Source organism: Salvelinus alpinus, chromosome 29, assembly GCF_045679555.1.
Source record: "Salvelinus alpinus chromosome 29, SLU_Salpinus.1, whole genome shotgun sequence".
NCBI lineage: Eukaryota > Metazoa > Chordata > Actinopteri > Salmoniformes > Salmonidae > Salvelinus > Salvelinus alpinus.
Genome location: NC_092114.1, coordinates 40,171,076 through 40,293,334, shown reverse-complemented (window position 1 = coordinate 40,293,334; position 122,259 = coordinate 40,171,076). Strand labels below are relative to the sequence as shown.

General features: G+C 44.1%; 5 protein-coding genes and 1 non-coding gene across 14 annotated transcripts in view; 4 read left to right on the top strand and 2 right to left on the bottom strand.

The window, feature by feature from the left end:
• The first annotated feature begins 3,275 nt into the window (after positions 1–3,275).
• Positions 3,276–28,246, top strand: LOC139559011 (solute carrier family 2, facilitated glucose transporter member 1-like). 2 transcript variants are annotated; one of them, XM_071374604.1, is made up of 11 exons: positions 3,276–3,639; positions 4,110–4,250; positions 18,874–18,975; positions 19,272–19,432; positions 20,226–20,466; positions 21,216–21,378; positions 25,389–25,576; positions 26,029–26,133; positions 26,237–26,335; positions 26,554–26,757; positions 26,902–28,246. In XM_071374604.1, the coding sequence occupies exons 2-11, from the start codon at positions 4,236–4,238 to the stop codon at positions 27,178–27,180; spliced, it is 1,557 nt and encodes a 518-aa protein (XP_071230705.1). In that variant the 5' UTR covers positions 3,276–3,639; positions 4,110–4,235; the 3' UTR covers positions 27,181–28,246. The 2 variants fall into 2 exon arrangements, with proteins under 2 accessions (XP_071230705.1, XP_071230706.1); XM_071374605.1 differs by having other exon boundaries at positions 3,526–3,639; positions 4,196–4,250; positions 26,902–27,313.
• A 2,055-nt stretch (positions 28,247–30,301) lies between these two features.
• On the top strand, positions 30,302–46,394 carry LOC139559009 (polyhomeotic-like protein 1). Its single transcript, XM_071374601.1, has 15 exons — positions 30,302–30,474; positions 30,997–31,115; positions 31,367–31,477; positions 33,339–33,416; positions 34,184–34,321; positions 34,566–34,730; positions 35,026–35,107; positions 35,197–36,221; positions 36,329–36,452; positions 36,730–36,905; positions 39,720–39,810; positions 39,923–40,010; positions 41,384–41,537; positions 43,741–43,951; positions 44,268–46,394. Exons 2-15 carry the CDS (start codon positions 30,999–31,001, stop codon positions 44,417–44,419), a joined length of 2,712 nt encoding a protein of 903 aa, XP_071230702.1. The 5' UTR covers positions 30,302–30,474; positions 30,997–30,998; the 3' UTR covers positions 44,420–46,394.
• Positions 46,016–69,900, bottom strand: LOC139559010 (tyrosine-protein kinase STYK1-like). The gene is made up of 10 exons (XM_071374602.1): positions 69,619–69,900; positions 67,486–67,541; positions 61,311–61,526; positions 57,596–57,829; positions 56,998–57,179; positions 56,339–56,416; positions 49,623–49,837; positions 49,477–49,517; positions 49,234–49,330; positions 46,016–49,064 (listed from the first exon to the last, which is right to left on the bottom strand). The coding sequence occupies exons 2-10, from the start codon at positions 67,538–67,540 to the stop codon at positions 48,869–48,871; spliced, it is 1,314 nt and encodes a 437-aa protein (XP_071230703.1). The 5' UTR covers position 67,541; positions 69,619–69,900; the 3' UTR covers positions 46,016–48,868.
• A 1,913-nt stretch (positions 69,901–71,813) lies between these two features.
• On the top strand, positions 71,814–112,783 carry LOC139558907 (chloride channel protein 1-like). The gene is made up of 24 exons (XM_071374414.1): positions 71,814–71,817; positions 72,123–72,214; positions 85,019–85,322; positions 85,609–85,740; positions 89,107–89,235; positions 89,632–89,765; positions 89,871–89,948; positions 90,173–90,251; positions 90,513–90,638; positions 90,864–90,948; positions 91,312–91,413; positions 94,302–94,386; positions 96,778–96,933; positions 97,421–97,490; positions 97,859–97,969; positions 98,590–98,803; positions 99,003–99,136; positions 99,228–99,412; positions 100,501–100,582; positions 100,983–101,065; positions 108,912–108,959; positions 109,234–109,347; positions 109,509–109,595; positions 109,816–112,783. Exons 1-24 carry the CDS (start codon positions 71,814–71,816, stop codon positions 110,290–110,292), a joined length of 3,111 nt encoding a protein of 1,036 aa, XP_071230515.1. The 3' UTR covers positions 110,293–112,783.
• On the top strand, positions 76,872–76,924 carry LOC139559469 (U7 small nuclear RNA). Its single transcript, XR_011671773.1, has one exon. It is a non-coding gene; the product is annotated as a U7 small nuclear RNA (small nuclear RNA).
• Positions 112,784–115,109: 2,326 nt separating the features above from the next.
• Positions 115,110–122,259, bottom strand: part of LOC139558721 (protein FAM131B-like) — a 21,283-nt gene continuing 14,133 nt past the window's right edge. For all 8 annotated transcript variants that reach the window (XM_071374085.1, XM_071374084.1, XM_071374083.1 and 5 more), the window contains 4 exons: positions 120,975–121,115; positions 119,371–119,699; positions 118,575–118,823; positions 115,110–115,895 (listed from right to left, as the gene is read on the bottom strand). In XM_071374085.1, the coding sequence (XP_071230186.1) occupies positions 115,680–115,895; positions 118,575–118,823; positions 119,371–119,699; positions 120,975–121,115 (935 nt within the window). In that variant the 3' untranslated portion in view covers positions 115,110–115,679. The remainder of the gene's footprint in view (positions 115,896–118,574; positions 118,824–119,370; positions 119,700–120,974; positions 121,116–122,259) is intronic.

Genomic DNA, 122,259 nt, shown 5'->3' with positions numbered 1-122,259 from the left:
TCACCCCCGAAAAAGGGGCCCATGCCCTGGAAAACATTGCGGTTCCGGCGGCGTCCGGTAAGCTCTCGCTGACCCTTGAAAATCGGAGGGAGAGGGTGTACATTTCAAGCCGGGCCGTATCCATATCCGCAGCAGGTCTCCAAGGTGAACAGCCTCTGGCATGTTTTAACAAATAAGGGAAGTTGGCAAGTCAGATCTGTAACTTTGGGATAAGGATTGGCTCTAAGGGCTGGGTCAAGGTTTCGTACATAGCAGAGAAGCTCACTCGCTGCGATCTACTGAAGGTCAGCCCTCGATCCAAGCTTTTGTCGGGGACAGAAGGCGTCTGACTCCACCATCCTCCTTCTTTACTTACGGGTTACCAGGTGCACGCAGAAGGGTCAGGGGCCAGAGGCCAGACACAGAGTGTGAGAGAGCTCAGGCAGGTGGGTAGAAGGCTTAAGACATTGGGCTCTGGATAGGTAGGGGGCTAGGTGGTGGTCGCCCATCCGCCCGGGCCCATCCTCTGGTGGGACTGTGAGTCAGGTTGGGACTAGCTGTGGAAGTCAAAGGGTCACCAGGTGCACAAGAAGGCCTCCCCCAGAGAGTGTAGGCCAGGAGTCAGAGGTCACCAGGTCAATGCGGGCCTGCCTGGAGGTCAGGAAGGCCCCAGGGAGAAGGCCCAAGTGAATAGGTGTTTGAGTGACACTGTCATTCAGGGTGGCAGAGCAGGGAAATTAATGTAAAATTGTGTGATTTGAAAATGGACAGACAAAAGGGTGTGCAATGTGTAGGCCCACTGAGTGTACATTCTGAACCTTGTTTGAGGTCAGTAGGTCACATGACCAAGGAGCTATTGAAATGAGAAAGTTAGAAAAATTTATGCACAAATGTGTGAGATGAAAATGGCCAAACTAAAAGGTGTGCAATATAGAAGGGTAGTCAGTGGACATTATGAACCTTGTTTGAGGTCAGTAGGTCACATGATCAAGGAGCTATTGAAATGAGAAACATTGAAAAACATTGAAAATGTATGTAAAATCGTGTGAGATTAAAATGGACAAAAAAAGGTTGTGCTACATATAAGGCTACTCAGTGGAAGTTCTGACAGCAGTTTGAGGGTTATAGGTCACATGACCAAGGAGCTATTGACATTTGAAAATGTGTAAAATGTATGTAAAATCATGTGGGATGAAAATTGACAAACAAAAGGGTGTGCAATGTGTAGGCCCACTGAGTGTACATTATGAACCTTGTTTGAGGTATGGGTCACATGACCAGATGTGAACCAGATGTTCAATGTTTCTATTGAAATTAGAAACATTGAAAAACATTTAAAATTAATGTCAAATCGTGTGAGATGAAAATGGACAAACAAAAGGTTGTGCTACATATAAGGCTACTCAGTGGATATTCTGAAAGTAGTTTGAGGGATGTAGGTCATAAGACTAAGGAGCTATTGAAATGTGAAACTTAAAAAGTATATTGTAAAATCTCATGAGATGCAAATTGACAAACAAAAGGGTATGCAATGTGTAGGCCCACTGAGTGTACATTATGAACCTTGTTTGAGGTGTGGGTCACATGACCAAGGTGCTATTGAATTTCAAAAATTTAAATAAATAATTTAAAATAGTGCGAGATGTAAATCGACACAAAAAAAATTGGTGCAATGTGTTTCTATGCCGTCGGGTTAGCTAGAATCAGTAATGAAAGTTTTAGGAGTAATGGTTAAAGAGCTAAAATATGATTTGTCACTATGTTGACGGTCCCTAACTACAGGCGAATATCCGTCGAATTTCCCACCTGAGTCTGTTTTTACCCCAGTGCGAATATTTGCCATTTTAGCAGTGACATGAAATCAAGAACAAGATAAAACCAGCTAAAACGAGTCACTTACGATTCCCAACATGGCAGTTTCTTGTCATTGTTGATAGCTATCTGCATATCCAGAATCACAACTCACGGACTTCTGCCACATTGAACCGTGTGCATCGTTTTCGTGACGTCAGCTAACCCATCTATACACGGTAGGATATTACGCGAGAAGAATGAGTAAGCCTCAGGCACTCACTCTCGGCCTCTGTTGTCATCTCACCATGTGTGTAGTTCATTTATATTTTTGGGGTAAAAATGTGAACAACAGTTATGGTAGTTTGATGAACTGAGGATAATAATTACTTTTAAAAAATGATGCTCTTGGCACCCTTTATTTATTTATTGCCCTATCCACGACCGATGTACACACTAATCTAAAGGATACCACTATTTTCTTATTTCTAACCCGTCATAGCATGGGTGGGAAACAGTGTATACAACAGACCTGTGTACCTATGGTTGAACAGTGATTGGCACGTGTGTTGCTCAAAACACACGCGATTTAAACAGAAGCTACAAAATGAAGTAGTTCGAATAAAACCGTTAAAACGTAAATGCTCCCCTAGCCTATATGATGCAACTGACCACGAGGGTTGCCGGAAAGACTGCCGAATGCTTGTTACATCAAACCGAATGAGGTGAAAGTTCGGATTTGCAATGAGGAATGGATACATTATACAAGGAAAGTGCCCATTGTCTAAATACAGGCACAACCTTTATTAACTGATCAGTATGATGAAAGGGCACAACCTGGTGCAACACCGTTCAAATTCAGTTGACATTGATGCTGCAACATAAAATGCTCGTGCCATGTTACTCCAACCAACATTTCAAAAGTATTTTTTGCCTGTTATTGTCCAAACTTCTTTTATATTGGGAATAATGGGGCACTATGTAAATTAGCATCTTTATGTTGATCTCAATATAATAGAAAACGAATGTTTTATTAGGCCTATGGTCTGAATAATTACCAAGAGCTTCGCTCTTTATTTGAGAACATCACCTACAATGTAACAATTTATGAACAATAATTGTTTCATTCTGCTTGTTCATGTTGACTGAATAACCCTGAGTCATGGGCTACTGTTACTGTTCTCACACTGAGTCACGAGATTTCTGACAGCCATGTGACGTGATACCCAATACAGTTATTCAATTTCAGTCCCACTGCTTGAGAACAATATACGGGCGGCAATTTATGCAGCATATATATAAACCTAATTGTCGAACAGGCTACACATATTCTACGACGTCAACCATTTAAACAAATATTAGATGTGGGAATAGCTCGAACGGAAGAGCATACAAATGGATGGATTCTGATCAGTATCGCGGACGGTGCCAGGCGCGTGATACATTGCTTTGGTACTGGGGCAGCGTTGCATCAGCAGCATCCGTCATCAGCTGATCACTCTCAAGGTCTCCTTCGCAGAGCATCATGGGGAGGACACTGGAACCGCTGGTTCTATCCGGGGACCGCTACATCCCCTACAACTAAACCAACGTTGGTTCAACATCAGCACCAGATTAGGAGACCCACGCCAAAAAGAGGTCACGCAGAGAGCATCTCGTTTTTCATAGGTTGATGGGAACTGAACTAACTCCTCAAAGGGAAACGTGCGGATGGTCGCGCATCCACTCCACAAGCCTGAGCTATATGAAACGAATAACGAAGACATTTGCAAGGGACTTTGTTTTAGTAGTATCCTACCGCATTGGTGCCAGTTGAATCCTGGAGGGCGGGAGAGGAATAGCACGACTGGTCACGACAGGTGAATTGCGGTAAATGTCTTTATTTATACTATTATGTGACATATCTAAGGCATTGCTGACAAACCGTCTGTATAAAATATTGATTAGTAGGTCAAGAAGTAGTGCCTTTATAGTAGCTTTTGACCGTTTAAGAAGTGTGGGAATTACTCTATTTGGCCGCAAAGTCTACGTTTTGCATTTCATAGAATAGTGATTTTTATAGCGAAGTATAAGTATATTGTTTTTGCTGCCATCGGATTCCTCTATTAGCTCAATACGCACTGGGCATACAACAAATCAATTGAATAGAATCGTAAACAAATTAAGACATTGCAATCTATTAAGACGTTAGAACGTAGGCTGTCAGGATATAAAATGAGTAAACTTGTTATTTTAGGGCTACTTCAGTTCAATTCATAAAAACAGCAGGGCAACGTTTGTTTACAACTGTGATCAGATTCAGCACCAAGGACAACGTCTTATCAGTTCCTTATTTGCAGGCTGCAGCTTTCAAGACTGTGCGTGCTTTTCCACCTGAGGATCTTTTCTCTTGTCCTCCTGTCCTGTTTGTCATCTTCTCATCAAGAGCTGCTATTTGTTAGTGAATATCTATCTATTCACTGAAGATGGTGGAGGAGGAGGTAAGTTCTGCTCCCTAATTCAATCCTGTAGACAGAGTAGTAATCTATGCTGCTGTTATTATATGCTGACCATACACTACCCACACGTACTATACTTTGACCATACAATGTGTGGCCCCTCAAAAGGTCCCTAAACCTTTGCATTCTTACAATCCATCAAATTATTTCCAATTCTGTTGCATGCAGTCAGAATGTCATATGACTGTTCAAAACCTACTTCATGGTGGTGGGCGTTGTACTGTATGATGCTGTATATCAGTGAGTCATGCTCATGTTCTATGCTGAGCTTCCATGAGCCATACAGCACCTTCCGAAAGTACGCACACCCCTTGACTTTTTCCACATTTTGTTGTGTTACAGCCTGAATTTAAAATGGATTAAATTGAGATTTTGTGTCACTGGCCTACACAAAATACCCTATAATTTACAAATGAACAAAACATGAAAGGCTGAAATGTCTTGAGTGAATAAGTATTCAAGCCCTTTATTATGACAAGCCTAAATAAATTCAATGTGCTTAACTAGACACATAATACGTGGCATGGACTCACTCTGTGTGCAATAATAGTGTTTAGCATGATTTTTGAATGACCACCTCATCTCTGTACACCACACACGCAATTATCTGCAAGGTCCCTCAGTCGAGCAGTGCATTTCAAACACTGATTCAACCACAAAGACCAGGGAGGTTTTCCAATGCCTCGCAAAGAAGGGCACCTATTGGGAGATGGGTAAAAAATAAAAATCAGACATTGAATATCCCAGAATATTCTAAACATGCATCCTGTTTGCAACAAAGCACTAGTAAAACAACAACCAACTTGACAGAGCTTGAACAATTGGTAAATATTGTATAATCCAGGTGTGCAAAGCTCTTAGAGACGTACGCAGAAAGACTCCAAGCTGTAATCGCTGCCAAAGGTGATTCTAAAATGTATTGTGTCAGGGGTGTGAACACTTATGTGAATTAGATATTTGTGTGTTTATAAAAACATGTTTTCACTTTGTCGTTATGGGGTTTTGTGTGTAGATGGGCGAAGAAAAACAACTATTTAAAATTCAGGCTGTAGCAAAATGTGGAATAAGTCAAGGGGTATGAATACTTTGTGAAGGCACTGTAGGATTGGACAGTTAGACTACTGTTCTATGAATAATAGGTTCCAGAATGAGCTTTTAGGTAATGGACGTTTATCGTGCAATAGGCTATGGCATACACTTCTAATCATTCATCTCTGCTATTGACCTAATGAAATAACCCAAGGCCATTTGGATCTCAACCTATGTTGTGGTTTTGAATATATAGCCAAAGCTAATCAACTCATCAATACAATTTGGCCTCAGCGTCCTTCAGTACATGAATGGGTTTGATTGATTCTCTTACAGTAGGTTAATGAGATAAGAGTGAACGGTTCAGTGAATGGCTCAAAAATAATTAGGCCAGAATCGTTGTTGTATAGAGAGAGAGAGAGAGAGAGAGAGTCTTTTCCCTCCCACAATGCATTGGTGCAAGGAGCAGCAATGCCATGTTTTATCGCTGTGTGTTTTGGTCTATTTTAGCGAGTGTCAATTTAACAGTCACCTTTAGGCAGTTGTTATGAAAATGAGGACGAGACAGAAATACTCTTGGAGCGAGGGGGTTATGGAAGAAGTCGTGTGTCCATCATTATAAACAGGGAGGGGGAAAAAGAGGAGGAAATAGATGCAGTCTGGGATGGGGTTATGAAATAAGGAGTGTGTTACATCATTAGAAAAGAGAGGGATGGGAACAAAAAGAGGAAAAGAGAGATGGAGCCCTGAGACAGAATCGGAGTGTACAGTTCACTAAGGTCAGATGAATAAGTTCCACTTCTGTGACTCTGAAAAGGACTACTACCCTGTTGAATTCTTATTTTTTGTTATGCGGGTGAATGAGGACCCAAAAGCGACGTAATAGAAACAGAGTCTTTATTCCAGTATCAAACAAACAATGATTCTCCTGGATATATCAAAGGTAAATCCAAAACAGGAAACTGAAATCCTCTCGTCAGTAGAGAGGAACGACAGGAGACGCGACCACAGACTGCAGGTCGCTTCAGGAAGGCACAGGCCGTAGCTGACATAGACACCTGCTCACACGCAGCATCTGAAGAAGGCAAAAACACGACAGGGCGGAACAAGGACACAGGAACAGCAAACATCAAACAAGAATCCGACAAGGACAGAAGCGGAAAACAGAGGGAGAAATAGGGACTCTAATCAGAGGGCAAAATAGGGGACAGGTGTGAAAGAGTAAATGAGGTCGTTAGGAGAATGAGAAACAGCTGGGAGCAGGAACGGAACGATAGAGAGAGAGAGAGAGCGGGAGAGGGAGAGAGGGAGGAGGAGAGAGAGAGAGAGAAAGAGGGAAAGAACCTAATAAGACCAGCAGAGGGAAGCACAGGGACAAGACATGATGATCAAAGACAAAACATGACAGTACCCCCCCACTCACCGAGCGCCTCCTGGCGCACTCGAGGAGGAACCCTGGCGGCAACGAAGGAAATCATCAATCAACGAACGGTCCAGCACGTCCCGAGATGGAACCCAACTCCTCTCCTCAGGACCGTAACCCTCCCAATCCACTAAGTACTGGTGACCACGTCCCCGAGAACGCATGTCCATGATCTTCCGTACCTTGTAAATAGGAGCGCCCTCGACAAGGACGGGGGGGGGGGAGGGAAGACGAACGGGGGCGCGAAGAAAAGGCTTGACACAAGAGACATGGAAGACAGGGTGGACGCGACGAAGATGTCGCGGAAGAAGCAGTCGCACAGCGACAGGATTGACGACCTGAGAGACACGGAACGGACCAATGAACCGCGGAGTCAACTTGCGAGAAGCTGTCGTAAGGGGAAGGTTACGAGTGGAAAGCCACACTCTCTGACCGCGACAATACCTAGGACTCTTAATCCTACGTTTATTGGCGGCTCTCACAGTCTGCGCCCTGTAACGGCAAAGTGCAGACCTGACCCTCCTCCAGGTGCGCTCACAACGTTGGACAAAAGCCTGAGCGGAGGGAACGCTGGACTCGGCGAGCTGGGACGAGAACAGAGGAGGCTGGTACCCAAGACTACTCTGAAACGGGGATAGCCCGGTAGCAGACGAAGGAAGCGAGTTGTGAGCGTACTCAGCCCAGGGGAGCTGTTCTGCCCAAGACGCAGGGTTTCGAAACGAAAGGCTGCGTAATATGCGACCAATCGACTGATTGGCCCTTTCTGCTTGACCGTTAGACTGGGGATGAAACCCGGAAGAGAGACTGACGGAAGCACCAATCAAACGACAGAACTCCCTCCAAAACTGTGACGTGAATTGCGGACCTCTGTCTGAAACGGCGTCTAACGGGAGGCCATGAATTCTGAACACATTCTCAATGATGATTTGTGCCGTCTCCTTAGCGGAAGGAAGCTTAGCGAGGGGAATGAAATGTGCCGCCTTAGAGAACCTATCGATAACCGTAAGAATCACAGTCTTCCCCGCAGACGAAGGCAGACCGGTAATAAAGTCTAAGGCGATGTGAGACCATGGTCGAGAAGGAATGGGAAGCGGTCTGAGACGACCGGCAGGAGGAGAGTTACCTGACTTAGTCTGCGCGCAGTCCGAACAAGCAGCCACGAAACGGCGCGTGTCCCGCTCCTGAGTAGGCCACCAAAACCGCTGGCGAATAGAAGCAAGCGTACCCCGAACGCCGGGGTGGCTAGCTAACTTGGCAGAGTGAGCCCACTGAAGAACAGCCAGACGAGTAGAGACAGGAACGAACAGAAGGTTACTAGGACAAGCGCGCGGCGACGCAGTGTGAGTGAGTGCTTGCTTTACCTGTCTCTCAATTCCCCAGACAGTCAACCCGACAACACGCCCTTCAGGGAGAATCCCCTCGGGGTCGGTAGAAGCCACAGAAGAACTAAAGAGACGGGATAAGGCATCAGGCTTGGTGTTCTTATTTCCCGGACGATAGGAAATCACGAACTCGAAACGAGCGAAAAACAACGCCCAACGAGCTTGACGTGCATTAAGTCGTTTGGCAGAACGGATGTACTCAAGGTTCTTATGGTCAGTCCAAACGACAAAAGGAACGGTCGCCCCCTCCAACCACTGTCGCCATTCGCCTATGGCTAAGCGGATGGCGAGCAGTTCGCGGTTACCCACATCATAGTTGCGTTCCGATGGCGACAGGCGATGAGAAAAGTAAGCGCAAGGATGGACCTTATCGTCAGACTGGAAGCGCTGAGACAGAATGGCTCCCACGCCCACCTCTGAAGCGTCAACCTCGACAATGAATTGTTTAGTGACGTCAGGAGTAACAAGGATAGGGGCGGATGTAAAACGCTTCTTGAGGAGATCAAAAGCTCCCTGGGCGGAACCGGACCACTTAAAGCAAGTCTTGACAGAAGTCAGAGCTGTGAGAGGGGCAGCCACTTGACCGAAATTACGAATGAAACGCCGATAGAAATTAGCGAAACCGAGAAAGCGCTGCAACTCGACACGTGACTTAGGAACGGGCCAATCGCTGACAGCCTGGACCTTAGCGGGATCCATCTGAATGCCTTCAGCGGAAATAACAGAACCGAGAAATGTGACAGAGGAGACATGAAAGGCGCACTTCTCAGCCTTCACGTAGAGACAATTCTCTAAAAGGCGCTGGAGTACACGTCGAACGTGCTGAACATGAATCTCGAGTGACGGTGAAAAAATCAGGATATCGTCAAGGTAAACGAAAACAAAAATGTTCAGCATGTCTCTCAGTACATCATTAACTAATGCCTGAAAGACAGCTGGAGCATTAGCGAGACCGAACGGCAGAACCCGGTATTCAAAATGCCCTAACGGAGTGTTAAACGCCGTTTTCCACTCGTCCCCCTCTCTGATGCGTACGAGATGGTAAGCGTTACGAAGGTCCAACTTAGTAAAGAACCTGGCTCCCTGCAAAATCTCGAAGGCTGACGACATAAGGGGAAGCGGATAACGATTCTTAACCGTTATGTCATTCAGCCCTCGATAATCCACGCAGGGGCGCAGAGTACCGTCCTTCTTCTTAACAAAGAAAAATCCCGCTCCGGCGGGAGAGGAAGAAGGCACCACGGTACCGGCGTCGAGAGAAACAGACAGATAATCCTCGAGAGCCTTACGTTCGGGAGCCGACAGAGAGTATAGTCTACCCCGAGGGGGAGTGGTCCCCGGAAGGAGATCAATACAACAATCATACGACCGGTGAGGAGGAAGGGAGCTGGCTCTGGACCGACTGAAGACCGTGCGCAGATCATGATATTCCTCCGGCACTCCTGTCAAATCACCAGGTTCCTCCTGAGTAGAGGGGACCGAAGACACAGGAGGGATAGCAGACATTAAACACTTCACATGACAAGAAACGTTCCAGGATAGGATAGAATTACTAGACCAATTAATAGAAGGATTATGACATACTAGCCAGGGATGACCCAAAACAACAGGTGTAAAAGGTGAACGAAAAATCAAAAAGGAAATGGTCTCACTGTGGTTACCAGATACTGTGAGGGTTAAAGGTAGTGTCTCACATCTGATACTGGGGAGAAGACTACCATCTAAGGCGAACATGGGCGTGGGCTTCCCTAACTGTCTGAGAGGAATGTCATGTTTCCGAGCCCATGCTTCGTCCATGAAACAACCCTCAGCCCCAGAGTCTATCAAGGCACTGCAGGAAGCAGCCGAACCGGTCCAGCGTAGATGGACCGACAAGGTAGTACAGGATCTTGATGGAGAGACCTGAGTAGTAGCGCTCACCAGTAGCCCTCCGCTTACTGATGAGCTCTGGCTTTTACTGGACATGACATGACAAAATGTCCAGCAGAACCGCAATAGAGGCAAAGGCGGTTGGTGATTCTCCGTTCCCTCTCCTTAGTCGAGATGCGAATACCTCCCAGCTGCATGGGCTCAGTCTCTGAGCCGGTGGGAGGAGATGGTTGAGATGCGGAGAGGGGAAACACCGTTAACGCGAGCTCTCTTCCACGAGCTCGGTGACGAAGATCTACCCGTCGTTCTATGCGGATGGCGAGTGCAATCAAAGAGTCCACGCTGGAAGGAACCTCCCTGGAGAGAATCTCATCCTTAACCTCAGCGTGGAGTCCTTCCAGAAAACGAGCGAGCAACGCCGGCTCGTTCCAGTCACTGGATGCAGCAAGAGTGCGAAACTCTATAGAGTAATCCGTTATGGATCGATCACCTTGACATAGGGAAGCCTCCTTCCCAAAAACTGAACGATCAAAAACCCGTATCATCTCCTCTTTAAAGTTCTGATAAACGTTAGAACACTCAGCCCTTGCCTCCCAGATAGCTGTGCCCCACTCCCGAGCCCGACCAGTAAGGAGTGATATGACGTAAGCGATCCGAGCTCTCTCTCTTGAGTATGTGTTGGGCTGGAGAGAGAACACAATATCACACTGGGTGAGAAAGGAGCGACACTCAGTGGGCTGCCCAGAGTAACATGGTGGGTTATTAACCCTAGGTTCCGGAGACTCGGAAGACCAGGAAGTAGCTGGTGGCACGAGACGAAGACTCTGAAACTGTCCTGAGAGATCGGAGACCTGAGCGGACAGGGTCTCAACGGCATGACGAGCAGCAGACAATTCCTGCTCGTGTCTGCCGAGCATTGCTCCCTGGATCTCGACGGCAGTGTTGCGAGAATCCGTAGTCGCTGGGTCCATTCTTGGTCGGATTCTTCTGTTATGCGGGTGAATGAGGACCCAAAAGCGACGTAATAGAAACAGAGTCTTTATTCCAGTATCAAACAAACAATGATTCTCCTGGATATATCAAAGGTAAATCCAAAACAGGAAACTGAAATCCTCTCGTCAGTAGAGAGGAACGACAGGAGACGCGACCACAGACTGCAGGTCGCTTCAGGAAGGCACAGGCCGTAGCTGACATAGACACCTGCTCACACGCAGCATCTGAAGAAGGCAAAAACACGACAGGGCGGAACAAGGACACAGGAACAGCAAACATCAAACAAGAATCCGACAAGGACAGAAGCGGAAAACAGAGGGAGAAATAGGGACTCTAATCAGAGGGCAAAATAGGGGACAGGTGTGAAAGAGTAAATGAGGTCGTTAGGAGAATGAGAAACAGCTGGGAGCAGGAACGGAACGATAGAGAGAGAGAGCGGGAGAGGGAGAGAGGGAGGAGGAGAGAGAGAGAGAGAAAGAGGGAAAGAACCTAATAAGACCAGCAGAGGGAAGCACAGGGACAAGACATGATGATCAAAGACAAAACATGACAATTTTTATCTGAGTGTTGCTCACTTTGCAAACAACCCCGTTACTAGGCTACTAGCACAACGTTACATCGTACACATACCTGAAGGTATGACCGTGTGTAATCGTGAAATATTTTTTTAAGATAAGTACAGTATTTGGCCGGGCTGAAAAGGAAGACCTCTTTAACACAGTCCTTATCCCAACTCTTTCAATATTGATACAATTATTGTACAAACCATGATAATTTTACCAATTTTGAATGCATCTCAAGGCTGCTTATTTCTACTGAGTCATTGTGACTTTACAGGCGGCGAAGGGGGGAAGAGAGAAGGGGAGTGGCGGAAGGTGAACTTCAGGATATAAACAGAGTGAGAGGAGGGAGGGGAGAGAGAGAGAGGGATGGATGGAGGGAGGGACTGGGTTTGGCGGAGGCCATAGTGTTTCGCCCCCTTTGTTTACAGTGTGTTAAAATAGCACAGACTGTCACATTGTACGTTTTTGCAGACACTTGCCTTGTCTTGTGACACATCCCTGCCTACTTCAGTTTCTATTTTTCATTGGGATTTCCGGATGGTTCCTCTATTCCTCTATTGACTGGAGCCATCACTTTGGGAGACCTTCCCGTCCAAACACAGACATACAAAACACAGAAAATACAGTATATGCCATCTAAATATGTTTGGAAATCTGTCATACGGTGGAAGAGAAAATGTAATTCAGTAGGAGAAGAGACGAAAGGGCAATGTTTATAATGGAACAGAATTGCATCATTCAACTATAGTTAGATGTAAGGTGATGTAAAGATCAAATCAATTATACTGATGTCAAGAACATTTGCGATCTTATATTTCATTGCATTCAAAATTTGGGGGCGTTAATAGCGTTTCCTACACAAGTCCCTCACGTCTCTGTCATCTCTTCTCGCACAAACTGAGGCTCCCATACGGCCTCAACACCGCCTCAACCACGAGCTCTAAAGGTGGACCAAAGGGCACCTAAGCCGCGAGGAAAGGTCATTCCAGTATCATATAACCTCTAACAATATGCCTTCTCAGCAGTGTCTCTGCATAGTGTTCCGTATTACTGGATTCAGCAGAAAAGACCCAGAGCTTGATTTATGTGGCCTTCAACGAGTTTCATTTGAGAACTGGCTACAGGGTCAATTAAGGATACAGTCAAATGTAAATAGCCTACATTTTGGTATCCAGCATATAGCCATATGTATATGCATACGACTATAAAGTGGTCTGCTAATGTTATAATGTATCTAGCAGACCTCAACATGTCTTTAAAGACTGGTGAAATACCTTTTGACCCAAATAACTATAGACCTATACCAGTAACCTGTTCAATAGCAAAATTCTATGAGAGATTAATATATTCCCAAATGTATCAGTACCTAGATTAATTGAATTTCACACGTTGTATCTGTCTTTAGACCTACCCATTCCACTACTACAGCATTAGTGAAACATACAAATTATATAAATTCTTAATCTGACCAAGGCAAACTAACTGGTGCCAATGGGTAGGTCTCAATCCTTATCCCAGTCTGCTGTTCCCACATGCTTCAAGAGGGCCACCATTGTTCCTGTTCCCAAGAAAGCTAAGGTAACTGAGCTAAACGACTACCGCCCCGTAGCACTCACTTCCGTCATCATGAAGTGCTTTGAGAGACTAGTCAAGGACCATATCACCTCCACCCTACCGGACACCCTAGACCCACTCCAATTTGCTTACCGACCCAATAGGTCCACAGACGACGCAATCGCAACCACACTGCACACTGCCCTAACCCATCTGGACAAGAGGAATACCCATGTGAGAATGCTGTTCATCGATTACAGCTCAGCATTTAACACCATAGTACCCTCCAAACTCGTCATCAAGCTCGAGACCCTGGGTCTCGACCCCGCCCTGTGCAACTGGGTCCTGGACTTCCTGACGGGCCGCCCCCAGGTGGTGAGGGTAGGTAACAACATCTCCACCCCGCTGATCCTCAACACTGGGGCCCCACAAGGGTGCGTTCTGAGCCCTCTCCTGTACTCCCTGTTCACCCACGACTGCGTGGCCATGCACGCCTCCAACTCAATCATCAAGTTTGCGGATGACACTACAGTGGTAGGCTTGATTACCAACAACGACGAGACGGCCTACAGGGAGGAGGTGAGGGCCCTCGGAGTGTGGTGTCAGGAAAATAACCTCACACTCAACGTCAACAAAACAAAGGAGATGATTGTGGACTTCAGGAAACAGCAGAGGGAGCACCCCCCTATCCACATCGACGGGTCAGTAGTGGAGAAGGTGGAAAGTTTTAAGTTCCTCGGTGTACACATCACGGACAAACTGAATTGGTCCACCCACACAGACAGCGTTGTGAAGAAGGCGCAGCAGCGCCTCTTCAACCTCAGGAGGCTGAAGAAATTCGGCTTGTCACCAAAAGCACTCACAAACTTCTACAGATGCACAATCGAGAGCATCCTGTCGGGCTGTATCACCGCCTGGTACGGCAACTGCTCCGCCCACAACCGTAAGGCTCTCCAGAGGGTAGTGAGGTCTGCAGAACGCATCACCAGGGGCAAACTACCTGCCCTCCAGGACACCTACACCACCCGATGTCACAGGAAGGCCATAAAGATCATCAAGGACAACAACCACCCAAGCCACTGCCTGTTCACCCCGCTATCATCCAGAAGGCGAGGTCAGTACAGGTGCATCAAAGCAGGGACCGAGAGACTGAAAAACAGCTTCTATCTCAAGGCCATCAGACTGTTAAACAGCCACCACTAACATTTAGCGGCCGCTGCCAACATACTGACTCAACTCCAGCCACTTTAAAAATGGGAATTGATGGAAATTATGTAAAAATGTACCACTAGCCACTTTAAACAATGCCACTTAATACAATGTTTACATACCCTACATTACCCATCTCATATGTATATACTGTACTCTATATCATCTACTGCATCTTGCCATCTTTATGTAATACATGTACCACTAGCCACTTTAAACTATGCCACTTTATGTTTACATACCCTACAGTACTCATCTCATATGTATATACCGTACTCTATACCATCTACTGCATCTGCCATGCCGTTCTGTACCACCACTCATTCATATATCTTTATGTACATATTCTTTATCCCTTTACACTTGTGTGTGTGTGTAAGGTAGTAGTTGTGGAATTGTTAGGTTAGATTACTGTTGGTTATTACTGCATTGTCGGAACTAGAAGCACAAGCATTTCGCTACACTCGCATTAACATCTGCTAACCATGTGTATGTGACTAATAAATTTGATTTGATTTATGATTTATCAAAAGCATTTGATTTAGTTGATCATCTTACTAGGAAAACTTAAAAACATTGGTTCCACTAACAGATCACTAAACGGGTTCAATGCGTATCTCAGCAATAGAAAACAATGTGTTTTCATGGAAGGACACAAAGACCCAACTGACTGACTGGAATCATTTACCTATAGAAATTAGGGCATTAAAATAACACAGTGAATTTAAGAAAGCCCTATTTCAAATGTTAAGAGCAAACTGTTTTGGGTTTTTAACTAATAGAAACATCACCATGTGAAGATGTTTGTAAATATGTACAGGACCATTCAAAAGTTTGGACACACCTACTCATTCCAGGGTTTTTCTTTATTTTACTATTTTCTACATTGTAGAATAATAGTGAAGACATCAAAACTGTGAAATAACACATATGGAATCATGTAGTAACCAAAAAAGTGTTAAACAAATCAAAATATATTTTATATTTGAGATTCTTCAAAGTAGCCACCCTTTGCCTTGATGACAGCTTTGCACACTCTTGGCATTCTCTCAACCAGCTTCATGAGGTAGTCACCTGGAATGCATTTCAATTCACAGGTGTGCCTTAATTTGTGGAATTTCTTTCCTTCTTAATGCGTTTAAGCCAATCAGTTGTGTTGTGACGAGGTATGGTTGGTATACAGAAGATCCCCCTATTTGGCAAAAGACCAAGTCCATATTATGGCAAGAACAGCTCAAATAAGAAAAGAGAAACGACAGTCCATCGTTACTTTAAGACGTGAAGGTCAGTCAATGCGTAAAATGTCAGTGCAGTCGCAAAACCATCAAGCGCTAGGATGAAACTGGCTCTCATGAGGACCGCCACAGGAATGGAAGACCCAGTTACTTCTGCTGCAGAGTATAAGTTCATTAGAGTTACCAGTCTCAGAAATTGCAGCCCAAATAAATGCTTCACAGAGTTCAAGTAAAAGACACATCTCAACATCAACTGTTCAGAGGAGACTACGAGAATCAGGCCTTCATGGTCTAATTGCTGCAAAGAAACCACTACTAAAGGACACCAATAATAAGAAGAGACTTGCTTTGGCCAAGAAACATGAGCAATGGACATTAGACTGGTGGAAATCTGTCCTTGGGCTGATGAGTTCAATTTTTTAAATTTTTGGTTCCAACCGCTGTGTCTTTGTGAGATGCAGAGTAGGTGAACGGGTGATCTCTGCATGTGTGGTGCGCACAGTGAAGCATGGAGGTAGAGGTGTGATGGTGTGGGGGTGCTTTGCTGCTGACACTGTCAGTGATTTATTTAGAATTCAAGGCACACTTAACCAGCATGGGTACCACAGCATTCTGCAGCGATACGCCATCCCATCTGGTTTGGGCTTAGTGGGACTATCATTTGTTTTTCAAGAGGACAATGACCCAACACACCTCCAGGCTGTGTAAAACCTATTTGACCAAGAAGGACGGTGATGGAGGGCTGCATCAGATGACCTGTCCTCCACAATCACCCAACCTCAACCCAATTGAAATGGTTTCGGATGAGTTGGACCGCAGAGTGAAGGAAAAGGAGGCAACAAGTGCTCAGCATATGTGGGAACTCCTTCAAGACTGTTGGAAAAGCATTCCAGATGAATCTGTTTGAGAGAATGCCAAGAGTGTGCAAAGCTATCATCAAGGCAAAGGGTGGCTACTTTGAATATACTCAAATATAAAATATGTTTTGATATGTTTAACACTTTTTTGATTACTTGTCACGTTCCTGACCTTATTTTCCTTTGTTTAGCTTTGTTTAGTTGGTCAGGACGTGAGCTGGGTGGGCAGTCTGTTATTTGTTTCTATGTTTAGGTTCATTGTTATTTAGCCTTATATGGTTCTCAATCAGGGGCAGGTGTTTGACGTTTACTCTGATTGAGAACCATATTAAGGTAGGCTGTTCACACCGTTTGTTTTTGGGTGATTGTCTTCCGTGTCAGTGTTTGTACCACACGGGACTGTTTCGTTTGTTTAGTCTGTACCTGTTCGTGCGTTCTTCGTTATATGTAGTTCACATGTTCAGGTCTGTTGACGTTGTTTGTTGTTTTGTATAGTTTGTCAGTGTTCTTCGTTTCGTCTTCTTTAAAATAAATCAAACATGTATTCTCCACAAGCTGCGTTTTGGTCCGATCCATGCTCCTCCTCAGATGAGGAGAAAGACGAGCGTTACATTACTACATGATGTGTTATTTAATTGTTTTGATGTCTTCACTATTATTCTACAATGTAGAAAATATTAAAAATAAAGAAAAACCCTGGAATGAGAAGGTGTTTCCAAACTTTTGACTGGGACTGTTTAAGAGGTTAACGCTGGCCAACACGGATTATTGTTGCATTATGTCACGTTCCTGACCTTATTTCCCTTGTTTTGTATGTATTTAGTATGGTCAGGGCGTGAGTTGGGGTGGGTTGTCTATGTGTTTTCTATGTTGGGATTTTGGGTTCGGCCTGGTATGATTCTCAATCAGAGGCAACTGTCAATCGTTGTCCCTGATTGAGAATCATACTTAGGCAGCCGGGGTGTCACGTTTGGTTTGTGGATGTTTGTTTCCTGTGTCAGTGTTTGTGCCACACGGGACTGTTACGGTATGTTCGTCCTCCGATCCTTCTCGCCTCTCCTCGTCCGATGAGGAGGACGAAATAGACTGCCGTTACACATTAACTCTACACTGGTGCCAGTTTCTTTTGCCAAGTACACATTTTGCACAGGAATGACAAAAGCTCCATTGATGGAGAAGGGTAAAATCATTGGCATTGGCAACAGTCACGCAGTCCCATCCAACCTATAAGATCACAACTAAGCACATTTCATAACCCCAATCAAGGGCACTCCACTATTTGTGGCTCGATGGTGCTAAACATAGACCTTTCCTTCTAGCCTGACCCTAATTATCCTTGTTATGGTACCACAATAATAGACCTAACAGCTTTGGGATCTTTTTGGAACACCATATAAGTGTTATGCTGCCATCTGAACATTTCTCTGGAGGCACCAGTTGAGGGGGAGCGCGGTTCTACCTCTGTCTGTCTGTATGACTCATCCTCCTTCTACCGTGTTTGTTTAACAATTTTTTGGTTACTACATGATTCCATATGCGTTATTTCATAGTTTTGATGTCTTCACTATTATTTTACAATGTAGAAAATTGTAAAAAATAAAGAAAACCCTTGAATTAGATGTGTCCAAACTTTTGACTGAGACTGTATGTATGTGCAGTATATATTATAGGTACTGAATTGTATTTGTTGTATTAGTAGTTGTAGCAGTAGTCTTTAGTAGTTCTAAGCCTATTAGTAGTTGTATGCTGTTTTTTATGCTGTTAATGTAAGTTTTGTATTATCATTTCATTGCTATTGTTATTAGACAGTAGTTGCCATATTATTCTGTCTACTATGTATTGTTTATTTAAAAAAATGTTTTTTTGGGGGGGACACTTGAAAACAAGATGGTGCATCTCAAGAGATTTCATCCTGCAAACATTTTTATGAATAAATAAATATGCAGTGGTGGTAGAGGTTGAGAGTAGAGTCAAGGTGGTTTGGTGAACTACGCTCACATGATGCGTAACCTCGTCTGAGACTTCAGGAAGTTTAGGCTTTACCTCAGTATTAATGCTGTATTAAGTCATGCAGGCTGCAGATGACTTGGGTTTGACACCAGGCCAGAGACATTATAATATCTTAACCTGTAATTCTGTATGATGTCATTTGCATGTAGAACAGTACTAATGCCTCTGCTCGGACAGTGTTTTAGTTTTACACTATAGGGGATGCTTGATCAGAATGTACTGTCTTTAACCCAGGGGCACAACTTTGGTTTTAGAAGTGGGAGGGGCCAAAAAGGGAATAAAAATAAATAAAACAATTGGTCGAATAAACACTCCAAACAGCCTACCCGACCGCTCGGAGGCATCCACTTGGTCCTAAAGCACACCGTTGCCTAGTTTTGTATCACATTCCAGTGATAAAACTTGGGCGGGGAAATGCAATTTCATTTCCCCCTACATAAATCCCTAATAACACACACTCTCCCCATTCTGTCTCTAACAGAAAAAGCAGGTGACAGGATACCTCCTGTTCTCCCTGGCCACTGCAGTCATTGGCTCGCTGCAGTTTGGCTACAACACAGGGGTCATTAATGCACCGGAACAGGTTTGTAGTCTTATTTTGTGTTTTCTTATCAGTGAAAGCATGTGTGGGATTTGGTTTTGTTAAACTTTACATTGTTTAATCACTTTCCATTATGCTTGTGGATATTGTACTACTGATTTGTATTTCACAGTGCTTCATCAAGTGTTAAATCAGGAGATTGTATCTCGGAAATGCTTTATCTCTGATCTTTCTCTCTCTCCCTCCTTCTCATTTGATTTCTTCTCTATCTCTTTCTGTCTCTCTCTCTCTCTCTCTCTCTCTCTCTCTCTCTCTCTCCTCTCTCTCTTTCTGTTCAGAAACTGCGGGCCTTCTTCAATAACACATGGATGGAGAGGTATGCCGAGCCCATCAAACCAGGAACGTGCACCATTGTGTGGAGCTTGTCGGTGGCCATCTTTAGTGTGGGCGGCATGGTGGGCTCGTTCAGCGTCGGAGTGATGGCAGACAGATTTGGGAGGTGAGTGGTGACCTAGTATTCACCTGTTTCACCCCGATGCCAGTTTTCTAATGTTCACATTTTGGAAAAGGGTAGGAAGTGAAGTTTTCAATGCAAAAACCAAAAGGTTTGACATGTAAATTAAAAACCACGGCACCTTCACACTGTAACAATATTATTTGAGCCAGCATACTTAGAATAAGATTTCTAGCCCATTGTCAGTCATCTGCCCTGATGAGAGAAAAAAAAAAGTATTTATTAGCGACCCACACGTATTGTCTATGCCAGAACAATCAGCTGTGAATAAGGTTTATTGAGCGGGGCGGCAGGTAGCCTAGTGGTTAGAGCATTGGACTTGTAACCGAAAGGTTGCAAGATCGAATCCCTGAGCTGGCAAGGTAAAAATCTGTTGTTCTGCACCTGCACAAGGCAGTTAACCTACTGTTCTTAGTTAACCTACTGGCTGTCATTGAAAATAAGAATTTGTTCTTAACTGACTTGCCTAGTTAAATAAAGGTACAAATTTTAATTGACAGGTTTGGAATTTTTATCCTTAGGAGTGAATTTGGTCACTCTTCAGTTCTGGTTCTCTGCCTTTCCTTGGTCTGTTTCTGCCTCTGCTACACTGCAGGAACCAATGAGGCTCCAAGGAATCAGTGGAGAGTGGTTAGAACGGTTGCTCTGTTTCCTCCTCCCTCTACATCTCACTCTCCCTCCCTCTTAACCTTTCTCTGTCTATCTCTTACTCTGTGCAACACTTTGTCTCTGAAGCCTCCAATCTGTGTGTGTGTGTCTCGGGTGTATTTGGATAAAGGAAATTGTCCATGTTCCTGGTCAACATCCTGGCTGTGATCGGAGGCCTTCTCATGGGTTTCTCCACCATTTGCTCCTCCTATGAGATGGTCATCGCTGGACGCCTCGTGATTGGCCTCTTCTGCGGCCTCTTTACCGGCCTTACGCCCATGTATGTGGGGGAGCTGTCCCCCACCCCTCTCCGGGGCGCCTTCGGCACCTTGCACCAGCTGGGCGTAGTGATTGGCATCCTGGTGGCTCAGGTCGGTCCTCGACGGCAGCCATCTTGATTTTCTGTTCTTTAACATAGGAAAAGTCTTAACACGTACATTATCATACCATGTCTTTGCTTATGATACTGGGAATAAAGTCCCCGTATAAGAATATTCTGTTTAATATTATTTTATGCAGTGATGTAGTTAAAAAAAAATTGGTGGGTCAACAACCATGATTGCCATTCGCGGAGAATAAAGTTACGCTCCCTATACTTCCAATGCATTTTCCTGCGAAAAGCGGGTAAATGCTTGTGTAAAATAAAAAAGGTGCCTAAACGGCGTTTACTTCCGTTTACCCTCCGCTACACCACTGCTTATATGATTAAGTTGTAACCGGCAGACATTCTGATTTACTTATCTCTTAACATTGGAGTAATATCTTTTTCTAATTATTTTCTCATTATTCAAATTATTTAATGAGTATTAAATTAGTTTTTAACGAGCGACTACATCTTGCTCTAGGAATACAATTAGTAATAGTCCTCCCCTTCATTTTCACCCACACGCTGTCATGAAACCTTCTCCATTTGAATCCCTTTATAGAACTGCCACTTCCATTCCATGCCATCAATGGATTGGTGTATTGTTGAATCCTATCTACCATAGTGTATATCCATCCCATCAGTGCTTCCAATCCCATCAATGTACAGCATATTCCATTCATGTTTGCATGTAAGCTGTGAATGAAACATTACTGGTAGTAAAGTTAATCCTACCTAAACCTCTCTGTGTTGTAGATCTTTGGCTTGGAGTCTCTGCTGGGGTCGGACAAGCTGTGGCCTCTGCTGCTGGCTCTGACGGTCATCCCGGCCGTGGTGCAGTGTATCCTGCTGCCCTTCTGTCCCGAGAGCCCCCGCTTCCTCCTTATCAACCAGAACAAGGAAGAGCAGGCCCGCAAAGGTGGGTGCTCCAAACCATAGAAACCATCAACTTGTTGGGATTTGAGGTGCTTTGCACATTCTAGTAATTATATTTATATCCTCCAAATGCAGTCATTTACTCTGGTTCATCAGGAACTCTGATTTGTCTGGAAGATAAATGGAAAAGCTTCATTTCACACTCCTATTTTAGCTTGTATGTACCTGGTATAGTATCTATTTGCGGAGAAATTATGTAGTAAAATTGTGTAATTTGGTGAGTGGTACTACGCAAGTACCAACATACACAATAAACCATACACTCAGTGGCCGCTTCATTAGGTACCCGTACACGACCCCATTCACGAAAAGTCACGTGGCTGTGGCTTGCTATATAAAGCAGGCAGACAGGCATCAAGGCATTCAGTTAATGTTCGATTGAACGTTAGAATGTGCAAAACAAGATTGGCAAGAATCGTGCAAACTAACAGGCGGGCCACAAACAGGCAAATAATGGCACAGTACAACAGTGGTGTGCAGAACAGTATCCCGGAATGCACAACACTGGACAATTGAGGAGTGGATAAACATTGGCTTGTCAGATGAATCCCGGTTCCTGTTGCGTCATGCTGATGGCAGAGTTGGGATTTGGAGTAAGCATCATGAGTCCATGGCCCCATCCTGCCTGGTGTCAACGGTACAGGCTGGTGGTGGTGGTGTAATGGTGTGGGGGATGTTTTATTGGCGCACGTTAGGTTCCTTGATACCAATTGAGCAACGTTTCCATGCCCCAAAGAGGCTGTTCTGGAGGCAAAGGGGGGTCCGACCTGGTACTAGATGGGTGTACCTAATAATTCATTAAGTTAGAGCCCTCAATGTACATGAAATACCATTGAATGGTGTGAATTGTGCATGCCAAACATAGGCCTGTGGCGCTGTTGCCCTTCCTCTGACTGGGCATGAGATTAATGCATACACTGACAGGCCAAGACAAACCAGGCGAGCCTAGAAAAGAGTCCTAGGTCAACAGCAGGTTTTGGCATCGGTCCCTACTGTAGTTCACACCGTGGGGGTCAACTGACTTCATGTCCTAGTCTCCTTCACACAGTTTTTTCAAACACACTGCTTTTGTGAAGAAAAAAAAAAAAAAAAAAAAATGAAAAAAAAAAAATGTGATTGATAACGTTATGTAAGAACTGGCACGACCATGGACAGCTACTGAACAAACAACTACAACGCAGGCAGGTTTTAATGTTGGTGCTACGATCGCTAGTCTGCTTGACAATATACTCAACTAATGTTTTAAAGGTCCAATGCAGGCATTTAATAGAAAAAACTATTTGTCTCCCCAATTGGTAGTTACAGTCTTGTCCCATCGCTGCAACTCCCGTATTCGGGAGAGGAAAAGGTCGAGAGCCATGCGTCCTCCGAAACACGATCCCGCCAAGCCACACTGCTCACTTAACAGGGAAGCCAGCCGCACCAATGTGTAGGAGGAAACACCCTGCAGCTGGCGACCGAAGCCAGCGTGCACGCGTCCAGCCGCCACAAGGAAACGCTAGAGCGCGATGGGACAAGGACATCCCAGCCGGCCAAATCCTCCACCAAACCGGACGGCGCTGGGCCAATTATACTGTACGCCGCCTCTTGGGTCTCCCGGGTGCGATCAAACCCAAATCTGTAGTGACGCCTCTAGCACTGCTATTCAGTGCCTTAGACCGCTGCACTACTCGGGAGGCCCCCAATGCAGCCATTTTATATCAATATCAAATCATTTCTGGGTAACCATTAAGTACCTTACTGTGATTGTTTTAAATTATAATGGTCAAAAAGAAACAAAAATAGCTTCTTAGCAAACAGCAATTTCTCAGCAATCATTTTGTTACGACTGTCTGGGAGTGGTCTGAGTGGGGAGGGGAAACTTGAAACTAGCTTTTATTGGCATAGAGGTTTGGAACTCTCTTTCTTATTGGTCTATTAACTAATTGACCGCATGGTGATGTCGCCAGGCAGACCAAAACTCAATCCCACCCAAACAGCCTGAAATTAAACAGCTCTTACACTAAAAGGGCATTACACATTATAGTGTGGAAATACACTGCTCAAAAAAATAAAGGGAACACTTAAACAACACAATGTAACTCCAAGTCAATCACACTTCTGTGAAATCAAACTGTCCACTTAGGAAGCAACACTGATTGACAATAGATTTCACATGCTGTTGTGCAAATGGAATAGACAAAAGGTGGAAATTATAGGCATTTAGCAAGACACCCCCAATAAAGGAGTGGTTCTGCAGGTGGTGACCACAGACCACTTCTCAGTTCCTATGCTTCCTGGCTGATGTTTTGGTCACTTTTGAATGCTGGCGGTGCTTTCACTCTAGTGGTAGCATGAGACAGAGTCTACAACCCACACAAGTGGCTCAGGTAGTGCAGCTCATCCAGGATGGCACATCAATGCGAGCTGTGGCAAGAAGGTTTGCTGTGTCTGTCAGCGTAGTGTCCAGAGCATGGAGGCGCTACCAGGAGACAGGCCAGTACATCAGGAGACGTGGAGGAGGCCGTAGGAGGGCAACAACCCAGCAGCAGGACCGCTACCTCCGCCTTTGTGCAAGGAGGAGCACTGCCAGAGCCCTGCAAAATGACCTCCAGCAGGCCACAAATGTGCATGTGTCTGCAGCGCCGGACTGACTGGCGGCTCTGGCAGCGCCGGACTGACGGGCGGCTCTGGCAGCTCCGGACTGACGGGCGGCTCTGGCAGCTCCGGACTGACGGGCGGCTCTGGCAGCTCCGGACTGGCGGGCGGCTCTGGCAGCTCCGGACTGACGGGCGGCTCTGGCAGCTCCGGACTGGAGAGAGAACCTGGAGGAAGGAGACGGAGAGACAGCCTGGTGCGTGGGGCTGCCACAGGACCCACCAGGCTGGGGAGACCTACAGGAGGCCTGGTGCTTGGAGGAGGCACCGGATGGACCGGGCTGTGGGGGAGCACTGGAGCTCTGGTGCGCAGCCTTGGCACCACTCCTCCAGGCTGGATGACCACTTTAGCCCGGACCCTCCAGAGTGCAGGCACAGGTTGAACCGGGCTGTGGGTGAGCACTGGAGATCTGGTGCATACCACTCGCACCTCTCCCTTAGGCTCAATAGGACGCACTGCACCCTTCCCAGCACCCCGGAGACACAGCACGCAGAGCCGGCGCAGGATACCCTGGGCCGAAACGGCGTACCGGAGACCAAACACGCTGAGCCGGCACAATACGCCCTGGCTGAATGCCCACTCTCGCATGGCACTTGCGGGGGGCTGGCCTATAGCGCTCTGGGCTATGAGCGCATACTGGCGACACCGTGCGCTTGGCCGCATAACACGGTGCCTGACCAGTACTACGCTTCTTCCGGTAAGCACGGGGAGTTGGCTCAGGTCTATCGCCTGACTACGCCAATCTCCCCATGTGCCTCTCGTGCCTGCTGCGCTGCCTTACCTCATATCACCGCCGCTCAGCTTTAGCTGCCTCCAGTTCTTCTTTGGGGCAGCGATATTCCCCAGCCTGTGCCCAGGGTCCCTTACCGTCCAATATCTCCTCCCATGTCCATTTCTCCAGTTCGCGCTGCTCCTCCTTACCACGCTGCTTGGTCCTCTTTTGGTGGGTAGTTCTGTAACGATTGTCTTCCTCTTCTGATGAGGAATATGAAAGATCGGACCAAAACGCAGCGTGGTAAGTGTCCATGTTACTTTAATAGAACAGAACACGAAACTACAAAAATAACAAAGGAGAAAACACGAAAAAACGAAACAGTCCTATCAGGTGACAAAACACAAAACAGGAAACAACTACCCACAAACACAGTTGGGAACAGGCTACCTAAGTATGGTTCTCAATCAGAGACAACGATTGACAGCTGCCTCTGATTGGGAACCATACCAGGCCAAACACAGAAATACAAAACATAGAACAAAACATAGAATGCCCACCCCAACTCACGCCCTGACCAAACCAAAATAGAGACATAAAAAAGGAACTAAGGTCAGAACGTGACAACCATTTTCTCCCCCCAGCCCTGGTGCGTCTGCGTGGCACAGAGGATGTGAGTAAAGACATGCAGGAGATGAAGGAGGAGAGTTCCAAAATGGCCATGGAGAAGAAAGTGACCATCGTCGAACTGTTCCGCACTGCAGCCTATCGGCAGCCGCTCCTCATTGCCGTCATGCTCCACCTCTCCCAGCAGCTCTCCGGAATCAATGCTGTGAGTGAACTATGACTCCCAGGGGGCCACAGTACAAACACATTCTAATTCGTTTTAAGTGTCACCAAGGATATCTCAGAGGACAGCCTAACAATACAGGGTCTTATTCACTAGGCACGAAACAACTAAAAAAGGCAGAGACAGAGACTATGTGCTACGGTGTGCCCTTATGAAGATGACCCGGCCTTCATACAGAGAGAAACTGCAGCTGCCTATGCATAGTTGAATGGCAGGTGCATTCAACCTGCCTTAAATTCTCAATGATTGCATGGGAGATTTGTTTGTATTTTTCGATGGTTTAAACATGATTTAACGGGCGTACGGCAACTCCATAGTGTAACAGTGGGATAAAAAGACAATTTTGATAAGATGTGGCTACCTATTCATAGATCATGGCTTTGCTGCAGATAAAGAACATAATCCTATTGTCTCCCTCCCCCAACCCTGTTCAGGTGTTCTACTATTCAACTGGTATCTTTGAGTCAGCCGGTGTCACCCAACCCATTTACGCCACTATTGGAGCAGGAGCTGTTAACACTGTCTTTACAGTGGTATCTGTAAGTATAACATGCTGCATGTATTACAGTATTGTTTATTGAGTTTTTATGTGTATGTAATGTATGTTTACTGTAAGGTAACTTCTTTCTCTGTCTTTGTCAGCTCTTCCTGGTCGAGAGGGTGGGACGAAGGACTTTGCATCTCGTCGGATTGGCCGGGATGGCCGTCAGTGCCCTGCTCATGACTATTGCCCTCCTGTTGGTGGGTGTCAGTTTCTATTGGTTGTCACTCAACATAACAGATATGTCATTAATTACAGTAATTCAGTTTCATTGCTATTATTGATGATAATCTCCATCTCCTTTCTCTCTATCTCCATCTCCCTCCCTCCCGCTTTCTTGCTTTCTTGCCCTCCCTCCCTCCCTCCCTCCCTCCCTCCCTCCCTCCCTCCCTCCCTCCCTCCCTCCCTCTCTGAGTAGAAGGGCTACTCATCTCTGAGCTACCTGAGCATCGGGGCAGTGTTTCTGTTTGTGGCCATGTTTGAGATGGGGCCTGGTCCTATCCCATGGTTCATAGTGGCAGAGCTCTTCTCCCAGGGTCCGCGGCCGGCCGCCATAGCCGTGGCAGGCTGCTGCAACTGGACCGCCAACTTCCTGGTGGGAGTCAGCTTCCCCAAACTGGAGGTGTGAGAGGTTTCTCTAGGTTTCCCATTAGGGGTGAATCCTAACTTCCACTTAAGTAAAAAAATTCACATAGTCATACAGTGAATAATTAGAATAATTACTGACTTCCACTCTTTTTCTCTCTCTTTGTTTGTAATTCTGTAGGAGCTGTGTGGGCCTTACGTCTTCATCATCTTCATGATCTTACTCATCTTCTTCTTCATCTTCACCTTCATCAAAGTCCCAGAAACCAAGGGCAAGACCTTTGACGAGATCGCCCGCGAGTTTGGCGGAGCCCCCCTGCCCCCCACCACCTCTGTGGAAGCTCCTCCCACTAGTAGCAGCGTAACACTTCCTGCTTCGCCCATCAAGGAGAAGGTCCCATTGGTGGGGGCGGCAGCAGCAGAGGATAAGTCCATCTTAACTGCACAGGCGAGCTTGTAGAACCCTGCGTCGGGTCGAGGGTTAAATGTCAGGTGTTGGGCATCAGCAGGTTCAAAAACAGATTCAAGCTTAATTCTTTGGGAGTTCAGGTACATGGGGACGAGTGATTGAGGTGACGGGAAATACTTTTTGTGTACATGGAAAGCCACAACGCACACATATTTTGGTGGAATACGGTAGCTAGGATTTCTTTCTTTCATGTGTAATATCTTTTTTGAAGTGTTCTCAATTTATAGGTCAAAAGTAGTATTTCATTTTTTGGCCTTCTTTTACTGAGTGCATCATAATTTCAAGAGCAAAGTGGGCCTAGTCAAAACAAACAACCTCAATAGTGTTTCTGGTTAATAGTAGTTTTAACAGTGAGACTGTAGATTGGGGTCAATTGCATTGGTTTGCTTTCTTGGTTTAGAAATAGCTTTTTTAAATAACCCAATAATCCCAGAATGATCATACTTGGCATTTTTTTTCAACAGATGTATTCGTGATCAAAATGATGTGCTTTTACCCTATATTCAATGTAAGAATCCACTGATAAAGAATCACATTTGGATGGTTGATGAAGTAAGATGCCTGTTGTTTTCAATGAGAGAGAGCACAGCTGTCACTTTAACTCAAGCTGCACCGTATTAACCAAATAGAAATCAATTAAAACTCCACAATAGCTAATATACTCTTTAAAAAGCGCTTTAAGGCAAATTAATCCACATAAGGAATAATTTGATAAATATTTACCTGAGGGAGTGCTTTTACAGCTAGCCTATTAGAAAAATACTTTAGGATAGCGTAGAATTGCATTTAACTATATTGACTAAGGGGACTGCAATAGAGGTTTCAAATGAAAAAGGATGAAACTTTATATAAAGGATGGGTAAGTTAATAAAGATAGTTATTTTGGATATTAGATTATAATAGATTATGATATGAGAAGAGATGTTATGAACTTGGATTCGATTAGAATCAACCACAGAGCGCAAAGGACTCCAGCGATTTTCTCTGTGGTATTGAGTGCAATTTTGAATTGTTCTGCAGTGGGAGCATTCATTAAAAAAAAAGTATATAATTGTGACGGATGTCTATTCAATGTGGAATTGAAATACCACAATGGGAGTTTAGTTGTGACCAAATGTGAGGATTTGTGCAAAATTGCTTTTTAATTACTCTATTTTGTGACCATTTGTCTGACGATTACCATGTGGAACATTTTTAAAAATAGTAATTTATTTAAAGATTTCATTGTATAGACATAGTAGATAAATGTTAATTTTTTTTGTGGTTGTGTAAATTATTTGTAGTAATTTTGCTCCAAGCACATTCACTATTTATTTTGCTTAGAAAGATGACTGGGTCATGGCTTTGTTCTGTATTAATATAATATATTGTGGATATATGTGTTGCACTGGGAAAATACATTCCTTTGATGGTAGTGTTCAGTATTTGACCTCTACTCTTAGGAAAAAATGTTATTCAATGGCTGCACTCCCTCACTACTGTTAACAAGACTGCAATACTGTACTAACTGAACCATACTCAGCTACCATATGCACATTCACTTACTGTACACAGTTAGGAGAGTATTTATTTGTAAATGTGTATTTTCAGAAATAATATTTATATGTTGACTGCAGTGGTTGAATGTGTGCTTGTTCTGACTTATGGGGTGCCCATCGTCCAATGAGTGAACAACTATTTAGATTGTTTCCTAGTAATACGCTGAAGCATTGAGACACATTGCTCTATTAACTTTGTGGTTAAAGTATTATTTATGTCAAAATATACACTGGAAATAAAACCAGTTTCCATACCACTGCTCCACAACGGTTCTTCCCTCCCCCTCTTCCACTTTCCACTTGCCATCCACTTGCTTAGTATACACCTTATGGTGTCCTCAGTGTGTGATGATTGTATCCTATATTGTCACAGAGATCTATTCCAATTGACTTCAGAAAACCATGTTGTTTTGAAATGGGGTTTTACCCATGCTGTTGGTATTGATATTATGTCGATTTTTCCCCTGGCATGTGTTTCATGGCCTTCCGTTTGCTTTGAGTGATCGTGTTGATGAGTTCCGTGTTTCTGCTGCTTATTTGCGCCTCGTCTTCAGCCCCTTTCAGCTAATGTGTACCGTATGTGTCTGTGAACACATTCTTCCTGCTTCCAAAGTCTTGTACTCTTATTCTCCACTAGGCACCAAACAAAGGGCATTTAAGCAATGTCTATAGTCTCTGCCATAAACAATTGAAATGAAAATGTATGAAATAATCAATGTTGGTATTGAATTAAAAAATATGGTCTAATTCATATTTCAAGATCATGTGAAGTACAGAAAAGCACACTTTTGAATCCATTTGATAATTGACTTGTATTGGGAAAATGTATCACACAAACAGTATACATCTGGCTATGTAATGGCTTTTGAGACAATGAAACATTACAACAAACTAACAGCAATAATGCACCCTCATATGTTACATGTATTCGTTTCACTTATGTTTGTATATATGAATACAATGTTAAATAAAATATCCCACATCTAACAAACACACAGACTTTGATACCTTCTGATACTATCGTTGGCATGTGCAAAGTCAGCGTCTTGCTTTATTAACCTAATTTACATCCACCAGGTGGCTTTACAAACAGCAATTCCTGGTTGTTTGTTTGTGTACTTCATTTGGACACATTCTTTCAACATGATTGGGACTAGGTGATGCTGACAGAGACCATTTTGAGTGACAGGTTTAGAGCTTGAAGCTTCGAAGGAAAGAAAGTGGCCAAAGTAAGTACATTGTTTAACCTCGTTTTAAAATAAAAAATGTAATGGTAGCTTTACTTATAAACGCATCTTAGTTAACTAGAAGGTAAAACGGTTTCGCTCATTTTACATTTCTGGAAAATGTGTGTATGGTCACACAATTGGGGTAATCAAATTAATTGTAGCGGATGCACAAGGCTGCTCGAATTATTATTTCATGATGCAGCTACAATGTAACAGGAAGCATCACATACATTGTCGCAATGAATGACATATTAACCGTGTAACTATTGCAGGTAGATATTACGTTGTAACTATGTTGTTGTTACACATTTTGGCAGGCGACCTACGTGCGCCGTCATTCCATTGCGCCGGAAAACGACAAACATCAGAAGGAGGCGTTGTCCTCCACCCAAATTTATGCAAACTGTCAACAACCCAATTGAATGTACTGTAATATCGTCGTGCAAAAGGAATTGTTGCATACTGCTACGCATTGAAGTCGAGATAGAAACATAGGTGGCAATACACCAACGTCCACGGTGAGCAAGGGATTTGCAGCATACGGTGCTCATTGGTAGCTAGCTAGTTACAGTAGCTAGCTTTTGTGCTAGCACTGTCTGCAACTAGTTACTGTAGCTAGCTAGTTAACTACTGTACTAGCTAGCAGCACTCAACTTGCTTTTAATTATAGTGAAACAAGTGAGCTGCATAACATGTGGACAGCTAGCTATCTAATAATGTTTTACCTTGCACGCGAGTAATAATGCATGTATTACTAGTTAGGATGTATTGAATTTATGTTGCATGACAATCAAATGTTTGCAAGCAGTCACGTGAAGGAGTGAACGGAGGAATGGCATTCTTGATTGATAGATACAATCTTGTCAACATGTAAATATAGATGTTAGTTATCCAGGCATGACAGATATATTCCACACCTTGCAGCTCCACAAAGCTGTAGTGTGAATAATATTTTACCTTCCACCAGTGACTGATAGCCAGGTCTTTTGACATTGTTTTCTAGGCAGCATTTGATTGAAAGCTTCCCTTCTTTTCTTCAGTGATGGAGACAGATGGGGACCAAAACCAGGGCTCTACCAATGGAACCACTCCATCAGGAGTGAACTCCCGCCCCTCTCCAATGAACTCCATGTCCCTGTACGAGAGACAGGCTGTGCAGGTCAGTATGTGTGGGTGTGCGTGTGCACAGGTGTGTATGCATATGAATGGGAATATTATGTATAGCCTATACCTTTTTCTGACATGGCAATCCCAAATTGTACTCATAGTCACACAGGATCATCTGTAATCCTTGCCTGTAACGTAGTTGTCTCATTATCACTGTGCAAGCGCTCGTATATCAACCTGCGGGTTATTGACAGTGCAATGTCATTACTCCCTCTCCCTGTTTTCTATCTTGTGCAACTGAAGGCCCTTCAGGCGCTGCAGAGGCAGCCCAACGCAGCGCAGTACTTCCAGCAGCTAATGCTGCAGCAACAGATCAACAGTGCCCAGCTACAAAACCTGGCTGCAGTACAACAGGTATAGAACCATCTTTATGAACCACACCTACAGTTGAAGTCGACAGTTTACATGCACTTAGGTTGGAGTTCTAAACTCATTTTTCAACCACTCCACAAATGTATTGTTAACAAACTATAGTTTTGGCAAGTCGGTTAGGACATCTACTTTGTGTATGACACAAGTAATTTTTCAACAATTGTTTACAGTTTATTTCACTTATAATTCACTGTATCACAATTCCAGTGGGTCAGAATTTTACATACACTAAGTTGACTGTGCCTTTAAACATCTCGGAAAATTCCAGAAAATTATGTAATGGCTTTAGAAGCTTCTGATAGGCTAATTGACATAATTTGAGTCAATTGGAGGTGTACCTGTGGATGTATTTCAAGGCCTACCTTCAAACTCAGTGCCTCTTTGCTTGACATCATGAGAAAATCAAAAGAAATCAGCCAAGACCTCAGAAAAATAATTGTAGACCTCCACAAGTCTGGTTCATTCCCAAACGCCTGAAGGTACCACGTTCATCTGTACAAACAATAGTATGCAAGTATAAACACCATGGGACCACGCAGCCGTCATACCGCTCAGGAAGGAGACGCGTTCTGTCTCCTATAGATGAACGTACTTTGGTGCGAAAAGTTCAAATCAATCCCAGAACAACAGCAAAGGACCTTGTGAAGATGCTTGAGGAAACGGGTACAAAAGTATCTATATCCACAGTGAAACGAGTCCTATATCGACATAACCTGAAAGGCTGCTCAGCAAGGAAGAAGCCACTGCTCCAAAACCGCCATAAAAAAGCCAGACTACAGTTTGCAACTGCACATGGGGACAAAGATCGTACTTTTTGGAGAAATGTCTTCTGGTCTGATGAAACAAAAATAGAACTGTTTGGCCATAATGACCATCGTTATGTTTGGAGTGAAAAAGGGGAGGCTTGCAAGCCGAAGAACACCATCCCAACCATGAAGCACGGGGGTGGCAGCATCATGTTGTGGGGCTGCTTTGCTGCAGGAAGGACTGGTGCACTTCACAAAATAGATGGCTTCATGAGGAAGGAAAATTATGTGGATATATTGAAGCAACATCTCAAGACATCAGTCAGGAAGTTAAAGCTTGGTTGCAAATGGGTCTTCCAATTGGGCAATGACCCCAAACATACTTCCAAAATTGTGTCAAAATGGCTTAAGGACAACAAAGTCAAGGTATTGGAGTGGCCATCACAAAGCCCTGACCTTAATCCCATAGAAAATTTGTGGGCAGAATTGAAAAAGTGTGTGCGAGCAAGGAGGCCTACAAACCTAACGCAGTTACACCAGCTCTGTCAGGAGGAATGGGCCAAAATTCACCCAACTTATTGTGGGAAGCTTGTGGAAGGCTACCTGAAACGTTTGACCCAAGTTAAACAATTTAAAGGCAATGCTACCAAATACTAATTGAGTGTATGTAAACTTCTGACCCACTGGGAATGTGATGAAAAAATTTAAAGCTGAAATAAATAATTATCTACTATTATTCTGACATTTCACATTTTTGAAATAAATTGGTGATCCTAACTAGCCTAGGACAGGGAATTCTTCCTAGAATTGAATGTCAGGAATTGTGAAAAACTGAGTTTAAATGTATTTGGCTATGGTGTATGTAAACTTCCGACTTCAACTGTATCAATAATGCATGCTCAGAATAGTGGACATTGGTGCTGTTTTGACATGGTCAGGTTACGGTTGGTTTGCCATTTTAAAAGGCAGAATGTTTAGGGTAGGGTGGCAGTACAATATGTTGAAACATCACCATGAGGTTTGGGACATAGTCTGTTTTTTCTGCTCTAAACTATGGCAATGGCTTTTTGCATTATTCCTTGTTGTCCCTGTTCTAGGCCACCTTTGCTGCCAGTCGCCAGTCCAGCTCTGCCACCAACAGCACCTCTCAGACCACCAGCACAACAGTCACATCTGTACGTTTACACATACATGCCTTTTTCAGAACTAGCACAGCACACAATCATTTTTATTAGATTAGATTTTACCTTTATTTAACTAGGCAAGTCAGTTAATAACAAATTATTATTTACAGTGACGGCCTACCCAAAGGCAGAAGGCCTCCTGCGGGGACGGGGGATTACAAATAAAAATATAGAACAAAACACATCCCAACAAGAGAGACACCACAACACCACATAAAGAGAGAACTAAGACAACAACATAGCATGGTAGCAACACCACATGACAACAACATGGTAGCAACACATCATGGCAGCAGCATAACATGGTACAAACATTATTGGGCACAGACAACAGCACAAAGGCAAGAAGATAGAGACAACAATACATCACGCGACGCAGCCACAACTGTCAGTGAGAGTGTCCATGACTGAGTCTTTGAATGAAGAGATGGAGATAAAACTGTCCAGTTTGAGTGTTTTTAGCAGCTTGTTCCAGTCGCTAGCTGCAGCGAACTGAAAAGAGGAGCGACCCAGGGATGTGTGTGCTTTGTGGACATTTAACAGAATGTAACTGGCAGAACGGGTGTCATTGACACAAATACAGCTTCAAATAGGGAACTCCAGTGATATTTGCGTGAAACCATCATTTTCAGTTTGGACATCTGTGACATTTTATATATTTGAGTTACTGGCACTTCCATTGTTTAATTGTCTCCAAACTAGTCAATACAGTTTGCTTTGGTTGTTCTCAAATCCACTTTTTTTCCTTTCCCCTTCAGGTGAACGTAACCACTTCTGGGGGAGGGGCCATAACCAGCACCCGCGCTATAGGCCCAGGCTCTTCCGGGACATCCACCATAAGCCAATCAGTGCTGCTGGGTGGGAGTGCAGCAGGACAGGGACAGATGTATCTGAGAGTGAGAACACATGCACCATTGCCTGATTCACACTATATGGCCGACCCGAACAAAACTTTGCTGGCTCAGATAGTTTCAGCACAGTTCCAATTCCATTACAGTGGATTCATAACCAGGTCAGCACATTACAGCTTAGCTTGGTGTGGTTCGGGCTTGGCTCAGGAGTGTGAGTATTGTATCTGCTTTTGTCATTTGTTTCCATGAAAGGACTGTTTGATTGACAGTCTCTTTTGTTGTACTGTAGGTGAACCGGTCTCTGAGGGCTCCCCTCTCCTCACAACTCATCTTTATGCCTGGTAGCACAGCAACCGCTGCAATGGCAACGGTCACCCAGCAGCCACAGACTCAGCAGCAGCAACAACAGGAAGTTACACCTACTTCCTCCAGCAACCAATCAGACAATGACCAGGTATGGATCAACTTTGTATTTGTGACTGAGAGCATTGGAGTGAGTCCTGCTTTAGTGATGTAATCTAGAATAGCTTCTTCCCAGATCTGTTGTTGCTGCCTTGCCAGTTCCTGTGGTCATTACAGCACAAACAGATCTGGGACCAGTAAAAATCTATAATTTTTGTGCAGTAAAACTACATTATTATACTCTGAAATTGGTGAAACTCTTGCTTGTACTTCTCTTGCATCCCTCTCTCTGGCCTCTTCTTTCCATCAATCCTCATAAACTCATCTCCCCTTTCTCTCTGGGCCAGGTGCAGAACCTGGCTTTGCGATGTGTCGGCAGTCCCAAGGGGGTCGGGGTCAAGACTGAAACCCCAGAGAGGGGTGAAACAGGTGGGGAGTGAAATCGCAGCATACTTAGCTTTACATACTTAGCATACTTACTTACCTGTTAGTTATTCATTTCCCTCATTCTTTTCTAGCAACCTACTCCCTTATACAGTCATCTCACCAGCAGTTCAACCAGTCCACTCAGCAGTCTCCCACTAAACCAACCCAACTGCAACAGTCCCACATCAAGATTCCCACCTACATCCAGAGCTCCAATGCCAACCTCTCCTCTCTCAACCTCAAGACGGGCAACCACCACTCTAACACCCCCTCCTCACCCTCCACCTCTGTCCCACTCTCACAGCTCCTCCTTTCCGGACCCAACTTTGGCCGGGGCGGGGCTATCACCACGGTAAACTCCGCCGCCACGGCGACGCATATTCTGGTGCCGACCTCCAGTGCACCCACCCAGTCCCACAGTTACCAGATGGGTGCTGCCACCATCAAGCCCAATGTTAGTACTCAAACGCTGGTGGTTCAGCCTCTGCAGAAAAGCACTATTAACGACAAGGGAGGCCATGGGAACGGTCCCATTCCAATCCAGCCCAAAACTCAACAGGGTCTCCGTATGCCACTGCAACTGCCCTCTCGCAACCCACCTCCCATCCTCCCCGCGCCCCCCGCCAACAACCAGACTAGTGTCGCCCAGCCTCCGCCGCACATCCCAGTCCAGATAGTAGGGGCCAGGCCAAGCTCCATAGGAAACCCCCAGGCTTTGGCCTTGGTCCAGGCCCGGAACGCCTGTTCCCAGGACGGAGCTACCCTTCTAAATAGCTCCAGCAGCGCCAGCCTCCTCACCATGGTGGCCTCCATCGCATCCAGAGAGAGAGGGGGTATAGGCAAAGGGGTGGGTCTAAAGAGCCTTCAATCAGCCCAGGAAGCCCTCTCATTGGCCCACGTTTCTCACGTGCAAGCACAAGCCAATCAGAGCCCTGGGTTGAATCAAAATCAAAATTGCACCTTAGCCACCAGCATCTCCTCTCAGTCCCAGGCCGCCATCTCTCCTCCCACCCTCTCCCGTTCCTCCCTCACTCTACCCCTGCCGTTGGTTGAAGCGAGCAGTGCATCCACTGTAGTGGGTGCCAATGGAGAGTCTGTGTGTCCTCCGCCTCCCCAGGTGAGTTGTTCCTTACTGATAGCACTGATGACACTATAAATTACTGATGTTTCTAAACTACGTAGTAGTTGTCGATTCCATTTGTAAAATAATGACATTCCTCAAAGGGTAAGTCGATGAAGAGGAAATCCGAGTCAGACGCAGCCAATGAGGAAGATGGTCCCCCTCCTCCCCACCTTGTTCCTATGAGTGAACACTCCCCTGCTCTCTCCTCCTCCGCCATGGAAGCAGGTAAGGAGTCAGCTACGAATGTGCCCACTTGTCTTAAATACTTTTCCTTTCTCATTCCTCTCTTTTACGACCACTGGAAGGATAAGAGTGCAGGGAGACCATTGTCCACCATAGCCCAGCCACCAACATGTCAAATTCCCTTTGATCCATACCTATACATGATTCCAAAAACCTCACGTTTGCATAGATTTAGACACTGTGGCCAGTCAGCCTTGCTCAAATTGTTCAAAAATAAATGATAAAATCCTTTCTCTCCCCTCAACCGTCTTTTCTTAAGGCCCTGGTCCACTTTCTCCCTCCCCCTCTCCCTCTCCTTCCCCTGCCCTCTCGGTGTCCCGTATGGGGGGTGGCCAGGGGGAGAGAGCCCCCCCTCCACAGGCTGTGGTCAAACCCCACGTCCTCACCCACCTCATAGAGGGCTTCGTCATCCAGGAGGGAGCTGAACCTTTCCCTGTATGTACAGTTCACCTTAGAGTAGTTGTGGTTCTCATATACAATACAACATCCATTCATAACCTTTGGGGATATACAGTGCATTCGGAAAGTATTCAGACCCCTTGACTTTTTCTAAAAGGTATAAAATAAAATAAATGGCCTCATCAATCTACACAGAATACCCCATAATGGCAAAGCGAAAACAGGTTTTTAGATTCTTTTGCAAATTTATAAAAAATTAAAAGCAGAAATACCTTATTTACATAAGTATTCAGACCCTTTGCTATGAGACTCGAAACTGAGCTCAGCTGCATCTTGTTTCCATTGGTCATCCTTGAGATGTTTCTACAACTTGATTGGTGTCCACCTGTAGTAGTAGTAGTAGTCCACCGCTCTCTCCACTGGCTTCCAGTTGAAGCTCGCATCCGCTACAAGACCATGGTGCTTGCCTACGGAGCTGTGAGGGGAACGGCACCTCCGTACCTTCAGGCTCTGATCAGGCCCTACACCCAAACAAGGGCACTGCGTTCATCCACCTCTGGCCTGCTCGCCTCCCTACCTCTGAGGAAGTACAGTTCCCGCTCAGCCCAGTCAAAACTGTTCGCTGCTCTGGCACCCCAATGGTGGAACAAACTCCCTCACGACGCCAGGTCAGCGGAGTCAATCACCACCTTCCGGAGACACCTGAAACCCCACCTCTTTAAGGAATACCTAGGATAGGATAAAGTAATCCTTCTAACCCCCCCCCCCTTAAAAGAGTTAGATGCACTATTGTAAAGTGGTTGTTCCACTGGATATCATAAGGTCAATGCACCAATTTGTAAGTCGCTCTGGATAAGAGCGTCTGCTAAATGACTTAAATGTAAATGTAAATGTAGTAAATTAAATTGATTGTACATGATTTGTAAAAGCATACACCTGTCTATATAAGGTCCCACAGTTGACAGTGCATGTCAGAGCAAAACACCAAGCCATGAGGTCGAAGGAATTGTCTGTAGATCTCGGAGACAGGATTGTGTCGAGGCACAGATCTGGGGAAGGGTACCAAAACATTTCTGCAGCATTGAAGGTCCCCAAGAACACAGTGGACTCTTCCTAGAGCTGGCCGCCCGGCCAAACTGAGCAATCGGGGGAGAAGGGCCTTGGTCAGGGAGGTGACCAAGAACCCGATGGTCACTCTGACAGAGCTCCAGAGTTCCTCTGTGGCGATGGGAGAACCTTCCAGAAGGACAATCATCTATGCAGAAATCAGGCCTTTATGGTAGAGTGGCCAGGCTGAAGCCACTCCTCAGTAAAAGGCACAGCCCGCTTGGAGTTTGTCAAAAGGCACCTAAAGGACTCTGGTCTGATGAAACCAAGATTGAACTCTTTGGCCTGAATGCCAAGCGTCACGTCTGGAGGAAACCTAGCACCATCCTTACGGTAAAGCATGGTGGTGGCAGCATCATGCTTTGGGCATCTTTTTCAGCGGCAGGGACTGGGAAACTAGTCAGGGTCGAGGGAAAGATGAACAAAGCAAAGTACTGAGAGATGGTTGATGAAAACCTTCTCCAGAGCGTGCAGGACCTCAGACTGGGGCAAAGGTTCACCTTCCAACAGGACCACGACCCTAAGCACACAGCCAAGACAACGCAGGAGTGGCTTTGGGACAAGTCTCTGAATGTCCTTGTGTGGCCCAGCCAGAGCCCGGACTTGAACCTAATCGAACATCTCTAGAGAGACCTGAAAATAGCTGTGCAGCGACGTTCCCGATCCATCTTGACAGATCTTGAGCTGATCTGCAGAGAAGAATGGGAGAAACTCCCCAAATACAGGTTTGCCAAGCTTGTAGCGTCATACCCAAGAGGACGAAAGGCTGTAATTGCTGCCAAAGATGCTTCAACAAAGTACGGAGTAAAGGGTCTGAATACTTATGTAAATGTAATATTTCCGTTTTGTATTTTTTATAAATTTGCAAAAATCTAAAAACATGTTTTTGCTTTGTCATTATGGGGTATTGTGTGTAGATCAGTGGTGTAAAGTGCTTAAGTAAAAATACTTTAAAGTACTACTTAAGTAGTTTTTTGGGGTATCTGTACTTACCTTTACTATTTATATTTTTGACAACTTTTACATTTACTTCACTACATTCCTGAAGAAAATAATGTACTTTTTACTCCATACATTTCACCTGACACCCAAAAGTACTCGTTACATTTTGAATGCTTAGCAGGACAGGAAAATTGTCAAATTCACCCACTTATCAAGACAGCACAGGGTACTCCCTTCTGCCTCTGATCTGGCGGGCTCACTAAACACAAATGCATCTTTTATAAATGATGTCTGAGTGTTGGAGCCCCTGGCTATCCATACATTTAAAAAACAAGAAAATGGTGCCACCTGCTTTACTTAATAGAAGGAATAGGAAATGATTTATACTTTTACTTTTGATACTTAAGTATATTTTAGCAATTACATTTACTTTTGATACTTAAGTATATTTATAACCAAATACTTTTAGACTTTTACTCAAGTAGTATTTTACTGGGTGACCTTCACTTTTACTGGAGTCATTTTCTATTAAGGTATCTATACTTTTACTCAAGTATGACAATTGGGTACTTTTTCCACCACTGGTGTAGATTGACGAGGAACAAACGTTTTAATCCATTTTAGACTAAGGCTGTAATGTTACAAAATGTAGAAAAATTCAAGGGGTCTGAATACTTTCTGAATGCGCTGTACTGATGTAAATAATGACATGTACTGTAGATCAAAGCAATATTATCAATAATTCCCTTTAATCAGTAATGTTGTACACAACACATTTTGTTCCTGTATTTTGATTGACAGGTGAGTGGGCCAGTGAAAGAGCCAGCCGGAGAAGATTTGGCCATGGACAATCCAGACGCCAGTCAGCCTGAGACTGTGAATACAGCTACAGGTTAGGCTCAGACCATAGTCCAAGTCACGTTTCCATCAATGCCACTGGTTTGACTACAAACTATAATTCATGTAGTTCTTTAAACCCCCCTTTTCCTGTTCTCTCTTCCCAGTGCTGAAGTGTGAGTACTGCAAAAGCTTCGCCCCAGCGAGACAGTTTAGAGGGACCAAGCGCTTCTGCTCCTTGACCTGTTCCAAGAGGTACAGTCATAATATAGTACAAAGTCACTGCAGTGTTCTGTGTCTACTATATGTCTCCGATGTTTCATGAGCTGAAATAAAAGATCCCAGAAATGTTTCATACTCACAAAAAGCTTATTTCTCTCAAATTGTGGGCACAAATTTGTTTACATCCCTGTTAGTGAGCATTTCTCCTTTGCCAAGATAATCCATCCACCTGACAGGTGTGGCATATCAAGACGCTGATTAAACAGCATGATCATTACACAGGTACATCTTGTGCTGAGAACAATTAAAGGCCACTCTTTAATGTGGAGTTTTGTCACACACCACAATGCCATAGCTGTCAAAATGTTGAGGGAGCTGCGTAATTGTTATGCTGACTGCAGGAATGTCCACCAGAGCTGTTGCCAGAGAATTGAATGTTCATTTCTTTACCATAAGCCGCCTCCAACGTCGTTTTAGAGAATTTGGCAGTACGTCTAACCGGCCTCTCAACTGCAGACCAAGTGTAACAAAGCCAGCCCAGGACCTCCACATCCGTCTTCTTTACCTGCGGGATCATCTTAGACCAATCTCCCGGACAGCTGATGAAACTGAGGAGTATTTATGTCTGTAATAATGCCCTTTTGTGGGGAAAAACCCGTTCTGATTGGCTGGGCCTGACTCCGCAGTGGGTAGGCCTGGCTCCCAAGTGGGTGGGCCTATGCCCTCCCAGGCCCACCCATGGCTGCGCCCCTGCCCAGTCATGTGAAATCCATAGATTAGGGCCTAATGAATGTATTTCAATTGACTGATTTCATTATATGAATTGTAACTCAGTAAAATTGTTGCATGTTGTGTTTATAGTTTTGTTCGGTATATATGTCAGTATACATTGAGTGTACAAAACATTAGGAACACCTTACTAATATTGAGTTGCACCCCCTTTTGCCCTCAGAACAGTCTCAATTCGCCGGGGCATGGACTCTACAAGGTGTCGAAAGTGTTCCACAGGGATACTGGCCCGTGTTGACTCCAATGCTTCCCACAGTTGTGTCAAGTTGTCTGGATGTCGTTTGGTTGGTGGACCATTCTTGATACACACGGGAAACTGTTGAGTGTGAGAAACCCAGCAGCGTTACAGTTCTTGACACACTCAAACTGGTGCGCCTGGCACCTACTACCATACCCAGTTCAAAGGCACTTAAATCTTTTGTCTTGCCAATTCACCTTCTGAATGGCACACATACACAATCCATGTCTCAGTTGTCTCAAGGCTTCAAAATCATTAAATAAGGGATCATAGCTTTCACCTGGATTCACCTGGTCAATCTGTGTCATGGAAAGAGCAGGTGTTCTTAATGTTTTGAACACTCAGTGTATGCCTGCTATATGTCTCCCTGTTGCTCTAGGTATAACGTGAGCTGCAGCCAGCACTTCCGCCTGCGACAGGGGCTTCACCTCACCCACTCTGACGAGGACGGAGTCCTGAGGAGGAGGGTTCCCCACAGGACCAGCTCCGAGATCGCCAGTGCCAAAATAGCCGGGAGACCCTTACCAGTCAAGGTAATGGTCAGTTCATCATTGATAGTTGTACACTTGTTTTTGAGCTGGCATGGATGACTGAAGAGCAATATTCCCTCCAATTTTTTGTGAACATTCTCTGCATTTTCCTGCTCGTGTTTACTGTGAACACTGAGGCTGTACCTGCTTTAAGTTAGTTTTAACAGGTTACAATGGAGAAAATGCATCCCATAACATTTTAACATGGAAATAGCTGTTCTATCATTCAGCCTATAGTAGCAGCCAATGTATAGTGTTCAATGTAGGCCTACAATCCATGAGACTTTAGAAAAAAACATGCAAGGCTTGACATTAACCTGTTTATCCACTTGTCCTTGAGACAAGAAGGTGACTGAAAATGCTGTTGTGTGTTTAATGCAAAAACCATTTTACAAAATAAAATGCATTATTATTATCATACCATTATTACAGAGAATCAGACAAATTATGCTACCCTCTGCCTATTGGCTACTTAGCTTATTCAAGCCTGTCTCAAAATACAACACTGTCCCTTTAAGACAAAAAAAAAGCTCATTACCTGACTCGCTTTTCAAAGATGTCTAGAAATGTACACGTTTTGTGATCTTGTAAGAAGCAACCACTCCCCTATTGCTGACTACAAATGATCTGTAACTGGGCTAACGACTCACTAACTAGCAAAGGATATGAACATGCATGGCTACATGTGCTTTGATCAAGCTCATCTACTCACAACCGCTCATGCTGTAAACACAGTCCAGTTCAAAGTAAATGGCACAGATCCATATATGGCAATGGTCTATTTGCATATAGGCCTACTGCAGCTCTGATAGTTTATGCCTCACCGGTCTGTGTACAGTACGGACTGAGTAGTGCGTGTCAATGCAATAGACTGCTACTCGGATGCGTTATGCCTACAACAAAATATCTTGCATAGTTTGTTTTGTTTCGGTATGTTGCATTGAAAGTGTCTAATGTTGCGTTGATTTGATCACATTTTCCACAGTAAAGGGAAACATTGATAGTGTTAACAGGGAAAACTAACTAGTGGTCACCAACATTTTCTGAGTAAGATCACTTTCTGAGTCAAAATGCAAGCCGAGATCTACTACTCAGATTTTTTTTTACATGACTTAAAAAACAAGCCTATGCAACATGAACATATTAAAAACAGTTCTGTAGCAATGAGGTTTGTGCAGTAAGCTATAGGCCCAATACATTATCACCGCATATTGGCTTTGCTTGAATTGCCCTGCCAATGCATTGTTGTTCAAAATTTGAGGTAGGCTATATGATCACACCGGTAATAGATCTGTTGTTGTATTACTTGTGAAGCACAGCTGAGTGAGCATACATTTAAATAATTTGCTTTTTATTTTTATTTTACTGGGCTGATGGTCAGTCTCAGCGGAGGGAGAGAGCAGCAGACTGAGGGTCCGCCTCTCAAAATCCCTCCGCTCTCCCTTTCCTCCACTGACACGGTCTTCCAGCTGATGGCCTCATGCACACATTCATGTTGTTACTCCTATGAATAGAAGAAAGTGAAATATTCCTCGATATTAAAAAAGACTCAAGCCGCTAATAATAACAACAACACAAGCCTATAGATACACTTTCCTACTCGTTCATTACTGCTGCAGTGCTTGTTGTAGCGCTGAGTGGAAATAGGAAGAACTTGCATTTTATGGCTTATTAATTAAAGTGTTGAATACAAAGTGTTGACAGAGCTGAGTAAGAACTTAAACATGAATTCAGTCATAATAACAGCAGACACGGTCTTCTGAGCCATACCTTTTGGCCAGCGGTAGGCCTATGGTGCACTTGATTTTCTCTCTGAGCCCGCTGGGAAGGCAGAGTTTGTAACTTCAGACACATGAAATGGAAACAGTTGGCCTACCCGGCGCGCAAGGCAGCAGAATCGGGTGCACCTACTGCCAACAGCCCGAGACTAGTTAAGAAAAATAGGAACACAAGGCTTTATCATTGGGTTCTTTACAGAAAAGTTTGACGATCGACTAGGAATGCCTTGGAGATTGACCAGCCGATTGCGACCAGTTGGTGACCACTGCTCTAGAAAGGTTAATCTCGTGCTTCTCTCTGTGGGCTGATATTTCTGCGTGGCAGGGGAGGCACAGTTTAGGGGGAACAGTGCTGAAGAGACACGGCCATCCAGTGACTACCTTGTTGCACAAACACCTCTCATACACTTCTGGTTCATTGTCTACAGTGCCGCTCCGAGTCCAGCCGTTCGGATGACGTCTCCAGTTGCGAGGAGGAAGAGGACGACCCCATGTCCTTCTCCCCGGCCTCTTCCTCTTCCTGCCACCAGGCTCCCCCCACACTCCGATTGGAGGGCTCGGCGGCGCCACACTTCCTGCCCGGCAGCCCTGCCCAGTGGAGTGTGGAGGAAGTGTCTCAGTTCATATCATCTCTGCAAGGTTGGTACCACAGGGATGAGCTATATACCGTAGACACCATTGGTTGATACAGTTCAGAAGGACATGCATGGTCATGCAACATTTTGAAATCTTTAAAACAGTTATCGTACCTGTTTTTTTGTGTTTTTTTTAATCCCAGTGTTATTCTATGATAATTCGATTGCTATTGTATTTTCACCGTTGTAAATGCTATTCATGTTATTGTCTTGCTTACTGTCTCCCCCCCTTTCTCTCTCTCTCTCTCTCTCTCTCTTGCCCTCTCTTACTCCCAACCTCCCTCTTTCTCTCCGTCTCTCCTCCTTTTCTCCTCTCGCAGACTGTGAGGAGCTGGCATCCCATTTCCTGTCCCAGGAGATTGATGGACAGGCTCTGCTGCTGCTCAGAGAGGAGCATCTCATGTCCACCATGAACATCAAGCTCGGTCCCGCCCTCAAGATCTGTGCCCACATCAACAACCTGAAAGACTGAGAGGAAGGATGAAAGGAGCAAAAGGAGGGATTCTGAAATACTCCCCCCAAAATAAAAGGAGAGAAAGAAGGGATGGAGAAAGAGAGAGAAGATGTGACAATATGGCCATTGAAAGACTTTTTAGCTGTGTTAAGTGTTAATTTTATTATACACTATTTGTATAAAAGTATGTGGACATCACTTCAAATCTAGTTGATTTGGCTATTTCAGCCACACCCGTTGCTGACAGGTGTATAAAATCGAGTACACAGCCATGCAATCTCCATAACCTAACATTGTCAGTGGAATGGCCTTACTGAAGAGCTCAGTTACTTTCAACATGGCATAGGATGCCACCTTTCCAACAAGTCAGTTTGTCAAATTTCTGCCCTGCTAGAGCTGCCCCTGTTTCAGCATGACAATGCCCTTGCACAAAGCAAGGTCCATACAGAAATGGTTTGTCGAGATCGGTGTGGAAGAACTTGACTGGCCTGCAAAGAGCTCTGATCTCAACCCCATCGAAAACCTTTGGGTTGAATTGGAATGCCGACTGCGAGCCAGGCCTAATCACCCAAAATCAGTGCCCGACCTCACTAATGCTCTTGTAGCTGAATGGAAGCAAGTCCCAGCAGCAATGTTCCAACATCTAGTGGAAATTCTTCCTTGAAGACTTGAGGCTGTTATAGCAGCAAAGGGAGGACCAACTCCATATTAATGCCCATGATTTTGGAATGAGATGTTCGACGAGCAGTGTCCGCATACTTTTGTCCGTGTAGTGTATTTTGTCAAAACAAACATAGAATGAAAGTGGAAAAGATGAGGCTTCTACCCACAAGACGTGGACCTTCAATGTAGAGTATTATGTTACATTATGTGAGTGAGTGAGCAAACCCTATATATTTGTGTAATGTTTGCCTATATATTTAAATATACCTTTGTTGGCTGGACTGCCTTTGTTTACGCTGTAGAGAATCATTGCGTTATCTCTGTGCAAATTGTGGCCTTTTTTAAGTAGTTTCAACGAGCTAAAATAGAACTAGAACGGAGTCGTCCGTAAAAAATCAATAACGTGTTTCATATCATTCCTTATTTTTACGAGCAGTTATGTATGGTAAGGTCATGTAAAGCAATGGACCATTGCCTTTGTCCAACCATTACTGGGGAGTAGCAAATATATTGGCCTAAGGATCCTTGACAAATAGAGGGTGACATTTTCTGTCTGCTGAAGTTAGAAAAAAAATGTACAATTGGTGCACAGGATTTATATTTTAAAAAACGTCCTTTTTACAATGTACGTGAGGTGGCAGCAATAATCTATGAGGATTTGAAGTACTGGTACACCTGATCCAAGTTATACCGTCCCATTGGCTACTGTAGTTTTCCAAACGTGTTTCAGATTATATCCCCTCCTGTCTATTTGAAATGTTTGTGTTTTTGTCAAATCTTTGCAGTTTTACACACAGCATGAGCTATTTACAGTAGTGGACAGAACATGTCACCAAGGTCGTGTTCATTAGGCATCAAACGGACAAAAACTGACGGAAACAGGGAGGGACTGTTCCTCTCTAGGTTTCTTCCTAGGTTTTGGCCTTTCTAGGGAGTTTTTCCTAGCCACCGTGCTTCTACACCTGCATTGCTTGCTGTTTGGGGTTTTAGGCTGGGTTTCTGTACAGCACTTTGAGATATCAGCTGATGTAAGAAGGGCTATATAAATACATTTGATTTGATTTGACGACCTGGACTTGTCCAATAAGAAACACTAATGTTCTCGCTGCTTGCCCTAATGAACATGACCCTGGATTGTGATCTTCCTCATAGCTTTCCTCATAACTTCTACCTATCCTAAGGCTTTTGTTACAGAAGCAGTGACTGTGGCTATTATGAATAATCAATCATCTTATGATTAGGTGCTCTGCTAATTGTGTGTTTACGTTTTAAGATTGGAGAAGGCGAGGTCAATATCATGCAAAAAAATAAACAAACTACTAGGACAACATGGAGGAGTGGTAGTGCTTTTATTTTGAAACTGATTTGATGATTGTTGTGTAGACTGATCGTTTATTGTGTGTAATAGCTAGTTGTGCTCTTTACTTCACAGTCCTTTGACTGGTTAAGACTTCTGAGTTTTTTAAGGCATATGTGTTAGGCAGGGATCCCAGCTCGAAGAAGGATCACTTTGCTTTGTTGAACAACAGATGCCTTAAAGGGAAATATCAAATGATGTATGATATGCATGTAGGGTGCGTTTTTCATCATCGTGATGATGTGGCCGGTGCTTCTTAAAACTTCTCCAATACTGCATCTTGGAAACTGCTGACATGCAGAACATTTTGTGATTGTATAAAAGTGGACTAATTGAAAAAATAATACAAAAGACAGTTTTTGAGTGGATTTTCCCTTTAACTTACTTTCCCTGCTGGGCTAGGTTTATTATGATGAGGCAATTAGCCTATTTGATGGCACTGTGGTTGTTTAAAGGGTTAAAGTGTGAGCGATAATAGTTTGCATGTACAGTAGAAATATAGAGCTAGTGTAGGATAGAGACCCAGGTAGGGCCTTGGAAGTCACTGGCATTAGAACCTGCAGTAAGCAGGGAATTTTCATTTTGTTGTCCTTTGGAGCCACATAGATATTCAGTGGGACAGTGGACAAATATAGAAATATACATATATTATTCTTTAAATACACAATATAAGTATGTACAGTGCCTTCGGAAAGTATTCAGACCCCTTGACTTTTTCTATATTTTGTTAGGTTACAATTGTTCTAAAATTTATGAAATCGTTTTTCCCCCTCATCAATCTACACACAATACCCCTTAATGACAAAGCAAAAACAGGTTGTAAGACATTTTTTGCAGATTTATTTAAAAAAAAATAAACGTAAATATTACATTTACATACGTTTTCAGACCCTTTACTCAGTACTTTGTTGAAGCACCTTTGGCAGCGTCTACAGCCTCGAGTCTTCTAGTGTATGACGATACAAGCTTGTTGGCACACCTGTATTTGGGGAGTTTCTCCCATTCTTCTCTGCAGATCCTCTCAAGCTCTGTCAAGTCTGATGCGGCGCGTCGCTGCACAGCTATTTTCAGGTCTCTCCAGAGATGCTCGATCGGGTTCAAGTCCGGGCTCTGGCTGGGCCACTCAAGGACATTCATAGATTTGTCCCAAAGCCACTCCTGCGTTGGCCTGGCTGTGTGCATAGGGTCGTGGTCCTGTTGGAAGGTGAACCTTCGCCCCAGTCTGAGGTCCTGAGCGCTCTTGAGCAGGTTTTCATCAAGGATCTCTCTGTACTTTGCTTCGTTCATCTTTGCCTCGATCAAGACTAGTCTCTCAGTCCCTGCCGCTGAAAAGCATCCCCACAGCATGATGCTGCCACCACCATGCTTCACCTTAAGGATGGTGGCAGGTTTCTTCTAGACGCGACGCTTGGCATTCACGCCAAAGAGTTCAATCTTGGTTTCATCAAACCAGATAATCTTGTTTCACACGGTCTGAGAGTCTTTAAGTGCCTTTTGGCACACTCCAAGCGGGCTGTCATGTGCCTTTTACTGAGGAGTGGCTTCATAAAGGCCTGATTGGTGGAGTGCTGCAAAGATGGTTTTCCATCTGGAAGGTTCTCCCATCTCCACAGAGGAACTCTAGAGCTCTGTCAGAGTGACCATCGGGTTCTTGGTTACCTCCCTGACAAAGACCCTTCTCCCACGATTGCTCAGTTTGGCCGGGCGGCCAGCTCTTGGAAGAGTCTTGGTGGTTCCAAACTTCTTAAATTTAAGAATGATGGAGGCCACTGTGTTCTTGGGGACCTTCAATGCTGCAGAAATGTTTTGCTACCCTTCCCCAGATCTGTGCCTCGACACAATCCTGTCTCAGAGCTCTAGGGACAATTCCTTCGACCTCATGGCTTGGTTTTTGCTCTGACATTCACTGTCAACTGTGGGACCTTATATAAACCGGTGTGTGCCTTTCCAAATCATGTCCAATCAATTGAATGTACCACAGGTGGACTCCAATCAAGTTGTAGAAACAGCTCAAGGATGATCAATGGAAACAGGATGCACCTGAGCTCAGTTTCGAGTCTCATAGCAAAGGGTCTGAATACTTATGTAAATAAGGTATTTCTGTTTTTTGCAAAAATGATTAAAAACCTGTTTTCTCTTTGTCATTATGGGGTATTGTGCGTAGATTGCTGAGGATTTAAAAAAAATGTAATCCATTTTAGAATAAGGCTGTAAGTTAACAAAATGTGGAAAAAGTCAAGGGGTCTGAATACATTCCGAATGCTGTATGTGTTAATACCTGAGTGTTTCATCAGTCTCTTACGTTGTATTGAGCATAGTAAGGGACCTAAACAAGTTGTGTTGTTTTGACATTTAAAACGCTCTCCCAGCAGTCTTCATGATAATGTGAGAAAAGCAACACTGAACGTAATGTAGACCTTGATTTAAACGACCATCGCAGGAGCCAATCAGAGAACAATGTAATTGTACGCCTCTCCATATCCCGCCTCCCGCAGGTACTGCTCAATGTCCAGTGGCTCAGGCACTCGAATAACTGTCCTATTGTTGGCACTCTTCTCTCCTGATTGGAGCTTCTGGATCACCTCAGCCAATGCAGGGCGCTCGTGTGGAGTGAACTGGCCGCAGGACTTGATTATGGAATACCTGAAAAGGGTACAGTAGCTTTTGTAACCAATGTAACTCGTTTTGTGGTAATCGTTGTGGCCATCTTTACCAATGTCGAAGTGAACTATTACAGCACTGTTATAATCATATTTTTTCTGTCGTATATTAGGTCATTTTTCATGTATTATTACATAATGTGGGCTCTTACAGTGAGTTAGAACAATTAGCTGGTCTCTTTTGAGTCTTTCCTCTCTGGAGGTATTGGAGAAGATCACCGGCCATGACTTTAGGGAATGGTGGGTCACCTACAAAGTGGAGGAATAAATGATGAATTAGGGCGTGTATACAAGATAAACATTATAATAATGAGATAAATCTTTTTCAATTTGTGATGGTTATAGCAGTTCAGTAGACCAGTAATGATACATTATTTATTTAGAAAAGCATTTACCTAGTGTCACTATTTCATGGAGCAGGATACCAAAAGACCAGCTGGGAAAAAAGGATGATCGGAGAGTTCATTGTTCAAGTAAAAAAAATCACATGTATTTTTGATAATTTGTGTAATGGATATGTCTGATCAGGTTGGCGACTTACACGTCACTGCTTTGACTGACAGGTCTCCTTGCCAATACTTCTGGAGCCTGCCACTTCCTCATCTCAATGTTCTGCAGCTCTCCTGGAGTTCCTGCTTGTGTTTTCTTACAGTATGCTGGACCCAATCCCCACAGTTTAGCCGTTAGGTCTCGACCAACCAGAACGCTCCGAGCTCCAACGTTGCCATGGATACAGCTCTGACCGTGCAGGTATTCCTGAATACACAATTAGAGAGGATGTTGTGTTTTAATATGGCTATGTGACATTCAAGCGTATGAAAGCCATTCATACAGACGAATTGTCACGTTCCTGACCTGTTTTCTGTTAGTTTGTGTATGTGTTAGCTGGTCAGGACGTGAGTTTGGGTGGGCAGTCTATGTTTTCTGTTTCTATGTTGGTTAATGGGTACCTAATATGGTTCTCAATTAGAGGCAGGTGGTTTTCATCTCCTCTGATTGAGAATCATATTAAGGTAGGTGGTGTCACAGTGTTTGTTTGTGGGTGGTTGTCTCCTGTGTCAGTGTCTGTCTATGTTGCACCATACGGGACTGTTTCGGTTTGTTTGTTCATTTTGTTCGTTCGGTTTTTATGTAGTCATTTCCCTGTTCGTGCGTTCTTCGTGTTACATGTAAGTTCTTACGTCCAGGTCTGTCTACATTCGTTTGTTGTTTTGTTAGTTATATCAAGTATAGTTCGTTTTCGTCTTCGTCTGTTTTGTTTAATAAATTATCATGTCTTATCACAACGCTGCGCCTTGGTTCAATCCATGCTCCTCCTCTTCGGAGGAAGAGGAGAACCGTTACAGAACCACCCACCAATCCAGAACCAAGCAGCGTTTGTTCGAGCAGTGGAATACACAGGAATACTGGACTTGGGAGGACGAGCTGGATGGAAAAGGTCCATGGGCACAGCCGGGAGAATATCGCCGTCCCAAAGCTGAGCTGGAGGCAGCTAAAGCAGAGAGGCGGCGATATGAGGAGGCAGCACGGAAGCAAGGCTGGAAGCCGGCGAATCAAGCCATAAACCGGATTTATGAAGGTACGCGGCTAGCAAGGAAGCCCGTGAAGAAACCCCAAAAATGTCTTGGGGGGGGGCTAAGAGGTAGTGGGCCAAGGGCAGGTAGGAGACCTGCGCCCACTTCTCAGGCTAACCGTGGAGAGCGGGAGTACGGGCAGACACCGTGTTACGCAGTAGAGCGCACGGTGTCTCCTGTATGTGTGCATAGCCCGGTGCGGGTTATTCCACCTCCCCGCACTGGTAGGGCTAGATTGAGCATTGAGCCAAGTGCCATGAAGCCGGCTCTACATATCTGGCCACCAGTGCGTCTCCTTGGGCCGGCTTACATGGCACCAGCCTTACGCATGGTGTCCCCGGTTCGCCTACATAGCCCGGTGCGGGTTATTCCACCTCCCCGCACTGGTCGGGCGACGGGGAGCATTCAACCAGGTAAGGTTGGGCAGGCTCAGTGCTCAAGGGAGCCAGTACGCCTGCACGGTCCGGTATTTCCGGCGCCACCTCCCCGCCCCAGCCTAGTACCAACAGTGCCTACACCACGCACCAGGCCTACAGTGCGCCTCATCCGGCCTGAGCCATCCGTCTCCCCAGCGCCATCTGAGCCATCCGTCTCCCCAGCGCCATCTGAGCCATCCGTCTCCCCAGCGCCGTCTGAGCCATCCGTCTCCCCAGCGCCTTCTGAGCCATCCGTCTCCCCAGCGCCGTCTGAGCCATCCGTCTCCCCAGCGCCGTCTGAGCCATCCGTCTCCCCAGCGCCGTCTGAGCCATCCGTCTGCCCAGTGCCGTCTGAGCCATCCGTCTGTCCCGAGCCATTAGAGCCGCCCGTCTGTCCCGAGCCGTCAGAGCCGTTCGTCAGTCAGGAGCCGCTAGAGCCATTCGTCAGTCAGGATCTGCCAGAGCCGCCAACCAGACAGGATCTGCCAGAGCCGCCAACCAGACAGGATCTGCCAGAGCCGCCAACCAGACAGGATCTGCCAGAGCCGCCAACCAGACAGGATCTGCCAGAGCCGCCAGTGAGCCATGAGCGTCCAGAGCCGCCAGCCAGCCATGAGCGTCCAGAGCCGTCAGCCAGCCATGAGCGTCCAGAGCCGTCAGCCAGCCATGAGCGTCCAGAGCCGTCAGCCTGCCATGAGCGTCCAGAGCCGTCAGCCTGCCATGAGCGTCCAGAGCCGTCAGCCTGCCATGAGCGTCCAGAGCCGTCAGCCTGCCATGAGCGTCCAGAGCCGTCAGCCTGCCATGAGCGTCCAGAGCCGTCAGTCAGCCATGAGCTGCCCCTCAGCCCGAAGCTGCTATTTATCCAGAACTGCCTCTCAGTCCAGAGCTGTCTCTCTGTCCGGAGCTGCCCTTCAGTCCGGAGTTGCCCCTCTATCCTGAGCTACCTCTCTATCCTGAGCTACCTCTCTATCCTGAGCTATCCCTCTGTCCTGAGCTACCTCTCTGTCCTGAGCTACCTTGTCCCGGAGCTGTCCTTTATCTTGGTGTTGCCCCTTAAATTAGGTGGGGGAAATAAGAGGGTGGTCATTCTAAGGGGGAGACGTAAACTGGGATTGACTATGGTGGGGTGGGGACCTCGCCCAGAGCCTGAGCCACCACCGTGGTCAGATGCCCACCCAGACCCTCCCCTAGACTTTTGGTGGTGCGTTCGGAGTACGCACCTTGAGGGGGGGGTTATGTCACGTTCCTGACCTGTTTTCTGTTAGTTTGTGTATGTGTTAGCTGGTCAGGACGTGAGTTTGGGTGGGCAGTCTATGTTTTCTGTTTCTATGTTGGTTAATGGGTACCTAATATGGTTCTCAATTAGAGGCAGGTGGTTTTCATCTCCTCTGATTGAGAATCATATTAAGGTAGGTGGTGTCACAGTGTTTGTTTGTGGGTGGTTGTCTCCTGTGTCAGTGTCTGTCTATGTTGCACCATACGGGACTGTTTCGGTTTGTTTGTTCATTTTGTTCGTTCGGTTTTTATGTAGTCATTTCCCTGTTCGTGCGTTCTTCGTGTTACATGTAAGTTCTTACGTCCAGGTCTGTCTACATTCGTTTGTTGTTTTGTTAGTTATATCAAGTATAGTTCGTTTTCGTCTTCGTCTGTTTTGTTTAATAAATTATCATGTCTTATCACAACGCTGCGCCTTGGTTCAATCCATGCTCCTCCTCTTCGGAGGAAGAGGAAAACCGTTACACGAATCAAGTAGGTGTGTGGCCAAGAGTTTTTTCTAAACACAGGTAAAACTCTTGGCCCCTACCAACAGGTTCAAATCAAATGATCATTTACATCAGCAGTTGTCACAGTGCTTATACAGTTCTGAATCAGAATGATGTAATCGTCAGATTGACATTTTATAATATACTGTCACGTTCCTGACCTGTTTTCTGTTAGTTTTGTATGTGTTAGTTGGTCAGGACGTGAGTTTGGGTGGGCAGTCTGTTTTCTGTTTCTATGTTGGTTTAAAGGGTGACCTAATATGGCTCTCAATTAGAGGCAGGTGTTTTTCATTTCCTCTGATTGAGAGTCATATTAAGGTAGGTGTTTTCACACGGTTTGTTTGTGGGTGGTTGTCTCCTGTGTCTGTGTTTTGTTTGCACCATACAGGACTGTTTCGTTCGTTTGTCATTTTGTTTGTAGTAAGTACTTGTTCGTTCGTTCTGCGTGTTTTATGTCAGTTCGTCGTTCTAGTCTGTCTACATTCGTTTTGTTATTTTGTATCATTTCAAGTATAGTTCGTTTTTGTTCTTGTTTAATAAAATTCATTATGGCATTTCAACACGCTGCACCTTGGTCGAATCACTACTCCTCCTCTTCGTATGAAGAGGAGGAGGAACGTCGTTACAGAACCACCCACCAATCCAGAACCAAGCAGCGTAATGTCGAGCAGAGGAACCAGGACTCGTGGACTTGGGAGGACGTTTTAAATGGAAAGGGTTGCTACACATGGGAGGAGATCCTGGCTGGAAGGGATCGCCTCCCATGGGAACAGCTGGAGGCATTGAGGAGAGCAGAGGCTACCGGAGTGAAGAACCGCAGTTATGAAGGTAGGCGGCTGGCCAGGAAGCCCGAGAAGAAATCCCAAAAATTTCTTGGGGGGGGGGGGGGAGGCTAAAGGGTAGTGTGGCGAGGTCAGGTAGGAGACCTGCGCCCACTTCCCATGCTTACCGTGGAGAGCGGGAGTACGGGCAGACACCGTGTTACGCAGTAGAGCGCATGGTGTCTCCTGTACGTGTGCATAGCCCGGTGCGGGTTATTCCACCTCCCCGCACTGGTAGGGCTAGATTGGGCATTGAGCCAGGTGTCATGAGGCCGGCTCAACGCGTCTGGTCTCCAGTGCGTCTTCTCGGGCCGGCATTCATGGCACCAGCCTTACGCATGGTGTCCCCGGTTCGCCTACATAGGCCGGTGCGGGTTATTCCACCTCCCCGCACTGGTCGGGCGACTGGGGAGCATTCAACCAGGTAAGGTTGGGCAGGCTCAATGCTCAAGAAAGCCAGTACGCCTGCACGGTCCGGTATTTCCGGCGCCACCTTCCCGCCCCAGCCTAGTACCAACAGTGCCTACACTACGCACTAAGCTACCAGTGCGTTTCCAGAGCCCTGTTCCTCCTCCACGCACTCTCCCTGTAGTGCGTGTATCCAGTTCGGTGCCTCCAGTTCCGGCACCACGCACTAAGCCACCTGTGCGTCTCCTGAGTCCTGTACACACTGTTACTTCTCCCCGTACTAGTCCTGATGTGCGTGCACTCAGCCCGGTGCCACCAGTGCCGGTACCACGCACCAGGCACAGAGTAGGCTTTGAGAGTCCAGTGTGCCCTGTCCCTGCTCCCCGCACTAGCATGAAGGTGCGTGTCCTTAGCCCGGTGCCTCCAGTTCCGGCACCACGCACCAGGTCGACAGTGCGCCTTAGCCGGCCAGAGTCTGCCGTCTGCCCAACGGCGCCTGAACTGTCCGTCTGCCAAGCGTCGCATGAACTGCCCGTCTGTATTGAGCCTTCAAAGCCGCCCGTCTGCGATGAGCCTGCAAAGCCGCCCGTCTGCCATGAGCCTACAGAGCCTTCCGCCAGACAGGAGCCGCTAGAGCCTTCCGCCAGACAGGAGCCGCTAGAACTTTCCGCCAGACAGGAGCAGCCAAAGCCTTCCGCTAGACAGGATCAGTCTGAGCCATCCGTCTCCTCAGAGCCATCTGAGCCATCCGTCTCCTCAGAGCCATCTGAGCCATCCGTCTCCTCAGAGCCATCTGAGCCATCCGTCTCCCCAGCGCCGTCTGAGCCATCCGTCTCCTCAGCGCCGTCTGAGCCATCCGTCTCCCCAGCGCCGTCTGAGCCATCCGTATCCCCAGCGCCGTCTGAGCCATCCGTCTCCCCAGCGCCGTCTGAGCCATCCGTCTCCCCAGCGCCGTCTGAGCCATCCGTCTGTCCCGAGCCATTAGAGCCGCCCGTCTGTCCCGAGCCGTCAGAGCCGTTAGTCAGTCAGGAGCCGCTAGAGACATTCGCCAGACAGGATCTGCCAGAGCCGCCAACCAGACAGGATCTGCCAGAGCCGCCAACCAGACAGGATCTGCCAGAGCCGCCAACTAGACAGGATCTGCCAGAGCCGCCAACCAGACAGGATCTGCCAGAGCCGCCAACCAGACAGGATCTGCCAGAGCCGCCAACCAGACAGGATCTGCCAGAGCCGCCAGCGAGCCATGAGCGTCCAGAGCCGTCAGCCAGCCATGAGCGTCCAGAGCCGTCAGCCAGTCATGAGCTGCCGCTCAGCCCAGAGCGGCCATTAATCCAGAACTGCCCCTCAGTCCAGAGCTGTCTCTCTGTCCGGAGCTGCCTTTCAGTCCGGAGTTGCCCCTCTATCCTGAGCTACCTCTCTATCCTGACCTACCTCTCTGTCCTGTGCTATATCTCTGTCCTGAACTACCTTATCCCGGTGCTGCCCCTTGTCTCGATGTTACCCAGGAAATTAAGTGGGTGGAATAGGAGGGTGGTCAGTCGTAGGGGGAAACGGAAGCTGGGATTGACTATGGTGGGGTGGGGACCTCGCCCAGAGCCTGAGCCACCACCGTGGTCAGATGCCCACCCAGACCCTCCCCTAAACTTTGTGCTGGTGCGCCCGGAGTTCGCACCTTAAGGGGGGGGTTATGTCACGTTCCTGACCTGTTTTCTGTTAGTTTTGTATGTGTTAGTTGGTCAGGACGTGAGTTTGGGTGGGCAGTCTATGTTTTCTGTTTCTATGTTGGTTTAAAGGGTGACCTAATATGGCTCTCAATTAGAGGCAGGTGTTTTTCATTTCCTCTGATTGAGAGTCATATTAAGGTAGGTGTTTTCACACGGTTTGTTTGTGGGTGGTTGTCTCCTGTGTCTGTGTTTTGTTTGCACCATACAGGACTGTTTCGTTCGTTTGTCATTGTTTGTAGTAAGTACTTGTTCGTTCGTTCTGCGTGTTTTATGTCAGTTCGTCGTTCTAGTCTGTCTACATTCGTTTTGTTATTTTGTATCATTTCAAGTATAGTTCGTTTTTGTTCTTGTTTAATAAAATTCATTATGGCATTTCAACGCGCTGCACCTTGGTCGAATCACTACTCCTCCTCTTCGTATGAAGAGGAGGAGGAACGTCGTTACACATACGCACTCAACTTGAACTATAATTTTAATTGTAGACAAAATGACAGAGATGGATGAATCACTTGATGTGTGGGAAGGAGAGCGAGAGGGAGAGAGAGACCAACCAGAGCAGAAGCCACTTGTCCTCCCATGGTGAAGATGCGCTGCTCTGTGATATCGCATGGGGACTCCACACCTGTGTCCTGCCAAGAAAGAGCACTGTGAGTTTCCACTCACACTATCACTAATGATCATGTCCATATTCACTGTAGTCTGCATGAGTTACAGAGTGTTTGCTCAGCCTCTTGAGACCCACATACAACTAGAATTTTCAGGCAAACTGATGACAATTTACGTAAAAGTTGCGCGGGCAGATCTCTAGTTTGGACCATTTCCTAACATATCAGGGCAGTGTTCAGTATACTCCAGTCCGTAGCAAAACATTTTGGTGAAACAATAATCTCTCATTGGACAAGTTCAAGTTGGCTACCTCTCCATTTCACTCTGTTTAAAACAGTGTTCTCCCACCTGAACACCCCCAGCTATTTGGTAACTTACAGTAGGAGTACACATAAAGATAGATAGAGGACTCATCATGGATTTAATCAATTTTAGCATGGACATTGCTATTGAGGGCTTCTACCGTGCTTCGCCCATTTTAAAGTAGTAAATTGGGTGGGGATTCCTATGGGTTGTAGCCTCAATGATGCTGCCCTGTCACAGACGCTATAATGGCACAGATATAACGATGAGTCCTCTATCTAACTCTATGGGAGTACCATACCTGTCGACACCTCCATAGGAACCCCAGCAGGTCCCTGTGCACCAGTTCCTCCATCACGGTTATGAGGGGTGTACGTAGGGAGACCACGCCCATCAGACCAGGCAGAAAGGGGTGGGGCCCCAGCTCAGACAGGAAGGAGGCAAAGCCCAGGAAGGACTGGCGCTCGCTGTCATCGACTGTTTCTGGGGTGAGAAAAGGTACGTGTTGAGATTAACTACATTGCAGTCGGACTGCGTAGAATCACTGATCTACAAATCACCTTACATCCAAATAACTACTCTTTATACTATCAAGATTAGAGATTCTACACCTTGCCTTGCTTAAACTGATCTTAAACTTTTGTATGTTTTTGTCCTTTATCTGGTAATAGGCTACTCATGGGAAAGTTAGTCAATTTTGTTATGGGTTGGACTAGGTCTTTTGATTTGAATATCGAGTTAAGATCACACGATTTCATAGTAACACAAAGACAAGACAACAACCCCAAGATTTCAGGTTTTATACTCGTATAAGCCTCAAGGTCCTACAATACACTGAGTGTCAGTCTCTGGATGGGAGCATCAATTTTATAATTCCAATGAATATCAAAGCATGTTACCTTTAAGTGTCCGTAGAACCACGTCTCTGTTGTCCATCCTTGCCCTGTAGAGGGTGACAGAGTCGTCCGGTTTGACGGAGAAGGAGAGGGGCAGCGGAGTGACCAGGTTGAAAGAGCCATGTTGTCTCTCTTTGGGCGTCTCCGGTACGGCAGAAAACGTGGCTGGGGTGTCACGCTGGGTCGAGGTGCTCATAGGTAACTCCTCATGCTCCAGAGGGTTCAGCTCAGGAGGAGCTGCAGGTAAAGAGATGGGTAATGCACATATATCAAATCAAGTACTACTTAAGTCGTTTTTTGGGGTATCTGTACTTTACTATTTATATATTTTCAACTTTTCTTTTACTTCACTACATTCCTAAAGAAAATAAGGTACTTTTTACTCCATACATTTTCCCTGACACCCAAAAGTAACAGGAAAATGGTCCAATTCACACACTCAACAGAAAATCCCTGGTCATCCCTACTGCCTCTGATCTGGTGTCACGCCCTGACCATAGAGAGCCCTTGGGGTTCTCTATGGTGCAATAGGTCAGAGCGTGTCTAGGGGTTGTTCTAGTCTAATATTTCTATGTTGGTGTGAGTATGGTTCCCAATTGGAGGCAGCTGATTATCGTTGCCTCTAATTGGCGATCATACTTAGTGTGGTTCTTTTCCCACCTGCGTTTGTGGGATATTGTTTTGTTTTGGTTTAGTGCTATGTGCGCTACGAACTGCACGTTCATTTATTCTTTGTTGTTTTTTGAGGGTTCACTTTAATAAATATGTGGAACTCTACTCACACTGCGCCTTGGTCCGCTCATTATGTACACGACGAACGCGACATCTGGTGGACTCACTAAACACACATGCTTTGTTTGTAAATGATGTCTGAGTGTTGGAATGTTGGAGTGTCTGAGTGTCGGAGTGTTGGAGTGTTGGAGTGTGCCCCTGGCTGTCTATAACTAAATAAAAAACAAGAAAATGGTGCCGTCTGGTTTGCTTAATATAAGGATTTTTAAATTAGTTATACTTATACTTTTGATACCTAAGCATATTTTAGCAATTAAATGTACTTTCAATACTTAAGTACAGTATATTTAAAACCAAAGACTTTCAGACTTTTACTCGAGCAGTATTTTACTGGGTGACTTTCACTTTTACTTGAGTCATTTTCTATTATGGTATCTTTACTTTTACTCAAGTATGACAATTGTGTACTTTTTCCACCACTGCATAGAAGCGACCTGGAGATGCAACTCATGCATTACAAAACAAACATCAGTTTCTGCCAATGCAGGCTTTTTAAAAGTAGATAAATACATCATATGCCAGTAGATGAATATATGGCAGGAGTTTGTCTAGTTTTGGCAAACATTTATATTAAAAGTTTGTTTGAAATAAACCATATGGCAATCATTGTGCTTAAGCAATTGACCAAGTATTTGTTTTACAGTTTGAAATGCTTACTACTGTACTGTAGTTCTAGTACAGAGTTAGTTTCGGATATCTCAGACCTTGGAGCATTGTAACCCACTGGGCACAAACTTGTGTTTCATTGTAAGTTGTCAAAGTACTGTGATGTGGAATCTAACTTGAAAATGAACTGGATTTGACAAAAGTAACTGTTGTTTTGAGGAAAGAAATTTCAACCACAGGATTATGTCATCGTTCTAACCAATTTTCAACATAGACAAACCTAAAATATGTTGAATTTGTACCTTTGAAACAATGTCAGATCTTCAACGTTATATCCACTATCAGAATTTAAAAAACAATAGACTGGGCGGCACGTCCTACTGGAGAGTTGATTTACAACTATTAATTTGGTCTCACATCCAGGGTTTTAACCAAGCCCAGCTTTTATATTTGTCACAGTCTACTATCAATGTGCTATTGTGAGAATGATTATTGAGAGACCTCTTGGTAACTAAATATATTCACTGTTGCTATTGAAGTCATTCCAAAGAGTAGTTTTAACAGAGCAAATGAAATGTCATCACCAGCTATTGTTTCAATTCAACCCAGGGTTCAACTAAACATAGACAATACATATGGGCCTAAGGTTTCAAGCTTTGGTTGAATTCAAATGTAATCTTTAATTTAATCATTAATATGTTGGATTCACGTCTCTATCTCAGCCTAAAAATCAAAGTTAAAAATAGTGCATTTAAAGTTTGATTAGATTAGATTTAGTGATATTCTTTAACTTTGGTTGAAATGGAGACCCACACATATCAATTATTAATTTGTAGACAAACTGGATATTGAATTGTGTTTGGTTGTCAACGCAACCAAATATCAATATTTGAAGGAGATCTTCTGCTTGAATCTGTGCCACTGACTTAATCAGCCTTTAATCACAGTTTGTCTACAAATTAATAATTGATATGTTGGATTCATGTCTCCATCTCAACCAAAAATACAAGTTAAAGAATAGAATAGAATAGGAAATCAAATCAAATGAAACTTTAAATACACTTTAAATAAAGTTTGATGTGATTTAGTTATATTCTTCAACTTTGATTCTTGGTTGAGATGGAGACGTTAATGCAACATATCAACTATTAGTTTGTAGAGAAGCTGGAGTTAATGTCAGACTAAGTCAGTGGCACAAAATATACATCTCCTTCAAATGTGAACATTTGGTTGTGTGGACAACCAAACTTTTGCAATACAGTAAATAGCCAATTAACTTGTCGACAAAGTTAACAAATGATATGTTGGATTTAGGTCTTCAACTAAACCAAAAAAGTTAAAGAATAGGATTAAGCCAGTGGCTCAGATGAACCTATCCAACCATTAGATATCCTTTAAATGTCGTTATTTGGCTGCACTGTCAACCAAAACACAAGTCAATATTACTTTTGTAAAACACTAAATAGCCTAAAGTTAAGGCTATTGTACAAACTAATGGAACAGTATTTATTCAACCCTAAAATGAGTAATGCACCATGGCCACATTTTGAGGTTAGCCTCTTGTAAATACACGGAGTATACCACACGTTAGGAACTCCTTCCTAATATTGAGTTAGCATGCAAAGGTCGCAGGTCTGTGGAGATCTTTACAATTGCTATAATAATCTGTACAGAATCTCGAACAGCATGTATCACGTGCACTATGTACTTTTAATGTAAACTCAACTGCACAGTAATAACACATTCAATTGTTGTGTAAATACAAAATATCTGACATTGTATTTCCAATGGAGTTTGGTTGCGCTTTTAGATGGTTGAAAGCATAGTGATAACACATTGGGAATTCAACAAACTTCTTGCTTTCTTTTTGAGTGAGTGAATAAAGGCTGAAATCTCATTGATCAACGTCCCAACCAAATATTACCCTTATTTCCACATTGAAATGATGTGGTTTGCCCAGTGGGAAGCTAGGCAGCAACAGCACACGGTCTGGGGAGAATGTCGGCTTCTATATGACAATATGAAAAGGGGGAGAAAAAACTATTCAGGGGAGGGTCCTCATCAGACAGAAAACTCTCCCAACAAATCACGAGTTTAGGTAGGCAGGGATTAAAATGCAAGTTGGTACTGTGCTCATCTTTAGCTAGGGCGGTAATGTGACCGGTGACGCGCTTCCCCTTTCCGACTCGTCCTCTCTGTCCCAACTGACAACACAACTTGTAAAGATGTGTTAAGCTGGAGAATTGATGCATTGCCATTTGTCTAGAGAGACTTGTACATCGTGGGAAGATACTTGTGCTGGCTCATCAGTCAAGCTTACCCTCAATGCCCTGTAGGTCCCGTTTGGAACTTTGCCTCTGTGTGTGTCTGCTTGACCTGCTGGTGCTGTGTGGTCGGGCTAGGGTTACTGTGGGTCGTCTGCGGTTTTCCTTTCCAGGCCAGTACCTCAGCAGGAGAACGATTAGCAGAGAGACCAGGAAGCTTGCTAGGAGCAGGACGGGCACGATGATCACTTCCTGTTCATACACTGTGATATCTGAGAGAGAGGGAGAGAGAGAGAGAGACTAAACTCTGGTGCCCAAACAACTAGGTATGCCCTGGAGCTGTTGTCAGAGGGTAGACTTGGGTCCCCCAGCCACATTATAACAGGGGGTATGCTAATTTGGTATAGAGCAGACCTAACTTACCCTATTAAATTAGAGTGGGTTAGGTCTGGCTAGAAATTCATGAGGAAATTATCTCAACAGAGAAAAATGTCCTCATGTGTACTACCTATATACTCCCAATAGAAATCTAATACTTTAACAATGACAGCTTCCCCGTCCTAGAGGGGGACTAGTCTGTGGTGACCTAAATGCCAGAACTGGACAAGAACCTGACACGCTCAGCACACAGGGGGACAAACACCTACCTGGAGGTGACAGTATTCCCTTCCAAATATGCTCCCCTAGACACAACTATGACAAAACAATGGGTCACACCTGCAGCCCTGTCGCACACTGGGTTTGTACATAGTCAATGGTAGGCTTTGAGGACACTCCTATGGTAGGTACACCTACAGCTCATCCCTTGGCAGTAGTACCTTAGATTACTTTATCACTGACCTCAACCCAGAGTCTCTCAGAGCGTTCACAGTCAGCCCACTGACACACCTATCAGATCACAGTCTACCTGAACGGAGCAATACTCAATCATGAGGCATCAAAGCCAAAGGAACTGCACAATATTAACAAATGCTATAGATGGAAGGAAAGTAGTGCGGAAACCTACCAAAAAACAATTAGGCAACAACACATTCAATCCCTTTTCGACAACTTCCTGGACAAAACAGTTCACTGTAATAGTCAAGGTGTAAACCTGGCAGTAGAAAGCCTAAACAGTATATTTGACCTTTCAGCTTCCCTGTCAAATCTAACAATTTCAGGCAGACAACCTAAGAAAATGAAGAACAATGACAAATGATTTGATGAAGAATGCAAAAACCTAAGAAAGAAATTGAAAAACCTATCCAACCAAAAACATAGAGACCCAGAAAGCCTGAGTCTACGCCTTCACTATGGTGAATCACTAAAACAATACAGAAATACACTACGGAAAAAGAAGGAACAGCATGTCAGAAATTTTTAATTTTAATTTTTTTTATTTAACCTTTATTTAACCAGGTAGGCTAGTTGAGAACAAGTTCTCATTTGCAACTGCGACCTGGCCAGGATAAAGCATAGCAGTGTGAACAGACAACAACACAGAGTTACACATGGAGTAAACAATAAACAAGTCAATAACATGGTAGAAAAAAAGAGAATATATATACAATGTGTGCAAAAGGCATGAGGTAGGCAATAAATCGAATAATTACAATTTAGCAGATTAACACTGGAGTGATAAATCATCAGATGATCATGTGCAAGTAGAGATACTGGTGTGCAAAAGAGCAGAAAAGTAAATAAATAAAAGCAGTATGGGGGGTGAGGTAGGTAAATCAGCTCAAGGTGTGTGGATAAACCACTTCTCTACTATTTTTGGCTCTATAACAAAGAACAAACAGCAAAAACATATACATGATCAATTACAAATCTTAGAATCAGATATTAAAGACTACCAGAACCCACTGGATTCTCCAATTACATTGAATGAACTAAAATACAAACCCTCCAACCCAAAAAGGCCTGCAGTGTTGATGGTATCCTACATGAAATTATAAAATATACAGACCACAAATTCCAATTGGCTATACTTAGTCTTTAACATCACCCTCAGCTCTGGCATCTTACCCAATATTTGGAACCAAGAACTGATAACCCCAATCCACAAAAATGGAGACAAATTTGACCCCAATAACTACCATGGGATATGCGTCAACAGCAACCTTGGAAAAATCCTCTGCATTATCATTAACAGCAGACTTGTACATTTCCTCAGTGAAAACAATGTACTGAGCAAATGTCAAATTGGCTTTTTACCAAATTACCATACGACAGACCACATATTCACCCTGCACACCCTAACTGACAAACAAATAAACCCAAACAAAGTCAAAATCTTCTCATGCTTTGTTGACTTCAAAAAAAGTTTTTGACTCAATTTGGCATGAGGGTCTGCCATACAAATTGATGGAAAGTGGTGCTGGGGGAGAACATACAACATTATAAAATCCATGTACACAAAACAACAAGTGTGCGGTTAAAATTGGCAAAAAACACACATTTCTTTCCACAGGGCTGGGAAGTGAGACAGGGATGCAACTTAAGCCCCACCCTCTTCATCATATATATCAGTGAATTGGCGAGGGCACTAAAATAGTCTGCAGCACCCGGCCTCACTCAACTATAATCTGAAGTCAAATGTCTGCTGTTTGCTGATGATCTGGTGCTTTGGTCCCCAACCAAGGACGGCCTACAGCAGCACCTAGATCTTCTGCACAGATTCTGTCAGACCTGGGCCCTGACAGTAAATCTCAGTAAGACAAAAATAATGGTGTTCCAAAAAAGGTCCAGTTGCCAGGACCACAAATACAAATTCCATCTAAACACCATTGCCCTAGAGCACACAAAACACACCACAGGTAACTTCCACAAAGCTGTGAACGGTCTGAGAGACAAGGCAAAAAGGGCCTTCTATGCCATCAAAAGGAACATAACATTTGACATACCAATTAGGATCTGGCTAAAAAATACTTTAATCAGTTATAGCAGCCGATGCCCTTTATGGTTGTGAGGTCTGGGGTCCGCTCACCAACCAAGAATTCACAAAATGGGACAAACACCAAATTGAGACTATGCATGCAGAATTCTGCAAAAATGTCCTCTGTGTAAAATGTAAAACACCAAATAATGCATGCACAGCAGAATTAGGTTGATACCCACTAATTACCAAAATCCAGAAAAGAGACTTTAAATTCTACAACCACCTAAAGGCAGTGATTCCCAAAACGTCCATAATAAAGCCATTACCTGCAGAGAGAAGAGAACCCTAGTCAAGCTGGTCCTGGGGCTCTGTTCACAAACACATCCAGACCCCACAGAGCCCCAGGACAGCAACACAATTAGACCCAACCAAATCATGAGAAAATGAGAATGACTTGACACATTGGAAAGAATTAACAAACAAAAAACAGAGCAAACTAGAATGCTATTTGGCCCTAAACAGTGAGTACACAGTGGCAGAATACCTGACCACTGTGACTGACCCAAAATTAAGGAAATCTCTGACTATGTACAGACTCGGTGAGCATAGCCTTGCTATTGAGAAAGGCTGCCGAAGGCAGACCTGGCTCTCAAGAGAAGACCGGCTATGAAGACCATACTCCTGCCAAATGTATGCCCATATTAGAGACACATATTTCCCTCAGATTACACAGACCCATGAAGAATTCGAAATCAAATACAATTTTGATAAATTGTCATATCTACTGGGTGGAGTATCACAGTGTTCCATCACAGCAGCAAGATCTGTGACCTGTTGCCACAAGAAAAGGGCAACCAGTGAAGAACAAACACCATTGTAAATACAACCTATATTTATATTTATTTATTTCCCTTTTGCACTTTAACTATTTGCACGTCATTACAACACTGTATATACAGTACAAATATGTCATATTTGGAACGTTTGTAAATGTAATGTTTACAGTTAATTTTTTATTGTTTATTATATATTTCACTTGCTTTGGCAATGTAAACATGTTTCCCATGCCAATAAAGCCCTTAAATTGAATTGAATTGAATTGAGAGAGAGAGAGAGAGAGAGAGAGAGAGAGAGAGAGAGTAAACTCTGGCGCATCTTTCTCTTTACCTCTAACCTGCTACAGCTGACCCTGTGCTGCAAAAAGACAACATTTCTGAATCACATTGGGCAACAATAAAGTGAAAACGAACCAAAGAAGTATAGAATGTATATGGTTCATCTACACAATCAGTGTAGATGAAGGGGAGGAGACAGGTTAAAGAAGGATGTTTAAGCCTTGAGACAATTGAGACGTGGATTGTGTATGTGTGCCATTCAGAGGGTGAATGGGCAAGACAAAGTGCCTTTCAACGGGGTATGGTAGTAAGTGCCAGGCGCACCATTTTGAGTGTGTCAAGAACTGCAATGCTGCTTGGGTTTTTCATGATCAACAGTTTCCCATGTGTATCAAGAATGGTCCACCACCCAAAGGACATTGAGCCAACTTGACACAACTGTGGGAAGCATTCCTGTGGAAAACTTTCGACACTTTGTAGTGTCCATTCCCCGGCTGTTCTGAGGGCAAAAGGTAGTGTAACTCAATATTAGGAAGGTGTTCCTAATGTTTTGTCCACTCAGTGTGGTACATGACACTTAAAAGCAAACAGGTGTGGTCAAGGATTTGTTTTGAGTAGGATAGACTTGAAGTAGCAAGAACACTACATGCCAATAGGAATGTATTTCAGACTGTTTGTCAGGGGTGATTTAGTGCTTGTCATCCCTATCATATTTCATAAGTTACTTATTTACACTCCTTTCATTTAAAGGTCCAATGCAGCTGTTTTTATCTACAATTTCAAATCATTCTGGGTAACAATTAAGTACCTTACTGTGATTGTTGTCAATTAAAATGTTTTTTTTTAAAAGCTTCTTAGCAAAGAGACATTTCTCAAGCAATAATTTTGCTAGGACTGTCTGGGAGTGGTCTGAGTGGGGAGGGAAAACATTGAAAACTAGCTATTGTTGGCAGAGAACTGTGGAACTCTCTTTCTTATTGGTCTATTAACTCATTTACCGCATGGTGATGTTACCAGGCAGGCCAAACTCCATCACCAAAAAACTGGCTGCCGATCTTTTCAAACAGCTCTTACACTAAAAGGGTATTATCATCCTTTTATTACAACCTCATAGTCTGGAAATAAATTCAAATATATTCAAAACACAGGAAAATCACATGACTGCACTGGGCCTTTAAGTGCTCCTTAAATCGCATACTGAAAAAGGTGAGGGTGGTGGTGCAGTATGTTTGCACCACACCTTGATTGTTTGGCTAAGTCAAGCTACTCTGTGCCATACAAGGTCACTAGAATGTTTAAAGCCAATTGATAAGAATTTAACAATCTGGCTTTGATTCATTTCCAGGTGATCCATGACGCATCATCAATCAGCTGTTCTTGTTCCTTAGAAGCTTCTGGGGAGTCTGAGCTCTCTTTCTCCGAGCCTGCGCTGCTCTGCGGCTGACATTGCGGCTGACAATGCTCCTGACAATGCGGCTGACAACGTGGCTTGACCCAGTGCTGCTCCCAGCCTGTCTTGTGTGGATCTGAGTACTGTGACAGCAAACACAACACATCTCTCTTATCTTTGTAGAATGGATCAGAAAAGATAGTCTAGTATTATATTAGGGCACGCAGGGGAAACAAAATGAGTGTTTCTTACTGGACAAGTCTAGGTATTTTTCACCCCTGCGTTTGGTGCCTACTAAAACCAGCCCCCACTAACTATATTTCACATGTATCTATATTTATTTCACAGTTCCGCTGCTCTCTGTTCTATGTATCCAAGGTGTTTTCTAGACGTTTGAAGTGGCTTTATTGTTTTGGTTGCGACACCTTTGTTACAGTTCTGTTTGGTAAAGGCTGGGCAAGGGAACGACCGTCTCCACCCAGAGAGATAGCCATATTTATCAAATGCATTTACTGTGATGATGATCCTGTGTAGGCACACATACAATCTCAGTAATTGGACAACCCGTTTGTGACAGAATGTTACGTCGCACTTTTTACATCGATGGGAAGAATAGCAAAAAACTCACCTCCACAGAAATATATCGATGGACAGCTAACTGTCACACAGTTGAACATTTCCTTATCATTTCCATAATATTGTCTATCGAGTCTAAAGAGTCCAAATGTATGAAGTGTTTTCAATCAATGCCTTTGGCTTGGAGTCCCAACAGCTTGTGCACATGCAGTAAGTTGTAAAAGGGGGAAGACAAGGGGACACGGGAGAAAACGAGAGAGGAGTGGAGAGAGGAGGAGAGGAGCGCTCACCACAGATGGTGTTCCCCGGTTGACACTGACTATCGGCGTCAGAGTAGGATGACATCCTGAGGAGGAACACACACACGGATATATCATCATTAGATTACCATCGGTCAGCAGCCTCATACAGCCTTCAGGCTGTAATGACACAGCATGGAGTGTCCAACACCTTCCACTGTCACACAAGACACATGTAAGGACGTCTGGAGTCCGTTAGCTCCATCTAGGCTAATCAATGGCTGCTTCAGAGAACAGAAAAAGACTGTACAGTTTGTAAACTTGACGTACAATTTCCATTTCACTCCATGTTGCATGTCTTGCACTCCCCCCATTGATAACAATGACAATGTGAGTATTTTTAACATGTTTTTGTTATGCCGTGTACATATGTTTTTGACTGCTAGTATCACTCATCATATCATTTCATTTGTTGAAGGCAGGACTTAGATTAACCCTAGATAAGAAACTATGGTATCTGGGGTAGATCTGATAGTGTCTGAATGGTGAGGCAACATAAGGTGCAGTAGCGTGACTATGGCTATAGTACAATCACACAATGACTGCATAAGAAGGCAATATTGATAGCTCGGCAAGGGGCGTCCAGTATGACACCAATGTGGCAAGGTTAGATCGTTAACCCACGCTTGGTATCTGGGATGTGTGTCCTAAAGACGTTAAAACCCTGGATTCGGTTGGGCGTGCCGGTGCGTTGGTAACGTAGCATTGTTTGCACAATAGGCCTGGCCCGTCTGGGCACAGTACAATATGTCATACTCAACTTCAGAATTTATAGGCCTCATTATCAAACACAGTCTGACTTTTATTGTTCACTAACACTGCTATTTGAAGTTATTTTGATATGATCTGGGCATGACGTTTGGAAAATGCTAAGACAGACTGGATGGTTTACTGGCTGACTAGTAGTCAGTGAAAGTGGACAGGATATCATTATTGAAATTAAGTTGTCAGGGTCAGGGCAGGTCAATGTGAGAAGTAATTCCTAGGGGCTAGACAGTAGGAAGAGACTGTGTTGTGTCTGAAATTGCACCCTATTCCTTATGTAGTAGACAACTTTTGACCAGGGCCCTATGGTTCCCACTACATAGTGGACAGGCTGACATTTCAGACTCAGCCCCCGTTTTCATTTTATCACCACAGAGATAAAACAACAACTGGTTGTATGGAACAATTAGAGGCCCATTCATAGCTCTCTGGACATTTGTTTTTCAAATGGAACTACAATTTGAATCAACTTGAGAGGACAGAGAGTGGGCCAGGGTAAATGTTCAAAATGGCAAATGGGATCAAATACTCTGTCACCTTAAGAACCAGTTCAGTTACGCAGGTTGTGTTGTTTATATATTAATATTTAGGATTTGAATACTATAATAACATCCTATGAAACAGATTGGCACCCATGCTATGTCCATCTTACCTTAATTTAATACAGTCATTTAGCAGATGCTCTTATCCAGAGCGACTTACAGGAGCAATTAGGGTTAAGTGCCTTGCTCAAGGGCACATCAGGGGCACATCAGCAGATGTTTCACCTAGTCGGCTCAGGGATTCAAACCAGCAACTTTTTGGTTACTGGCCCAACGCTCTTAACTGCTAGGCTACCTGCATGTCTAAATAAACACAACCAAAATAAATCACAACCTGTCTAAATAGAGGATAAATCAAAGTCAACACTTTGAAAGACACCTGTTCCCCTCTCGTCCACAGTATCCTATTTCATAATCGATGGTGAAACTCGATCGTGAAACTTTGGGTGTGTTTTGTCACCTACTTCCGTCACTGTTCTCAGGTAACAATAATGAGCCACGGCCACAGCACACTCCTCCACTTAGTGTTGTTTGGAAGCACATTCTGACAACATTTCTGCGTTTTCCCTCCCTCACCTCTTTCCAAGTATGTTTGTGTCACTCAACCAGTCTGGCTGCATTGCTCTTTGACATGCATTTCTAACACACAACCCGACACACACATACACAACCCGACACACACATACACACCCCGCACATGATACTAAACATGGAACTTTCAGGATATTTCACCTTGTATTTTAACCAACAATGTATTCTACCCTTTATTTGAACCAAAACTGTACATTTATTCACTCATTTTATTTTGTCAACTTACGTGGCATGCTCCCTGTGTAAGGCTGAGTCTCAATGATGGTGTAATGGTATTAGGTCCTCAGCATCCAAAGCTTCTGTAGTGCCCCTCCTCACTAGAAGCAGTAGTACAATCACACTGTTGATATTAACGATCGTCTATCAACGTCCATTGTATTATAACACCGGCATGTGACAATTGGCCTCTCCCACTTTCCCAACTTCTCTATCTGTCAATCTCTCTCTTCTGCTGCGTCTCTTTCCTTGTGTCTGCTTTGTAACTCTCCCAGGTTAGCCCTGCCCTCTCCTGCACCTTTTCCTCCTCACCCTTATCACCTGCTAACGGTGAGTTCTGTTTTGGGCTTTTAGTGTGTCCCTTATTGTGTAAAGTGCTACAGCGTGTGGGTTTCCGATGCCCTCACAACTATCTCAAACTAATTTTAGTCTCTTCCTCATCACCTGTCTCCATCAAAGGTCAAAGGTGCGGTCGATTCACAGGGCCTCAACGTGGCTAGTCTTGAATGCCAACACCTCCCATCTCCATTACTTTTCCCAAAGTGAAACTGGTCTTTCCACTCCTATCAACAATCACAGGCACTGGGGGCATTGGGGAAGTACTGTAACTTAGGTAGTATCAGTCTTTTGGTGCACTGTCACTGTGGCACATGAATGAGGGGCACTTATTCCCCGCCTTGCAGTTTGTTGGTACTATATACAGCAGTAGAGGCTGCTGTGGGGATGACGGCTCATAATGATGGCTGGAATGGAGTCAATGGAATGGTATCAAATATGGTTTCCATGTGGTTGCTACCATTCCATTGGCTCCATTCCAGCTGTTACTATGAGCCGTCCTCCCCTCAGCAGCCTCCACGGGTATACAGGATGTGTGGCTTTGCAATGTCATGTTGGCGTTTCCTTTGTGTTTTATAATCACTCAGCGGTTTTCCAACACCATCGGACAAACATTCATGGGAACTTCTTTTTGTCCATCTGTTAACTCTTCAAGTAACCGTCCAGTGTTTCCAGATTTCTACGAAATATGACTTATAATTACTTACAATATGAGTGAAATAGTTTTCCTTCCAAAGACTGGTTATTAAGTATGTTAAAAAGCAGCTTTTCTGTGTTGGAATTGTGTGGGCGTACCCCAACAACAGAATTGTGTGGGCGTAAGATGGTAATTAAAAATATTCACGCTGTCACGTTCTGACCTTAGTTCTTTTGTTATTTCTTTGTTTTATGGTCAGGGCGTGAGTTGGGTGGGTTATCTATGTTTGTTTTTCTATGTTGGGTTTTTCGTTTGGCCTGATATGGTTCTCAATCAGAGGCAGGTGTTTGTCTTTGTCTCTGATTGGGAACCATATTTAGGTAGCCTGTTTTCTATTGTGTTTTGTGGGTGGTTGTCTTCCGTGTCTGTGTGGTCCACACGGAACTGTTTCGGTTTTCAGTAGTTCACTTTATTGTTTTGTATCTCAGTGTTCAGTTTGTTCTATTAAAGATTCATCATGAACACTTCACCACGCTGCGCTTTGGTCCTCCTCTCTTTCTCCCTACGAAGGTCGTTACACACGCAAGTAGACCACTGATTGGCCAACTCAACCTCCTGTAGACCACTGATTGGTGAGCTCATTCTCCTCAGGAGTATGACATCATAGAAGAGATTTTCAGTTAACACTTACTTTAAACACCCAAAACATCAGCGCTATAGAGTCTGCTTTAAAGGGCTCTGAAAACATCTTGTGATCTGAAAACCTCTATGCTTCCCCTACATCTACCATATTATGTAATTGTCTCCTTTCCGTGCATTTTAATTAATTTATCTTTAATGAAGTTCAGTAGTATCTTGAACTCCTTGGATATTTTTCTGAGTTCCGAATGTTTTTCTTTTTGACGGGCATTGCATATCAACATCTGTTTCCTCGACTCTCATAGTTGCTGGATCAGACAGTGGCAGGTGCTAGACCCTGAACCTTGCTATATCCTGAATGCTCTAAACCCAACAAGCCAAAAGAACATCCTGTGCCATAGCCTCAACAAAGTGCAGTGCCAACTCCAACGAGGAACATCCCTCACAGCAGGCCATGTCCAATGAACTATCTCGCTCTCTCATTCCCTGTCTACTCCCGCCTCCCCTTCTGTCTCTCTCTCCCCCTTCCCTGCTGTTCCTCTATTCAAATTAACAGGTTCTCAAAGTCTTAGGGGGTCGCCCCAGGCAACAGGATGGGTACGCCATTAGCCACTGCTACAGTCTGAGCTGCCTATCTGATAGAGGGAGCGATAGAGGGAGAGATGGGTTAGTGAGGCATGGGGCGTCTGCTCGTTCACACGCACTGCTTACCAGGACAGGGGTGGGCAATCCGAGTGGTGGAGGGAAGAAGGGGGGGGGGGGGGTCTACTGCAAGGGCTCGTTTACACTGTGTCAGAATGTGTGTGTGTGCGGGAGAGTATCTATCTCTCTGTGTGTGTCTCCAGTGTGCGTGTGTGTCTGCGCGTACTCTACGGCGCGAACTCAGAGCTGGAAATGCTGAGACCGACAGCTGGTTTATTTTTGGGTCAGTGACAGTGTGTCAATGGCCGCAGATGCGTCGGAAAGGAAGGCTCTGAGATACCAACAGACCCTGGTCAGTTCTTTCTCCCACACTCTCTTCCTCTCTCTCTCTCGATCTCTCTGTCTCTCTCCTCTCACTTCCTATCCCTCTCCGTAACTCTGTCAGTAACTTCTCCTCTGATCTCATTCCATTCGCTCTCAGCGTACCACTGTGTAACGCTGCCTATCTCTGCCGCTTCATCTCGAACTCGGAAATGAATCTTGCGCAATCTCTTGCATGACATATCGGGTCATCCCTGCTCTTGCATAGGGAGCATGGGGAGGGACACAGTATTGTCACGGTGGTCACAGAGACCTCTTAGCAGGTCTGTTACTGTGGCAACAGGCTCATGGCAACAGGTGTCTTGTGTGTCTGAGGACCACACACCTTCAGTCTCCGTCTCAACTCTCTCTCACCGTCTTGCTCTTTCTCTCTCTGCCTTTCTCGGCCACCTGTTCATTAGCCTCTCCACCTTTCAGTCCTTTCGTTGCTTACCCACAAACATAATGCATTTTTAAGAGGAAATATATGTTTGTTAGTTCAACTACCTCCTTGGTATTTTATGGTGGTAAGTGCCTCTCCATGCTCTCAGATGGACCTGGGAGAAATGTGTGCATGAAAGTGTGATTTCCTCCATGGTGATACATCTAGGTTTAAAGCCGTGTGGTGTGGTGTGGGATAGGGTAAACCCAATTGTGCACGTGGAATATGCTTGTAATCTCCGCTCGTCATGTAGTCTAAGACCACGCGGAACAGATTGTTCCAAAACATCTGGAGGGACTTAAACCATTGGACGTTCAGAAAGTTTTGGGGATTCTTAAGAAACACGCAGGATGTAAATTGGTGTGGCGTATTGTGTGTAACAGGGAAACAGTATACCGTGGGGCTTTGGCTAAGGCCATAGGCTGTTAGTCTGTGTGTCCACATGGTGATGGGTGTGTGTGTGTGTGTCTACACCTGTGTATCTGCGTGCGGGTGTGTGTGCATGTACTGTAGGTCCTGTGTGTGTGTGTGTGTGTGTGTGTGTGTGTGTGTGTGTGTGTGTGTGTGTGTGTGTGTGTGTGTGTGTGTGTGTGTGTGTGTGTGTGTGTGTGTGTGTGTGTGTGTGTGTGTGTGTGTGTGTGTGTGTGTGTGTGTGTGTGTGTGTGCAGGCCATGTGGACTGTGATAACCGTATGTTTACACTGTCGCCCGGGGAGCCGGGCTATATTGAGAAGTGCCACTTTTTTGGAGCGGGAGTTTGTTTCTGTTCTCCTTGTCATTGTGCTGGGGAGGATCAAGAAATGATATCACCTGGAGGCCTCCCATTTCATTTGAACAAGATGCCATTGCCAGGCACAATAGAGAGTTATGTGGAGAGTTGTTGACAGACATGCAGAGAATGTATGTGGTTAATACTCTGGAAGACTTTGACTTTACATTCCCGTCATGTGGCCTATTGCTATAGATGTCACGCGTCTGGTCGAGCCGACCAGCAGATGAATGGACCTGCAAACATACAGACAGGCAGACAGACAGACAGACAGGCAGGCAGACAGACAGACAGCAAGTAGACAGACAGACAGAGACAGACAGACGGACGGGCGGGCAGGTAGGCAGACAGAGACAGACAGACAGACAGGCAGGCAGAAAGTAGAAAGTAGGTAGTTAGATTCCTATTTTTTTTACTACTACTACTATTATTACTACAATGACTTCTTATATTTTGGTGTCACTGCTGGTGCCATTAGGCTGCCACTTGAGGACATGTTATATTGTGAATACAGTTAAGGGTGTTGTCAGGCCCGACATGCAGGGGAAAGCCCTGCAACCGCTAACAGTGATTATTCATTGTCACGTTGGTATAATGGATCGGGAGTCAGACGCAGGAATGCATAATAGGATTTTTTATTGTACAAAATTACGGCGTGCCGTGTAAAGGCACGGGGACGAAGACCAAACAAACACGTATACAAAACACAGGGTTGAAACCCAAACAAAAGAGCGAGGAGTACCTCGAATAAATAACACAAGCGCACAATGATTAACACACGGGACGAGTCCCGTAATCATCTGCGCAATCCACAATGGCACGAAAGCCCAAAACACAGCACAGGTACTCACACGCACCAACGGACTTTGGAACACTAATGGACAGCCCAATGGAAACCAAAGGGCACACTTATACGTGTACTAATCAGTGGGAACAGGGGACAGGTGTGCGTAAAAGTTCCGAAGGGATCCGTGACATTCATAACATGACCGTTATGTATTTTATCCATCCGAGTTATCAGTAACAGCTTGACAGTGTAATACATGGAATTATTCACGTTACATTGTCAAGCTGTTACTAAAAAAAAAAACGTACGGACAGGATCCGTAACTGTCATAAGGCAGAGCTCATGAGTCATAATCTATTCTCATGTTGTTTTCTCTGATTTGAATCCACCCTAACTATCTCACAGGTGTGTCCAGGTATGTGCCTTCATTGTGAAAACTACAAAAAGAGCCGTTATGATGTTCATTGAGATGAAATCTATTTTGCCGTTTTGATCAAATCCACACTGAGCGATTGATGTCTCTCTGTATACTTTATGATAAACGTGCTTGCCTTCCGCTTTACGAACATGCCCAAATGTCGTGGTCCATTCACACGTACCTCCCCTTACAGAAATCCTGGAGGGTCAGCGGGACGGACAAGCAGACAGATAGTGAGAGATTGAGAGATACACCCCGGAGGGCGAGAGATAGAGAGAGGTAGAGGTGTGGAGAAGTGTGTAGTGGTGGACGTTGGGTCACACCGGTGCTAAATATAACTTCCAGAGTAGAGTTACACCCGGTGAGAAAGGGGGAGAGAGGGAAAGTGTTCGAGGAGCATGAGGTGTAGAGGCGGAAGAGCGCGAGGGGCTCAGAGGGGAGGAGAAATATGGAGAAAGAGGGGGATTACATGTACTGACAGAGGTAGGGAAAGGCAGAGGATGACTGAAATAGACTGATGGGACTTGTGAGCGAGCAGGGATGAAACACGTGTATCAGGCACACAGGTATCATTTCTAATTTGAAAATGTTGACCAATCAAATATGTTGAACTTTTAAATTGACCCGCTTGGTGATAAGGTGTTCATACAGGCACTTTACAAGACTGATCTGGCACATAATGTATCGACAAGCAAACTGATGGGGACGTTAACCATTTTGAAATAATATTACAATGGTTACAAAACCTTTAGCATATGACCTACTGTGACCTACTGTGTAGTGTATTAGTGGTTAGTAGTATATTATATTGTGTAGAATAGCCAATAGCCATATGATAGTGATGCATTACAGCCATAGACCAGTTAGTTAACTGTCCTAAGTTAGATCCAGTTAGATGCTAGTTGAGTAAATGCCTAGTAAATGTTTGTGAATACATCTGTGTGTTACTAGACATATATATTTGGGGAAATCTTTAAGATTCCAACTCGCCCATGGCCTTTGTTCGAGGAGTGAGCATCAAAGAGATTTGCCTTCCTGTCACAGGAGTTTGCCAAGATGTTATGTTACCACAATATATCCTGAAGGTGAAAGACGGCCTTGAGTTTGTACAGAAACCACTAGGAAACACAAGGACCCTGATGAAAAATAGGGAAAATGTGAATGGAGTGAGGATTAACTCTTGAGGTACACCTCTCGCTAATAAAGGAACCTGTAGGGGGAGAATTTCTTTAAGTTCCCCAAACAATATTTTTTAATCAAACTTACAGTATGGAATCTTTTAAGAATGAAACCAAATGTTTCTATAAAACATTATTAGACATGATGTTTTGTCATTATTAACATGATTCTCTTTTGAGTATCTTTTGGTGTGTGGAGGATCGTCACTCAATTGCAGGTGGGGTTTCAGCTCATCTCACCGTGCACTATCTTCTAGGGGTGAGTCGGTTGAGAGAGGTTTCTTCTTCCTTGGTATAGTATAACAAGTGGCATAACAAGGCTTTACTGCTGCACTTCAGGGGACTGAAAGTATTTCTGACTCCGTTTCGGGAGGCTAGTATTTCCCAGTAAATCCATGACTACAGCCAAATGGATTTTGTGTACACATAATATCCTTAAGTCTGCTACTGATACCTGTGTTGAATTCAGTCATTCAAAATCCAACAACATACTGTTATAAAAGATTCATTGTTACTAAATCCTGTCCACAGAATCTGCAGACGGCAGCTGGGAAAGTTCCCACATGAAAAATATTACCGTTTACCGTTTACAGTACCTACTATAGAATTATGTAGTAAACTGTAGAAAACTATACTACACACTATACTACACATCCCTCGATTGTGTAGTGCTTACTGTAGAATTTTGTAGTATACTGTAGAATACTACATTACACACTGTAATATCCTTTGGTCGTGTAATGCTTACTATAGATGTTGTAGAAAACTGTAGAATACTATAGTAAATACTACATTATTATCCGCAAAAAACACCGCAGTAAATACTATTTCCGCAAAAACACCACACTTGTTTAACTATAGTAAATGCTACAGTATTTAATTTGTAAATACTCTGTCCATTCCCCTCCCCCATATCGCAATTTGTGCCACCCATAAATGAGAGACCTACATGCCAAGTATAGACCATATTATTGTGTTCCCTACATGTTATAGAAAAGAGTAGAAGCTCTGAACTATCAGTTCAGTCCCCAGTCCTACCTACCTACAGGTTATGGAAAATGTACTCTTTTAGTATTTCTCCAGTAGGTTTCCTCAAGGAGAAAGCCTCCGCTTCTATGTCAAAGACAATAAAACATAGTAAATACTACAGTAATGTCCGCAAAAACACTACAGTAAATACTACGGTGTACTACAATACGCAAAAACACTACATTAATTACTATAGTATGTACTACAGTTTTCTTTCACTACAGTATTTATACTATATTTAACTACAAATAATACAGTATGCTACAGTGAATACTACAGTAAAGCCAGCAAAAACACTACAGTGAATACTATAGTATTTTTTTTTTAAAGGTATCCCCATATATTATCTTGTTTAATTCCTAATTTTAACCCCTTAGTGCCTATTTTTGTAATGATACAACTTCCAACATATTGTTCTAGTAAGAGGTTTGTTGGACAGTGAAAGCTGATACAGGTATAATACAGTCTGATACTTATTGTCAGTGTATCCCATGGGAAGCCTGACTGTGATATGTCTGGTCCAATGGAAGTCATGTCGAGTGTGCAGCTCAGTTTCATCTCATGCTATGTTGGTGATTTATTTGCTATACGTTTCCATGTGTATGACCAAGTACAGTACTCTTTCTAGGAGCCACAGAGACAGACCTGTATGTGTACACTAAATTAAGAGGTGTTGAAAGGTTATTGAAAGGCCGGCCCAACGCGTCAATGCTAGGCACCACTTGTCACTACTTGTCGCAATGTTGACCAGCGATCAACTGCACTATGCAGATGTGGTTTGTATCTGAGCGCTCATAGTATACTAGAGGATTTTCAGACTCCACACAACAGATTGTTGGTTTCCCCAAAAATATTTTGTTTCACTAATTCAATGATGTCTGATGTATGTCTATGTGCTTGTGGTGTACCATGGTAAATTACGTGAGAACGATACGTTGATCAGATCAAAATGTTCACTAAACAAAGGTACAGTATGTGTATGGATGTATGGGTTCTACTCGATATTGCATATTGTCCCAAGCAGCCCAGCACCCCATTGACATTGATCTGTGTCTGATTTCAGGAGGATGTTTTGTGTCAACATGCCCTATCCACTGTGTCATATGCCTTTTCTAATTTTGGCAAAAGTCCATCCTCCACGCTCTCTCCTCCGTCTTCTCTACTCCGTGGCCTGGAAACCGATGAGTGGTTTGAGGAGACCTTTTTCAAAAGGAAGCGAGGAAGGACGTAGGAGAGAGGACGCAGGAGTTCAGCAAATCCAATTGAGAAAAGGCCATAGTATAGAGTTGCAATGTAGGCCTTCACTTTTGTGGAACAACACTACATGGCCAAAAGTATGGACACCCCTTCAAATGAGTGTATTCGGATATTGCAGACACACCCGTTGCTGACAGGTGTATATAATCGATCACACAGTCATGCAATCTCCATAGACAAACATTGCCAGCAGAATGGCCCGTACTGACGAGCTCAGTGACTTTCAACGTGGCACCGTCATAGGATGCCACCTTTCCAACAAGTCAGTTCATCAAATTTATGCCCTGCTAGATCTGCCCCGGTCAACTGTACGTGCTGTTATTGTGAAGTGGTAACATCTAGGAGCAACAGCGGCTCAACAGCGAAGTGGTAGGCCACACAAGCTCACAGAACGGGACCGCCGAGTGCTGTAGCTCGTAAAAATCCTCTGTCCTCCATTGCAACACTCACTACCGAGTTCCTAACTGCCTCTGGAAGCAACGTCAGCACAACAACTGTTCATCGGGGTCTTCGCACAGGCATAAGATCACCACGCGCATTGCCAAGCGTCGGCTGGAGTGGTGTAAAGCTCGCCGCCATTGGAGCAGTGGAAACACGTTCTCTGGAGTGATGAGTCAGGCTTCACCATCTGACAATCCGACAAACTAATCTGGGTTTGGCGGATGCCAGGAGAATGCGTACTGCCAACTGTAAAGTTAGGTGGAGGAGCAATAATGGTCTGGGGTTGTTTTTCATGGTTCAGGATAGGCCCCTTTGTTCCAGTAAAGGGAAATATTAATGCTACAGCTTACATTGACATTCTAGACGATTCTGTGCTTCCAACTTTGTGGCAACAGTTTGGGGAAGGTCCTTTCCTGTTTAGGCTTGACAATGCCCCCGTGCACAAAGCGCTCCATACAGAAATGGTTTGTCAAGATCGGTGTGGAAGAACTAGACTGGCCTGCACAGAGCCCTGACCTCAACCCCATCGAACACCTTTGGGATTATTTGGAACGCCGAATGCGAGCCAGGCCTAATCGCCCAACATCAGTGCCCGACCTCAATAATGCTCTTGTGGCTGAATGGAAGCAAGTCCCCACAGCAATGTTCCAATGTCTAGTGGAAAGCCTTCCCAGAAGAGTGGAGCGAAGGGGGGACCAACTCCATATTAATGACCATGATTTTGGAATGAGATGTTTGATGAGCAGGTGTCCACCTACTTTTGGCAATGTTGTGTATAAGAATTGCTTTAAAGGACATTACATGTAGACTACAACAATGGAGGCTGCACATAGTGTCTCGGTAATAAGCAAACATGAATCATTCGATTATTTGTGTTTTACATGGAACCTCACATTAACTGAACTGTATTATGACCAGTGGTGGAACAAATACCCAATTGTCATACTTGAGTAAAAGCATAGATACCTTAATAGAAAGTAACTCAAGTAAAAGTGAAAGTCACCCAGTAAAATACTACTTGAGTAAAAGTCTAAAAGTATTTGGTTTTAAATATACGTAAGTATCAAAAATAAATGTAATTGCTAAAATATACTTAAGTATCAAAAGTAGAAGTAAAAGTATAAATAATTTCAAATTCCTGATCTTAAGCAAAGCAGATGGCTCTATGTTCTTGTTTGTTTGTATTATGTTGTGTTTATTTATTAAAACACTCACTCCCTGAACTTGCTTCCCGACTCTCAGTGCACATTGTTACAATAAGTGCGTGAATTTCACAATTTTCCTGTTCTGTTAAGCATTCAGAATGTAAGTAATGCTTTTGGTTGTCAGGGAAAATGTATGGAGCAATTGTTGCAACCCCCATTACTAGCCTGTTCAACCTCTCTTTCGTATTGTCTGAGATCCCTAAAGATTGGAAAGCTGCCGTGGTCATCCCCCTCTTCAAAGGGGGAGACACTCTAGACCCAAACTGTTACAGACCTATATCTATTCTACCCTGCCTTTCTAAGGTCTTCGAAAGTCTAGTAAACAAACAGATCACCGACCATTTCGAATCCCACCGTACCTTCTCCGCTATGCAATCTGGTTTCCGAGCTGGTCATGGGTGCACCTCAGCCCCGCTCAAGGTCCTAAATTATATCATAACCGCCATCGATAAAAGACAATACTGTCCAGCCATATTCATCGACCTGGCCAAGGCTTTCGACTCTGTCAATCACAACATTCTTATCGGCAGACTCAACAGCCTTGGTTTCTCAAATGACTGCCTCGCCTGGTTCACCAACTACTTCTCAGACAGAGTTCAGTGTGTCAAATCGGAGGGCCTGTTGTCCGGACCTCTGGCAGTCTCTATGAGGGTGCCACAGGGTTCAATTCTCGGGCCGACTCTTTTCTCTGTATACATCAATGATGTTGCTCTTGCTGCTGGTGATTCTCTGATCCACCTCTACGCAGATGACACCATTTTATATACTTCTGGCCCTTCTTTGGACACTGTGTTAACTAACCTCCAGACGAGCTTCAATGCCATACTACTCTCCTTCCGTGGCCTCCAACTGCTCTTAGATGCAAGTAAAACTAAATGCATGCTCTTCAACCGATCGCTACCTGCAATTGCCCGCCCGTCCAGCATCACTACTCTGGACGGTTGTGACTTAGAATATGTGGACAATTACAAATACCTAGGTGTCTGGTTAGACTGTAAACTCTCCTTCCAGACTCACATTAAGCATGTCCAATCCAAAATTAAATCTAGAATCGGCTTCCTATTTCGCAACAAAGCCTCCTTCACTCATGCTGCCAAACATACCCTCGTAAAACTGACTATCCTACCGATCCTTGACTTTGGCGATGTCATTTACAAAATAGCCTCCAACACTCTACTCAGCAAATTGGATGCAGTCTATCACAGTGTCATCCGTTTTGTCACCAAAGCCCCATATACTACCCACCACTGCGACCTGTATGCTCTCGTTTCCTGGCCCTCGCTTCATATTCGTCGCCAAGCCCACTGGCTCCAGGTCATCTATAAGTCTTTGCTAGGTAAAGCCCCGCCTTACCTCAGCTCACTGGTCACCATAGCAGCACCCACCCGTAGCACGCGCTCCAGCAGGTATATTTTACTGGTCACCCCCAAAGCCTATTCCTACTTTGGCCGCCTTCCCTTCCAGTTCTCTGCTGCCAATGACTGGAATGAATTTCAAAAATCACTGAAGCTGGAGACTTATATCTCCCTCACTAACTTTAAGCATCAGCTGTCAGAGCAGCTCACAGATCATTGCACCTGTACATAGCCCATCTTATAAATAGCCCATCTCCATATTGTTATTCTTTTTTTTGCTATATTTGCTATAATTACTTCGCCACTACAGCCTATTTATTGCCTTACCTCCCTGATCTTACCTCATTTGCACACACTGTATATATCTTTTTTCTATTGTGTTTTTGACTGTACGTTTGGTTATTCCATGTGTAACTCTGTGTTGTTGTTTGTGTCAAACTGCTTTGCTTCATCTTGGCCAGGTCGCAGTCGTAAATGAGAACTTGTTCTCAACTGGCCTACCTGGTTAAAGAAAGGTGAAATGAAAATAAAAATAAATAAATTGAGCCACTAAAACAATATCATGCAAATTAAACAGTAACAGTGTCGTTTTGAAGACCATCGAACTGTTAGTTTGGAAAATATTGGCGTTGACATGTTCCTTACAAGATTGTCTGCTGTTTGATTGTGTTTTTATCATAGTAATTAGTGGACTTGATTGACCGTTTATGCAAGTGAATTAGAATATGTCCTCTTCCGTTTAGAATTGGCATGGGATGTTATATTTACCACCTCTCCAGTTTGATTGTGAAATGTGTCTGTCATGATTACAACGTGGGTGAAATATTTACCCACAACCCACTGCTAGTCTTGTCTGATACAGGATCAAATACCTTGAATCTTGGCTTGATCTTTGGTTGGTATAGTAGCTCACCAACCCCCTGCTCCCCCCACCCCCGTAAGAAACTAATGTAATATCACTCAAAAAGATACATTCCATGTATTGTAATTACACCATGATAAAAGCCAAGTCATGTAGCATTAGATGTATTACATAATTAGTGTGGCATGTATGTGTTTATGAAAGTATGTCCATGTTTCTGTGTGTGAGAGAGTTGAGTGGTTATCTCTTTGCCAGATGTCTGGATGCGGTCCAGAGGTAATTCATCCAAATGTAGACCCATGCTTCCTCTCTACGAGATTTAAAGTCAACATGTCGAGGAGTTTTGTCTTTCTGCATGACCCGTCCGCCAGAATACGGTGAGCTCCAAAAGTATTGGGACAGTGACAATTTTTGATTTGTTTTGGCTCTGTATTCCAGCACTTTGGATTAATGTGGATGCTACCATTACTTTGTGCCCAATAGAAATTAATGGTAAATTCTTTAATGTATCATTTTGGAGTCAATTTTATTGTAAATAAGAATAGAATATGTTTCTTAACACTTCTACATTCCTGTGGATGCTACCATGATTACGGATAATCCTGAATGAATCGTGAATAATGATGAGTGAGAACATTACAGAGGCATAAATATCACACCCACCCAAAAAAATGCTAACCTCCCCTGCTATTGTAATGGTGAGAGGTTATAATATCTTGGGGGGTATGCTATTTGTGGATACAGAGCCAAAACAACAAAAAATGTGTGACTGTCCCAATACTTTTGGAGCTCACTGTACATTATGACACTTGAACTCTCCCACATTCTGAAACAAAAAATAGTGTTTATTTATTTTAAGTTCTTCTTTGATACATGACCATTCACATTATATTTATATATTTTAATAACATACAGTACCAGTCAAAAGTTTGGACACACCTACTAATTCAATGTTTTTTCTTTATTTTTACTATTTTTACTATTTACAATTTTTTACATTGTAGAATAATAGTGAAGACATCAAAACGATGAAATAACATATGGAATCATTTAGAAAGCAAAAAAGTGTTACATTTAAAAATATATATATTTTAGATTTTAGATTCTTCAAAGTAGCCACCGTTTGACTTGATGACAGGTTTGCACACGCTTTGCATTCCCTCAACCAGCTTCACCTGGAATTATTTTCTCAACGGTCTTGGAGTTCCCACATATTCTGAGCACTTATTGGCTGCTTTTCCTTCACTCTGCGGTCCAACTCATCCCAAACCCTCCCAATTGGGTTGAGGTCGGGTGAATGCGGAGGCCAAGTCATCTGATGCAGCACTCCATCACCCTCCTTCTGGTCAAATAGCCCTTACACCGCCTGAAGGTGCGTTGGGTCATTGTCCTGATGAAGAACAAATGATAATCCCACTAAGCGCAAACCAGATGGGATGGCGTATCGCTGCAGAATGCTGTGGTAGCCATGCTGATTAAGTGTGCCTTGAATTCTAAATACATCACTGACAGTGTCACCAGCAAAGCACCCCCACACCATCCCACCTCCTCCTCCATGCTTCATGGTGCGAACCACACATGCAGAGATCACCTGTTCACCTACTCTGTGTCTCACAAAGACACGGTGGTTGGAACCAAAAATCTCAAATTTGGACTCATCAGACCAAAGGACACATTTTCACCGGTCTAATGTCCATTGCTCTTGTTTCTTGGCCCAAGCAAATCTCTTCTTATAGGTGTCCTTTAGTAGTGGTTTCTTTGCAGCAATTTGACCATGAAGGCCTGATTCACACAGTCTCCTCTGAACAGTTGATGTTGAGATGTGTCTGTTACTTGATTTCTGTGAAGCATTTATTTGGGCTGCAATTTCTGAGGCTGGTAACTCTAATGAACTTATTCTCTGCAGCAGAGGTAACTCTGGGTCTTCCTTTCCTGTGGCGGTCCTCATGAGAGCCAATTTCATCATGGCCCTTGATGGTTTTTGCGACTGCACTTGAAAAACGAAACATTTTTGAAATTTTTCCGGATTGACTGACCTTCATGTCTTCAAGTAATGATGGAGTGCCGTTTCTCTTTGCTTATTTGTGCTGTTCTTGCCATAATATGGACTTGGTCTTTTACCAAATAGGGCTTCTGTATACCACCCCTACCTTGTCACAACACAACTGATTGGCTCAAATGCATTAAAAAGGAAAGAAATTCCACAAATTCACAAGACACACATAATATGTTTTGATTTGTTTAACACTTTTTTGGTTACTACATGATTCCCCGTGGTATTTCATAATTTTGATGTCTTCACTATTATTCTACTGTTATGAATACTCCGGGTGAAAAAGGTCTAGAGTCACACACAGAGCACGGCAGGTGTTTATTTCACCTTCACAGAAGGCAGAAATCGTGGTCACAGGCAGGCAATGGTCATGCACAGGTAGGCAAACAGGCAAGTGAATCAAAACTAGGACTGAATGCTATAACTGGTTCTCACAAACGAGCTAGGAAAAGGCTTAGTAGAGTCAAAACGAACAATACCTCACAAAGGCACTAACAGAATGAACTGAACTAAATAAGGAGCTGATGAGACCAGGTGCGTAACTAACACAGGTGAAATAATGAACAATAATGAAAGACAGGGCTACGTTCCAGAACACAAAGAAACAGGGCTACGTTCAAGAACACAACGAAACAGAACACAAGGTTGACAAAGAAAATAAATACAGAACCTTACATCTACAATGTAGGAAATAGTCAAAATAAAGTAAAATCCTTGAATGAGTAGGTGTGTCCAAACTTTTGACTGGTACTGTATATGAACTGTTATGTGTACATGTACTGTATGTAATAATAATAGTATATATACTGCATGATATATATCGTCTTTAAAATATACACATTCAGAGCAAATTAAAATATCTTAAACTATTGTTCTTTATTTTCCCAAAATAGAATGCTGTCCCCCTAACCTTACCTGAACTACATTTTCGGCGGGTCTTCATTGTAGGCCTTTGTTCATGAACATATGGGTAATGTCTCTCTTCCTCCTGTCACTTTCAGCTGTATGGGGAATACCGTGAGCACCCGGGTGGGTCTGGCCGGAGAGAGACCACCCGACTTCTGACAGAGAGACAATGGAAGAAACACCATCACCATCACCATGGCCACCATCCGCACAATCACCATGGCCACCATCACCACGGCCACCACCATGGCCACCACCACAGTCACACACATGGACACGTGCACCAAAGCAGGCACAGGCGTCGGCATCACTCAGACGAGGTGGGACGTGCACAAATGGCTACAGAGCAAGGCAACCCTTTGTCTACAAAGAGACGTCGCTCTTACTCAAAGTGCCGAGGTGAGGAGTCAGTGCTCAATAAAGTCGCAGATGTTAAATTGACTCTAACAGGGTTCAAGTTAAAAGTGTCTTTATTGCCCCACAATACTCAGAGTTAATGTTGCACTTTCAAAAGTGTTAGCTAGCGATCAATAGTTGAACATGAACACTGACCAAAACTGGTTATTGTTGTATTAAAATCAAATCTCATTTTAGAATTGATGACCTTTTTACACTGTATAGTTAAAAAGTACACATGTATTTGAAGCATCATTGTGAATGATCGTCTGTCGTGGTGTTTTCTCAGACTGTGTAGCACGTGTGCAGAGGTTCCTGGTCACCAAGCTGGGAGAGGACTGGATCTTTCTGGTGCTGCTGGGCATCTCAATGGCTCTGGTCAGCTGGACCATGGACTACACCAGTGCCAAGAGTCTACAATGTACTACAATACCCACAATGCAACACACACTAAACCATCTTGTTTTATGATGATGAGATATGTTTTTACAATGCTTGCATTCAAGCCACTGAACCGGCAATTCATACAGTTGCACGACTGCTTTTATAGCATAAATAGTGTTCTAACAAGACACCTGGTTGCTTATTGTTGAGGGTTAGGATGAGTGATTATCAAAAAGTGTTGCAAAACAGTTCAGCGGTAACCTGATATGCAAAATGAATCTTGCAAAACAAACATTGCAAAACATTACATTTGAAATGATAAATTATGTTTATAGTCATTACCCAAATTAGGGGGTTGAGTGAAGTTTGTGTAATGGAATCCCTCAAGGCTCTGTTTTTGAACCCCTACTGTGCAAATTTTATATGCTACCTCTCAGTGATGTTATTCATAAACACAGAGTAAATTTTCTCTGATACGTGGACGAAACACATCTGTACACTGTATAGCTTACAAAAGTTTGTTACCAAGCTGCCTTAAAATTTAATTTCAAGTCCAATCTGGATTTTGTGTGGAGTTTACTTATTCTAATGTTACTTCATCCTAGTAAAGTAAGCAGAACTCACAAATTAGGATTTAATAACTTGTTGTGTGAACTTGATAATTTTAGTCAAATCAATGTGCTTCAACTGAATTTTTTTGTTACCGCTAACAAAGCAACAGAAGTTGTTTTGACAAATTCCTAAGTGTAGAGGACAAGTATTTGCTTGTCAGAAAAACAAAACTATAAGTTGTTTTAAATTTGCAACCAGGCTGCCTTAAAATGTAAAGTTGTGTCAACTTCCTTTACAGTTGAAACAATACTTTGAAAATTACTGACTAAGTCTTTGAAATTATATAATAGAGATTTCAGTAAGGAACATTACCCTCCCATCTGTCTCTTCACCATGTGTGAGTTTTTCAGTGTACTGAGTAATGTCAACCAATCAACAGATCACTTTAACTGCAATGGCATTCTCAGCAACAGTGACAGAAACGTTTTACTTGTTACTTTTTTTAAAATCTACCTTCAACTGAAGTTGCTCTGGATAAAAACGTCTGCTAAATGTCATGCTGGGTATTATTCTAATGAGCTCGGCCCCACAAAAATACGTTGAAATAATCTGAACTTGACACTTTCAGTCAGCACTACTGTTACAGTGCATTCGGAAAGTATTCAGACCCCTTCACTTTTTCCACATTTTGTTACTTTACAGCCTTATTCTAAAATAGATTCAATATTTTTTCCCCAGCAATCTACACACAGTACCCCATAATGACAACGTGAAAAAGGGTTTTAGACATTTTTGCACATTTATACAAAATAAAAAACAGATAAAACTTATTTACATATTCAGACCCTTTGCTAGGAGACTCGACATTGAGCTCAGGTGCATCCTGTTTCCATTGATGATCCTTGAGATGTTTCTACAACTTGAATTCAATTGATTGGACATGATTTGGAAAGGCACACACCGGTCTATATAAGGTCCCACAGTTGACAGTGCAAATCAGAGCAGAAACCATGCCATGAGGTCGAAGGAATTGACCGTTGAGTTCCGTTGTGTCGAGGGACAGATCCGGAGAAGGGTACCAAAACATTTCTGCAGCATTGAAGATCACCAAGAACACAGTGGCTTCCATCATTCTTAAATGGAAGATGTTTGGAACCACCAATACTTTTCCTAGAGCTGGCCGCCCAGCCAAACTGAGCAATCGGGGGAGAAGTGCCTTGGTCAGGGAGGTGACAAAGAACCCAATGGTCACTCTGACAGAGCTCCAGAGTTCCTCTGTGGAGATGGGAGAACCTTCCAGAAGGACAACCATCTCTGCAGCACTACACCAATCAGGCCTTTGTGGTAGAGTGGCCAGACGGGAGCCACTCCTCAGTAAAAGGCACATGACCACACGCTTGTCATTTGCCAAAAGGCACCTAAAGGACTCTCAGACCATGAGAAACAACATACTCTGGTCTGATGAATGCAAGATTGATGTCTTTGTGCCAAGCATCACATCTGGAGGAATCCTGGCACCATCCCTATGGTGAAGCATGGTGGTGGCAGCGTCATGCTGTGGGAATGTTTTTTCAGCGGCAGGGACTGGTAGACCAGTCAGGATCAAGGGAAAGATGAACGGAGCAAAGTACAGAGAGATCACTGATGAAAAGTTGCTCCATGTGCGCTCAGGACCTCAGACTGGGGCAACAGTTCACCTTCCAAACGGACAACAACCCTAAGCACACAGCCAAGGCAACCTAGGAGTGGCTTCGGAACAAGTGTCTGAATGTCCTTGAGTGGCCCAGCCAGAGCCCGGACTTGAACCTGATCGAACATCTCTGGAGAGACCTGAAAATAGCTGTGCAGCGACGCTCCGCATCAGACTTGACAGAGCTTGAGAGGATCTGCAGAGAATAATGGGAGAAACTCCCCAAATACAGGTGTGCCAAGCTTGTAGCGTCATACCCAAGACGACTCAAGGCTGTAATTGCTGCCAAAGGTGCTTGAGCAAAGTACTGAGTAAAGGGTCTGAATACTTATGCAAATGTGATATTTCATTATTTAATTTTTTTTATAAATGTGTATACATTTCTAAACACCTGTTTTTGCTTTGTCATTATGGGATATTGTGTGTAGATTGATGAGGGGGAAAAAACTATTTAATCCATTTTAGAATAAGGCTGTAACGTAACAAAATGTGGAAAAAGGTCAAGTGGTCTGTTGCTTCAGTTGATTTGACTTCATGGTTGTGAATTTCTAAGTTGAGTAAACATTGTTTTTTGCTAACTCGATTTGATAAGCTTTGACATTTTGAAGTGAACTCAACTTAATATTTTGTCAACTCAACAAATGTAACAAATTTAGTTGACTTGGCTAGATAGTACTAGTCATTTTGACTGAATCTCAATATCTTTTTTTTACAGTGTACATTTCGATGAAACACGGTGAAGCTAAGCAAGTCAGTGCCTCTCTTACAGAATATTACTAATGGCAAGAGAAACATCTTCAAAAGGAAACGGACATCTGTCAGTCCAGATGGATTGACAGTTCATCCAAGAAATAGGGCATCTTAGTGTATTTTCTTTGTAACTGTCTGTGTCAGTGTCTGCCCTGTCATAACCAACTCCTCTCTTCTCACCTCCTTACCTTATCCTCCATCCTCTTCCCTCATCTTCACCCCTTGTTCTGTGTCTTCCCCTCATTTCCTCCTCCCTATTTTCCTTCATCCTTCCCCTTTCTCTTTTGCTCACCTGCTCCTCTACCTTCCTGCTTTTTCTCACATCCCTTCACATGCCTCACTTTCACCCCTCCCCTCAATTCCACTCCCCCCTCTCCCATCCCTCTGTCCCTCCCTCTGTCCCCATGTCAGTGTATAAGTGGATTCACTGGGAGCTGAGGGGTAATGTCCTGCTCCAGTACCTGGCTTGGGTCAGCTATCCCATGGCGCTCATCATGTTCGCCTCCTTCTTCTGCCACCTGGTCGCCCCGCAAGCCATCGGTGTGTACCCGCTCACTCACTCAATGCTTACGGTTTACTTTCCCCATCACTCGCCACCCCTAATGACCTGTTACCCACAATCCGTTATCCATTGATCTTCTCCCCTCTCTGCTTGTGTACCTACCTAGCCCTGTCCTCACACACTGATGTCCTCACTGTCTATCTAGAGCTATGACCTTTCCTTGTCGTTCTGAGACAAACATATATTTGGTTTTCCTGTAAAACAACAGTTTTGTACTTCTACCTCTTCCCTGACCTCTTTCCACCTCCCCACCCTGTCTGTCTCTCTCTCTCTCTCTCTCTCTCTCTCTCTCTCTCTCTCTCTCTCTCTCTCTCTCTCTCTCTCTCTCTCTCTCTCTCTCTCTCTCTCTCTCTCTCTCTCTCTCTCTCTCTCAGGCTCTGGTATTCCTGAGCTGAAGACCATTCTCAGAGGCGTAGTGTTGAAGGAGTATCTGACTGTCAGGGCTTTTACTGCCAAGGTCATTGGTCTGACTGCAGGTCTGGGCAGTGGGATGCCAGTGGGGAAAGAGGTGGGTTACACACACTCACATCTGATTCCCTGATTACAGCTATCTAAAAAGCCACTACAAGTTTCCTTGTTTCTGCCCCCTTGTCTTCCACTTTTGTTTCCCAAGGGCCCATTTGTTCATATCGCCAGCATCTGTGCTGCTGTGCTGAGCAAGTGTATGACGTTCTTCTCAGGAGTCCATCAGGTTAGCAGTTACTTGACCAACATTGAGAACACGGACATTACAGTTTTGTCGGATCACGTCGCATTATACTTTTAGATGTTTTTCCATTGAGGTTCTCTTTTCCTCCCTCGGTTCCTTGTCTACTTGTGTGGGATCCCCTTACCCCTTTCCCTCTATCTGTCTGTCCCTTCCTCTGTACATCTCTGCTGCCCTCTCTCTGTCGCCGTCTCTCTGTGTGTCAGTAGAGCCCATACTGCTACACAGACATCCTTACAGTTGGCTGTGCGGTTGGGGTGGCTTGCTGTTTCGGTACCCCTCTTGGAGGTACAACACTATTTTCCTTTTCAATTCACCTTCCATTCATCTATTGGAAAGCAAGCTACAAAATCAGCTCAAGCAAATGTCATGTGTCTGACAATCAATATAGGTATGGTGTTGAAATTGCCTCAGTTATGTATTTGTGACAGGTCGTCCATAGCAAGTTTTCAAAACGCGATCTAGAGTTAAACTATGTGCCACATTTTCTGATATGATATCTGACTGATACTTGACCTCTCTCTTGCGCTGATCCTGTCCTTCCACCAGGGGTGCTGTTCAGTATAGAGGTGACGTCCACTTACTTTGCTGTGAGGAACTACTGGAGAGGTTATTTCGCCGCCACCTTCAGTGCCTTCATATTCAGAGTGCTCTCTGTGTTCAACAAAGATGCAGGTGGGTCAATGAACTACATGCAGGTATTGTGTGTAGGCCAGTGACAAGAAATCTACATTTAGTTTATTTAAAATGCAGGCTGTAACACAACAAAATGTGGAAAAAGTGAAGGGATGTGGACTTCTGTTGAACTATATATGATACATAGTATAATGTTAATGTATAAGTTCTAAGACTCTCTATCTCTCTATTTCCCTGCACCCCCTGTCTCTTCATCCACCACAGTCACCATCACTGCTCTCTTCCGCACCAAGTTCCGCATGGACTTCCCCTTTGACCTCCAGGAGCTGCCTGCATTTGCCGTCATCGGGTGAGAGAAAGGGTCGAGAGCCCCCAGGAGCGTGGTGAGGGCACGGTGACCACACTGTGTGTAGTTCTTTGTCACAACCCAACACGAATGCCTAATCTCATTCTATGTGCCATAAAGCTCTTTTATTGGTCGTTATTTTAAGAACGGAGATGGTGTGAACGGTTTGCTTGCTAGTGTGCTTGCTTCAGCTTCCTAGATTACAGATCTAGAAAAAAACTATATTACAGGCTAGATCAACACTAGCTAAACTTAAATCTGAAGCAGGCACACATACTGTATATTATTCAGAAAATGTACCTTCTCTTGTTCTTATTTGAACCTTGAGAGTGAGTGAGGTAAAGGTGCTGGTGGTTGTCACTGCAGGATCTCCTGCGGGTTCCTGGGGGCCTTCTTCGTCTGGCTGAACCGCCAGGTGGTGCTGTTCATGAGGAAACCCAACGCCATGACACGCTTCCTCACCAGACAGTGAGTTAAAGGGACGGGAGGTGATGTATTTTGATGAGACACATGAGGAAAATGCAAACCTGAATTGGGGAGGATCAGGCTAGGGACTTAGTAGAATGGAATAGAATGGAATAGAATCATTCATTGTCTTTCTCCAAACAAATTCTTGTTGCCGACTGGTGCATTTGACAAAAACAGACAATCAAACCCATCATCCAGACATTGATCGATCCATCTATAAGCAATTAGTGGTCTCTGAAAAAGAAACTAGTTACACTCTCGCTCCAATACAAATGAATGATTTAGCAGCAACCAGTGCAGCTGCTTTTGTCAGAGCTGAACATTGTTACACTGTAGGGAAGATGATGGATGGGAACACTGGAATTAGACCAACAGAGACCAGGAGGATGTAATTACACTGTCAGCTTTGAGAATGTTAAATTGGTGCTTGTTCTTAGGCATGTCCTACTGGGAGAAAGAGGGAAGTAGTTATCTTATAGGAGGAGAAGCAGGACATTTGTGAAGAGGGTATTATGGCAAAGGGTGCAGTTATATTGAGAGAGTTATATAAGTGCCTTCATAAAGTATTCACACCCGTGTCTTAATCGCCATTTTGTTGTGTTGCAAAGTGGGATTAGAATTTATTTAATTGTCAACAATCTACACAAACTACTCTGTGACGTCAAAGTGGAAGAAAAATGCTTCGAAAATAAAGCACTAATATATTTTGATAAGATAAGTATTCAACCCCCTCAGGTAATGCATGTTAGAATCAGCGTTGGCAGCGATTATAGTCTTTCTGGGTAAGTCTCTAAGAGCTTTGCAAAGCTGGACTGTACAATATTTGCCCATTATTATTTTTTAAATCTCCAAGCTCTGTCAAGTTGGTTGTTGATCAGTGCTAGACATCCATTTTCAAGTCTTGCCATAGATTTTCAATCCAACTTAAGTCCACACTGTAACTCGGCCACTTGGGAACATTTGATGTCGTCTTGGTAAGTAACTCCAGTGTATATTTAGCCTTGTGTTTTAGATTATTGTCCTGCTGAAAGGTGGATTTGTATCCAATTGTCTCTTAGAAAAAGCATACTGAACCAGGTTTTCCTCAAGGACCTTGCCTGTGCTTAGCTCTATTCCTTTTCTGTTTATCCTAAAAAAACTCCCTAGTGCTTGCTGATGACAAGCATATCCATAACATGATGCAGCCACCACCATGCTTGAAAATATGAAGAGTGGTACTCAGTGATGTGTTGTGTTGGATTTGCACCAAACATAATGCTTTGTATTTATGACAAAAATATAACTCATATATATTTTTGTCAAATTTTTTGCAGTATTACTTTAGTGCCTTATTGCAAACAGGATGCATGTTTTGCAATATTTTTTTATTATGTACAGTCTTCCTTCGATTCCCTCTGTCATTTAGGTTAGCATTGTGGAGTAACTACAATGCTGTTGATACATCCTCAGTTTTCTCTTATCACAGTCATTAAACTCTGTAACTGGTTTAAAATCCCCATTTGGCTTCATGGTGAAATCCCTGAGCGGTTTCCTTCCTCTCCATCAATTGAGTTAGGAAGGACGCCTGTATCTTTCAGTGGCGGTCAGTGCCATTTAAGATGAGGGAGGACGATTTTTATTTTTGCTTCTCATGAGCATGGCCTTATTTTCTATTACAGCGTATTGGATGACTGTCATTCATATTCCATTCACCCAGTTCAATGTAAAATTGATGGGTTAGGCTACTACATGATACTCCAATTTTCCCTATACCCATCATGAGGTTGCTGCAACCTAGCCTATGAATGAAAGTTTACAACGTAAGTGCACACAGGTCGAGAGAGAAGTTTGAGGTGATAGACAGTGACACATGGACAGACAGTGACACATTCAATACCACCTACCACTCTTGCCTGCATCTAGCTGATATAGGGTGTAATAATTAGTCCAACAGTTGCAAATGTGAGTTTGTATTGGACAAATTCAGGTATGTTTATCCCTGTTTTGTTTTAGCAGCGTGTGATTAAATTTAGCATAGTTTTATCTAAAAAGAATAACGTTTTAAAATGTTTTAAAATGTTTGTTTTTATGAAATTCACTGAGGAGGATGGTCCTCCCCTTCCTCCTCTGAGGAGCCTCCCCTGGTATCTTTGTAGTGACTGGGTGTATTGATACACCATCCAAAGTGTAAATAATAACTTCTCCATGCTCAAAGGGATACTCAATGTCTGTTTTTTTTGTGTTATCTTCCAATAGGTGTCCTTCTTTGCAAGGCATTGTAAAACCTCCCTGGTCTTTGTCGTAGAATCTGTGCTTGAAATTCATTGCTCGACTAAGGGACCTTACAGATAATTGTATGTGTGGGGTACAGAGATGAGGTAGTCATTAAAACATCTTGTTAAACACCATTATTGCACACAGAGTTAGTCCATGCAACTTATTATGTGACTTGTTAAGCACATTTTTACTCCTGAAGTTATTTAGGCTAGTCATAACAAAGGGGTTTAATACTTACACTCTCAAGACATTTCAGCTTTTCATTTTTATTCATTTGTAAAACATTCTAAAAACATAATTCCACTTTTACATTGCGGGGTATTGTGTGTAGATCAGTGACACAAAATCTAAATGTAATCCATTTTAAATTCAGGCTGTAACACAACAAAATGTGGAAAAAGTAACGGGGTGTGAATACTTTCTGAAGGCACTGTATGCCACTTAGCAGACATTTTTTATCCAAAGCTATTTGCAGTCATGTGTGCATACATTTTACACACGGGTGGTCCCAGGAATCGAACCCACTATCCTGGCGTTGCAAGTGCCGAAGCGTGCTCTACTAGCCGAGCTACAGAGAACCACAGGGACATAGGGTTGGAACATAGAGTTTTTAATCCCTTTTCTTTCCCCAGCCGACTGATTTTCCCCGGTGTTGTGACCTTAGTGATAGCCAGCTTGACCTTTCCCCCTGGATTTGGACAGTTCATGGCTGGAGAGGTCAGAGTTCAAATATAATTGTATTTGCCAATTTTTGTTTCATCTCTCACTACGAATATGCTCTGTAGAAGTCCCTGTTTATTGTGACTTGAAAACACGTCGGTAACACTTTATTACACTTTGATGAATAAGCATACGTTATTATAAAGTGTTACCAATATTGTTTTGTTTAGCTTAAATGCGACTGTTATCTATTTTTCTCAATCATGAAAAGTGTCACTGCAGAACAACATTCATAGGATCAACTAACGAGCGTAACTACTTACCAAAATATGTAAATTGTGAATTTTTTGCTTTCTCATAAAAATACCCACTAGGCACAAACTGGTTGAATCAACGTGGTTTCCACGTCATTTCAACCCAAAAATTCTATGTGATGACGTTGAATCAACATGGAAAACTGATTGGACTTGAAAAAAGTAATTAACGTAGTTTTTGTCACCCAACTTTTAACTTTCTGTTGAATTCACGTTAGTTGACAACTCAACCAAATGTAAATCAAAACTAGACTTTGCACTCACGTCTGTGCCCAGTGGGCTGGCTGCTAGTAGCAGTCTGTTTCTGGTCTCAAGAGAATTCTACAAGGAGTTGGCACCCAGGTTAAACCTGGACTGGGTAATCTAGATGTTCAGTATTAGATGGATATTATTTGAAGAAGCCTCTTTGCCCAGCCATTTAGAAAAACGCCCTTGGTTAATTATGTGTTTTGAGACACCTTAAAATAGCCTGCATAGTTAGTGCGAATTAGGTGTGTTTAAAGCAGTCAGAAACACCTGTGTGCGGTGGGATCTTCACCCTCAAGCTACGATGTTTAGCACCTTTTTAAGATGGAACTTGTGCCCCGTTTCTACAGTGTTAAAATGCAGGGGTGGTTCCAAAACAGACCGTTATGCTCACAGTACAGTATTGGCAATTATTTCAAAACCTCTCTTTTGGAACTATATTGAATAGGCCTACAGGTTGACATATGTGATGCACACAAAACAATCTTCATCTGCAGTATTTTGAACGAGTTCTGACTACAGTACAGTTGATTTTGTCAAAATATAATTCGATATTTATATATACAGTACCAGTCAAAGGTTTAGACACACCTACTCATTCAAGGGTTTTTCTTTATTTTTACTATTTTTCTACATTGTAGAACAATAGTGAAGACATAAACTATGAAATAACACATATGGGATCATGTATGAAACCAAAAAACTGTTAAACAAATCAAAATATATTTTAGATTTGAGATTCTTCAAAGTAGCCACCCTTTGCCTTGATGACAGAACACTCTTGGCATTCTCTCAACCAGCTTCGCAAGGAATACTTTTCCAACAGTCTTGAAGTAGTTCCCACATACGCTGCGCACTTGTTGGCTGATTTTCCTTCACACTGCGGTCCAACTCATCCCAAACCATCTCAATTGGGTTGATGTCAGGTGATGCAGCACTCTATCACTCTCCTTCTTGGTCAAATAGCCCTTACACAGCCTGGAGGTGTGTTAGGTCATTGCCCTGATGAAAAACAAATGATAATCCCACTAAGCGCAAACCAGATGCGATGGCGTATCGCTACAGAATGTTGTGGTAGCCATGCTGGTTAAGTGTGCCTTGAATTCTAAATAAATCACAGAAAGTGTCACCATCAAAGCACCCCCACACCATCACACCTTCTCCTCTATGCTTCACGGGGGGAACCACACATGCGGAGATCTTCCATTCACCTACTCTGCGTCTCACAAAGATACGGCGGTTGGAACCAAAAATCTCAAATTTGGATTCATCAGACCAAAGGACAGATTTCCACCGCTCTAATGTCCATTGCTCATGTTTCTTGGTGCAAGAAAGTCTCTTCTTATTATTGGTGTCCTTTAGTAGTGGTTTCTTCGCAGAAATTCAACCATGGAGGCCTGATTCACGCAGTCTCCTCTGAACAGTTGATGTTGAGATGTGTCTGCCACTTTGTGGCGCTATGTGCAATGTGTGACTTTACTGACAAACGCTACTGGGTGGAAAAGAAATTGGGCTGCAATTTCTGAGGCTGGTAGCTCTAATGAACTTATCCTCTGCAGCAGAGGTAAATCTGGGTCTTCCTTTCCTGTGGCGGTCAACACTTTATTAATTACTACATGATTCCATAGTTTTGATGTCTTCACTATTATTCTACAATGTAAAAAATTGTAAAAATAAAGACAAACCTTGGAATGAGTAGGTGTGTCAGAACTTATGACTGGTACTGTATATATTAAACTATTCATTACACATTTTAACACAATTTATCCCTTACTCTTTTTAACACTTTTTCACTAACACTTTTTAACACTATTTTTCATTAACACTTTTTAACACTTTTTGCCATTACTTTTCCCTCTTCCTTTCCCATCTTTCATGCCACTGCCAGCTGATGCCCAGAGAATGCATCAACTCCCTGTTCGACAACTTCACCTGGACCAAAATCGGGGGCTCCCCCCCTCCCCCCGGCCTGGGGCGCTCCTCTGCCTGGCTGCACCCCGACGTCAGCGTCTTCGTCATCCTCCTCCTCTTCTTCGTCATGAAGGTACCCTTCCTCATTCCCCAGCTCCCTCCTCCCTCTTTCTTTTCCACCCCGTAGCGCTTGTCAGTATAGTCACACATTGCACATAGCGCCACTCAGTACAATGACAGACTCCTGGTTGAGTCACTCATCTCAGTAGAATAAGAATCTCCTTCAGAGAGACTGTAGTGGAGATGTAATCCTTAGCACTCCATCAGTATCAAACTCGACATTGTTGCCTAGAGATTTCCACTGTGTGTACTGGAGGATAAGAGTGCAATACTGTGAGTGTTAGCAGCAGTAGGATTAGTATTTCCCATCGAGGAGAAATTGATGTGTATCTTGTCACAATGGTATTATTGGATTGGAGAAATGTCACCGAATAGACTAGTCGGGAATGTAGTCTAGTATTTGACAAATACCTTTCAAGTCAAATCCTCTTTGCTTTTGTGGAAGTGCTAAGATGCATTAACTTTGCTCAGTTACTAATTGAATTCCGTCCATGTCCCAGTTCTGGATGTCTGCTGTTTCGACGACGATGCCCATCCCTTCTGGAGCCTTCATGCCTGTCTTCATACTCGGTAAACAGAAGCACAAGATTATCATATGTTATTAGTTGTAATATGAACACAAATTCCATATCCATTTTTTATATTTCTTCGTTCATGTAAATTGACAGAGAGAGTGACCCAAAAGCCTACAGTACATGACTATTGTGTAAAGCTTCATGGGTAATCATGAAGTAAAGCATTCTGGGTCGTTTTTAATCGGTGTACCTTCAAGGATGCGATGTCGTGTATAACCAAAGAGTGAAAAATCACTAGTGAGCCACAGAGATAGATGGGTGCTTAGGAGAGTGGCGGAGGGGGGGGTGGTAAACGTCAGCTAGCCAACGGGCAATGTAAACGTGATATTCCGCCTCCCATATCCACCATCTTTTCCCCCCCAGGAGCCTCTTTCGGCCGACTGGTGGGGGAGATCATGGCTGCCCTCTTCCCCGATGGGATTCTGTTTGATGGAATCTTGTACCGCATCATCCCAGGAGGTTACGCAGTCATTGGTTAGTCTCCCTTTCCACCTCCTCCTCTCCCTGTCTCAGTCAGTGCCTGCCCGTTATCCCCCTTTGGTGTGACAGTGAAATGTCACTGTCTGTTCCCCCTCTCCTGTCCTCCGCTGTCTCGGTGACCCATAAACCTATACGCTACCATTAATCTCCTTCATCTTCCATCTCTACCCTACAAACCCCCCTCCCCTCCTATTTTCCTCTGCTCCTTTCATTCCATCCCTTTTACTCTTTCTTCCTTCGCTATTCCCACGTGCCGTTCTGTACATCATTCATCTCCCTGCTTACCAACCCTGGGTCCCCGATATAATGTTTCTCTTCCTCACCCCTCGTCCCTTGTTCTTCACCCCATGCCTCATCCCTTCTTTCCCTCCTCCCATCCCTCCTGTACTTGTCCACCAACTATGAGTAGTGTGTTGCCTCTTCCCATGAATCCCTCCCGTCTTTTGCCATCCACCCATCACTCCCCCTTTTTTTTTTTATATCCCCATCTCTTATGGATCATCCATCTACACATCCCTTCCACCTGCAAATGCCTGTTTTCTCTCCTTTTCTCTTTCTACCCATCCCTCTCTCCCTTCCTCTGTCTTCCATTTCCTTCCTCTTCTCACTCCCAGGAGCGGCAGCACTGACCGGGGCGGTGACCCACACGGTGTCCACGGCGGTGATCTGCTTCGAGCTGACGGGCCAGATCTCCCACATCCTGCCCATGATGGTGGCAGTGATCCTGGCCAACATGGTGGCCCAGGGCCTGCAGCCCTCGCTCTACGACTCCATCATCCAGATCAAGAAACTGCCTTATCTCCCTGAGCTGGGCTTTGGACACATCAGGTGTGCAAAGAGAAGCTGCAACCAAGGTGACATGTTGGCTCTAAGGGGGCCCAGTTGCATTGAGGGTCTCGTGCTAAAAGAATGAGTTGTTTGAGTCAATATGGCCGCCTCAGCATGCTTGAGTCTTCAACATAAACACACCAGTAGTACACAAGTGTTGAGCATGAATTAATGATTGGCATTTCCTTCTGACTTACAGCCAGTATAACATCTTTGTGGAGGACATCATGGTTAGGAAAGTGAAGTTTCTCTCATTACAGTCCACCTACAGGGAGTTGATACACCTCCTGGATTCCACTTCTCTCAAAACGATACCACTAGTGGATTCAACAGGTAAAAATGTATGCATTTTTCGTGAACGTGAGGATACATTTCAGTGTCTTCATTTCTTGGTTGGCTCATCATCATGTGACTCTTCCTGTAGACTCTATGATCCTTTTGGGCTCCGTCGAGCGGTCAGAGCTCCACGCTCTCTGTGATTGGTGGCTCTCTGCAGAGAGGCGGATCCTCAGGCAGGAACAGCGTTTACAGGAACAGAACCAGTATGCCAAAGACAGCTGGGAATCCTTTGCCTTTGTGGATGAAGATGATGAGGAGAGTGGAGATAAGGTGTGTCAGAGAGACCAAGGGGGAATGTTCCTAAGGAATCAAAAACACACTCTTAGAAAATCAATCAAATTAAAGTTTATTGGTCGCCTATAGGGCTGTTATGGTGACCGTATTACCGTCACACCCGCGGTTACGAGTCATGAAGGCAGTCAACTTGTCTGCTCAATGAACTAGTGTAGCCCACAGCCATATGACACAGCCAGATCAGGACCAAACATAAGGACAACTCAGAGTATGCTATTTTGCTCTTCTGAAATAGACTACAATTTCTTCATATCATGTTTCTTTCGACCTGTCTAAAATAAATCATGGATTTATTGTGAAGGTGTAGGCTATATTACATGGATTTATTGTGAAGGTGTAGGCTATATTACATGGATTTATTGTGAAGGTGTAGGCTATATTACATGGATTTATTGTGAAGGTGTAGGCTATATTACATGGATTTATTGTGAAGGTGTAGGCTATATTACATGGATTTATTGTGAAGGTGTAGGCTATATTACATGGATTTATTGTGAAGGTGTAGGCTATATTACATGGATTTATTGTGAAGGTGTAGGCTATATTACATGGATTTATTGTGAAGGTGTAGGCTATATTACAGGGATTTATTAGACTTTTTAAAATGTAGAGGTTCCAAAGGTCTGCATCAGTGGCTTGTAGTCTGTGTGGAAGCCAGGAGATGCTGAATGTGTTTATTAAAGGTCAATTACTGTGAGACCAGCAGTCATTTTCTTGACAATCACCGGCTGACGAAATGTCGTGACCGCCACAGCCCTAGTCGCATACACAGATATGCAGGTGTTATCACAGGTACAACGAAAAATGGTTCTAAAAAGGTTGTTCTACAAGGACAGGGTTCTACTTGGGTCTGCATGCACATTTTCTACATCCAAGAAGGTTTTTCGAAGGGTTCTAAAAGGATTCCTTGTTCGTTGAAACGTTTCTACCTGGAACCAGGAAGTGTTAATCTACAGGAACAAGCTGGAAAACGCTTACTAAAGCGTCTTGCTGCAAGGAACTTGTATTGTGCCATTATTTAAGCTGTCAATGTGATGAATTTACTGTTTTGTTACATTTCCCAGAGTACCCCAGTTCAGGAAGAGAGCAATGGCCCCCTGCCATCTCCTAAACCACAGGAGCCCTTGTCCAATCACACAGCTCCTGGTGAGTTGAACCATCTCTGTGGAACAATGCTTCTATGGTAGCCTGGCAACAGCGTATTGTACATTCATATTAGTATACAGCGTATTGTACATTCATATTAGTATGCAGCGTATTGTACATTCATATTATTATACAGCGTATTGTACATTCATATTATTATACAGCGTATTGTACATTCATATTATTATACAGCTTATTGTACATTCATATTATTATACAGCTTATTGTACATTCATATTATTATACAGCTTTTTGTATATTCATATTATTATACAGCTTATTGTATGTTCATATTATTATACAGCTTTGAATTGTTTTGTTATCAATCTTAACATCAAGACAGCTTTGTAGAGGACTTTGACCTTCATCCATCACATCTTTTATCATCTGTCCTTTTCAGAAAAGGCCCCTCTTCAGTCTGTTAGGAGAACTCTACGGAATATCTTCACCTCTCGAGACAGACAGGCAGAGGGACAGTCACAGGTAGTCTATAACTGTGTGTGTACAGAATGTCTGTGTCTGTGTTTGTGCCTGTGACTCTACGTTAGTGCTGAGCGATTAACAAAATGGGATTGAACCAAAATGCAGCGGGTTGTGATGACATATTGATTTATTAAATAAACAAAACAGACAAAGACGAAAACGAACTATACTTGATATAACTAACAAAATAACAAAACAATGTAGACAGACCTGAACAAACGAACTTACAAATACACGAAGCACGCTGACACAGGAACAGACTACATAAACGCACGAACAAACCGAAACATTCCCGTATGGTGTAACATCGACACAGACACAGGAGACAACCACCCACAACGAACACTGTGAAACAACCTACCTAAATATGACTCAATTAGAGGAAACGCCAAACACCTGCCTCTAATTGAGAGCCATACCAGGCAACCCTAAACCAACATAGAAACAGAAAACATAGAATGCCCACCCAAACTCACGTCCTGACCAACTAACACATAAAACAAACTAACAGAAATAGGTCAGGAACGTGACATAACCCCCCCCCCCCAAGGTGCGAACTCCGGGCGCACCAGCACAAAGTTTAGGGGAGGGTCTGGGTGGGCATCTGACCACGGTGGTGGCTCAGGCTGAGGGCGAGGTCCCCACCCCACCATAATCAATCCCCGCTTCTTTATCCCCCTCACAATGCCCACCCTCCAAATAACCCCACCTAAATTAAGGGGCATCATCAGGATAAGGAGCAGCACCGGAATGAGGGGCAACACCGGAATGAGGGGCAACACCGGAATGAGGGGCAACACCAGAATGAGGGGCAACACCAGAATGAGGGGCAACACCAGAATGACTGGCGGATCCTGGCTGGCTGGCTCTGGACGCTCTTGGCTGGCTGACGGCTCTGGACGGTCATGGCTGGCTGACGGCTCTGGACGGTCATGGCTGGCTGACGGCTCTGGACGGTCATGGCTCGCTGACGGCTCTGGACGGTCATGGCTCGCTGACGGCTCTGGACGGTCATGGCTCGCTGACGGCTCTGGACGGTCATGGCTCGCTGACGGCTCTGGACGGTCATGGCTCGCTGACGGCTCTGGACGGTCATGGCTCGCTGACGGCTCTGGACGGTCATGGCTCGCTGACGGCTCTGGACGGTCATGGCTCGCTGACGGCTCTGGACGGTCATGGCTCGCTGACGGCTCTGGACGGTCATGGCTCGCTGACGGCTCTGGACGGTCCGGTCTGGCGGAAGGCTCTGGCTGATCCGGTCTGGCGGAAGGCTCTGGCTGATCCGGTCTGGCGGAAGGCTCTGGCTGATCCGGTCTGGCGGAAGGCTCTGGCTGATCCGGTCTGGCGGAAGGCTCTGGCTGATCCGGTCTGGCGGAAGGCTCTGGCTGATCCGGTCTGGCGGAAGGCTCTGGCTGATCCGGTCTGGCGGAAGGCTCTGGCTGATCCGGTCTGGCGGAAGGCTCTGGCTGATCCGGTCTGGCGGACGGCTCTAGCGGCTCCTGTCTGGCGGACGGCTCTAGCGGCTCCTGTCTGGCGGACGGCTCTAGCGGCTCCTGTCTGGCGGACGGCTCTAGCGGCTCCTGTCTGGCGGACGGCTCTGTAGGCTCATGGCAGACGGGCGGCTTTGCAGGCTCATGGCAGACGGGCGGCTTTGCAGGCTCATGGCAGACGGGCGGCTTTGCAGGCTCATGGCAGACGGGCAGTTCAGGCGCCGTTGGGCAGACTGGCAGTTCAGGCGCCGCTGGGCAGACGGGCAGCTCAGGCGCCGCTGGGCAGACGGGCAGTTCAGGCGCCGCTGGGCAGACGGGCAGTTCAGGCGCCGCTGGGCAGACGGGCAGTTCAGGCGCCGCTGGGCAGACGGGCAGTTCAGGCGCCGCTGGGCAGACGGGCAGTTCAGGCGCCGCTGGGCAGACGGGCAGTTCAGGCGCCGCTGGGCAGACGGGCAGTTCAGGCGCCGCTGGGCAGACGGGCAGTTCAGGCGCCGCTGGACAGACGGGCAGTTCAGGCGCCGCTGGACAGACGGGCAGTTCAGGCGCCGCTGGGCAGACGGGCACACCTGTAGGGAGGAGACGGAGAGACAGCCTGGTGCGTGGGGCTGCCACAGGACCCACCAGGCTGGAGAGACCTACAGGAGGCTTGATGTTAAGAGGCACCTGAAGGACCGGGCTGTGGGGGAGTACTGGAGCTCTGGTGCGCAGCCTTGGCACCACTCCCCCAGGCTGGAATACTACACCAGCCCGTACCCTCCAGAGTGCAGGCACAGGTTGAACCGGGCTGTGGATGAGCACTGGAGATCTAGTGCCTACTACGCGCACTTCTCTCTTAGGCTCCACTACCACATTTGCCCGGTACGAGCGGAGCGTAGGCATAGGACGCACTGCACCCTCCCAGCGCTCTGGAGACACAGCACGCAGAGCCGGCGCAGGATACCCTGGACCGAAACTGCGTACCGGAGACCAGACGCGCTGAGCAGGCACAATACACCCCGGCTGGATGCCCACACTCACATGACACTTTCGGGGGGCTGCTCTATAGCGCACTGGGCTATGGGCACGCACTGGCGACACCGTGCGCTTAACCGCATAACACGGTGCCTGACCAGTGACGCGTTGCTTATAATAAGCACGAGGAGTGCGCTCAGGTCTGCTACCTGGCTTAGCCACACTCCTCTCTAGCCCCCCCCCAAAAAAATTCTGGGGTTGCCTCTCGTACCTGTCCCGCTGCCGTGCTGCCTCCTCATATCGCCGCCGTTCAGCTTTCGCTTTCTCCAGCTCAGCTTTGGGGCGGCGATACTCCCCAGCCTGTGCCCAGGGTCCTTCTCCGTTCAAGATCTCCTCCCATGTCCATGAATCCTGGGATCTCTGCGGTTGCTGTCGCTGCCCTTTTCCCCGCTGCTTGGTTCTGGTAATTTGGTGGGTGGTTCTGTAACGGTTTTCCTCCTCCTCTTCATCCGAAGAGGAGGAGCAGGGATTGAACCAAAATGCAGCGGGTTGTGATGACATATTGATTTATTAAATAAACAAAACAGACAAAGACGAAAACGAACTATACTTGATATAACTAACAAAATAACAAAACGATGTAGACAGACCTGAACAAACGAACTTACAAATACACGAAGCACGCTGACACAGGAACAGACTACATAAACGCACGAACAAACCGAAACATTCCCGTATGGTGTAACATCGACACAGACACAGGAGACAACCACCCACAACGAACACTGTGAAACAACCTACCTAAATATGACTCTCAATTAGAGGAAACGCCAAACACCTGCCTCTAATTGAGAGCCATACCAGGCAACCCTAAACCAACATAGAAACAGAAAACATAGAATGCCCACCCAAACTCACGTCCTGACCAACTAACACATAAAACAAACTAACAGAAATAGGTCAGGAACGTGACAGCGATGTAGTAGGGAGTTGTAGTTTCCAACAGGCAAATGTTCTACTTAGTTTGGCACATTAAACATGGTAATTGACTACAATGATCATAATCCGTTGTGCACCTACTTGTCCAGTCTGTGTGGTGCAGACACAAAGAGGGAGAGAAGAGACAGAAGAACTCGCTATCGAGAGGGATAGAGAGCAGGTACTTTGTGACGTATCTCTACCTGAAAATACATAATCTAAGTGATTGATAGTTTGTATTCAACAGTCATAAAAATATGCCTTATTTACTTTGAAGAACTAGGCTGCTAAAATTGTGATTTTGTCAGACGGCATAGGCAGCAGCTCTATAGAGACGAGATGATGGCTTGGAATGAAATGAAGTAATCAAATAATACAAATGTAATATACACTGTGTACCAAACATTCTCTTTCCATGACATAGACTGACCATACTGAGACATGTTAAAGGAGTATTTTTATGCCTTGAGACAATTGAGACATGGATTGTGTATGTGTGAATGGGCAAGAGAAAATATTTAAGTGCCTTTGAACTGGGTATGGTAATAGCAGACGGGCGCACCAGTTTGAGTGTGTCAAGAACTGCAACGCTGCTGGGGTTTTCACAGTTTTCCGTGTGTATCAAGAATGGTCCACCACCCAAAGGACATCCAGCCAACTTGACACAACTGTGGGAAGCATTGGGGTCAACACGGGCCATCATCCCTGTGGAATGCTTTCGACACCTTGTAGAGTCCATACCCCAATGAATTTTGGCTGTTCTGAGGGCAAAAGGAGGTGCAACCACTGACACAGGAAGTAAGGGTGCTGAAGGTGCTGCACCACACTGTGAAAAATCTGAATTATAACAGTTATAATAATAATAAATACAAAAAATGTATTAAAAAAAAACATTAACCAAAGTAGTGCTCTTGGCCTTTACTAGTCAAGTATTAGTGGACCGGTATTGCCGCCTGTAGCACGGACAAAAAACCCAACCAACCTCAAAGCACTAATCGCTCAGCACTACTGTGCACACACCAATATCTTCCTAACGATCACTAAAGTATTTCTGGTGCAGCAAATAAAGAGAATTGAGCAGCAAATAAATTACTGGGGTAATGAGCTGTTGAGATGTAGATACAGGTGAAGTCTGAAGTTTACATACACCTTAGCCAAATACATTTAAACTCAGTTTTTCTCAATTGCTGACATTTAATCCAAGTAAAAAAATCCCTGTTTTAGGTCAGTTAGGATCACCACTTTATTTTAAGAATGTGAAATGTCAGAATAATAGTAGAGAGAATGATTTATTTCAGCTTTTATTTCTTTCATCACATTCCCAGTGGGTCAGAAGTTTACATACACTCAATTAGTATTTGGTAGCATTGCCTTTAAATTGTTTAACTTGGGTAAATGTTTCAGGTAGCCTTCCACAAGCTTCCCACAATAAGTTGGGTGAATTTTGGCCCATTCCTCCTGACAGAGCTGGAGTAAATGAGTCAGGATTGTAGGCCTCCTTGCTCGCACACGCTTTTTCAGTTCTGCCCACACATTTTCTATGGGACTGAGGTCAGGGCTTTGTGATGACCACTCCAATACCTTGACTTTGTTGTCCTTAAGCCATTTTGTCACAAATTTGGAAGTATGCTTGTGGTCATTGTCCATTTGGAAGACCCATTTGCGACCAAGCTTTAACTTCCTGACTGATGTCGAGATGTTGCTTCAATATATCCACATCATTTTCTTGCCTCATGATGCCATCTATTTTGTGAAGCGCACCAGTCCCTCCTGCAGCAAAGCAGCCCCACAACATGATGCTGCCACCCCTGTGCTTCACGGTTGGGATGGTGTTCTTTGGCTTGCAAGCCTCCCCCCTTTTCCTCCAAACATAACGATGGTTATTGTGGCCAAACAGTTCTATTTTTGTTTCATCAGACCACAGGACTTTTCTTTAAAAAGTAAAATCTTTGTCCCCATGTGCAGTTGCAAACCGTAGTGTGGCTTTTTAATGGTGGTTTTGGAGCAGTGGCTTCTTCCTTGCTGAGCAGCCTTTCAGGTTATGTCAATATAGGACTCGTTTTACTGTGGATATAAATACTTTTGTACCTGTTTCCTCCAGCATCTTCACAAGGTCCTTTGCTGTTGTTCTGGGATTGATTTGCACTTTTCGCACCAGAGTACGTTAATCTCTAGTAGACAGAACGCGTCTCCTTCCTGAGCGGAATGACGGCTGCGTGGTCCCATGGTGTTTATACTTGCGTACTATTGTTTGTACAGATGACCGTGGTACCTTCAGGCGTTTAGAAATTGCTCCCAAGGATGAACCAGACTTGTGGAGGTCTACAATTTTTTTCTGAGGTCTTGGCTGATTTCTTTTGATTTTCCCATGATGTCAAGCAAAGAGGCACTGCGTTTGAAGGTAGACCTTGAAATACATCCACAGGTACACCTCCTTTTGACTCAAATTATGTAAATTAGCCTATCAGAAGCATCTAAAGCCATGACATCATCATGACAGAATTTCCCAAGCTGTTTAAAGGCACAGTCAACTTAGTTTATGTAAACTTCTGACCCACTGGAATTGTGATACAGTGAATTATAAGTGAAATAATCTGTCTGTAATCAATTGTTGGAAAAATGACTTGTGTCATGGACGAAGTAGATGTCTTAACCGACTTGCCAAAACTATAGTTTGTTAACAAGAAATTTGTGGAGTGGTTGAAAAATGAGTTTTAATGACTCCAACCTAAGTGTATGTAAACTTCCGACTTCAACTGTATCTTCTATCCTTGGCGGTTTGATTGTAAACCCTATTTCAAGATGGGAAATATAAATATTTAGCCATTATATTTGCGTGGGATGAATCTCATTACTGGGCTCTGCTCTCTATGTACACACACTCCCTTATCTAATTGTGTGTGACATGAATTCACATGAATTGCAAATGGAGATTGTTCAGAGTGTGTGCATAGTCAAACATATTCCCTCTTAGTTCTATATGTTAATCAACATATGACATATGGTTATTATTTCCCTGGTATGGCTGGCTGGTTGGCTTTTCATATTACCATTTTATACTGCAAATATGGAAAACAATGTATGTTAATGATACTCAAGGATGTACTTGTAAGTACAACTCCATTGTGTCCTCCTCCCAGAGTGCTAAGAACCTTGGCGTGATCCTGGACAACACCCTGTCGTTCTCAACTAACATCAAGGCGGTGACCCGTTCCTGTAGGTTCATGCTCTACAACATTCGCAGAGTACGACCCTGCCTCACGCAGGAAGCGGCGCAGGTCCTAATCCAGGCACTTGTCATCTCCCGTCTGGATTACTGCAACTCGCTGTTGGCTGGGCTCCCTGCCTGTGCCATTAAACCCCTACAACTCATCCAGAACGCCGCAGCCCGTCTGGTGTTCAACTTTCCCAAGTTCTCTCACGTCACCCCGCTCCTCCGCTCTCTCCACTGGCTTCCAGTTGAAGCTCACATCCGCTACAAGACCATGGTGCTTGCCTACGGAGCTGTGAGGGGAACGGCACCTCCGTACCTTCAGGCTCTGATCAGGCCCTACACCCAAACAAGGGCACTGCGTTCATCCACCTCTGGCCTGCTCGCCTCCCTACCTCTGAGGAAGTACAGTTCCCGCTCAGCCCAGTCAAAACTGTTCGCTGCTCTGGCACCCCAATGGTGGAACAAACTCCCTCACGACGCCAGGTCAGCGGAGTCAATCACCACCTTCCGGAGACACCTGAAACCCCACCACTTTAAGGAATACCTAGGAGAGGAGAAAGTAATCCTTCTAACCCCCCCCCCCCCCTTAAAAGAGTTAGATGCACTATTGTAAAGTGGTTGTTCCACTGGATATCATAAGGTGAATGCACCAATTTGTAAGTCGCTCTGGATAAGAGCGTCTGCTAAATGACTTAAATGTAATGTATGTAAATGTACAAGGTTTGAATTTGCACCTTCTGACCAACCTACTGTATCTCCCTATTCAATGACGATCCTAATATTTTGTCACTCGTCGTAGTTGTACAGTTTTCTACTGGATAGGCCAGCCTTTGGTTTGAATTGTGCACCCCAAACTCATGACTATTTCATAAGGAAAAGCCTTATGTTACATTATTGTTACATTTCACACAAACGCCTGGCTTCAAAAATCAACAAGAGTACATCGATGAACATGCAGCCCACACAAAACATGTTATTCTTGACACTGCATTCAACCAAATAATTCTATATATTTTAAAGGGACAAATATGAGTTATTGGTTTCAAGAACAGCCGCAATCAGCTATGTTATGGGAAGCAGAAGTGTAGAGACTCTCATCACCTCACCTTGAAACTCTTCAAAGATAGTGGGGGCAACTAAAAATGTGTACATGACGTTACTCGGGAAGTGTCTTACATTACCCCCCCCCTCTATTTTCTCTCTCTCTCATCAGGAGCCTTGCGCCAACCCTCTCCTGTCCGATACGATGACACCAGAAGAGGTAACCGATCTCATTCAGGTCCACTTAAGTGCGGTCCCTAGAACTTTACTTCCCCTGATGCCATGCCAATTGATTAGAGTAGGCTGCCTTGTACATTTTCCAACACTTTTGTCCTTGTCAAAAGGGTCTGGGTTAATATGTTGAAATCCATAAGAGGGTTAAAAGGTGTCAACATCCATACATCTCTTATGGAGCCAGTTGACATTGAAGGTTGCGTTTTAGAGTGTTTTTAGTCAATTACAGTGTTGCGTTTCTTGACATTGTGTCTGGTTAGCTGGTGCAGATCAAAGAATGGGAGGAGGCTGAGATGGACAAGCCAATGGAAATTGATCAGATCCGAATAGATCCCTCCCCTTTCCAGCTAGTGGAGAGGACATCATTACACAAGGTTGGTTCAAGTGCTGCCAATTCATACCAATTTGGAGATATAGTATCTGACATCATGTCTAGACACATGGAAATACAAACGATAGTGGATTTGCTCAGAACAGAAGCCATACCAAAATGTTGCGGCCTAATTTGACGTCTGACCTTTTCTGCCTGTCCCAGACCCACACTCTCTTCTCATTACTGGGCCTGAGTCATGCCTATGTCACCAGTATCGGAAAACTGGTGGGTGTTGTGGCTCTTAAAGAGGTAAGAAAAACTCCTTTTCTCTTTCTTTTATCTCTTTCTCTATTTCTGTTTTACAGTATTTCATTGTCTTTTGCTTGTGACGGAACCTGACAATTTAGTAAGGGTTGAGTCAAATTGCCTTATGAGTCTACTCATCATGCTATTTTCATGTAATTCAATGTTGTGTTCTTCTAATGTGTCCCCTCTCTTTCCCTGTTGCCACTACCCCATTCTCTCCCAGCTGCAAAAGGCCATCGAGGGCTCCACCCGTAGCGGGGTCCGGCTACGTCCCCCTCTGGCCAGCTTCCGCAACACCAGCCGAAAGTCATCCAAACCCCAGGCAACCTCAGCCCCCTCCTCCCTGACCACCCCCTCCTTCCCTCTCTCCCAGGCTCCCATCTACCCCCATGCCACTGCCCCGCCACCTCCCCCGACACAGGAGGAGATGGATGTGTGGATCGAGGGCACGAGGCGGGAGGTGGCGGAGGTGAACAGCAGTAGTAGTAGCAGCAGCGGAACGGGGAGCAGCAGTAGCAACAGTAGCCCCTCACTACCCCACTCCTTGCCCCTCTCCATCCCCCTCACCTCGCCCCTCTCCATGCCCCTCACCGTTGCCCTCTCCATCCCCCTCGCCGCCTTCTCCTCTCCCCTCACCGCCCTCCGGCCTGTCGCAAAGCAGCAAGTGGAGGAGGAGAGTGATGATGAGCAGCCCATCTAGCCTTATAGACGAGTGATGTTTTTTTTATAACGTTTTTTTATGGTGTGAATTTCTCTTTTAGTCTTTCTCTATCCCTCCATTTTCTCTCTCTCCCTATTGCCCTTTCCCTCTTTCGCTCTCTCGCTGTTCCTTCTCGCACCCTCTTTCTTTACTCGATGAATGATGTCTGTGAATCCACGAGGATAAATAATCTGGGCTCGATAGTAGTACTTGACTTTTTAAGATTAGAATTGGTGTCACTGGTTTTTAACAGGAGACAATGGCTACCAGTGGTGCTCCAAGAGCTAAGAAATCAACAAGGCCCCAAAACGACCTTTACTAAACCCATCCTCACCTTGGGAGGGAGTTTTATGATCACCATGCTGGGCTGATAGATGACAGTGTTAAATCAGACTGACGACAGCCAACTCAGATGTAATGATGCTAGAGGTTTTCTACTTAATGATGCCATGACTCCAGCTGAACAACCGCCATCCCCCTCTGTAATTTAGATTAATCGCTCACTTGATGATAACGCAAAACAAACATACTGATGACATTATTATGAAACTTGGTGACTTTTACATTGGTGACTTTTCCTACCTCCCAAAAAAAGCCGGGTTGTGTTCATTAGGCACCAGATGGAGGAAAACGGACTGAAACAGGGGGGGCTACCTCGACCTTGGCCAATAAGAAAGGCTCATTTTCGTTTTACGTTGCGAAATGTTGTAAAACGTTACCCTTTGCATGCCCTAATAAACAAAACCCTAATGTTCTTCTGACACAAATCAAATCAAATTGTATTGTTCACATACACATATTTAGCAGATGGTATTGCGGGTGTAGCGAAATGCTTGTGTTCCTAGCTCCAACAGTGCAGTAGTATGTAACAATTCACAACAATACACACAATTACTTTTTACAAAAGTAAAAGAATGGAATTAAGAAATATATAAATAGTAGATTGAGCAATGTCAGAGTGGCACTGATTAAAATACAGTGGCATAGAATACAGTATATACATATGAGAAAAGTAAAGCAGGATGTAAACATTATTAAAGTGACTAGTGTTCCGTTATTAGAGTGGCCAGGGATTCCAAGTCTATGTACTGAGCAAAGAAGAAATAATCTACGGTATGACACAATGTTTTATCTGAAAAGTAGTTGAATTATGAACTTCTGTCACTCTCCCACAACCACCTCTTTCTTTCTCCCTCTCTTTCTCTTCTTCAAACAGTTTCTCAGGTTGCTCCCTGTGTCTTTAAACCTGCAGATGTTGGACAGAGGAATCTTCCTGTCTGTTAAATGAAAACGATTTTGATTGTATGTTGTCAATCTGTTTTTTAATGTATGAATGTACAGTATGTACAGTTGAAGTCGGAAGTTTACATACACTTAGGTTGGAGTCATTAAAACTCATTTGTCAACCACTCCACACATTTCTTGTTAACAAACTATAGTTTTGGCAAGTCGGTTAGGACATCTACTTTGTGCAAGTAATTTTTCCAACAATTGTTTACAGACAGATTATTTCACTTATAATTCACTGTATCACAATTCCAGTGGGTCAGAAGTTTACATACACGAAGTTGACTGTGCCTTTAAACAGTTTGGAAAATTCCAGAAAATGATGTCATGGCTTTAGATGCTTCTGATAGGCTAATTGACATCATTTGAGTCAATTGGAGGTGTACCTGTGGATGTATTTCAAGGCCTACCTTCAAACTCAGTGCCTCTTTGCTTGACATCATGGGAAAATCGAAAGAAATCAGACAAGACCTCAGAAAAATATTTGTAGACCTCCACAGGTCTGGTTCATTCTTGGGAGCAATTTCCAAATGCCTGAAAGTACCACATTTATCTGTACAAACAATAGTACGCAAGTATAAACACCATGGGACCACGCAGCCGTCATACAGCTCAGGAAGGAGACGCGTTCTGTCTCCTAGAGATGAGGAGGAATGGGCCAACATGAACCCAACTTATTGTGGGAAGCTTGTGGAAGGCAACCTGAAATGTTTGACCCAAGTTATACAATTTAAAGGCAATGCTACCAAATACTAATTGAGTGTATGGTAACTTCTGACCCACTGGGAATGTGATGAAAGAAATAAAAGCTGAAATAAATCATTCTCTCTACTATTATTCTGATATTTCACATTCTTAAAATAAAGTGGTGATCCTAACTGACCTAAGACAGGGCATTTTTACTCGGGTTAAATGTCAGCAATTGTGGAAAATTGAAGTTGAAATGTATGGTGTATGTAAACGTCCGACTTCAACTGTATTTACAGTACACTAGAATGTGTGAGCACACATGTTTACGTTTCTTTGTCTGTAATTAGTCGTGTATTTATTGATTTATCTTTTCGTAGAGCCGATTTGTCTCTGAATGTTTTAACAATGTATAATGTAGTTAATAAATGTTAATAACTTATCTGCCAAATTCTTTATTATTGTGATTATTCAAGGCATATGGATTTGGAACAGCATAATAAATAATATAAAATGATTAACTGAAAACGAATGCAACTTTTATGAAACTATTACTAGGAAATGTAGTGCTACTTACACTATATTAAATGAACATGGGCTTTTGGAATTAACTTTGTACTTAGCAACATGTCTCTTTGTCATATTGATGAATTGGTGAACAAATGAGTGTTCTCAGCTCCACTCCCACACTTCAGTCTTTCTGTCTCTCACTTCTATTGTCATCAACGTTACAGGCAGTAAAACAATCTCCTCCAACAGAAGAATTAGTCAGTTATAAAGAGACAGACAGAGAGAGGGTAGTGAAGCCTACAGTAAGACGGCAGTAACAGAACCAGATAAGCCGTATTGTTGACAGGACTTTTACACTCCAGATTTCATAGCATTGTCGGAGGAACTAATGGCTTCCAAAAAAATTAGTAACTGTTGTGTCTTTTTAATACTTTTGAATGGAATATTTTAGTTGTCCTTTATTCATGATGGGTGTGAGTGACCCAGTCTACTCTCTGAATCCTAATCCAGCCAGCAAGCATATAGCCGTTTAGGTTCAATTCAGCTGGTTGAGAGAATGCGAAGAGTGTGCAAAGCTGTCATCAAGGCAAAGGGTGGCTACGTCGAAGAATCTCAAATATAAAATACATTTTGATTTGTTTAACACTTTTTGGATTACTACATGATTCCATATGTGTTATTTCATAGTTTTGATGTCGTCACTATTATTCTACATTGGAGAAAATAGCAAAAATAAAGAAAAACCCTGGAATGAGTAGGTGTGTCCAAACTTTTGACTGATACTGCATATAAAGTATTGTTGAAACAATTGCTTTTCAGGACAAACTCTTAAAATGTATGATCAAGGAAAACATAACCTGTATGCAAATATTCTATGTTATTATATATAATGGGGGAAAAAAGAACGCAACATTTTCACAGATTTTACTGAGTTACAGTTCATATATAGAAATCAGTCAATTTAAATTAATTCATTAGGCCCTGATCTATGGATTTTACATGACTGGGAATACAGGTGGTCAGAAACCTTAAAAAAAAGCTAGGTTGTGGATCAGAAAACCAGTCCGTATCAGGTGTGACCACGATTTGCATCATGCAGAGTAGAGTTGATCAGTCTATTGATTGTGGCCTATGGAATGTTGCCGCACTCTGCTTCAATGGCTGTGCCAAGTTTCTGGATATTGGTGGGAACTGGAACACGTTGATCCAGAGCATCCAAACATGGTCAATTGGTGACATGTCTGGTGAGTATACAGGCCATGGAAGAACTGGGACATTTTCAACTTCCAGGAAATGTGTACAGATCGTTTCGACATGGGGCAGTGCATTATCATGCTAAAACATGAGGTGATGGCGGTGGATGAACGGCACGACAATGGGCCTCAGGATCTCGTCACGGTATCACTGTGCATTGATATTTCCGATAAAATGCCATTGTGTTCGTTGTCCGTAGCTTATGCCTGCCCATACCATAACCCCACCGTCACCATGGGGCACTCTGTTCACAACGTTGACATCAGCAAACCGCTTGCCCACACAATGCCATACACGTGGTTGGCGGTCGTAAAGCCGGTTGGACGTTTTGCCAAATTCTTTAAAACATAATTGGAGGCAGCTTATGGTAGAGAAATTAACATTAAATTATCTGGCAACAGCTCTGGTGGACATTCCTGCAGTCAGCATGCCCATTGCACACTCAAACCTTGAGACATCTGTGGCATTGTGTTTCTTTGAATTGCACTGAATTCAATTCCACTTGCTGTCACTCAAACTCAAGTTCAAATTCTACATCCTGTGGGGTGTGGCCAATACAATTTTAGTTTCAACTCGTGTGTTGAATGGGAGTCAAAATTCTGAATTGAGCCCAACCCTGCGATACAGTGGCCAACAAGAAGCCTACCAGCACTATAAATGGTATATGATCCATATTTTGTGTGTGTGTGCGTGTGTGTAATCTCGGAAACCCAGAAATAAAATCTTGCGGAATTGCGTCAGATATTCAATTAAGTTCTGGGGGAGAGGTGTTAGAAAATATTCTAGAACGAGGAGCGAAGGCAGGGCAGTAGCTCCACCCCTTCTCTCTGAAAGTTTTTGGCAAGTCAATGGGCCAAATGTCCCCTCCCCTTCCGAAATTCAAAAGATGCGAGCACCTACAAAATGGTGATTTGTCCAATATGATCAGTGACGAAAAATCTGGTCACTAGAATAAAGCTGCTTGTTAGTCAGTTTGTTGAAAGACGATACCATTTATGTTATGTGCGCCTGTCCACGAGAAATTAGTTTGTGTGTAAAACTATTGAACACCACACAAAATACCACTACCAACAATAATGTTTTTCGAGAATATATATATATATTTTTACATACATACATACATACTGTACATACATACATTTGAACACTCTCACATACACGCACACACACTGTACATACACACACAAACAAACACTGATACATATTACTTTATTTCCTTTTTAGTTTTTATAAAAATCATTATTATATATTATTACTTTGTATACGGTTTACTATTATCGTTAGATTACTTTCAAAAGCATGCACTTCCTTTTGGTCGTCTCGTGATTCTCTGTATTGCACTGAACTTTATCGCAGTGTCCTTTGTCTTTCTTTCTACTCTTTAACTCTTTCAACTTCCTTTCCTTAGTTCAATATCACTGCAAAACAAATCCTTACGTTTAAGCAAACCCACAGATTTGAGCAGTCAATGAATTGTCTTTAAAGTCCCCTGTGGCTCTTTCATCATTGTCATTTCCAGCACTTGGCCTTTCAGTTTTTTTTCTCAGTCTCAGAGTGGGTAAATAGCTGGAAGGGGTGTGGAATAGCTTGCTTGGTTGATTATTGATAAGTGTATCACGTTTGTCAGTCTCTCTTTCTGACTGTCCCTCTCAATTGATTGCCACGGCAACAATAGACCCCTCCGCCACCTCTTCATCCTTCTCCTCCAACGATTGGACTATGCAGGGTGTGACCACAAAGGGTATGCGCTCTGCCATTGATTCTGGGCGTGCTAGTTGTGGACTGGTGCCTCCAATCGGGGTGGCATCTTCTCTAAGCGGCGACGGGGTCAAAGTTGGCTCCAAGGTTAACGTAATCTCATCTTCCTGTGAAAACAGTAAATGGATGATTTACTAACTATACTGTACTTGCCAAACTGTGAGGATCAGTCAACAGTCTCTACCTGCGGGTACAGCATAACCCATGTATTAGCCTTGCACGCCATCTTGTGGCTGGAGGACTGACTTTGACGTAAAACACTTGTAGTAGGCAGGACAAACATATTTTCTCGATTTCACTAATATCATCAAAATCAATAAATCATAGCACTTTTTTTGCTATGTTAAAAGTACCATTTATATGGCTAAAACATACATTGGCCAAGTGTCAAAACACCGGTTTAAGATCAATATGCTGAAATAAGTTGTGATATTTTGAAGACCAATACATACATAAATGACTCCTTACACATTTCACACTTGTGCTCAGATTTCTTCAATTAGTACCTCATAAACTGCACACGCACCAATATTTACCAAGCGGTCCTTCAAGACTGGAATTGATTAGCTTGTTCTACTGTATCAATAGCACGCACAAATTAATCACTCACATTGATATTGTATTTCAATCAATGGAACTTGGGACAATAACCACAGCGACATGTACTATTTGCGCTCTTCTAACAGATTAACCTCAATGAACTTGGGTATACTACATATATCTGTCGATAGATGACAACCTGTCGTAGCACATTATCAATTTATATCTCTGTGAGAAAATTATTTTGGTAGATGGCCAACACGGAAAAGGAAACACAACACTTTTCTGTCTGGATAATTTCAACGAATCACCACCTCACACCAGTTTCTAAATATCGACAGGGGTTGGCTTTCATTTGAATGCTAGGTTGACCGTCAAATCCATGTATTCGTGTGAGGCAAGAGACGTTTATGGGAAGAGTGGCAATTTCTTTCTAGCCACCGTGGTCTGAAAATGAAAGCTGCATTCTAAGTCCCACTACGGACTGGCGCATATGGCAAAAACACTAGTACTTAACCAAAGACTATAAACTTTAATACTAACATCACCAATCTGAGGTTAAAGGCTGTGTATTTCCTGTAATTCTTGTGTGGTGAAAATGTTAGTCTGTGTAATGTAGAAACACGTTATGTCCACCATAGGGAATTTAGCGTAATATAACGTAATTAAATATGTCAAAGTAATTCAATATCTGAACATATTACGATAGTAAATGTATTAGACTTACAAATTCTCCATAGGGTCTGTGCAGCAGGCTGAACGTTTGACTTGGCTACTTGTAGGGCCTGCTGTTAATAGTGGCAATATCAGTTTGGCTCAATCTGCTTAGGCAACAATGTGTGTGATAATATGGATTATATCTAAAGCAATACAAAGCACTGGCTGAGTTCAAGGTTTTACTGCTAACCTACAAAGCATTACATGGGCTTGCTCCTACCTATCTTTCCCATTTGGTCCTGCCGTCCTTATTGTCCCTAGAATTTCTAAGCAAACAGCTGGAGGCAGGGCTTTCTCCTATAGAGCGCCATTTTTATGGAATGGTCTGCCTATCCATGTGAGAGACGCAGACTCGGTCTCAACCTTTAAGTCTTTATTGAAGACTCAGCTCTTCAGTAGGTCCTATGATTGAGTGTAGTCTGGTCTATTACAGGGTCTGAGTCACTGGCTTACTGGTGCTCTTCCATGCCATCCCTAGGAGGGGTGTGTCACTTGAGTGGGTTATGTCACTGATGTGATCTTCCTGTCCGGGTTGGCACCCCTCCTTGGGTTGTGCCGTGGGGGAGATCTTCGTGGGCTATACTCGGCCTTGTCTCAGGATGGTAAATTGGTGGTTGGAGATATCCCTCTAGTGGTGTGGGTGCTGTGCTTTGGCAAAGTGGGTGGGGTTATATCCTGCCTGTTTGGCCCTGTCCGGGGGTATTGTTGGACGGGGCCACAGTGTCTCCCGACCCCTCCTGTCTCAGCCTCCAGTATTTATGCTGCAATAGTTTGTGTCGGGGGGCTAGGGTCAGTCTGTTATATCTGGAGTATTTCTCCTGTTTTATCCGGTGTCCTGTGTGAATTTGAAGTATTCTCTCTCTAATTCTCTCTCTTTTCCTCTCTTTCTTTCTTTCTTTCTTTCTTTCTTTCTTTCCTTCTCTCTCTCGGAGGACCATGCCTCAGGACTACTTGGCCTGATGACTTGCTGTCCCCAGTCCACCTGGTCGTGATGCTGCTCCAGTTTCAACTGTTCTGCCAGCGGCTATGGAACCCTGACCTGTTTACCGGATGTGCTACCTGTCCCAGACCTGCTGTTTTCAACTCTCTAGAGACAGCAGGAGCGGTAGAGATACTCTGAATGATCGGCTATGAAAAGCCAACTGACATTTACTCTTGAGGTGCTGACCTGTTGCACCCTCTACAACCACTGTGATTATTATTATTTGACCCTGGTGGTCATCTAAGAACATTTGAACATCTTGGTCATGTTCTGTTGTAATCTCCACCCGGCACAGCCAGAAGATGACTGGCCACCACTCATAGCCTGGTTCCTCTCTAGGTTTCTTCCTAGGTTCTGGCCTTTCTAGGGAGTTTTTCCTAGCCACTGTGCTTCTACACCTGCATTGCTTGCTGTTTGGGGTTTTAGGATGGGTTTCTGTACAGCACTTTGTGACATCAGCTGATGTAAGAAGGGCTTTATAAATATATTTGATTTATTGATTGATCGTCTGAAAATCAACACGTTTTTCTTCAACCAAACGGCTCACCTTAGTCTCCTCCTCTTCCTGTTGCTCTGAAATGCATTCACTCTCCTCCTCTGGCTCCTCCCCCAAGGTCTCGACCACACCCCCAACCATGTCACCCATTGGCCCGCTCATCTGTCCGACAATCTCCACCTGCGCGGATCCCCATAGGTCAGCCAGGCGAGGGTGAGTGGGCAGGCCCAGACTGTGGATGGTGCTGTTGGGCGTGGCTTGGAGGGAGTGGTTTGCACTGTGTAGTCTATGTTCCATTGTCTGTAGATAAGGCAACAGTTCCTTAAAATGTTCTCATGACACAAAAAATTGCATTATCAAGAAACATCCCCATGAGTCGATAGCTCATGGCTAGTGGGAGGAAATGAGTCATCTGTTGCTCTTGGCAACAAGTATTTCTGTATGTAATTAGTAGGTCTCATGTGTTGTTATTAACACTAAAGCGTTGGTAGCATTACATTAACAGTAAGAAGGATAAGAAAATTGGATACATTTTTTGCTAATAACACTAACAAACTGACAACCATTGTAAGACAGCAGTATACTAGCAGTTTGTTAGTGTTATTAGCAAAAAATGTATCCAATTTTCTTATCCTTCTTACTGTTAATGTAATGCTACCAACGCTTTAGTGTAATCACCAGGTGGACTTATAAAAGTGTTTCAATAAAACATGGAAGTGTCTAACTGACAACCATTGTAAGACAGCAGTATACTAGCAGTTAGACACTTCCATGTTTTATTGAAACACTTTTATAAGTCCACCTGGTGACAGTACTCTATGAGGCAGTCCAGTCCAGTCTGTCTCACCTGTTGCTGTTGGTAGAGCATTAGCTGCTGGTGCTGGTACAGCTGGATCTGCTGCAGCTGCTGGAGCTGCAGCTGGCTCTGCTGCTGCAGGGTGAGCTGTTGGGACTGCTGCTGCTGCTGGATGTAGCCCCCCACGTTGTCCACCTCGCCGTAGCCCTCACCGGGCGTCCCTCCGCCCCCACCCGCCATGATGTAGGCGGCCGGCGAGGCCACGCCCGATGGATCGTTGCTGATTGGCTCCCAGGCGTCGGAGGAGGAGAGGCAATAGAGGCCCTGGGCGACGTAGGTGTTGGGCCACACGTCGGCCGAGGAGTGATGCATCGCCTGATCTGTTGTGTTAGGGAGGGATGAAGGGAGAAGTACATTTTGGATTAGATACAAGTAATAAACTGTCATCTCAGAGCACGAAGCAAAGATTTTTGATGTGTCACAGAAGGCAGTGGATTTAGGTAAACGTGGCCTTCAGTTTCCATAACAGTGGTTTACATTAGTTGGGTTCAAAGGGCATTGAAGCAGCGGTATCACCAGATATCAGAAGATATTTACAGCAGGGTCACCATTTTGACAATAAATACACTGGAAACTTATTTGAAGCTCAACATATCTAAGGAGAAAATGAAAGCTCACTTGACGATGGGCAAACCGTGCCTTAGTTATTATAATGCCTATAATAATCTGATTTTAATTGGTCTCTGGGTTGATAATAGCAGAGAATGGGCCCATATGGTGCTGTTAATGAGAGCCAGGCTAAGTCCTTGTGTTAACCTACAAGCTCCCCCAGGGTTTTCTGCTACAACACGACACCACCCAACCAAACACCCCAGGGCCACAGCGGCCATTTTGAGTTTCTCCGCAACATTTCTTCATAAAGCCCTGATGCACCTCTAGCAGACCTGTCAAATGGAGTGGAAATGACATCAATCAAACCGGAGTAAACAACATCAATCAAAGTGGCTGGAAGCCTTCGACAGTGAAATATGGAGCAGCACAGTCCATTACAGAGTGGATGTGGAGCTCACAAGTCAATTACGATCCCTCTTCACAACTACATATATATTAACTCAATTATGCGTTTTTGCATTTGGCACTAATATTGTTGTGGAAAAGTAAATGCTTAATTTAGTATAAAAAAACTAACTTTTTGTATTCATTCATTGAATCTGGAATTAACTCGTTAAAGCTGAAACTGCCACATCCGTTTGCGATATTACAACAACAAAGAAGCTACTTTAAACAACGAAGACTGCTTCTTCCCCTCGGACATCATTGCACGCAAGATAGAACAGCACAGTGTGTACTACGATTTCTTTTGACCACGATGCCGGATGCTAATTTCCTCAACAACAACAAAAAACTATAACAAATGCTCCTGGGGCGACCAGTGGCGCTGTTGCGTCTATCGCGGATCTCAGCTTGAAATGCTATATGCTATCAAATGTTACTTGTACATCCTTCTCAATTTCACAATATAGCACAATGGCATTGGATGAACAGATTCAGTGAGTGCTGTTCATTGAAATGTAGTTTGTACTTTAAAAACAAAAGTTATAATAAAATGGCTGCCCTATTTCTAGTGTGTGGCGGCCATGTTTCTAGTCCTTTACCTCTGCTGGTGATGCTCTCCTGGTTGGTCTCACTGAGGTGTGCCACACTGCCTTGGTTGGAGCCAGCACAAAGGCTGTCTTCCTCCATAGATCTCCAGCCCAGCAGAGTAGCCTCCGATAAGGCAAATTGTGCCATTAATCCTGGATGAAACAAGGGGATAGACTTTGTAAACAATGTAAAATACATGGTTCCAAATCTCATTTATTTACAGTGCATTTGGAAAGTATTCAGACCCCTTGACTTTTTCCACATTTTGTTACATTACAGCCTTATTACAAAATTGATTCAATATTTTTTTCCCCACAGCAATCTACACACAATACCCCATAATGACAAAGCCAGAACTGTTTTTTAGACATTTTAGAAAATGTATAAAAAATTCAAACAGAAATACCTGATTTACATATAAGTATTCAGACCCTTTACTCTGAGACTCGAAATTGATCTCAGGTGCGTCCTATTTCCATTGATCATCCTCAAGATGTTTCTACAACTTGATTGGAGTCCACCTGTGGTAAATTCAATTGATTGGACATGATTTGGAAAGGCACACACTGGTTTATATAAGGTCCCACAGTTGACAGTGCATGTCAAAGCAAAGACCAAGCAATGAGGTCGAAGGAATTGTCCATAGAGCTCCGAGACAGGATTGTTTCAAGGCACAGATCTGGGGAAGGGTACCAAAACATTTCTGCAGCATTGAAGGTCCCCAAGAACACAGTGGCCACCATCATTCTTAAATGAGCTGGCCGCCCAGCCAAACTGAGAAATCGGGGGAGAAGGGTCTTGGTCAGGGAGGTGACCAACAACCTGATGGTCACTCTGACAGAGCTCCAGAGTTCCTCTGTGGAGATGAGAGAACTTCCAGAAGGACAACCATCTCTGCAGCACTCCACCAATTAGGCCTTTATGGTAGAGTGGCCAGACCGCTTGGCATTTGCCAAAAGGTACTTAAAGGACTCTGGGACCATGAGAAACAAGATTCTCTGGTCTGATGAATCCAAGATTGAAGTTTTTGGATGCCAAGCGTCATGTCTGGTGGAAACCTGCCACCATCCCTGCCACCATTTTCAGGGACTGAGAGACTAGTCAGGATTGAGGGAAAGATGAATGGAGCAAAGTGCAGGGAGATCCTTAATGAAAACCTGCTCCAGAGCGCTCAGGACCTCAGACTGGGGCAAAGGTTCTCCTTCCAACAGGACAACAACCCTAAGCACACAGCCAAGACAACACAGGAGTGGCTTTGGGACAAGTCTCTGAATGTCCTTGAGTGGCCCAGCCAGA

Excerpts from the sequence above, each read along its gene's own strand:
- LOC139559010 (XM_071374602.1), bottom strand. The coding sequence starts at position 67,540 with ATGTCATCCTACTCTGACGCCGATAGTCAGTGTCAACCGGGGAACACC. Across the intron at positions 61,527-67,485 it reads ACCGGGGAACACCATCTGTG|ATATCACAGTGTATGAACAG; the intron begins GTGAGCGCTCCT and ends CCTCTCTCTCAG. Across the intron at positions 49,331-49,476 it reads CCATGAAATAGTGACACTAG|GTGACCCACCATTCCCTAAA; the intron begins GTAAATGCTTTT and ends TCCACTTTGTAG.
- LOC139559009 (XM_071374601.1), top strand. The coding sequence starts at position 30,999 with ATGGAGACAGATGGGGACCAAAACCAGGGCTCTACCAATGGAACCACT. Across the intron at positions 40,011-41,383 it reads TCCTTGACCTGTTCCAAGAG|GTATAACGTGAGCTGCAGCC; the intron begins GTACAGTCATAA and ends CTGTTGCTCTAG. Across the intron at positions 43,952-44,267 it reads GTTCATATCATCTCTGCAAG|ACTGTGAGGAGCTGGCATCC; the intron begins GTTGGTACCACA and ends CTCCTCTCGCAG.
- LOC139559011 (XM_071374604.1), top strand. Across the intron at positions 21,379-25,388 it reads GGAAGAGCAGGCCCGCAAAG|CCCTGGTGCGTCTGCGTGGC; the intron begins GTGGGTGCTCCA and ends TTCTCCCCCCAG. Across the intron at positions 26,134-26,236 it reads CTGTCTTTACAGTGGTATCT|CTCTTCCTGGTCGAGAGGGT; the intron begins GTAAGTATAACA and ends TGTCTTTGTCAG.
- LOC139558907 (XM_071374414.1), top strand. Across the intron at positions 85,323-85,608 it reads CTCTTACTCAAAGTGCCGAG|ACTGTGTAGCACGTGTGCAG; the intron begins GTGAGGAGTCAG and ends GTGTTTTCTCAG. Across the intron at positions 85,741-89,106 it reads CAGTGCCAAGAGTCTACAAT|TGTATAAGTGGATTCACTGG; the intron begins GTACTACAATAC and ends TCCCCATGTCAG.